Genomic DNA, 111,965 nt, shown 5'->3' with positions numbered 1-111,965 from the left:
GTGGGGGCAAAAGGGGCCTCTCTGGGAGGGACCCAGGGCCAAGGCCAGCCAGGTGACAATGCTGTCCCACATTTCTAGCCTCCCAGGGGGTAGGGTGGCAGAGGTGTCTTCCTGCTGGAGGGTGGAGTCAAAGCTGAGAAGCTGATTTCTCACTGCCACACCCCTGGCCTCCCCCTAGAAGTGCCAGGTGACACCTCTGTGCCCAGGAGGACTCCCTGTCCCACCCCAAACCCCTCCCCTAGGGCTTTGGTCAGGATGAGGGCTGGCAGGGCGGAGTCTGAGTCTGGAGCAAGGGCTGGGTCAAGGCTGGGAGCTTCACTGCTGCCTCCTCCCTCCCATAGGTGGGTCTGCCAAGGAGGCACCTCTGCCCTGGTAGAGTTTCCTGACAGCTCCCAGGTGCCAGGGTGGCCCTGCGCCACCCCACCCCTTTCAGGCTGCTGTGTTGTCAGCTCCAATGAGGCTCCACTCCTGTTTCTGGGAGGGGCTGCCCTCCAGGGCTGGCACTTGCGAGGGTGGGAGTGGGATGTGCTGGAGCGTGTCTGCGCAGACCTGGCGCCCGTCGTGAGTACCAGCTTTGGAATCTGGACAGCTGGGTGTGGGTCTGAAGTGCCTGTGCGCGTGTGTGTTGCATGGATGTGTGGATCCGGGTGTGAGCGTGCGCCCGGGTGCACAGGTCTGAGAATGTCTGCGGTAGCCTCCTGGGTGCCTGCGGAGGAGTGTCTGTGTGTGTGTCTGTGAGTGTGCATGTGTGATATGATTGTTTAAGGGGTTCATTCACTCATTCAGCACATACTTATTTATTTATTTATTTATTTTTTTGAGACAGAGTCTCACTCTGTTGCCCGGGCTAGAGTGAGTGCCGTGGCATCAGCCTAGCTCACAGCAACCTCAAACTCCTGGGCTCAAGGGATCCTCCTGCCTCAGCCTCCCGAGTAGCTGGGACTACAGGCATGTGCCACCATGCCCGGCTAATTTTTTCTATATATATTTTTAGTTGGCCAGATAATTTCTTTCTGTTGTTAGTAGAGACGGGGTCTTGCTCTTGCTCAGGCTGGTCTCGAACTCCTGAGCTCCAGCGATCCGTCCACCTCGGCCTCCCAGAGTGCTAGGATTACAGGCGTGAGCCACCGCGCCCGGCCTTCAGCACATATTTATTGAGCTCCTACTATGTGCCAGGCATGCTGTAGGTGCTGGGCATACGATAGTGAACAAAGCAGGCCAAACGCCCTGTGCTTGCAGAGCTTATATTGCAGCGGGGAGACAGGCAGTAAACAGTCAATGGTAGAAATAGAAATTCGGTAGGTATGTTGGATACCTGAGATGGGAAAATAGAGCCAGGTAAGAGGGCTCAGGGAGCTGGGGCTGCAGTCCCAGCGTGTTGGTAGGTCTGTCCATGTGTGCATCTGAGCGTGTGATGGTGAAGCAGTGTGTGTGTTGGGGGTACCCCTGGGAGCGGGAGCGTAAGGCCAGCCCCTCTAGGCACCCCCAATCCAGGCCTCTGGCCCAGACTACTGGGTAGTCTGGTGTACCTTACTCAGCTCCCCTGTCTCTGGGAGCCGCCGGCTCCTCCCACCCCTCCCTGCTGCCAGCGTCTCCCCATTGCCCAGCCAGCTCCCCAAACCGGTCCCAGCCTGGGGCCCTCCAGCCCAGTCTCCCAGCCCCACCCAGTGCAGACGCCTTTGCCTCCTCCAGGGCTCTGTCTCTCTGGGCCCACCCCTTCACCCTGCCCCCACACTCACCCAGCAGCCCCCCCCCCAGTCCTAGAATCTGCAGTGTAATGGGCAGGGGGTTAGGGACAAAAGGCTAAAAGGGCACTGGAGAGGCCGACCCCACACAACAGGGCCACAATCAGATGCCACAGAGGCCCCTGGGCCCAGAAAGACCCCATCCTAAGGAAATCCTAGCTACTACAATGTATGGAGTGCCTACTGTGTGCCAGGCACTTGACAAATTAAATATAACCCTCAAAACAGTCTTGCACACAGTTATCAGTCCCTGTGCTCAGGCCATGCTGTGGATGAGAAGCAGCTGGTCCCAGGTTCCTCAAAGTGGTTGGTGACGGAGCTGGATTTGGACCTTTTCTCGCTAAATCAGGGCTACTCACAGAAGGGAGGCAAGGGAAAATACCCTGGTCTCAGGTGTTGGCCTTGTCCCTTTAGCTGTCAGCTGGGGCCAGGGAGAGGAACATAAGGGCTGCAGGATGTGGAGATAAAGCCCCTGAGATGGGATGGGAGACAGCAGGCCAGCGCCCTCTCAGGCCTGGTTCTGGAGCACTACCCCCCCCACCCCCCCACCCCACCCCCTCCCCGTCCCCATTGTCAACTCCTGGGATTAGCCCTGATGTTAGGGGACTGGGGTCAGAGTTGCTGGGGTTGCTTGGACCAGTGACTTCCTGAATCCTGAAAGTAATGGTCAGGGGAGGGAGTACATTAGGCTGCCCCCAAATTCCAGTAAATTCCAATGGAAGATATTCCCCTCTTAGATCTAAAAGTAGTTCTTGGCCCGGCTTTGGGCATGGTGGCTCACGTCTGTAATCCTAGCACTCTGGGAGGCCGAGGTGGGAGGATCGCTGGAGCTCAGGAGTTCAAGACCAGCCTTAGCAACAACGCGACCCCATCTCTACTAAAATAGAAAGAAATTAGCTGGGCAACTAAAAAAAAAATTAGAAAAATTAGCTGGGCATGGTGGCACATGCCTGTAGTCCCAGCTACTTGGGAGGCTGAGGCAGGAGGATAGCTTGAGCCCAGGACTTTGAGGTTGCTGTGAGCTAGGCTGATGCCACGGCACTCTAGCCCCGGGCAACAGAGCAAGATTCTGTCTCAAAAAAAATAAATAAATAAAAATAAAAAGTAGTTCTTGAAGTTTCACCCTGGTTTTTCTCGCCTCTGGGAAGGTCTCCTCTGGGGACAAAGAGTGGCCCCTTCCCCATGTCAGGAGGCTGTGTCCACTTGGTGCTGGGGAGGTCCTGGCTGTCATGGGCTCAAGCCCCCCCATGGTTGGTTTCCCCACTCTGGGGCCTTGCTCCAGGTCTTCTCTTGTCCTATTCAAGGACAGCCCCGGCAGATGGCCTCAATTTCATGGATGGGGAAACTGAGGCCCAGAGAATCTGGGTTGGGCACCCAGGCTGGGGCTCACTGTAAGCCAGGCTGGCACAGCCCTGCCCAGCCCCCTTCATGATCAAGTTCCAAGATGACTTGGGGATTAGATGGGAGTGTGCTGGGGGCTAGGGACAGGCCACTGAGACTAGCCTCAGCCCAAACCTCAGGCCTGACCTGTGGACACATCACCCCATAATCACTGCCTGCCTGGGTCTCAGCTGGCGCCAGGGGTGCCTGGATAGCATCTCTTCTGTCCCCCAAATGGCCCTTGGGAGGGGAGTACCTCTCATGCCCATGACTCAGGTGGGGAAACTGAGGTAAGGGGGAGGATAGGCTTCCTTGTTTGTCCCTCCCTCTACATAGACATACAGTCCCCGACCTACAATGGTTCAACTTACGATCACTCGACTTTACCATGGTGTGAAAGTGATACCCATTCAGTAGAAACCCTACTTGGAGTATCACACAACCATTCTGTTTTTCACTTGCGGTACAGTATTCAATAAATTACATGAGATATTCAATACTTTACCATAAAACAGGCTTTGCGTTAGATGATTTTGCCCAACTGTTGGCTAATGTAAGTGTTCTGAGCCCATTTAAAGTAGGCTCGGCTAAGCTATGATGTTCTGTAGGTTAGATGTATTAAATGCATTTTCAGCTTACGGTGGGTTTATCAGGACACAATCCCATTGTAAATCGAGAAGCCTCTATACTTGATCCTTTGAGTCCCTGGAAGAACTCCCTAACTTAGGTCACTGGGTCACATGCAAAGAAAAGACCAAGAGAACTTGGCACTTTCCATTTTGGGTCACATTTTCCATCTTCCCTTTCAGAAGGAAAGTGCAATGTTATGTTCCTGGAGTGATGTAAGGAGTGGCCAGATTCCCTCCTTTTCCCTAGACCCCCTGGCTAAATCCTCCTGGCCTTCCTGGAGGAGGGGGCTGGGAAGGGGCAGGGTTCAGCCTATCTAAATGGGGAATCTGGCTTTTCTCCCCAGTCTTGGGTGGGTGTGGGAAGTAGGGGGTCATTTGAGGGCCTCACAGCCATAAAACAAACCCTCCCATTAAAATTTTTCATGTTATCTCCAAATGAGGTTTATACAGCCAGCCAGCCAGACAGGGGCAGGACTGGAGTCTGAAGCTGCTTGTCCTATGGCTTTAACCTTCAGCAAGATTATTTTGATAACCCTATTTTGTTTGTTTATTTATTTTTTAAGACACTGGTATCCTCAAAAATGGAAACGTCCCCGGCCTCGGAGCCCCTTCCCCAACCTCACACACACTTTGGACCCAGCTGGCTTCTCTCGAACACCCTTGTCCACAGCCGGGTCCAGGCCCCGCCCTTCCCCACCGCCTGCCCCTCCCCCTCGCTACTTCCAGGTTCTCTGTTGGGGCCGTAAATTATCCATGAGCTGTAAACTGGCTGCTGCTTCCACAGGAGGCTGAAGTGCTGATGAAATATTCAAGGATCTCAACTCTCAGATTCCTTGGGGGCCGTGGGACGTGGACTGGGGAAGAGGGGATTAAAGTACAAGGCCAGGGGCTGCCAAGTCCTGCCACAGTTCTCACCCAGGTGGAGTCCCAGGGCTGGAAGCCCTGGAGGCAGAGAGGGCGAGGAGGGTGGGGGTGGGGAGGGTCCCTTTGCATAATTGATTGCTGGGGTTCTGGGCGGTGTCCTCGGCGCCGCTTAGAGGAGTGGAGCCTGCGTTACTGACCACCCAGAGCTGCCCCACCCCTCCCCCAGCCCTGGGTCTCTAATCCAAGGTTTGCCCAGTCCCACCTGTGGCTGACAAAATCAAGCCTGCAAAATTGGTTCTCATCTCTTCCCGCACTGTGCCCTGCAAGAGACCTAAGTTGGTGAGGGAAGTGGGCTGGCAGGCAAGAGACAAAAGTTCAAGTCCCAGCCCCACCAGGAATTTGCTTGTGTGAACTTAAGGAAGCTCCTCTTCTGGCTCCAGCCTCAGTTTCCTCCTATCTACAAGGAGGAAAAGGGGGCCTGCTCAGACTACTTCTTCCTCTTCCCAAGGACTCTCCACAGGTGAGGGAGAAATTGCTGTGGGTGTGCCCTCATGCGGGAGGGGTGGCCTCTCCGTGGGAAGGGCACCTTGTCAGGGCAGGTATCACTCCCGGCTTGTGCAGCGAGGGAGGGGCAGGCAGGCTGGCAGGGTGGGTGGGGCCCCAGCTGTGTCAGCCTGTGGAGTCGCCCAGGCCAGGAGCAGGAAGCAGGGTGACTCAGGTGGCAGGGGCTCACTCCCTCTCTCCCCCCGCAAAACCACTCAGGGGGAAGAGGGCGCTGCTTAGAGGCCAGTGAGACCCGGCTCCAGGACACGGTCCTACATAGTCCTACAAATGGTAGGAGCCTGTCCTGTTGGGCTCCAGAGGCCCTGGAATTGTACCTTTGGGGAGCTTGGGGCGAGTAAAGGGGGGGAGTGACAGGAGAGGTCCTGACCCTCCTCCAGCCTCTCCCTCCACCACCGCTGGCCGCTGGTATCTCGCCCTCGCCTGTACTATTTCTGGCCTGTCCTATCTCTGAGGTTTTCTTGTCTCCTGTTTTCCTTTTGACATTCCATCCCCGCCCACACGCCTTGCAGTGAAGTGTCGCTGCAGCTACCTCTGTAATTAAGAGCCCTCCCTGGCTGGGCACACGCCCACAGGACCCAGCAGTGGGCAGCCTCTGGTCTCAAGGCTCCTCCCCTGGACAAAGGGCAGCAGAAGGGGCAGGAGTCCGCCATGCCACCCCCCCATGCCCTGTCCCTCCAGGGCCTTGCACCATCCTGCTGTGTACCCAGCTCTCCGCGATGCTGGGGCCCACTGCAGCCAGCAGACTGGGGGAGACTGAGGCTCTGCTGTGCTGTGTCCTCTCCCCAGCCCTGAGGGGTCATCCTGAGCAAGTCCTGCCCCCGATGGCTAGTTGGCAGGGGCAGGAGTACCAGCGGAGGCCACGTATCACAGAGGTAAACAAGTTACAGAGCCAGCCAGCAAACTGCACATCAGCTATAGCGACACGCACACCTCCACGGTGACCTGACAGGGCAGCATGGGATTTAGCATCCTCAGACCTTGTCAGGACATGGCAGCCCTGGGAGAACTGCTCCCTGGTCCCCAGTCCCTGGGCCATCTCCCCTTCCTTAGCACCTCTGGCTCTGCCCGCACCCGCAAGGGCCTCCAGCACACACATGGAGATACCCTAACCTACACGTCCTTGCTGTGTCCCCCACCCCCAGCCCCATCATGACTGCCCCTGGTCATTCCTTTGGCCTGACTATGCACATGCCACCTGTGGTGCTACCATGCTTTTGGGGAGGAAGGACCAGAGTCAGAGACCTGCAGGCCTAGAAGGCAGGGGCCGTGCTGGGCAAGAATCCCGGAGTTTCTGGCACTAGTGCCTGGACGTGGTACAGAAGCAGTATGGATTCTGTGCGGGCTCATCCCCTTGGCCCTGTGTGGAGGTGGGCAACGTGGGGAGGGCAGGACCCAGGACAGACAACTCTTCCCAAGGTCTAAGGATGGTTCTGCCCCTGGGCTGAGAGGTGGCTCAAGCCCAAGACGCCTCTAGCTTTCTACATTGCTTTTGTTTCAAGCCTGCTATCCCGGAAGAACTTCTTATTGTCTGTTTTCGTGTGTGTGTGTGTGTGTGTGTGTGTGTGTGTGTGTTCGGCAGTGAAAGCTGATGCATCTGGTGTTTGTGTGTCTGAATCTGCACCCATGAGTGTATATCCCTGAGGTGTGAGTGTAGAAGTGTGTGTGTGTGTGTGTGTACGCGTGCATATATATATAGCTCATGTGGACCTAAATCTCTGCCCGTCTCTGGGGAAGGGGCCCCGCAGAATAAGTGCTATGTCCAAATAGAGAACAGAAACTCTCCTCCTCCTTATATGGCCCAGAGGCCTCGAGGAGGATGAGGGAGGGGTGAGCTGAGTGTGGAGGGGGGCCGTCCAGTCCTGGACACTGGCTCACGTGGGCACCTTCCCCTACCAGGTCCCCTCCCTCCCAGCAGCCCCTGGCTGGACCCTCTTCACCGGTTACTCTGTCTGTGGGGCAGCTTGGGCTGGGCCACTTGCTGCCCCTTCATTCTTCACTCTGAGGCCCCAGAAGGCTGCAAGGTCGAGTTAACCGTATGTGTTCTTGCCAGCCCCGGGCTCTGCTTCCACTGAGCTCCAGGGCAGAGAAAGGACTTATTTAAGCTGCAGGAATGCGCATCAGGCAGGACATCAGAAAGCGCTTACCACTGACGGAATATGGGGACAAGGGCATCCATTGTAAGGAGGGAGAGTCTCCTCTCCTGGATATTAGTCAAACGGAGAATTCCTGCCTTTAAAGGTTTGGAGGCAGGGGACTGGATAAGATGGCTTTGTGGCTTTTCCTTCAAGATTGGGCTACAGGGGAGGCTGTGGTCACAGCCACTCTCATCCTGATCTGTAGGTATCTCCTTCCATGGGACCTTATTTCCCATACAGACAGCTGATTCCAGGAAGCACCATTTTCTGTTTCTTTTCCGTATGCTCAGATACAGGTGAATTCTCAGTGCCTGGCAGGCACATAGTAGGTGCTTAACAAATGTGCAGAAAATCCCTTCATCTGGAAGCAGAGACTCAGCTCTGATCCCGTGGTGCCTCCACCAGTCCCGGCCTGTGTGCTTAGCTTTGGGGCTAGCGTGTTGCAACGAGTTCTGGGCTAAGACACGCAGGGGGCATTCTGGGGACACACATAAACACACACACACACACACACACACACACACACACCGCTTTATTCCAAAGCCTTATTTCTGCCCCTCCACCCACACTCAGGCTCCTCCACCCCTTTCTGCAGTCCACCAGCCCTACCCTGCCTGTTTGCTGAAGTCAGGAGAAAGGCGAGGGAGCTAAGCCAGGCGTGGGGCTGGGAAGTATGTGTGTGTATGTGTGGAGGTGGGCGGGAGGGGGAGGGAATGAAACCCCAGCAGGGAAACTGGCAGGGCAGGGGCAGGCCTAGGACTGCGAGCTCTTTCCCTCCCAAGCTGTGCACTGGCCCACTGGCCACTGCTCTATGTGGCACTGTGGGGGTGGGGGGCAGGGGTAGGTAGCAGTAAAGATACAGAAGTAAGCTGGGGGACAGAAGTCAGGGAAGAAAGTGAAGGGCAGTGGCCCTGGCATGTGGGATGGCAACTGGCTCAGGAATGTCAATTATCTCCCGGCCCCCTCCAGGAAGACTTCTTGGATGGCACAACTTCAGAAGGGAGAATGTTCAACCGCCATTCCTTTCTCTGGTGGGAAAAGTAGTCAAGGATGTTGTGGGGGTGGCTTTACCCAGCCCACCCGTGTGCTAGCTTTGGGGCTAGTCAGCTTTTTCGAGGGGGGACCCTTTTCTTTCTTTTCCTTTTCTTTTCTTCAGAGACAGGGTCTCACTCTGTCACCCAGGCTGGAGTGCATTGGCACAATCATAGCTCACTGCAGACTCCTGGGCTCAAGTAACCCTCCCACCTCAGCCCCCCAAGTAGCTGGGAGTACAGGTGCGTGCCCCCATGCCCAGCTGAGGGGGGACCCTTTTCTACACCAGGACTCGCACGGGTTGGGATCATTATTATTTTCTGTGTCATCAGGTTCTAACCCAGTGCCTAGCATACAGCTGGCGCTCAATGCCCATGTTGAATGAATGACTTTCTGTAGGACCCTTGGCACACTGTACAGCCATCAGCGGCATTCGTGTCATGAACCACAGAAAGGAAATACCCTTGTCTCCTTAAGCTGCCTTTGGGAAGTTCTCTCTGGTCTCTAACCCAGGCTCTTCCCCCGAGGAGGGGCGAGTTGCCCCATTTCTTTTATGCCAGTGCTTGATTTGCTATGGATCTAGTGCCTGCTGTTTTCCAAACCCACCAGTCTCCTTATGCCAATACTTTATCTTTGTATCAAATAATTGCTCTTGAGTCTCTCCTTGGAGTATTTGTTTGTGCCTTTTCCCTGCCCCTTCCCCGCTGCTTTGACATTTTATGTCTACATGAGGAGAACGTGTGGTTTGGTGGATCTTGAAATTAGAAGAAAGGGTTTAATTTTGGAGTGTGTCACTTTCTAGTTTTGTGACTTCTCTAAACTTCAGTTTCCTCATCTTTAAAATGAGGATAGTTTTCTTGTCCTGGTAATTTTTCAGAACTGTCATGAGAATTTTAAAATCCCGTGTCATTAATTTAACTTCTAACTTTTTGCAGTTGTCCAGGTGCTTTTACAAACCTTATTTCATTTAATCCCCACACATTCCAGTGAGATAGATATGGCTAATTACCCAATTTACAGATGAGGAGAAACAGAGTGAAGGGTCAAGTGACTTGCCTGAGATCATAAAGCTACTAAGTGGCAGAACCCAAACCCAAGCCTTTTAATTATAAAAGGAGTATCTTTGGGGGAAAAAATCCCAACCACAGCACAAAGCCTGTGAAGTGCTACACAAATATGTTATTACTACTTTGGGGCAAGGCTGAGTAAGTCCAAGGAAGCATCATGCCTGACGACGCTGAGTCGGCTGGCCGGTGAAGGCGTCTGTCCTTTCCCATGGTGGCCCCTGACTCACCTGTTGGACAGGTAGGGGGAAGGGGAGAGTAATGAGTCTTACCTGCTCAGAGCTAGGGTGGGGCAAGACACACCCCATCCCTTCCATTGGTTCTTTCCTTAGTCTTACTGACAGCCCCTTGTCCAATCAGGAGGAAGTAACTTTCTATTTGCCAATAGGTGCAGCGTTAGGATGGGACCTCAAGTTGGAGTCCATCCCCAGTGCCGAATGGCAGTCCCTGGGGCCAATGGCGAGCGGATAAACATAGGCGGCCGTGAAAGGGGACTGGGCGCGAGGCTCCGCCCCTCGATGGGACAGTCAGGCGAGGCAGCCTGTGAGCTCGCATCAGCGGGTGGGCGGCTCCTTCGGGGGCGGAGCTTCAGAGGGGCGAGGGGCGTGGCTTGGCTGTCAGGTCCCTTCGCCTTTTGTTCGTTTACTGAGTTGCTGCCTAGGCCAGAGTCCGGAGCAGCCGCCGCCCGAGCGCGCCGAGCTCAGTTCGCTGCCCGCGCCGGCTCCCACCCGGCCCGACCCCGATCCGGCCCGGCCAGGCTCCACACGTAGGTGCGGACTACCAGGGGCAGGTATCGCGGGGGAGAGGGAGCGGGCGGCGAGCGTCCGCGAGGCCGGTCCCAGCGGTCTCCCGGCAGGTGAGGGCGGGTGCCAGGAAGCACCACCCTGCACCGGCGGCAGGGGGCGCGCTGGGGTCCTGGGCGCGGCGACTAAGGGGGCGCGGGGTTCGGGAGAGCCCGCCTTGGGGCTCGGGAGCGGGAGATCTGAGAAGGGCTGAGAGCGATCAGGGCAGGTACCTCTGGGGTCGCGCCTCCCCCGGACCCGCGGAGCCCGCCAGACGCCGCGTCCCAGATTCTCGCCCTGAGCTGGCGTGGGAGACTTTGACCTGCTCTGCCTGCGTCCCAGGGCTCACTCTGCAGTCGGGGATTTACCGTTTGGGAAACTTGCTGCCGCTGGTCTCTTTGGGGCCACCCTCGCCCCATCCCACGCGTCATCCTCGCTTTCCCTCCCTCCCTACTCCCCCAGGCCTGGGTGGGGCCCTATTGTCTGCACCCAGCTTGCCCAACTGTGGGGGCTGAGCACACATTTTCCCAGCGACTCTGGCCTCACCTGCTCGGCAGGTGAGCGCACGGAATCCTGTGGCCGGCTCCCGGAGGCTCGTTGATATTACCTGCGGCGCCTCCCTCGCCTCCCGTGGGTGCCGGGCCATGGCTCCTTCAGCGGATGTGGGATGGGGTGACAGTGGGGTTGGTGCAGGGCCCGGCTCAGTGCCCAGCTGGTGTCTGGCATCCGTGGCACGGACTGGGGTCTGGGAGGAGGTGTCTGTGCATGGGTGGAGAATTCAGGGTCACCTGGCCCAGTTTCCAGTAGCTGTGGCTTCCAGAGTGTTGGTGTGGGAACAGGACTACCCTTCTTCCCTAACCTTATTGTTGGAAAAATCACCCAAAACAAACTTTGCAGAAGGAAGTACTCAGGACAGTTTTCTCTTGGGGTTTTCCTGTCTCCTAGCCCAGAGCTTCCTCTAGGCTTAGGGGGTCCCTCTTCGTTCAAAGCCCCCTCCCCCAGCCGGCCCCAGGCTGAACCTGGGCCAGTGTCTGCGCTCTGACCCTGTCTCCCTGCCCCCACCTGCATCCCGTTTGCTGGGCCCCTGGGACCTGAGGTGGGGGCCGGGGTTGGGGGGGAGGGCCGAGAGGGGAAGCTGCTTCTTCCGTCTCTTCCTGCCTCCAGGGACCACCACACCCCCTCGGAGGAGGCCTGCCTGCTAGTGGCTCTCACTCCCAAGCTCTGCCCCCTCCCCAGGAATGGGGGTGGGGCGGGGCTGGACCCAACTGTGGAAGGTGGAGGGAGTGGTTGTTCTCTCTCTACCCCACCCCCTCCTTGCTTAGCCAGCTGGTAATTGAGGCTGTGGGGCTTGCTTGCCATCTGATTTCTGAATTAGGAAGGTGTGTGCTTTCTGGAGCCTTCCCACATCTTTTGCAATCCCCTTTCTTGAGAGAATTTGACAGCGAAAGTGGGACAGGAGGACGGCTTTCTGGGGGAAGATTTTGTCAACAATAGACTCCCTTGGGCAGAAGTGCATCAGGCCCCCCACCTGCTCTGCTTCCAATTTCCTAAGAGCCCTACCCGACCCCCTGCCTGAATTGGGGCTCTTAACCAGGCTTTCTATACTAGCTTGTACAAATCAGAGTGTGGTCTTTTCGCAGGACTTGGAGCCCAGCCCCCTTGGGGGACTGTGAAAGCTGGGTTCTCTCTCAAGTCCTGGGTGTGGAAGGAACACGGGAGGGGGATCTGCGCTGCTTGGGAGGGGCAGGGGGGGCAGGGAGGCTGCCCCCTCCTTTGGTTGTAGATGGGAGAGTGGGGGAGCGCCAGACCCACCCCCTTGGAGTGTCCTGAGTAGGGGTCAAGTTCAGCCCTGGGCTAGGGGGAGGCTGAGGTGGGAACCCAGGCCCTGGGGGGCAGGGGGAGGGGCCTGCACCTCTGGGGAACTACAGGGGCATGGAGTTTGGGCAAAAATAACCTGTTTTCGCTCCTCTTGGAGCCAGTGTGGAGGAGGGGAAGGCATTGTAATTACGCTGGCTACATGATTAGTTTAGCTAATCTGGTTTGTGGCTGTGATGAAAAGATAATACTGAGGAAGTATTGCTAGGAGGTGCCTGGTGAAACCGGCCACTGACTGGATGGGAGGGGGAGGGGAAGAAGGTAGGATCCCATTAGTCATTTCTTGCTAAGATCAAGCCCCAGCTTGGGTGGCATGAGCCCTCTTCTCCCCACTCCACCCCTCCCTCGCACCCCAGCTCCACCCCATTCCCTCTGGAGTCTCCATTCAGGCCGTCCAGCCGGGCTCTGAGAATGCAGTGTGTGGGAACGAAGGGCAGGCCAGGGCTGGCAGCTTTTCCCTTCCTGGAGGCCCATGGGGTGGGTACCGAAGAGCCAGGTCTCTCCCTACCAGGAGCCACCTTAGAGTGAGATAGGAAATTGACTCGTCTACAGAGGGCTGTTTATCTGGAGAGATGGTATAGGGGGCTGAGCTGGGTTGGAGTCCCAGGTCTGTCTCTCATTGCCTGTGTAGCCTTAACTTAAGATCAAGGAAAGACTTTAGACACCAAACACTTTCATGAACTGTTCTCACTTATTCCTCATGGCTGTCCGTGAAGCGAGTATCATTATCTCCATTGTACAGATGAGGAAAGTGAAACTCAGGGAAGCTGAGTCACTTGCCCAGGGTTGCACAGCTAGATGCTGAGCAGAGCCAGGACTGGCATTTGGGTCCTCTGGGACTGCAAGCCCAGAGCCCATCCTGCTGCATTTGCCCCACTGAAGTTCTGGGAAGGACTTTTCTGCCACCCATTTTGGAGAGCCTCTGCTTGATGGGGGAGAAGAGAATTCAGAAGTGCCCATAAAAGTAGGTGTGGGTGGTGAAGGTGGGGGTGACTCATGTCCTCGTCGCCACCCTCTGAGGCCTCCCCAGTGGCTTGGTTTTTAGTTCCTGGTGGAGGGGGCTCTCTCCTGAGGCTAGGGGCTCTGGCTGTTGTTTGGGGGAGGTTGGGAAGGAAAGAAGAGGGGAAGGGTCAAAGCCCTGCTGCCTCCTGGCGTGAGCAGGGTAGAACCATGGCTGTTCTGGGCTTGTCCCTATATAGGAAGTGGGAGTTGCCTGCTTTGCTGGGGGCTGGAGCTGTGCCAGAATAAAGGGGGGCTGCTCCCTGGGGAGTGCAGAGAAATGAGAGTCACATTTAGGCCTAGGCTAATGTCCTGCTGGGTCCCACCAGTCAGTGCTGCCAGGCTGCTCTTGGCAGGAAACTGGCTGTCCCATGCTTTGGAGCCCAGGAGACCAGGGGTAGGTTGCTTGCTGGGAAGGCCTTTCTAGTGACAGGGTGGGGGTCATGGGTGCTGTCTGTCAGCCTGAGCCTTTGCCCTTGAGGGAAGAGCTGGTGTCAGATTGTCCTCTCAGACCTGCCTGGCTCTGGCACCTCTGCCAACTGGGCAGCTGACACCAGAATGGGCCTGGAAAGGGGGTCTGGGAAATGGCTTCTCCATGTATGATGGTGCAGCCTGAGCCCTGAGCCTGTCACCAAGCTTCCACATCCCTTGAGGGCAGGAGGAGACCCCAGGCCTGGGGATTATTGATCCTGGAGAAAGCTAAGCGGACTTGAGGTCGAGACAGTAGGAAAGAGAATGAGCTCAGTCCCAGCTGACTGCTACAAAGAGGGGGGTGGGCTTGCAGTTTTCTGTCACCCCCGAGGACGCAGGATCAATTGGGACTGATGCTCTTATAGAAAGAATGGAGGCTAGACGGGGGGAAGGACTTCCTGTCTACTAGAGATGAGATCTTGAGTTGAAGAAGAGTAAGAGGGAGGGGTGGGGGTCCAGGATGGAGAGCAGGCAGGACTCACTACTTTTTGGAGTGAGTCTGAGACCTGCTGGGGTCCCTAGGGAGACTTCATCTTGGGTCTTTTGAGAGAAGAGTGACATAGCAGTGAGAGGGAGAGACATCGTGAGCAGGCTGGCCCAGTGACCCCTGTGAAGAGGAAAAGTGGTGGGGTTGGGCAGGTATCCGAGCTTGAGTTACTGTGAGTGACACAGTGAGGACTCTCTCAGAACGTGGTTGGATCTGGTGGCGGTCTAGGGACATGGACTGTCCCATTTTCCAGCCAATTCCTTGGCCAGGCCTGAAGAAAAAGCTCTCTGACCACTCCCCTTTGCTCAGCCTCCAGGCATCTTGGCATTTGTGGGCCCTCAGGGCAGGAAGCTCAGCTTTCTGTGTCTCCCCACTATGAGGACGGTGGCAGGGATGGGGGACAGAGTTGGGACAGTGGCTGGGCAATCAATAAACTGCTTATCTGTGGGTGACTCTCCCCTCTCCCTTGATTGAAAAAGTAATATCTGATCACTGTAAAAGAAATTGGGAAGTTTAGGCCAGGTACAGGGCTCACGCCTGTAATCCTAACACTCTGGGAGGCCGAGGTGGGAGGATCGCTTGAGCTCAGGAGTTTTAGACCAGCCTGAGCAAGAGCAAAACTCCGTCTCTACTAAAAATAGAAAAATTAGAAAAATTAGCCAGGCATGGTGGTGCACACCTGTAGTCCCAGCTACTGGGGAGGCTGAGGCAGGAGGATCGCTTGAACCCAGGAGTTTGAGATTGCTGTGAGCTACGATGACGTCACTGCACTCTACCCAGGGTGACAGAGCAAGAGTCTGTTTCAAAATAAATAAATAAAATAAAAATAGGCCAGGCATGGTGGCTCACACCTCTAATCCTAGCACTCTGGGAGGCTGAGGCAGGTGGATCATTGAGCTCAGGAGTTTGAGACCAGCCTGAGCAAGAGTGAGACCCTCTCTCTACTAAAAACAAAATAGAAATTAGCTGGACAACTAAAAATATATAGAAAAAATTAGCCGGGCATGGTGGCACATGCCTGTGGTCCCAGCTACTCAGGAGGCTGAGGCAGGAGGATTACTTGAGCCCAGGAGTTTGAGGTTGCTGTGAGCTAGGCTGATGCCATGGCACTCTAGCCTGGGCAACGGAGCTCTGTCTCAAAAAACAAATAAAATAAAAATAATTTAAACATTTTTTTTTTTTTTTTGAGACAGAGTCTTGCTTTATTGCCCGGGCTAGAGTGAGTGCCGTGGCGTCAGCCTCGCTCACAGCAACCTCAAACTACTGGGCTTAAGCGATCTTACCGCCTCAGCCTCCCGAGTAGCTGGGACTACAGGCATGTGCCACCATGCCAGGCTAATTTTTTCTATATATATTTTAGTTGGCCAGATCATTTCTTTCTATTTTTAGTAGAGACGGGGTCTCGCTCTTGCTCAGACTGGTCTTGAACTCCTGATCTTGAGCGATCCACCCGCCTCGGCCTCCCAGAGTGCTAGGATTACAGGCGTGAGCCACCGCTCCTGACCAATTTAAACATTTTTAAAAATTAAAAAATAAAAAGTTGGGAAGTTTAGAAAAGTTTGAGAGAAGAAAAAAATTGCTCATCATCCCAACTCTATTAGGCAATTTCCTCTAAGGTTTCTTTCCCTTCTCTTTTATTAGCATCCTTTTGTTTTTTAGCCACGGTCTTGATGAGCTCATGCTCTGTATACAGTAGCAAATTTTAAGCAAATCTTCATTTCAATCATGATGTTCTCCAGCGTGTGCTGTACAGGGATCTAGTGAAAATAAACAGGCGGGTTTTTCCTGCTCTTCCAAGAGAGGGTCGGGCAAGGATTCGGACACAGCCAGCCCTCTGCTGTTGCTTCCTGATGCGGGGTGAAGTGTTTTTCCATTCCCAAGAGTCCTAGTTGGGGCTCATCTGCTGGTTTGGGATCTGGCCTGCCCAGGGTCACCGGCAGGGAATGGCATTCTAGCTGGAGCCCTCTCCTGGGAGCACAGGGGTTCCCGGGGTGGAGCTACTTGTCCAGGGCATTTCCCTGTCCTACAAACCCCCTTCGTTTTCCCACCCGGGTTTGTTTGCTTTGGGAAGGAGCCCAGAAGGAGGAAAGCAAATAGTCTCTGGGGCCGCAGGCCTGAGCCTCCCCCAGGCCCAGCCGGTCCTCAGGCCACAGCTCAGCCTGTGCCCCAGACTGGAAGTGAGGGTTTCCTCCGGAAGCTTAAGACCAGCTCCTCTGTCCTATCTCCTGCTTCGATCTCTGCCCTCTTGGAGTGGCCAGTCTGCCGATGGAGACCACGGTGCCTGCCAGAGAACCTCCACTCCAGTCTGCGAGAGGGTCCCTCTGGGGCTGCCAGCCAGAGGAGAGAGACCTGCTGGGAAGCCCCAGCCTGAGGGGTGGACAGGCTCTCAAGGGAAGCGGTCATGTCTGTCTCTGCACTTTTCTAGAGCCTGCTTGTGTCTGTGCCTGGGACTGCTGGCCAGATTGCAGCGGAGCAAGGCAGAGCGGGGACCCCGCTGAGCCCAGCCTCCCCGGGGCTGCTGTGTGGGGAGTGCCCCTGACCAGACTGGCTGCAGGAGGCAGCACTGACCGCAAGGGGGACAGCTCAGTGTCTCTGCTCCCACCCTGGACCCAAACTTCATTCCTCCCCCCCAGCCCTGCCCCCCACCCTCCCCAGGGGCTCTGGCCTGGGGTTGGGAGGCAGCTCCTCACCTAGCCCTCATCTGAGGGGTCAGAGAAAGAAGCCCGGGTCTTGCCCTGCGTCCCCCAAAGCGGGCTGCCAGCCACCTGTCTGTGCCAGCCTTCTCCTCTGCCATCTCTTTGTTCTAAGATACGAGGGTGCTTGCCTGAGCCTTGCCTGTGGCCAGAGTTCCAGTGATAAAAGTAGCTTGATCGCCTCCATTTTACGGATGAAGAAAATGAGGCTTAAGGAAATCCAGTAACTTGCCCAAGTGGTGGGGCTGGGTGGAATCCCTCTCCCCACTCAGAATCCCACGCACTTCCGCCTGTCCTCTGTCGCTGTCTGAGCCTCGGGGTCTGTGTCTGCACAGGATGCCGGTCTCTGGCCTGGGAACCTCTGGGGGGTCCAGCCCTCCCTGCCCTTCCGTCCTGAGACAGCACGGCTTGTGGGCAGCCTGTCCTCCCTGTGTCTCCAGGTGTCTTATTGACACTTGGCGCCCTGTGGTCCAGCCCAGCTGTGCCCGTTACTGACTGTCCCCGTCAGGTGCTGGCTGGGGCAGGAGCCAGATGTAGCTCTGCTGGGGTTATTTTTAATGTCAGGGCTGGGCTGCACTCTGCTAGGACAGTCTTGGATTTAGGGTGCCCGGTGCGGAGGAGCAGGCAGGAAGGAGGGGCAGGGTTCACCCCGAGCAGCCTCCCTGCCTGCTTGCAGACTCAGCTGGTGTCGCCTGCGGGGGAAGGGTCCTCTGCACCCCTCTCCAGGGCCCTTCTCTGTCTTCCTGTCCTTGAGCTGTCCCTCACTCCACCCTGTGATCTCAGAGCTGGCTTCTTCCTCCTGTGCTGCCAACAATAGAGCGCACTGCTAAACAAAGGCCCCCCATTCAACTCCGAAACCCGCCCTGTCTCTGTCCCTGTCTGTCCCTGGCTGGGGCGTGTGGGCAGGGCCTGTGTCTGTTTCTCCCGCTTCCGGATTCTGTCCAGGGGCACTGCGGAAGATCTGACTCCAGGTCCGGGGTGGAGAGGGATGAGACCAAACTGGGTGCGGCTCCCTCCACCCTGGAAACTGTAAAATCAGCACTTTTGTTTCTTGTGGGAGAATTTCCCTGTTCTCCTGGGGAGTAGGTAAGGAGAAAGGTGGGGCTGGTTGACAGTCCTGCCTGAGGTCTGACTTCCAGCCTTCCTGTTGCAGGAATAGCTCTCCCCTTGGTCCTTTCCTCAACAAGAGTCCTGGTATCTGTCCTTTCTCCGAGCCACTTTCCAGCTCTGACCTGGCCCGCCCTCAGCCTTCTCCTGTCTGCCATGGGAATCCTGGTTCTTTATTCGTAGAATCTTAGACATCAACGTTCCTTTGAGATCACCTGGGCCACCCTTTCTGTAAATGAAGAGGGAAAGTCATTGTCCAAGGACACCCAGCAAGTTTGTGGCAGAGCTGGGACTAGAACCTGGGACTCTTGATTTGCAACTGAGTGCTTTCCCCCAATCTGTGAGCACCCGTGGCTGAGTCAGCCCCCTCCTCCCCTTGGCAAGAGGGCTCAGCTCCACCCAGTCTTGTCTAGTGGACTAGGTGCTGGTCCCACTGGGAGGATGACCTGGATTGGAACAGGTGCTACCGTTTTCTCAGTGCGGAGCCAGCTTCCTTACCTTAAAATTGGGACTAGAAAAATGCCTGCCAGGGTTGCTTTGAGGGAAGAGTGAGATTTGATAATAAAGGCCACTGTCCCCTACCTCCAATGGTATCCTTTGACCTCTGCATGGCCTCTCTCTGTCCCTGGGCATCTGTCTAGCACTCAGCGTCTCTTGGCTGCAGGCCTGGGCTGGTGGGGGTAGTGAGGGGCCTGCTGAGGAAGCTCCTTGCCTGGAGGCCAGCCTTGACTTGGTGGTCCCTTTCAACATGGGGCTGGCAAGAAGGTGGTCCCTGTGGTTTGGGGTTAGGCCCACAGCCCTCTGGCTCAGCTAAGAAGGCCTGGGGTTAGTTGCTGTCTCTATGCAGAATCCCCAAGGTTAGGCGCCGTCTCTGTGTCTCGTCTCCGGTTAGGATGGGGTGTGTTTATGGACCAGGGCTGGAGACATCCAGTTAGTCCTGAGCAGAGCTGACTGAAGCTGGGCATCCAGATGTCAGCTCAGCTTTGTGCCTAGCAGAGTGACATTCAGAGGGTTGATGCCACTGTGTTTCCTGATGTGCGGTGGCGCCGTCCTTCTCAAGTGCTTGCATGTCCAGTTTTCTCCCTTCTCCCTGGGGGTGGCGTCTGTGTCGCCTCCATTTTCTCTGGGGACCCGCCCTTGGGGCTGGAGGACGGATAAGCCCCTCTTTCCTGCCTGTGGCCCGTCCCCTGTGCTGCGGGGGAGGGGCACGTGGGAGAGGGTGGGGCTCCTCCTGAAATAGCCACCCTGGCCCAGGCCTGGGAAGCAGCTGGGAGCATCTGGCGGCACAGAGCCTGCTGTCTGGCATTCGGGGCCTGCTTCTATTTATCAGCATGAAACTCTGAGTCACTCGGGATGGCGGGAAGAGAAGGAGGCAGCTGGGAGCGGGTCTGGCCCCTGCCTCTGCCTGTTCCAGGTGTGCTCACGGGCCACCCTGCGTCGCCATAAAAGGCAAGACCTGAAGGGTCATTCGTCATCCTCCTTGAGGGCAGCACTGGGGCTGTCACAGGGAAGACATATCCCTGATGCTCTCTGTTCCTGGGGTGGGGCCAAGTTGCACCAGCCACCCCACCCTCGCCCTCCCCCAGTCCCCCATCACAGCGGGACAACCGGTTTGAGATGCTGGGTGCTGCCCTGCGTCGTGGGTGGAGCAGCCTGGGGTCTGCCTGTTCTCTGAGGCCACACTGGGATGTGCAGTGGCCACGTTCTTCATTGTCACTTACTCACACCTGTGCCCGGTCCTGGCTCTGCAACTTCTAGCCTCAGTTTCCACATCTGTGAATGGGGGAACAGAGCGTGTGCTGTGAAACCCGCCTGTGAACACGGTGGCATTTGTGCGGGGTCTGGCCCATAGCACCCCTCACAGGATCTCAGTGTCCCTCGCCTGTCCCATGGGTCGCTGACCTTGGGAGGTCGGTTCCCAAGACTGTGGAGCCAAACGCAGACCAAGTGGGAAGTTCACCTCCCTGGTACAAAGTAGGGCCCAGCTATTCATTAACCTTCAAGTGCCCCTAAGTCTGCAGAGAGAGAGGAGTTCCTGAGAGGCGGTGACCACCAGAGGCCCCCACCGCAGATCCCTAGCCTGGGTTTGGGGAGACCAGAGGAGAGAAGGCAGGACTGAGAGGGACGGCAATGGCCCCCAACACTGGGCACCTGCCATGTGCCAGGCACTGTGCTGGGCCTTTGCAATATGGTCCTCACAACCACCTGTGAGGGAGGTGGTGTAACCCATTTGACAGAAGTGGACACTGAGGCTCAGCAGAGAGGGGAACGGCCCTGGTAGTAAGGAGCTGAGATTTGAACTGGTCTGTGGTTCTCCAAATGCTGCGAGGGGCTTCTGGGGTGCTGGGAGAGACCGGCCTTAGGGCCTGGGCCTCTGGGGCCACTTGTGATCCTGCCCAACCTGCAGGACAGTGAGATCCTGGAGTCTCCCAGGGAGCCTGGGGCACTCCAGAGAAACCTGTCTGACTGCTTCCCTGCCCCACCCAGTCTCCTGTCCAATGGCTGGGTGTGGCCTCGTCCCTGCAGCCTTTCCCAGGGAGCCCCTGTGGGGCAAGGCTGGGTCCACAGACCCCAGAGGCTGCTGGAGGCTCCTGTGAGTGTTGGGTCCGGACAGCAAGTGAGCCTATGGGCTAGGAACCCCCAGGGGTTCATCAGCCCCCCACCCCCCCACCCCCGCTGGAGGGCAGAGATGCGAGGCCAGGACTCACACAGCTGGCACCCCTGGGGCACCTCTGCTCCCAGGGCATCTTATCATGGGCAACCCCTCCCTGGGCCTCGGGCCCTTCTGCACTCCCCTCGCCCCCATCCTGTAGCCCATTGGGCCCCTTAGGGCCATGGTGGGGTGAGGGGAGACCCCTGGCCAGGCCTGGGGAAGGGCTGAAGCTGGGGGCTGGGCCAGGTGTTGGGGGGCCCCTCCGGGGGCCAGCTGACTTCCTGCTTCCTGACTTCCTTCTTTGTGCCGCCAGCAGCCACGATGGAGGTGATGAACCTGATCGAGCAGCCCATCAAGGTGACCGAGTGGCAGCAGACGTACACCTACGACTCAGGCATCCACTCGGGCGCCAACACCTGCGTGCCCTCAGTCAGTGGCAAGGGCGTCGTGGAGGACGACGAGAGCTGCGGGCGCCAGTACACGATCAAGAAGACCACCACCTACACACAGGGCGTGCCCCCGAGCCAAGGTCAGGACCCCCGGGGACTGTTCCATGGGGCAGAAAACCTGGCTGGGCCCTGCAGACAGGTCCCAGTAGAAGGAGGCAGGTTGTCGGGGCCCGTTCTGAGCGGAGAGGCCGAGTTCCCACTCTTAGGGAGCAGAGCAGTGGAAGGGGGGAGGTACGGCTCGTGCTCACAGGGGCCCACCCAGTCTGCGGGAGGAGGCACGGGGGTTCAGGGTACCCCGTGTGGGAGGGACCAGACTTCTCTTCCACGAACCCTCAGCATGGAGGGAAGGTGTAGCCTCCGCCCTTAGGGTGCCCCAGTCTGAAGGAAGAGGCTCAGTCATTGATGGGGAGGTGTCACCGTTGCCCTCAGGGAGCCCCTGGACTTTGGGACACATCCCTTTGGCTCCAGAAGCCTCAAGGTCAATGGGAGAGTGAGGGCTCCAGCCCTCAGGGAGCCCCCAGGCATCCCCTGTGCTCCTCTTGGCGGGGGTGGAAGGAGGGGGCCCACGTGTGCTGGGGGAGAGGAGTAGCCCCAGGACTGTTGTCCACAGGTGCCTCCAGGGCCCTGAACGTTCCAGCAGGTGAGCTGTGGCCACTGGGAAGAGGTGCAGGGGGACTGTGGCTGTGGGGGCTCCACCAAGCTCGGCCCCTGCACGCTGGTTTCCCCCGTGACAGCAGGCAGGGGCCTCCCGGGGTGGCAGGGCAAGGAGTTTGTCGGTAGCTAAGAGGACAGCATCCAGGTGGGAAAGCCATGTAGCTGTCTTCTCCTTCCTGACTCATCAGAAGGCAGAACTTCTGCCTCCCTCTCCCCTTGGGCATCCAGATGGTTGCCAGGGCAGGGTTACCTGGGCACCTGTTTGTGGGACTCCCAGGCCCCTCCCCCGCAGGGCCCCAGGGAATGGAAGCTGGAGGGGAACCGACAGTCCCAGCTGAGGACCCAGCTCCTGCTCTCTGAAAGCCAGGCCTGACGTTGCCGTTGATCTGCTGCATGGTGCCGGGCGGCTCTCGGGGCCTCCACTTGCCTGCCTGTGTCGTGGGAGAGTTGCTGCCATTGGTGATGATGAGGGCATAGTTAGAAGTCTGAGATTTCAGAGTTGAAAAGATGGTTGGGGGAGGAGAACAGAGTAGGGGCATGGGCCCCTGAGCCAGGCTGCTGTGCCCAGTTCTCCCATCTGTAAAGTGGAGGTAACAATTATACTTACTTTGTAGGGTTGTTGTCAGAGTAAATAAGAAAATAAAAGAAGGCCGGGGCACGGTGGCTCACGCCTGTAATCCTAGCACTCTGGGAGGCCCAGGTGGGAGGATCGTTTGAGCTCAGGAGTTCGAAACCAGCCTGAGCAAGAGCAAGACCCCATCTCTACAAAAAATAGAAACATTAGCCGGGCGTGGTGGCATGTGCCTGTAGTCCCAGCTACTCAGGAGGCTGAGGCAGGAGGATCGCTTGAGCCCAGGAGGTTGAGGCTGCTGTGAGCTATGATGATGCCACTGCACTCTAGCCCAGGTGACAGAGCAAGACCCTGTCTCCAAAAAAAAAAAAAAGAAAAGCACTTAACTCACTACCAGGCACTGTATAAGTACTGAAAAAATGTTAGCTATTCTTGTTAAAAATAAGTATGGCTAGCATTTTTGTAGTGATAGGTGCCAGGCAGATGAATATTTTCAGAGCAATTTATGACTATTTTCTCATTTAATTGTCATAAGAATTCCCTGTGGTGACTAGAACCATTTTACAGATGAGGTGACTGAGGCAATGGTGACCTCCCCCGAGTCCCCGGTGAGAGGCAGAACAGTGAGTGGCGAGCTGGGGCCTCGTCAGGGTGCAGACAGCCCAGGGAGCCAGGCGGGGCTGTCTGTGCATCCTGCCCTGCTCCCTGGGCCTGGCCCCTGCCTGCCTCCTGCACTCAGCCCTGCCTCGCTGGCCCCCCAGGTGACCTGGAGTACCAGATGTCCACGACGGCCAGAGCCAAGCGGGTGCGGGAGGCCATGTGTCCTGGCGTGTCGGGCGAGGACAGCTCTCTGCTGCTGGCCACCCAGGTGGAGGGGCAGACCACCAACCTGCAGCGCCTGGCCGAGCCATCCCAGCTGCTGAAGTCGGCCATCGTACACCTCATCAACTACCAGGACGATGCCGAGCTGGCCACCCGGGCCCTGCCCGAGCTCACCAAGCTGCTCAACGATGAGGACCCGGTCTGTGAGAGGCCTGGCTGGGGTGCGGGCTACGCGGGGAGGGCAGAGGTCAGGCGTCGCAGGGGAAGGACATCATAGAGGTGGAGAGAGATCGTGACCCAGACCCCCCGTGGGTGTCAGGAGTCTGACTTGGGTCCACCTGAGCTCTGGGGAAGAGTCTCCTGGCCCCTGCTCACTGCTCACATCCACCTCCAGGTGGTGGTGACCAAGGCGGCCATGATTGTGAACCAGCTGTCGAAGAAGGAGGCCTCGCGCCGGGCGCTGATGGGCTCGCCCCAGCTGGTGGCGGCCGTCGTGCGCACCATGCAGAACACCAGCGACCTGGACACGGCCCGCTGCACCACCAGCATCCTGCACAACCTCTCCCACCACCGCGAGGGGCTGCTCGCCATCTTCAAATCGGGCGGCATCCCTGCTCTGGTTCGCATGCTCAGGTACCGTCCCTGCTCACTGTGGGAGCTCAGGACCCCAGGACACCCCCTCACTTGGGCTTCCCCCTCCCTCCCCTGGGCTTCCATAAGCATCTTTTGCACCTACTGTGTGCCAGGTGCAGAGCTACACCCCGTCCTGGCACTCAGTGGCTCACAGCCTAACGGGGGAGGCAGGCACATAAACAGTAGGTTAATTATTGGGATACCATATAGGCTGTGGCGGAAGAGTGTCAAGATTGCTCAGAGGTAGAATTGCTCTAAGGGCTAAGAGCAGGGGGTTGATGGGTGAGTGGAGTTTGGCCAATGTAGAAAGGAAGAGTGTTCAGGCAGAGGGAACAGCATGTGCAAAGTCTCTTGCAAACTTTCTCTTTCCTGGCCAATGTTGTTTGGCTTCATTCCTTGTACCCATACTAGGCTAGGTGCTCTCTAAGGGTGGAGATAGTGATGTCACTCCCCTCTGAATGCCACTCAGGGCCTGTCTAGCACGTGGCCTTCCACATGGTCACTCAGTAGGGATAGGTGTCAAGGGGACCTGCTATGTGCTCAGCACCAGGCTGGGGGCTCAGAAGCAGGAGTCACAGTCCCAGTGGGGAGAGGAGAGTGCTGTGTGCTCTGTGCACAAGAGTTGGGCTGGGCTCAAGGGACGGTGAGATTTTAGCAAAGGGGTGTTTCCGTGGAGTGTCAGTGTGGGGAAGGCTTCCTGGGGGAGGTGGACACCCATGCCAGGCCCACATTTATGCCAGGCCCCTGGGACCTGACTGGTGCTAACCCCCTGCCCACCCTCCCAGCTCCCCTGTGGAGTCGGTCCTGTTCTACGCCATCACCACGCTGCACAACCTGCTGCTCTACCAGGAGGGCGCTAAGATGGCAGTGCGCCTGGCGGACGGGCTGCAGAAGATGGTGCCCTTGCTCAACAAGAACAACCCCAAGTTCTTGGCCATCACCACGGACTGCCTGCAGCTCCTGGCCTACGGCAACCAGGAGAGCAAGGTAGGCCCCTCCCTGCCCTCCCATGGCCTGAAGCCCATCCTTCCATCTTGCCCCAGGCCTGGTCCTCTGCCCCCTCACTCTATATGTTTGTTTATTTAGAGACAGGTGTTGCTCTGTTGCCCAGGCTGGAGCGCAGTGGTGTCATCATAGCATCATAGCTCACTGCAGCTTCAAACTCTTGGGCTCAAGCCATCCTCCTGTCTCAGCCCCCTGAGTGGCTGGGACTATAGGTGTATGCCACCACACCTGGCTAATTTTTAAATTTTTTGTAGAGATGAGGTCTCACTATGTTGCCCAGCTGGTATCGCACTCGTGGCCTCAAGCAATCCTCCCACCTCAGCCTCCCAAAGTGCTGGGATTACAGGCTGGAGCCACTGTGCCCGGCCCCCTTACTCCGTTTAGATGATATATATGTACATGCGGCTACACATGCTTCATCCTATTCCCGAGGTACTCAAAATTATTATTAATATTTTGAGGATAAGGAAAAGGAAAAAAATCACTCATCGTTCTCATACAGACACAGTTGTCATTTTGATGTGCTTCCTTCAGAGTTGTTCTGTGGGGTGAGCATGTTTACAAATATGTACACATAGTTGTAGTCATAGCAACCTACAACTTTACAGCTATTTTTTACATGATGTTTTTAAAATCTTTTTTTTTTTCGCTATATTGTCCTCAAAATCACCCTGTGTGATGGCAGAGAGCATTTCATTAAGTGGAAGGCCCAGACTTTATTCTGAGGGAGGGCAGTTAGATTGCTCCCAGTTTTCTACCCTTATAAACAATGCTTTAATGAACATCTTTGAGCACATAGCTTTTCCCAAAGAGTAGAAAGAATTTTTATCAGTGGGGTTAAAGATTTTTAACACTTCTAGGCTTTTACCCAGATGGCCAGACTGCTTTCCAAAAGGACTGGACTAATTTCCAGTGCCATTGGTGGTAATGGGTATGAGTAGAATTTCACCACATCCTTGCCAACATTGGGTGTTATCTTTTTTCAGACATTTGATTTATATAACAGCCACAAACGCTATTTGGGTTTTAGCTGAAACTCAGTAATGACAGTTCTGTCACTTGCCCCCCTTCTTTCCTTGTTCCTTGTCATATCCCCCATCCTTCTCACTGCCCCCTGCCCCCACAGCTGATTATCCTGGCCAATGGAGGACCCCAGGCGCTTGTGCAGATCATGCGTAACTACAGTTACGAGAAGCTTCTCTGGACCACCAGCCGTGTGCTCAAGGTGCTGTCTGTGTGTCCCAGCAATAAGCCTGCCATTGTGGAGGCCGGTGAGTGCTATGGCCTTGAGGGTGGCCGGGTGGGGGCTCTGCCTATGCTCCCCTGTGGCTGATGGGACCCCTGTCCCTGACCCCAGGTGGGATGCAGGCCCTGGGCAAGCACCTGACAAGCAACAGCCCTCGCCTCGTGCAGAACTGCCTGTGGACCCTGCGCAACCTCTCGGACGTGGCCACCAAGCAGGTGAGGGAGGTGCCCAGGCCTGGGGTCGACCTCTGCAGCTGCCTCCTCCAGCCTCCCGTCTGGGTGTCAGACCTTGGGTGCTGTGGGAGGACTGTGGCCTCTCAATCCCCCGCCCTCGTGGCTGGAGACTCTCATCCCATCAGCCAAAGGCTCTAATCCCTATTGCGGGTTTGGGAAGGGAAGAGAAGCGGGTGGAGGCTGATGTTTTAAGCTGGGGTTCAGGTGGGGGCAAAGGAATAGTTTTGACCTGGACTCTGGGGCAGGGAGCAATAGTGCACCAAGATACAGCTTTGAGTCCCGGGTAGCTAAAAATACAATTAAAGGAAAAGTGTGTCTCCAGGACAAGCCCCTGGTCCCTCCCTCCAGCGAACCTGCCTTGCGCTGGGCTCTGCTTGGGCTTGTGGATGTCAGCTCATTTAACCCTTTCGGCATCCTGGAGGTAGAATGTGGGACCCTGTTGGTTAGATGATGAAACCAAGGCTCAGGGAGTTAAGTAGTGGCCCGTGGTCACAGCTAGTAAATGATAGAGCTGGGATTTGAACCCAGGACTGTCTGTCCCCAAAGCTGGGGTCTTTCTGCCCCCCTACAAGGCCCACATGGCTCTCCCTGGGAGAAGTGAGACTTCTGAGTTACACATTTATCCTGAAAGTGCATTTGGCTTAGGGCCCCTTCAGGGGCAGCAGGGAAGGCCCAGAAAGGTGAGAAGTACATAAATGGGGCTCGCCGGGGCCCCTGAAGCATGTGGCCCCACTTCAGTTGCCTCCTGGCCTAGAGGCCTCCCTTGGCCACCGTACCCTTGGCCTGAGTAGGGCTCTGCCTGGATCTGAGGGCCCCGGGGAGAGGCAGGTGGGGTGGAGGGAAGAGCATGGGCTTAGGGGCTGGCCTGGGCTCAGATCCAGCCGCTCGCTGTGTGTCTGTGGGCCAGCTCCCCGGCCTCTCTGAGCCTCACTGCCTCCCTTGCTGCGAGGGACAGTGACACTGTCCCAGAGCATCAACGTGTTGTGGGAGTGAAGGTTCCTAGGCACGAACAGGCCGGGCTGCCCCCTCACTCCCCACTGCCTTCTTCACCCCAGGAGGGCCTGGAGAGCGTGCTGAAGATTCTGGTTAATCAGCTGAGTGTGGACGACGTCAACGTCCTCACCTGCGCCACGGGCACTCTCTCCAACCTGACGTGCAACAACAGTAAGAACAAGACGCTGGTGACTCAGAACAGTGGCGTGGAGGCCCTCATTCACGCCATCCAGCGTGCTGGCGACAAGGATGACATCACAGAGCCCGCCGTCTGTGCCCTGCGCCACCTCACCAGCCGCCACCCCGAGGCCGAGATGGCCCAGAACTCTGTGCGTCTCAACTACGGCATCCCAGCCATCGTGAAGCTGCTCAACCAGCCCAACCAGTGGCCACTGGTCAAGGTACTGGGGTTGGGCCGGCAGGAGCTCCCTGCTGCAGGGTCAGGCGCCGTGTCAGTATGGGCGAAGCTGCTGCAACAAAGATGCCCTAAATACAGTGGCTCAAATAAGATCGAAGTTTCTTTTTCTCCCACATAAGAGTTCAGACCTTGACATTGGCTCTGCTCCAGAGACCCAGATTCTTTCCATCTTGTGGCTCGGCCATCCCCTACAGCAGAGCTTCTGAAAGCTTAGTATGCACATGGGCACCCTGGGTAGCCTCATTAAAATGCAGGTCCCGATTCAGTAGGCCCAAGGGCGGGGTCTGAGATTCCGTATTTCTGGTTTTTTTTTTTTTTTGAGACAGAGTCTCGCTCTGTTACCTGGGCTAGAGTGAGTGCTGTGGCATCAGCCTAGCTCACAGCAACCTCAAACTCCTGGGCTTAAGTGATCCTCCTGCCTCAGCCTCCTGAGTAGCTGGGACTACAGGCATGCCCGGCTAATTTTTTCTATATATATTTTTAGCTGCCCATATAATTTCTTTCTATTTTTAGTAGAGACGGGGTCTCGCTCTTGCTCAGGCTGGTCTCGAACTGCTGAGCTCAAACAATCCACCCGCCTCGGCCTCCCAGAGTGCTAGGATTACAGGCGTGAGCCACCGCGCCCGGCTGAGATTCCGCATTTCTCACAAGCGCTCAGGGGATACCACTGGCGCCTGGAGCATGTTTCTCACACCAGAGGGCCTAGATGAGTGCTGTGCTGACATGGTGGTTGGACTGAGCACGTTCCCTAGATGGGTTCTGGCCCGTGAGAAGTGGGGAGGGCCCGTGGCCACCAGAAAGTGGGACCCATAGCTTCGGCTCACACCCTAGAACTCGGTCATTTGGCCACATCCAGATGCCAAGAGGTTAGGAAGTGTGATCACCATCCAGAAGGCCGTGTGTCCCACTAAACCCCAGCAAGGCTACTAAAGAGAGGATTCTGGGGGACACTTAGTTTCTGCCATGGGGAGTCAGGGGTGTGAAGGGGGGCCTTCTCCTCGGGAGGCTACTTGGGTAGGGGGGAGATGTGCGTCACTTCCTTGTCGGGCAGAGGGTGTGAGGGTGGGCCAGGTGGTGGTAGGCCCAAGGGACAGACGTATCTGAGAGGGTCTGTGTGTCTCTATATGTAGAAACAAGGGAAAGAGCCAAAGGCAGGGTGACGTCTGCTCCTGGAGCGTGGGAAGCTGCCATTGACTAGGGTTTTGTCAACTGGCACAGGCGCCAGCTGGCAGGGGCCTCCACTAGCTAAATTTTAGACAATGTAACAGAAAAGAATGACTCTAAGTTATTATATACATTGAATTTTTTTAAAAATTCATAGTAAGAAAAAAAAAAGTGTGTGACCCCTCTTCGGTGCTTGGTCTTGGCTGTAAGCCCAAGCTGGGGGGAGCATGTGCACCCTGAGCCAGCAGCTAGGTGACAAGTGACAAGTAACCCTGGCAAGTCATCCAGCCTGTGCTCACGTCCTCACCTCACATGATTTCATCTGTGCCGGCCCTGGCTTCTTGTTTTGAGGATCAAATGAGATGAGAAATTGCTTTGCAAGACCCCAGGGGCCTCTGGGAGGCCAGAGTGGCTCCTGTGAGTCGAGGACCCCAGGGAGACCTCTTCCCGAAGCCCTGCTGGGGAGTGATTACAATGTGAGCATCACCCGAGCAGGAGGCTTTGAGGTCAACCACAGGAAAGACTTCCTGATAACCAGGGTTGGGAGCTGTCAGAGAAGCAAGCAGGGCCACGGTGTCTGTGGGTGGTTTAAGAGAGAGGGGACAGGGTGAAGGTCAGGACATGGTGGAATGTTCTGGAATGGGGTGTTATTTTAGCAGGTGCTAGTAGAGGTAGCCACGAAGACCCACAGATCCTACGGAATAAGGGACAGGGGCAAGGGGTCTTCTCATTCTCTACAGGTCTTCCAGCATGTCTGTATCTGGCCAAGCTGGGAAATTGGGATCCTCCAGCTGCCCAAGAAATGTCCCTGATCACTGTCCCTTTTCTTGCCAGGCAACCATTGGCCTGATCAGGAACCTGGCGCTGTGCCCAGCCAACCATGCCCCACTGCAGGAGGCCGCGGTCATTCCCCGCCTCGTGCAGCTGCTGGTCAAGGCGCACCAGGACGCCCAGCGCCACGTGGCTGCAGGCACACAGCAGCCCTACACGGTAAGTGAGCTGGTGGTGCCTGTGACAGCCCTCCCAGGGGGCCAGGGTGTCCTCTGTGCACACACGTGAGCGTGTGCGTATGTGTGTGCAAATGGGGAGGTGAGTTGCAACTGATGCCAACTCCAAGGGCCACTGGCGTTTGTCAGGGTGTCATGGTGGGGGAGGGTTGTGGCCATGTCTGAGGGCCACCTGTCCCCATCCCCCTGCCTCCTCTTGTGCAGGATGGCGTGAGGATGGAGGAGATTGTGGAGGGCTGCACTGGAGCCCTGCACATCCTCGCCCGGGACCCCATGAACCGCATGGAGATCTTCCGGCTCAACACCATCCCCCTGTTCGTACAGGTGAGTCTGGGGCACGTGGGCAGGTGAGGTTCTCCCCACCCCCCCACTGCTTAAAAGGGAAGGTTGGGAGTGACAGGTTTGAGAGGTCTAGGCCAGACATGGAGAGGTCTTTGGAGCAAAGTGGTCACACGAGGAGTGACTCCTTAGCAGACCCCTGATGGGAATGGCTTTCCAAGCTCAAAAGCAAGGGACGAGATCACAGATGGGAAAAAAAACCATCTTGAGATTCAACCACATAAACATTAAAACCATCTGTGTATCAGAAACAGCCTAAAAAAGCATTAAAAATGTAATCAGCAGACTGGGAAAATACGTGCAGGCGCCATGACAGACGAGAGTCTAATATCCTTCGTGTAGAAGAGCTCATTAATACTCTATCCCAGCAGTTAGATACGGGCGGAGGCGACAAGTAATCCCCAGGTGGGTCGTATGCAAGTGACACTCAGTCCAGGAGTTTAAAGAAATGACAGCCCCAGTGGGAGCCGTTTTCCACCATTGAGCTGGCAAAGGGGAGAGATAGGCGGGGCTGTGGGTGCGCTGCCCGGCCTGCCTCACCCCCACCCACGTTCCCTCTCCCCAGCTCTTGTACTCGTCAGTGGAGAACATTCAGCGTGTGGCCGCCGGGGTGCTGTGCGAGCTGGCCCAGGACAAGGAGGCGGCTGATGCCATTGATGCTGAGGGGGCCTCTGCGCCCCTCATGGAGCTGCTGCACTCCCGCAACGAGGGCACAGGTGAGGGGCTGGGCGGTGGGCGAGCAGGGAGAGGGGGGTAGAGGCAGGCGTCTGACTTAACCTTTCCTTTCCTCTCTGCTCAGCCACCTATGCCGCTGCTGTCCTGTTCCGCATCTCCGAGGACAAGAACCCAGATTACCGGAAGCGTGTGTCCGTGGAGCTCACCAACTCCCTCTTCAAGCATGACCCGGCTGCCTGGGAGGCTGTGAGTGTCCTGGGTTGGACTGCCATGTATGGTTGTACAAGTTGCACACTGCACAAGGGCAACAAACGCTTTTACAGTTGTGCGAATTGCACCCTGTAAAAGGGCAACATGCTGTCAACCTCATAGATTTTTACTTTTATTTTTATTTATTTATTTCTGAGACAGAGTCTCACTCTGTTGCCCAGGCTAGAGTGCCGTGGCATCAGCCTAGCTCACAGCAACCTCAAACTCCTGGGCTCAAGTGATCTTCCTGCCTCCCCAGTAGCTGCGACTACAGGCACGCGCCACCACACCTGGCTAATTTTTCTATTTTTTGTAGAGATGGGGTCTCACACCTGCTCAGGGTGGTCTTGAACTCCTGAGCTCAAGCAATCCTCCCACCTTGGCCTCCCAGAGTGCTAGGATTATAGGCGTGAGCTACCGCGCCTGGCCCATAGATTTTTATTTTATCATTGGATCATTGACGACAATTGCTAGCAGATGGAAATAGTAGGTTGAACCGTATGTCCATTTTTGACCTACAAAAATGGCAATTTTATTTTGTCCTAATGAATATAAAGTGTTTACGGAAGGGGTGCCCTTTCCTAACTTGCAGGAAGGTGCCGTGTAGCAGCGGCCTGGGCCTGGCTGGGGCAGGGCCCTGCACCATTCTTGAGTCCTCTTCCCTCCACTCCCCTCCCCAGAGCTGCTCTGGTTCTGTGGGAACCCAGCGCGATTGGTGAGACCCTCCACCCTGGGGAGGTACCGAGGACACGAGCTCATCGGGGCACTCGGGAACCCCATTTCATCATCCTCAGTTCCTCCAAGGGGTCTTTGCTTACCCCTGGCCCCCTTTTCTAGAAGCATCTCTCCTCGCCCCCAGCTGAGATCCAGCTCAGAGGCTGCATTTTCAGAACCCCCCCCAGCAATGTTTCTCTCTCCCTGCGCAGGCCCAGAGCATGATCCCCATCAATGAGCCTTACGCAGATGGTGAGTTTGCAGAGCGCTTCGGGACCTGGGGAGCCCGGGGAGCCGTGTAGGTGTGTGAGAGGGGACATACTGTGTCTCCAGGACTAGAGGACCGGTGGCAGCCACTGTGTGGCATCCACCACTCCAGTCTAGATCCCTGATGCAGGAGTCTGCAGAAGGGGTCAGGCCCACTGGGGGTGGGCAGGGTTAGAGGAGCGGGCTGAGGGCTGCCCAGAGTGCCCTGCAGGGTGGCCTGCAGACCCCCGAACCCAGCCCCCTTCTCGTCCCCAGACATGGATGCTACCTACCGCCCCATGTACTCGAGCGACGTGCCCCTCGACCCCCTGGAGATGCACATGGACATGGACGGGGACTACCCCATCGACACCTACAGCGACGGCCTCAGGCCCCCCTACCCCACTGCCGACCACATGCTGGCCTAGACGCCTCGACCCCTGGTACAGCACCCTCGCTGTGGGCTGCTGGGGCACCGGCTTTTGCGTCTCTCCAGAACCTCCTTCTGCTGGAGGCCGTCCCGTTTCTCCATTGAAACCCGGGCTCCTTTTCGGGGGTGGGCGTGCGGCGCTGCTGGGCTTCCCCAGGGAAGGCGCGCCCTGTCCGGCCTTACTCCCGTCTTTGCTTGGGGCAAGGGGTCCTGCTCCTACCAGCCCTTTCCTTCCAGGGGTGGTGGGCAGATGACACAGGAGTGGCATGAGCTTCTGGGGACACAGGTCTGCGGAGCCCCTGACCTCTCTGTGTCTCTGCTCACCCCCACCAGGTGCGGTTCCTCATCCGAGAGGCTCTCCGTGCAGGCGATGGGGCGAGACAGAAAAGTGCCTGAGCTGGGGGCCGGGGCCGCGACCTCCTGCTGAACCCCACGCCCCCAGAGGTCCTCCGTAGGGTCTTTCTTGGGATGGTGTTCTCCTTCTTTTCTGTCCTGGGCCTGACACCCCCTCCCCACCCCAGAACCCCACCCCTGGCCTGTCTCCAGCTGCCTGGGCCCTGCAGGGTTTTGGTTCCTTCTCTGGGTCTGATTTTCTCACCAAACTCCACTGACCAACTGCCCTGAATTCCTGGGGTCTCCAGGACTCAGGTTCAAGGCCTGAACCCCCCAACTCCAAAGCTTCTCTTGAAAAATTCAGGAACCGTCCAGGGGAGACGGGGCGGAGGTGTGGAGAGTGAGTCCCCGCTCCAGGGGACAGCCCGCTTCTCTCTCCAGGATGCTCAATTGGCTTTGCTCAGCGCCAGGGAGCTTTGGGGACAGCTCCCATACACCCTGTCCCACCCACACAACTGCCCTGGCTGGCCCCCAAGAAGTGCTCTTGGCTGACTCCTCTGGTGTGCGGTGAGGGGCTTTCTCTTCCCCTTCCTGTTTCAGACTCCCCCCACCACCTCCTGCACACGGCGTGGGGGAATGGGGGGGGTCCCAGCAGAGAGTTTTATTATTATCGCTTTATGTTTTTGGTTATTGGTTTTTTTGTATAGACCAAAGCAAAGAAAATAAAAGTTAACACAGAGACCAAGTGGAGGCTGTTCAGGGGTGTGGGATGGGAGAGGCGGGGGGGGGGCTCCCCTAGCAGCCTGGCGCCCTCCTCTGCTGGGTCCTCCTCTGTGTGTCCTGGGGTGGCCGTGTCACCGGAGAGACAGGGAGAGGGAGCTGGGGAGAAAGGAGCAGCTGGAGTCGATTTAATCCAGTACTCATGTGTAGGCTGTAGAGGTGTAGGCTGTAGAGGTGACGGGTGAGTCTCCCCCTTCAGGACACCAGGATGCTCAGGGACACTGGGCCCTTATTCCTTCCTCAGATAAGCAACATCCTTGCTGGTCCCTCAATTTCCAGCCCTGCTCTGCTCCCGACCGGCCTTAGTGTAATTTGGCAGGTGTCTCCTCTGCGTAACAGCTGTGGTTTATGGCTTGGAGTCCAGGCCCCGTGTTGCTCTGCAGTGGGCCCACCCCTGCCCCTGTCCACCTCCCCTCTGCTGCCCCCCCACCCCCGTAGTCTGCCCTCAGCAATGCCAGTGACAGCCAGCAACCTCCTCGCTGCCACCTGCCTCCTGATCTTTGTTCATGCTGCCCCCCTGCCTGGAATGACTTCGCTGTTTATCCACTGGGATCTGTCGTTTCACCCATCACATTGGTCTGTCCTTCAGCTTATGTGACAGTTCTCCGCCTTCAACCCCAAACGCTTTCTGGACTGGGCTGGTTACAATGCACCTGGCAAACCTGTCCACATGTGGCACCTGTGCACCTGCTCTTGCGGGGTCCGATGCCTGCTCTCCGCGCCTGCCTGGAGCCCAGGGCAGTGGGGGAGGCTGCGGCCTCGGTCATAGAGGGTCGGTGGGATGTGGGGCTGGGACTGCGGCCAGAGGCAGGTAGCCCAGGAAGGAAGTGGCTGTAAGGCCCGGGCAAGAGGTGACGCTATGCTGAGCGGAGCGGAGCGGAGCTCTGCAGACCCGAGCTCAAGGAGGGCTTTTATCCATGCACTTTACCTGCGCCTCCTGTTCAGGGCTCTGGCAGGAAACACTCAAGTTGGGTAAGTTGAGGAGAATTTCATAGGGGACAATTTACAAAGGTGTGGGCAAGTATAAGAAACAGCAAGGGAGAGGCCAGTGCCCTGGGCTAATTACAGTGACATCCTGGCCGCTAGCCTGAGGCAGGAAGGGAGGGGATCCTTGGGGAGGTGGGGATGAGGGAGGCCAGCGGCCATGGCTCACACCTGTAATCCTAGGACTTTGGGAGGTGGAGGTGAGAGGCTTGCCTGAGGTCATGAGTTTGAGACCAGCCTGAGCAACATACGGAGACCCCATCTCTACAAAAAATACAAAAATTAGCTGAGCATGGTGGTGCACACCTGTAGTTCCAGCTACTCGGGAGGCTGAGGCAGGAGGATCGCTTGAGCCCAGGAATTGGAGGTTGCAGTGAACTATGATGATGCCACTGCACTCTAGCCACAGTGACAGAAACCCTGTCTCCAAATAAATACATAAATACATACATAGGAAATAATTAAATGGAATCCTAAATCCTAATCTTTGATCTAAAAACAGAAAATATGGGGAAATTCTGCTATACCCAGGATATGTGGGAAAGATTTGAGAAATTCAATTGATTCCCAAGTTCCTAATAAATTACTAGTACAACAGAGCTGTGGAGAACAACTCAAAAATACAGTCCCAGTGTATTAGGGTTTATAGAGAAATGGAACCAATAGGATGTATGTGTATACAAAAGGGGATTTACAATGAGGAAGGGGTTCATTTATAACGAATAGCTGATTGTGGGCTGGTGAGCTGGCTCATGCGTGTAATCCTAGCACTCTGGGAGGCCGAGGTGGGAGGATCCGCTCGAGGTCAGGCTGGAGGTGTAACTCAGCCCAGGTCCCAAGGCCTGAGACCCACGGGAGCCAATGGTATAAATCCCAGTTTAGGGGCAGGAGGAGATGAGATGAAATGTCCCAGCTCAAGCTGGGAGGCAGGAAAAAAGGGGTAAATTTCTTCTTTCTCTGCCTTATGTTCCTCTCAGGCCCTCAGCTTCACGGGAGGGGGATGCCCGCCCACCTTGGGCAGAGCTACCTGCTTCTCTGAGTCCACGGATGCAAAGCTAATCTCACCCCCAAACACCCTCCCAGGCGCACACAGAAATTGTGTGTAATCTGGGTGCCCCGTGGTCAGTCAATCTGGCGCATAAAGTTAACCCTCACACCTACTCTGTAGTGACAGAAGTATGATGTCCCCCCGCCCCCAACCCCCAGGAAAGCGACAGCCACTCTACATTGGCCGGATTCCTCGGTCATGCGTTCACTCGTTCACCAAATGTTTCCTACGGCGGCTGCTCTCTGCCAGACTGTTGGAGGCTCTGGGAGGAGAGATGCCCAACGTTCTTGTCCTCCAGGGGGAGACGCACAATCCGCCAGCCCCAGCAGGGGAGGGTGGGAGCGTCGTCCCCACCCAGGGAGGGGGCGGTGACCTTCCAGGAGCAGCAGGAGGAGGAGGAGGAGTTGTTTGCTGGGCCCCGGGGAGGCACTGGCATTCCTGGCTGCTGAGGCAGCAAAGACGCGGAGTTCTGACCGGTGGGGAGAGTGTGAGAAACGACAAGGAGTTGATGTGACCGGCCCAGCAGAGGAGTGGGCGAGACGGCCAGAAACAGGGCTGGAAAATGAGGCGAGAGGCGATAGGGGAGGACACACTGTGCGTGTGGCCGCAGCCTGTGGATTTGATCCTGGAGGGGATGGGGTGGGGGGGGAAACCCCCCAAAGTTCTAACAGAAAGGCAGCAGCGCCCCCTCCTGGAGGGTGAGGGTCTGTCCTGGGTCGCTCTTGGAGAACCAGGACTAGGAAATTACTGACCGTGATCTTCGCGCCTAACCCTGTGCTACGCGCTTTCCCTATAACAACTCCGAGGTTGGAGATATTTCGCCTCTCATTTTACTGTGGACGCCGTAAAAGTTCCAGTGACCTGCCTAGTGACTCTATTGTTTTTAATAATAATATTAAATAATATTAACAATGGCTATTGTCATTTGTTGAACCCTCATGGGGTGCTATGTGATTTATTGTATAATCTTAGTTAATCACAGCCTTGCCAGGTGTACAATAAGGGAACATTATACAAGATGGGGTCCCTGAGACTCAGAGATGTTAGGAAATGTGCCAAAGACAGCACAAGACTTTTGTAGAATGCGGGCTGTCTAGAAGTTCCAGGACCACATGACTAAGCTCCCTGTCACCAGAGGTTTTCAGGGAAGGGCTGGAGGGCTGCCTGGCGGGAAGGTCATGGGAGAGATTCTGCAGCCACTGGCGAAAGGGCCCTTGGAAGGGCCTGGATAAAATCACCCTGATCTCCCAGAAGTCATCAGGTCTTCAGACCTCCGGGGACAAGGTGTGGCAATGAGGCACCTGCAATAAGGGGACCTCAGGGGCTGCTCCTCAGCCTGGAATGGCTGCAATGCCTGGAATTCTCACTCAGTGGTCCATGGTGCTAACACCCCTCAGGGGCCAGCTCAGCCTTCTCTCCTCCCCACCCCCAGCCTGTAGGTAGCACTTTGTGGACCCCCTTGCTGGGAGGGCTGTCTGTGCCTGTCTGCTCCACCAATACCAGCCACCGCTGTTGATGGAGCACTTGAAATGCAACTTGGCATGTGTGAGCTCATTAATCTCAGATGAACTTCACGGTACAGTTGCTTTTATCCCCATTTCACACTTGGAGAGACCATATCAGCACGGAGTTGCCTGCTGGAGTTAGTGCTAGTGAGCACGCAGCAGGCTGGGGGTCCAGCCCAGTCCCCGATCCTCCCGTAATGTCCAACTCCAGCTGGCCATAGGGAGCTGAGGGTTGAGGACAGGCAGGGGAGAGCACTTGCTCCCCAGCACACCTCCTCGGGGTCCCCCTGCCTTGTTGTTCCTGGCTCTGCCCTGGCACCCCGATGGCCAGGGTTGGAAGGGACCTCTAAGCTCTGCCTGCTCAGCCTGCCCTGCCTCTGGCCACTTCACCCTTGTTACTGCTGTCTGCTCTCCACCCCTGGAGGGAAGGGAGTGAGAATTCATTTCTCCTCTGACTACCCCGGGGCATCTGGTTCTGTGCCTTTGAGCAGTGGCCCTTGTAGCTGCTTGCTGAGCACCTGCCATGTAGCAGCTAAGTGCTTTACTTTCCTTATCCCACTGAATGTCCAGAAAATCTCTACTAAGCAGGACCTACGATTCGTTATCCCCATTTTACAGATGAGGGAAACTGAGGTTCAGAGAGATCTTACAAAGATCTCTGCAAAGTCTCTCTATGATATCTTTCAGTGGGAGCTGAGCACTTAGGGCAGGAGTGGACAACACCTCTTACTTTGGAGACCATCTGCAGCCTTGCACAGGCCCAGCCAGGCCCTGAGGGCACCCCAGGTGCCACCTTGCCCCCACGTGCACCATGACAGCCCATCATCAGGACTCAGGAGCCCCTGTTAGGTGCATGGTGCCCCAGTGGGGTGGCCACAAGTGTGTGCGCATAGAGCTGCCTGTGTCCTTGGTGTGGCAGCTTTTGGTCAAGCTGAGACCTCTACATGCAAGAAAAGTTAAATAGCCACCCAAGAGGGGGCCCAAGGTCCTCCTGTAGCCCAGTGACTGTGATGTGCTTGGAGAAGGCAAAGGATGTTGTGGGCTTCCTGGAGGAGGGTTTGGAGAGAGCTGGGCCTTGAGGAAGAGCCTGGGGTCAGAGTGCTCTGGGGCCTGTCCACTGGCCTGCTTTCCCCATTTACTAAGTTATTCATCAAGCAATTATTGAGTGCTCAAGCACGCTAGCCTACGCCAGGCTCTGGAATACAGAGACGAAGACGACCTAGCCTTGCCTTGCATGGGGCCCACAGGCGGGGAAATCAGTGTTTACAGCCCCAGTCAGAGGAAACTCAAGACAGAAGCACAGAGGAAAGGAAAGGAAAGTTTGCTTGTGAGGAGTACAGCGGGTGTGTTTTCAGAAGGACCAGCTGGGCAGATAGAGAACATAGCAAGTGTTTAAACCCTGGACACCAGGCATTCTGTGGGAGGAAGGGTAACTATTCCACGTGCCTTTTTCACGAAGGCCATGACTTAGTTCAGGAATAGACTTGGAGATATTGGGAGCCAGACACAGAGGCCTGTCTTGCTTTTGCACCAGCACGTTGAGGGCAGGGCCCTGGATCCAGCCAGGCTGAATCGGGGAAGGCTACCCAGAGGAGGTGGCACCTGAGCTGAGGCTTAAAGAAGGAAGAGTGGGCATAGCGTCTGCAAAGGCACAAGGCATTTCTCCTTCACCTCCGGCCAGAGGCAGTGGGGGAGTGCCTGCTGGTGGGGTGGGCCTGTCCCCAGGGACCGATGGGGATGTTGGGCTTGGGGCCTTCCAAGCTGTCAGGGTATGGGGTGTGTGGTGCTAGGGTGGGCTGAGGCTCTGTCTGGCTTCACACGGTCAGTGTGGACACTCAGAGTGGACACTCCGTCCCATGCAGAACCGGTGGCTCCCCTGCGCCTCCTTCCCCAGGCCTGAGCTGCAGGACTCAGGAGGGGTGGGCGTCATCGGGGCTGTTTGGGGTTCTGGCTTTCAGAGGGTGGGTGCTTCTGTTGCTAAAAGAGAGAAGAGGACGTGGACAAATGAACCCACAGGCAAGAACAGTCCTAGAGCTACCTGGAGGGCAGGTGTCTCTGGGACCACGCCCCCTTCTGTGGGGTCTGTAAGTGAGGGCAGAGCAGCCAGGCGTTGTTTACTTATTTACTTATTTATAACCTTACTGTGGGCCCTGAAGCTAGAGATCCTCATTTGTCAACAGGGACACATTGACACACATATGATGAACAAAACAAAAGATGACAAAGTACGCTGATATTTGCACCACAAAGTCAATAGTGGTTGCTCTAAGTAACCACAGAATTACAGGTGATTTAAAAATCTTTTACTTGCCCGGGCGTGGTGGCTCACGCCTGTAATCCTAGCACTCTGGGAGGCTGAGGCGGGAGGATTGCTTGAGCTCAGGAATTCAAGACCGGCCTGAGCAAGAGTGAGACCCCATCTCTACTAAAAATAGTAAAATTAGCTGGGTGCTGTGGGTTATGCCTGTAGTCCCAGCTACTCAGGAGGCTGAGGCAGGAGGATCGCTTGTGCCCAGGAGTTTGAGGTTGCTGTGAGCTAGGCTGACGCCACGGCACTCTAGCCCGGGCAACAGAGCGAGACTCTGTCTCAAAAAAAAAAAAAAAAAAAAAAAATCTTTTGCTTATCTGTATTTAAGACAGATTATCTTTTCATATATAACTGTTTAAAAATATTTAAAGGAACTTTTTATTAGGAAACATTGCAAACACAGATAAAAGTAGAGAGAACAGAACAACGGATTCCACGTGCCCAGCCCTCACCATCACAGTTATTAACATTCTACCATCTCGTTTCTTCTACCATGCTCAGTTTTTGGTCTCTTCAAGCAAACATCAGGCTTTGTATCATTTTACCCATAAACGCTTCCTTATGTTTCTCTAGCCCAGGGGTCTTTAACCATTTTTGTGCCACAGGCTCCTTTGGCAGTCTGGTGAAGACCATAGACCCTTTCTTCAAATGTTTTTAAAGGCCTAAGACAAAATACTTAAGATTGTAAAGGATCCCTATCTAGTGAAATATAGTTATCAAAGCATTTTAAAATTTGTGACATAGTGATATTTGAGTGTCTTTGTTAATATCATCAATTATAAGATCTAGCAACTGGACTTGTAACCACCATTTTGTGGAAGGCAGTCCTATGAGCATAGCCGGCCCCAGAGCAGGAGGGTACAGGGTCCCTAGCCCCCTCCCCAGTTCCCTCCCTGACCTGGGAAGCAGCAGACAGCACATGGGCTCTTGGTGAAGACAAACTTTTGTGATCCTACCTCCCTACTTCCTGGCTGTGTGGCCTTGGATAAGTTGCTTGACCTCTCTGGGCCTCAGTTTCTCATCTGTAAAATAATAACATTTTTTCCTTCCAGTGATGATAAAATGAAACACATCCAAATCATGGCACCCATGAATTGTCCCGGGAAGTGTTCAGAGCCTGGACTGGACACAAGGATCAGAGGGAGTCGTTGACTCTGAGAACAGAAGTCAGGGAGTAAAGGACTCCTTGGTGTTCTCCCTAAGCCTGGAGGCAGCTCAGAGAGGATGAAGGGCTGGAGAATGTCCTGCCAGGCTTGCCACCCACCCTGGCATTGCCCACCCAGCAGGCCAGACACGGCTGACTGCCTCGCCCTTCCTCACAGCGGGTGCTGTGGTCACCCCACACCCAGCTGCTTCCCACGGAGCCTCCCAGCTCAGGGACCAGCTCACCTGCTGGACACAACTCCTCAGCAGGCGAAGCCCAGGCCTCCAGCTCTGGTTCCTGGGGGCTGGGCTGAGGGGCTCTAGGGAAGAAGTGGGGGATGTGACTGAGCTCAGGGTCACCCCTGGGGATCTGTGGCTCTCATCCTTGCCAGGCTTCACTCTCTCCCAACAGGCGCCGCTGGCGGTTTCCTGGTGGGGCTCACCTGTGTCAGGTCACCTATGCTGCGGGATGGGGAGCACTGGTCTGGGAGTCCAGAGTCCTAGGCTCTCACCCTGACTGGGCAAGTCAGTCCCCTCTGGAGCCAACCCCAGGGTGACTGCCAGCCCTAACACCACACCCAGAGAATCCGTCAATGTGTTCATTCAACAAATATTTATTGGATGCCTAATTAAAGTCCTAAGAATACAAAAATGAGCCATACAGACTCTGCTCTCATTGTTATTAAATAGATCATCTCGTAAAGGACATAATCTCACACTGTGACTAGCGAGAGGCGGGAGAGGGTGCCAGGAGAGGGTAGAACACAGAGAGGCCCCGTCTCGGGAGCAGGGAGGCTTCTCAGAGGAGGAGTCAGACCTGAAAACCTAAAGCAGGAGCAAGCGAACCTGCAGGCTGTGCGGGAGGTGGGGGGAGCAGGGCCCACGCCCCCTCCTGCCCTTGCTCTCTGTCCTCTCCTTGCTTCTGTCCCTCTGTCCTGGCCAGAAGGGGCCCTGGAAGCTTGAGGACAGCAGGGGAGGGGCCCGGGGCCCCAGTGCAGCAGCCCCACCTCCTCACCCCAGGCCAGAAGGCCAGTGACCCAGGAGTCTGGCCGGGTTGGGTGGGCAGTAAAGGAAAGGGGGACCCCAACGTGGGTGGGGCCTGGGCCCTCAGTCCCCCATTCTCTGCCAGTGATGTGAGGAGGGGTTGCGCCTGGGTGCTGGGGTGGGGGCGGGGACTCTGGTGGCCGCTGCCTGGTTCTGGTGGGGGAGAGGGGCCAGGGGAGGGGGGAGGGCCCCCAAGGCCTGCAAGGGACAGCAGGAATGGGTGGTGGTGAGGAAGCCTGCCCCCTCCATCCTGCTTCTCTGCCTGATGCAGAAGGCAACCCTGGTGCCTGGCCCTGCCCACATCCCTGCACCTGCCCTCAGGGCTCCTCCCATGGAGGAGGCAGGGGGAGGGGCCTGGTGTGGGCTGCCGCCGGAGGCTGGGCCTCTGAGCGATGTGCCCCAGGTTCATGGGGGGTGCCCTAATTAGGTGGGGGTGTGCCTGGATTTGCAGCCTGGTAAGTCTGCCCCCTCCTGTCTTCTCTCTGGTCCAGCAGGGTCAGAGGGTGTGCACTGGGAGGGAGGGCAGGATGCCTAGGGTCTCTGCTCTGCTTGGCTTCCCTGCACAGCAGCAGGGAAGGGGGGCAGCAGGCAGGATACCCCCGAGAGGCCTGGATGAGAGATCCCCCAGGGTCTCCTGGGCAGCCCTGGGCTGTGGAGAGGAGTGACAGGGGTCTGAGCCCTGGTTTCTTCATCTGCAAAATGGAGTCACCCTCCTACTCTGCTCCCTGCTGGGTGCGCCTGCAGGTGAGGAAGCTGGGTGGGGTGGTACGTGGGCTGGCACTGCCCTCTGGTGGCTGCATCCAGAATTGCCGGGTGCTGGTGCACTGACCGAGAGGGTGCGGCCCTGCAACTTCATCGCCCATACCACTGCTGCGGTCTTCCCTCCAAACTTCCCAGGGGCCTCAGGGCTGCTTCCTCATGGGCCAGAAACAATTCAATTCAGCGACCATCTATTCAGCAGGAATTTAATGGGCTCCTACTGGGTGCCCCGTTCTGTGCTTGGTGTTGGGGCTGCAGAGATGTCTAAGACACAGAGACTCCGACTACCCAGGAAGCCGGAGGCTGCTGGGGGAGCCACTGGGCAGAGACCACGGAGCTGCAGCCTATGGCCCTACAGCCACCTCCCATGTTCTTTGACCTCGCTGTCATAGCAAATCTTGGGGTTGCGTCTCCTCCAAGAAACCATAGAAAACAGGCACACTCTGAACACCAAGGAGAATGGATTTGGTTAGGAGGGTTCCTCCATTCCCAGAATTGTTTCTGGGAGATGAGTTCTCTTCTCTGCCTCAGTTTTCTCCTCCCTGCGGGAACATCTCCATCAGTACATACACGTGGTCCTATCTCCCATCTTTAAAATGCTTTCTCAGCTGGGTGCCGCGGCTCACGCCTGTAATCCTAGCATTTTGGGGAGACCAAGGCTAGAGGATTGCTTGAGGCCAGGAGTTCGAGACCAGCTTGGGCAACAGCAGAAGAGAGAAGAGGAGACAGAAGGTTTGATAAATATTTAAGAGGTAAATTCAGCAGGGCTTGGTGACTGGGCATTGAGGAGAAGGGAATGAAGGCACCAAGAATGGTCCCCAGGCTTGAAGAGAATCAGTGCGACAGCCATGTGTTTGTGGCCTGCAGTTTTCCCCAGTCCAAAGGCACAAACAGCCACTGGGCTTCTGTGCGGCCCCACAGTCCACTGAGGACCTGCAGCGACCGTCGGAGATATCGATTCTGTGCTGCGCTTCGAGGGACACGATCCCTAAGCGGAAGGGGCGCGGGGCTGGTCTTGAGACGGACACCTGGTCACTGCAGGCCAGGGGGTACACGGTGCTCTGGGGCCGCGGCGGAGTGAAGTCGGAGGAGTTGCCACAGGTAGACATTTAAGCGGGGTCTTCGCAGAACAGGGGTTTGCAAGAAGCTGGCGAGAGGTGGGCAGAGCGAATTAGGGTTGGAAATAAAGAACCAGGAAACGCAGCGTAATGGGAGACGTCGAGTGGCCGAGCACCGGGCCTGAGGCGAGGATCAGGGGATGACACGCCAGGCTGGGCAGCACGCTGGACGTCGTACTGTAGTTTGGATTTATCTCCCAAGCACCCAGGAAAGACACAATACTGCCCTAACTCACGGGTCACCCCGGACCGTACTGACAACGTTGGGTGCGCTGGTGCGACACCAGAGAAGGCAGCCGGAAACACCCGCGGCGGGAGCGGGGGAGGGGGTGCTCCTAGCTGGGGACCCGCTAGTCCCTGTACCGAGTCCCCCGGAGCGCAGGCTTTGGGCAGAACCATTTTCCGGAGATGGAGAGGGGAGGAGAAATCCTTCCCTCCGACCCCAAAGCCGAACCATAGAACCTGCGCTCGGCTCTTCTTGCTCTTCTTTTCTTTTTGTGCCCTGTCGCATCACCGCTAGCTCCCCTCCCTCGCGGCCCTGAGTCCCGGGCCACTCGTTGCCCCTCGGCCACCCCCGTGTCCACGTGTGGTGCGGCCCGGCGGGCGCCCGCTCGGCGCAGGTTATAAATACAGGTCCGGCTGCAGCAGCGGACTGCGGAGTCGAGATGCGCCCGAAGGAGCTTGGGCAGAGCTGCGCTGGGGACCCGCCGGGGCCCGGACGCGGACCCGGGGACCCCGCAGCGGTCACCCCTGCTCCCCCGCCCGCAGCCAGTCCGGCTCCAGAGCCCTCGGCCGAGTCCGAACCCGCTCCCGTGCAGGCACCGCGGGTTGGACAGGGAGCAGGATCCGGAGCAGCCTCCGGATCCCAATCGGCCTCGGAAGCCCCCACCGGGGCTCGCCCGGCCTCCGAGGCTGGAGCCAAGCGGAATGCCCAGTCCGTGCCCGACAACTCGGACGCGCCATGGACTCGCTTCGTATTCCAAGGGCCCTTTGGCCCCAGAGCCACTGGCCTGGGGACTGGAAAGGCAGCGGGCATTTGGAAGACGCCAGCCGCCTACATTGGCCGGCGGCCCGGGGTGTCCGGTCCTGAGCGCGCCGCCTTTATTCGGGAGCTGGAGGAAGGTAAACCGAGTCCCAGGGATCCGGGAGCGCGTGGGAGGAAGAAGCTCCAGGGACGAGGGGGCCCCCGTCGGGTCCGGGCGCCCCTCCCGCTCTGGCCCCCAGTGCCACCCCTCCACCACCTCTGCGATGTCACTGTGGTGCCTGTCTGATGGCCCCTTCCCTATCTCCTCCTCCCTCTGCAGTTCCCTGATTTCTGTAGGTGCGTCAGGTCCAGGGCCCGCGCGCTCCCCGCCCCCTCTGCGCGCCTGTTGCTGCGACAGATCTGCGCACTCTCGGCGCCCCCCTCCCCGGCCTACCGCAGTGCCAGGAGAGGGGCGGGGGGCTGCGGGAGGGCGCTGCCCGCCGCGCTCTGGGCCTGCGCTGGGCCGGCTCGCCAGCGACCGAGCGGTGGGGGTGGGCGGACGGGGAGGTTCTCCTCCCCTTTGGCTGCGGGAGATAAGGTCCCGCTCCCTCCGCCTCTTCTTCTCTCCCATCCTCTTCTGGGTGGGGGGAGATCTCTGGGTTGGGTCTAGAGGGTCCAGTGCCCCCTAATCCGGTGCTGGAGAAGTCTTCCTGCTGTCCTCTCCACACGCAACAGGTGCAGGGTGGGTGACTGCGTCTGTTTTTATGACCCACGAGGCTCCACTGAGCTGGCTAAGCTGCCTGCTGGGTGAGGGGTGATGAGTCAGTCCGCGGCTGTCCTTACTCCTAGCTGCCTCTGCTCTCCTAGGTGCCAGGGACCCAGGCGTCCTGAGAGCCCAGTTCCTGAGTCCGGAGGATTGTGATCCCCTTACTTCACCCAGGCCCCTTCAGGAAAAAAAAAAAAAAAAAAAAAAAATTAAAAAGCCCAGTCCCGTTGGCCCTGGGAGCAGGGCAGGGAGTGTCGAGTGCCGGGGGTACAGAGGATGTTGGGGGTGGGGAGGGAGCCCTGGCTTCTCTCCTGATGACCCTTGTTAAGGGAGAACTGGGGACAGGGCAGGAAACAGTGGGCTGCCAGGTAGAATATGCTCCCTTTTTCCTGACCTGACTGGGCCTTTTCTCCCCACCTGCTTCCTCCTGCAGCGCTGTGCCCTAACCTACCTCCGCCAGTCAAGAAGATCACCCCAGAAGATATCAAAGTGATGTTACATTTGCTGGAGGAGGTGGGTACTGCCTTCTCAACCTCGGCCAGGCCCCCGTTTTAATTCTGTCCTGTATGGGTAGGTGTCTTGTCTGTTTCCTGCCTGGCTACCTCTCTGGGGGCCCAGCTGGGGTTCCCTCTTATGGAAGGCGGGTAGATGTGGGATGTTCGGGCTGGAAGACCTCTCAGAGCCAATCTGGTCTGATCTGCCCTTTTTCCATAAAGGGAAACTGAGTTAGTTTCCACAGTGGGTTCGTGACAGACTCTGGTCTAGTACCCTGGACAACTAGGGGTTGCGGAGGGTTTCTCCCAGGGGCCTAGTCTCCCTCTGACCCCTGCGTCCCCTCTAGCTTCTCCCACCTGTCTGGGAGGTCCCGGGAACCGGGAAAGTATTACCCATGGGTGGTGGTCCCTCTGCAGAGAGAGCGGGACCTGAACACAGCAGCTCGCATCGGCCAGTCCCTGGTGAAACAGAACAGCGTTTTGATGGAGGAGAACAGCAAGCTGGAAGCCATGCTGAGATCGGCCCGGGAGGAGGTAACTGCGAGGAGGGGAGGGGAGGGGCCGTACTGCATCATCCCCCTGGCCACTGCCTGCCATGCTCCTCTCTCTTCCTGCCAGATTTTACGCCTCAGACACCAGGTGAACCTGCGAGATGATCTCCTTCAGCTCTACTCAGACTCTGATGAGGAGGATGAGGATGAGGAGGAAGAAGAAGAGGAGGAGGAGGAAGAAGAAAAGAAGGAACAAGAGCAGGAAAAAGAGCAGGAGGCGGAACAGCAGCGTGATCACGCCTATGATGCCCCTAAGCCGTGAGTGTCCTGCCTTTGCACCTGGCTGGCCCCTTTTCTGAAATGATCCTCAGTGTCCCCCTTTGTAAAGAGAGACACAGGCGGCGAGGCTGCTGGAGGGTTGCTGGGACTAATTGACACCACCACCCTTAGCCCTGCGGGGAAGCCCACTCCCCACACCCTGACTCCATTATTGCCTCCCCCAGGACTCCCAGGGAGGCACGGCGGCGGCGGCACCGCTGCCCGCAGGTGGACGCCCTAAAGCAGAGGCTGAGGCTGCTGGAGCGGGAGAACCAACAGCTGAGAGAGGAGGTGAGGAAGGGGGATGAGGGGCACCTGGGAGCAGGGGGTGTTGACTCTCCTGCCCCTTCGTCTCTCCCTCCTTCCAGGCCTCTGAACTCGACACCATGGAGGATGAGGAGCAGACGCTCATTCTGGAATGTGTGGAGCAGTTTTGTACGTAATATTGTAACTTGGGGTAGAGGGCTGTCCCGAGGAGTGCAGGGAAGAACTCAGGATTTGGAGTCTGGAGGTCTGAGTTCAAGGCCCAGCTCTGGTACTTCCTAGCTGTGTAAGCTTGGAAGAGTTCCTTGACCTCTCTGATCCTTCATCTTTAGGATAGAGATGAATGAGCTCAGCCCCACTGATCTCTCCTGGGTTTATTTGGATCAAAGGAGGCAATAGCTGGGGAAATGTTTTGTGCAAACTGTAAAGAGCTATACAGAAGCCACAGGTCTTCTCTAAGCCTGTCTCTTGTTATTTGGGGCAGACAGGAGGGAGCCATAAGCTGCCAGAGACCAGGCAGCCAGGGCTGGGGCAGTTTAGAGTCATGTATTGGGCAGTGGCTGTGCCTGGTGCCATCCTAGGCACTGTGGGTGGGGAGAGTGATGAGCGAGGCATAGTGATGGTCTCCAAGGAGTTCAAGTCTAGCTAGTGAGTTGCAGACTCAAAGTGGCAACACCTGAACTCATGCTGTTCCCCTCTCCCCACCCCTGACCTTCTCTCTGGGTTCTACAGCTCCCTGAATGGCCCCACTGGTCCCCAGGCCACTGGATTAGGAACCAGTCCCCAAGTTCTGTTGCTCCTACCTCCTGGGAATGGCTCAAATCTCTTTCCTCCTGACTCTGGCTGTCTCTAGCCCGGATACTTCTTAACTGGCCTCCCTGCTTCTACTCGTGCCCTTCTAGGCCCTTCTGCACACAGCCCAAATGAGTTTCTAAAACCAAATCTGGCTGGGTGTGGCAGTATGCACCTGTAGTCTCAGCTACTTGGGAGGCTGAGTTGGGAGGATCACGAGCTCAGGAGTTCTGGGCTGGAGTGCGCTGTGTGAATCAGGCATCCACACTAAGTTTGGCATCAGTATGGTAGCCTCCCAGGAGCAAGAGACCACCAGGTTGCCTAAGGAGGGGTGAACTGGCCCAGGTTGGAAATGGAGCAGGTCAAAACTCCCGTGCTGATCAGTAGTGGGATCGTGCCTGTGAAGAGCCACTGCACTACAGCCTGGGCAACATAGCGAGACCCCATCTCCAAAAAAATAGTATAAAATAAAATCTGACTATGTTCCTCCTCTGCCTAAAACCTCTAAATAACTTCCCATTGGCCAAAGGATAAACCCCAAGCCTGTACCCGGCCTGTGTGATCTGGGCCTGCCCACTGCCCCAGCACTTTCTACACTCAGCTGGGGCCTGTGTCTTCCCTTCTTTGCCTGGTTTCCCTCACTTGCCCTGTGGTCTTAGTGGGTGGCTCCTTCTTCCAGAATTCCTTCCTAGACCATGCAAGGCTGGGTTGGGTGCCACAGCTGTGGCCCCTTGTCCCCATATGCCCTTGACACTTGCTCCCTTATAGCCCATGTTATTCAGTCTTGTACTCTGTCTCCCCATTAGACTGGAGCACAGCGTGGGCGGGACCAGGTCTTGTTGACCACTCGCCCCAGTGCCCTGCTCAGTGTAGTCAATAAACATTTCTTGAAAAGAATCCCCGAGTGGGGAATACTAAGTCCTGTGGGGACTGCTGGCATTCACAGCAGCCGAGGATGGGGCAGGCGGAGGCCTCTGGGGATGGCCAGATGGGTCCCCAGAGGCCAGGGGAGCCAGGGCTGACCTCTCCCTCCCGCCCCCAGCGGAGGCCAGCCAGCAGATGGCCGAGCTGTCGGAGGTGCTGGTGCTCAGGCTGGAAAACTATGAACAGCAGCAGAAGGAGGTCTCTCAGCTGCAGGCCCAGGTCACCAAGCTGCAGCAGCGCTGCCAGTTGGTGAGACAGCGTGGGTGGGACCCTCCCGCCCCCTGGGACCTAAGCCTCCTTCTCCTGCCCCCACCTCACAGCTCTGCCAGGCCCAAGGCCCTTCTCTGTGTCACAGTCAGAGTTGGGGGAGATCTCAGGGAGTCCCCTATCCTGCCCCCTTGTTGTCCCAAGGAGAGGACCTAGGCCTAGAAAGGGTCCCAGACTCTTCTAGAACCCAGGCCTTTTGACTCCATGCCCTATTTGCCTCATTCCATGTGACTTCTTACTTCAAGGGCTGCCAGAGCCTCACTGATGTGCCTGGGGAGACTCACGGGAGGCAGGGGGTGCCTGGGATTGTGGGGGCCTCTGATGGGGGCTCATTGGTTTTGGGTCCTTCCAGTATGGGATCGAGACTGAGAAGTTGCAGCAGCAGCTGGCTTCAGAGAAAGAAATCCAGATGCAACTCCAAGAAGAGGTGAGGCTGCCCCTGGGCTCCTGCCCCACCCTTGTGAGCCCCTGGCTCAGAGCGGGGACCTCAGTGGCAGCAGCCTGACTCTCTAGGGAGGACAAGTAGCTTGCAGGCAGGGACTGGGTCTGTCCCTTTCTGCCCCCTCCAAGTTTGGCACCGCCCAGCAGGTGGCAGTTCAGTTGAAGTAAGTGGAGTGGAGTCCAGGGACCTGCCCACATGCCCTTGCATGACACTCTTTGGGTCTAGCGTTGGGGCCTCCTGCCCCTTGGCCTGGAGAGAGGGTAGGCAGGAGAGTGGGGCTGGGTGCACCTGGGTCCCAACAGAGCCTGCGGGTGGGTTCCCAGCTGCAGGACCTGCGGGAGAAGTACACGGATGGTGGGGGCATGCTGCTTGAGACCCAGGAGGAGGCGAAGACCCTCCGCCAGCAACCCCCGGTGTCCACTGCGTCTGTCACCCACTACGCATACGCCGTGCCTCTGGTGAGGACCCTCCCCTGGCCGCCCACCTCTCAACCTGTGTGCTCGTGTCTCAGCCCTGCTGGCTGATGGGTATCCTCAGTCTCCTTCTGTGCCTGGGACTATGGGTGGGGGTTCTGTGGGGTCCTCTGGTAATGTCCCCCGTCTCCACTGTAGCAGGCACTTCCTAGTTTCCAGGAGACCCTGGCCGAGGAGCTCCGGATGTCGCTGCGCAGGATTATCTCACACCCTGTGTATTTCGTGGAGAGGTGCGCCGCTGGGGCCCTGCCTGCGCCTGCGCAGTAGGCAGCAGCCTTGCTATGGGGGAGGGGCATTGCCTCACGCTTTGACCCCCGTGCTTCCATGGTGCCCCCTCCTCTGCTTCCCTACACCCACCTTGGTGGCTGCCCTGGCCCCTTCCATCTGTCATTCTTCTCTGTTTACACAATCTCGGGCCCATCACCTCTCCTTGAGATTCTTCTTCGTGACTGGGCGCCGGGGACTCTGCAGTTCCGGCTTCCATCGTCTCAGGACACTGAAGGTCCTTTTCTCTGTTGAAGGAATTATGGGAGGCCCAGAGGGGAGACGTCAAACCGGAGGTAAGCTGGCCAGGGGCTCCCTCATCACTTGCCCTTACCTTTCAGCAGCCATACAGCCACCTGCCGCTGGTTCTGCCACCCCACCCGCAACCCCGGAGAAGGCCCACTGTCTCAGCTGGCTGGGCGGAGAGTTGTTCTGGGAAGGAGTGGTCCCTTTTTCCTTCAGATCTTGCCTGCTAGGTGGCTGTCTGATTTAAGGCTGCTCCTGGGGACCAAAGCTTTTCCTTCACCTTAGCAGGGGCTGAGAGGCAAATGGGCACTGGCCCAGGAGCTGGGAACATCTGGGACCAAGTCCTAGCTTGGTCCCTTAATTGGCTGTGTGTCTTTGGGCAAGTCACTTGACCTGTCTGAGCCTTACTAAAAATGGATTTGTTCCTATGGCAACTAGATGTGGGGTGGGCTGTAGAAGTTAACCAATGAAGAAGGGAGGCAGACGGGCCATTGTCCCTGCTGGACTCTTCTGTGCAGCAGGGTTTGGCGACAGAGGGGTAGGCAGGGCCTATGCGATGTTGGTGACCATTCTTCCTCCCTCCCACCAGGGGCATGGGCTGGTACCCAGCTCACCCTCTCCCCTGGCTGGGACAGAACTGGGAGGAACTGTTAGGGTCTGGGTGCAGACTTGGGGCAGGGTGGGCCTGGTGGTTGGACTTTCTTCCTTAGCCCCATGGGCGGGAGCCGTCCTAGGGGCAGAAGCAGAGGGTGGCTGGGTGCTCAGGCTGCTGTCAGCTCACAGAGGGATGGAAAGGCTCTTCTGTTTCCCTGCCCAGATACGATCTTCGCTACAGTGAGGAGCGAGAGCAGGAACAGGGGTTCAAGGCCAAGGAGGGGTTGATGCCGGCAGAGGATATCGAGCCGGTGGAAGATTTTGTGCCTGCAGAGGAGCTGGTGCCCGAGGAGGAGCTGGGGGCCACAGAGGAGGTGCTGGCTGAGGAAGCGGTAATGGACGAGGGAGAGCTGGTGTCAGAGGAGACAGAGGCCTGGGAAGAGGTGGAGCCGGAGGTGGATGAGGCCACACGGATGAACGTGGTGACCTCAGCCCTGGAGGCCAGCGGCTTGGGCCCTTCGCACCTGGACATGAAGTATGTGCTCCAGCAACTGGCCAACTGGCAGGATGCCCATTACAGGCAGCAGCTGAAGCAGAAGATGCTCCAGAAAGGTGAGTGCTCCCGCGGGGGCCTCCCTCCAGCCAGCCGGACAAGCTGCAGATCATCAAGCCAATGAAAGGTGAGGGTGGGTGAGCCCCCCCCACGTGCTCACTTGCCCCAGCCTGGCCCCACCCAGCATGCTGATTTGCATGGACTTTGCATATCATTTGCATAGATGCCTCAAGTCCTGTGCAGTGGGAACTGTGGCCCCAATTGCTCAGTTTTGTGGAATTTGCTTAGGATTCCAGATCTCCACCCACTTTTCTCCTGGGGGCTGGGCTGGGGGTCAGGGCCGGGACTATTCCACCTCCACCATACCCCTGCACTTCAGCTTCCTGTCTCTGCTGCCCCCCTCCCCTGCCCTCCACCCCCACCTCCCCTGTCCCCAAGGCTCCCTGGGGGGACGGGATCGTGGGGCAGCGGCCCAGGGTGCCAACCAGGACTTTCAGAGGCTGGAGGAGGACAGGGCTGGCCACCCTCCCAGGGCCTGGGAGGAAGAAGGGCCTTCTGGGGCCACCCAGGCCACTGGGACAAAGGCCTCCGCCAGCAAGGGTCACAGTTGGACCAGTCTCCTGGGTGAGTCTGAAAATGGGCTGGGGTCTCCTGCAGGGTGGGGGTGGATCAGGGCTCCTCTCCCCAGCTAGAAACCCCAATGTTTGTGCACGTCACCTGCTGAGTGCAGGCCTTGTGAGCCCTGCCATTGAGGAGTTCACAGTGACATCAAAGATGATCTAGCGATGCTCGTGCACATCCGGCCCTTTGCACTGGCATTAGCTCCTTTAACCCTCATGCCCTATGGCGTGGTATTATCATCCCTATTTCTTAGTTGAAGAAATAGGTTCAGAGAGCTAAGTCACTTGTGCAAGGTCACACAGCGAGGGGGAGATCTGAGCCTGTCCTCTTCGCTACCGTGTCGTATCTCCTTCCCTGGCCCATCCGTCCTCTCTGATGCTGTCCTGGTGCCCCGCCTGGCCTGCTGGGTTAGCCTTGAAGTTTATAACTTGTTGGCACCCTCCATTATATCTGGCCTGTCCCCATTTTGATGGCCCTTTGGTCACCGCTGGGTGGAATAACTCTGGCCTCATCAGGGCTGCTGTGTAAGGTTGTGGAGGTTGTAAACTGAGCTTTATGGCAGTGGGCAACCTGCTTAACCGCCAATGGTGGCTTTCTGCCCCCTTCTGATGTGGCTGACCAGACCCTGCCCGCTGCCCAGGCTGGGCCTGTGGTCGTCAGGCTCCCTGTTCACGTCCACCCCCTTCTCTTCCAGGCTTTGCTGTTTCCCAGCAGCCTGCAGAGGCCCCACAGACAGTTTGAGGCCCCTCCTTCGCTGCCTGGCCAAGCCCCGCCCACCCCAGACCCTCCTTCCCTTCTTCTGAAACGGGACCCCATGTCTGTCGCCAGCCCAGCCTCTGTCCTGATGAACCTGGGCCGCAGCTTGAGGGCCCAAGCCTCGACCCTCTTCTGGGACAGGCTGAAGGAGCCCCCGCCCTTGTTCTGCAGCTGGTGCAAAAGCTGTGGTTGCTGGGCCTGGATCACATGGTGGCCCAGGGGGCGGAAGCAGCCTGTGCGGGGAGGCCCACTGGCTACCAGACCCGGCTCTGAGGTGGGGCAGCCTGAGCGGGGTGGGGGCTCCGGTCCCAGCTGTGGGAAGCTGTGAGCACCCTTCTTGCGACACACTCCTCACCCCTTGACCCTACATTAAAGGTGGCTCCTGAGTCCTTGTTGACTTTAGGGACCTGGCCCTCTGCCCCGTTCTTCGTCCTTTCTTCTCAGTCCCTGATCACTGTTGTAGCCACAGTGTCTCTGCGTGTGGGTGGGTGAGGGGTCCCTCTGCCCCGTGGTGTGTCTCACCTCCTTCCCCACTACTGGTGGCCTGAGAGTGTCCGGGCTCCCCGCCTGAGGCCCAGCCCCTCCCTCCTGCTGTCCTCCCTCATGCCCCTTGTTTCCTTGTTCTAGACTGTTCTGGCCTTTCCCACCGCTTTGCTCATGAATAGCTGAGGTCTGGTGCTCAGGCCTCCCGTTGGTGTGTGGCGCACTCCCCGCAGCGCTTCCCAGTCTCCTCTTGCTTGTCAACCCGTGTCCGTGCCAGCGCGGGAAATAAAGCATCTGTGCGCTAACGGGCCTGCCTGCAGCGTCTTTCTCAGGGAGTGTGTGCGTGCGTGTGCACGTGGGTGCACGCTCTGCTGGGCAACGCGGTGGAGAAAGGACGGACCCTGACACTGAGCGACACGCCAAGGACTTGCACTCAATATACCGTTTCGGCGTGTCCGCAACCCCTATGGGACGGTGAGTGACATGATCAGCATTTGTCAGACGGTGAAACTGAGGCCCGGGCAGGCTAAGCGACCCTGCTACGTACGGGTCTGCCAGCTGGCGTGGAGCTGGGATTTGAACGCAAGTCCTCGGGGCCCGTGCAGACTCTCTTTCCTGACCCTGTCTGTCCCTGGGACGCTGACCGTGGCTGTGAAGGGTAAAGCAGGAGTGAGCGTCACCCACTGTCCCAGGTTGAGGTCCCACAGAAGCAGACCTGGAACAGGGTTTGAGAACAAGTACAGCTGGCCTCTGTATCCGAGGGTTCTGCCTCCGTGGATTCAACCAACCACAAATCAAAAATATTTGGGAAAAAGAAACAATTAAAAAATAACAACACAACATAATACAGATAAAAACAATCCAGCATAACAGCTATTTATGTAGCACGTACATTGTATCAGGTGTTGTAAGTAATCCAGGGATGATTTAAAGTGTACAGGAGGATGTGCGTAGGTTATATGCAGTCACTGCACCATTTTATACCAGGGGCTTGAGCGTCCATGGGTTTCATTATCTAAGGGGCATTTTGGAACTCATCTCCTGCAGATACTGAGAGATGACTAGTTTATTTGGAAGGTGATCCCAGGAAGCACTCTTAGGGGGCGTGGAGAAGTGAGAATGGAAGGTAGCTAATGAAAGGGTGTTTTAGGCAACTGAGGCTCAGACCCGTTGGGGAGCTCTGGGAGAAAGTGTAGGTCTTTACACCTGTAAGTATGGGCTGTGGACCAACTCTGTTACCTCTCCTGGGAGTTTATCAGAAATGCAGACTCTCAGGTCCCAACCCAGACCTATGGAATCAGACTCTGCATGTTAACATTGTGCCCAGGTAACTCACCTGCCTGTTAGAGTTTGAGACACACGTCTCAGTTATCCCACCTGAGGGCTGGGGAAGCTGGGGCTCGCATCCTCCAACTCTCACTCGTCAGTGGCTGAGGGCTGCTGGGGGCACTGGCTCATGGGTACTTCTGGCCATTCAGGGACAGAGGAGAAGCCCTCGGGCAGAGAGTAACTGGCGCTCGTAGCAGGACATGGTCAGCATGTACAGCAGTGGTGAGTGCTGAGGACGTGAGCAGGCGCTGGCACTGTATGCCACAGTCCTCCCCTTATGCCATATGAGTGGGACAAGACTCAGATGAACTCAGGTTCCATATAGAGTTCACCCTGGCCTGGCATTGCTTCTTTAGGATGGTGGCTGGGCTCAGTATCTTAAAAAAAGACAGCTGAAGGGTGAATGTTATAGGTTGTTATAGAACAGGAGTTCCAGACCAGCCTGAGCAAGAGCAAGACCCCATCTCTACAAGAAATAGAGAAATTAGCCAGGCGTGGTGGTGAACATCTGGAGTTTCAGCTACTAAGGAGGCTGAGGAAGGAGGATCCCTGGAGCCCAGGAGGTTGCAGTGAGCTATGATGATGCCACTGTACTCCAGCCCAGGCAACAAAGCAAGACTCTATCTCAAAAAAAATAAATAAATAAATAAAAAAATTCCCCATGCTTTGTGCTCCTTAAAGATCCACCTCTTCCCCAGAAGTCTTTGCCTCTGATTTTCTAACCTTGCTCCTACCAGTGCCCTGAGCACTTGGGCAAGCTGTGTGCCACTGCCCAGGAGCCTGTGTACGTCCTTCCCCCAGGCCACTTTTCCCTCCACACCATGCTGATAACCAGGTGTACTATTCAACTTCGAAACTTCGCCCACTGGAAGGATGGCCCCTTGCCACATTCAGGGTCACCTGGGAGTGAGGCCAGGGTTCAGCAGCAGTCAGCTTTCAGGTTTTACTGACATGTCAAGCCTGCCTGTGTATAGACCAGGACTGGGTCTTTCCTCCTCTGTGAGCTGGTCATAGGGACCTCCAGTGAGGCCACAGGGGAGCTGAGGGAGAGGCACAGGTGCACTAGACACAGGTGATCTGGGGGTGTGGGTAACTGTGCCGTTTGGACCTTCTCAGGCCCAATCTTAAATGTACCATTTCCACCCTGCAACGGATTGCTGATTGGTTCACCCAACCTTATGACGTGGCGGGTCTGGAATGCCCAGCTCGTGATGAGCGACTCTGGTTGCATAGTAACTTGTCTGGTGGTCAAGTGCTCATTCCCTCCTAGGGCCAGTAGCATGCCAGAAATGACTTTTTAAACAGTAAATGATTCTCCACATGGCATGACCTTGCTCTAGAACAATCCAGCCCATCACCTGTTTTAATACGGCATACAAGCTAGAATTGTTTTTATATTTTTAGATGGTCACATGAGTGCCCACACATTCTTGATTTTGTTTCTTTGCCTGCAAAGCCTATAATATTTTCTATCTGGCCCTTTAAGGAAAAGTCTGCCAGCCCTAGGGGTTTGCACTGCAATTCTTTTATTGGGACTTGCCAGAGACTCCACGTAATATCCTTGTCTACCCATGGTACTTCTGGCACTGTAAGGGTCCGCCAGGTCATAGGGTCCCATCAGCAGAGCTGCTTGTCCTACAGCCTGAACCTGCCAGAGAGTTCTCTCTTGATCTGGGCCCAACTGGCAGCCTCCTGACTCACCTGATAAGTGGGTCAGGGCAGTATTTCCAAGTATGGTATTGTTGATTCCAAAACTGAAGGAATCTTACCAAACCCTGGGCCTCATAGCAGTAGAAGGTACAGTTTTGCCCTAGACCACTGCGTCCCTAAAATCTTCACCAAGATTCCTGAATATTTGCAGAGTCTATGTTCTAACTTTTTGGTGCATAGGTATCCTACCAGGGCAGCCAGAGTACTTGCCACTTCCTGCTTCCTAGGTCTGATTAACATGATGACATCATCAATGAACTGGTGTGATGCAGAATATCTAGATGATCAAGGTCCCTTTGGACTATATTGTGACAGAGAGCAGGAGGGCTAACAGACTTGGGGATGGCCATGAATGTGTACGGCTTCTGATCCTCCTTCCTGATAGGAATTGAAAATCAAGGGTTCATCAGGTCCACAGCAGCATACCAAGTATCAGGGGTTGTGTTTATCTGTTCTAATCAAGATGTCACATCTGGCACAGCTGCTGCAAGCAGGGCCCTCAGCTGGCTGCATTTACAGCAGTTCCCATGGTGGCAATGGTCCAGCCCCCTTTTCCGGCGGTCATGCCTGTGAATTCATTGGACATGTGATGGAGTCCATCACCCCACATTCTTTAAGTCTTTAAGGACGGTGCTCACCTCTGCCACTTCACCGGGGATGGGGTATTGCCAGGGCGAGGGCAGCTCCAGGAACTTCCACTTGGCCCTTCCCACCGTGACATCTCTTAGTCCAAATGACAGGGAATTAATGTGAGGGTTCTGCCAATGTCAAATATACCCATCCAACTGATGCACTCACAGCACAGGGAAATGACCACAAGGCGTTTCCAAGGACCCACTGGACCTGCTGTGAGACAGACATAGGACTCCACCTGTCACCTGGCCTTTGAACACTCCCTCTCTAACAGGGGTGGAGAAGGGTGGCATTTTGGGTTCTCTGGTGCGTCAGCTCAGGCCCTGCATAGAAGAGCTTTTGAAGTATATGGATGTATTTCTTCCCCCAGTGTACAATGACACTGATGAGTGGCTGGCTCTGGAACCGATGCAGATCTGGAAACCAGGCAAGGGATCATGATTTTCCATTCTGGCAGCTGACATCAGCCTTTGGCTCATCTGCTCCCGATCTGTTTCAGTTGTGAGGTCGAACAATCCCCTCGCCGGCCTCCCTCATGTCTCACTCCTAGGAACGTGGTGCCATAAGTCGCCACTGCAAATCCTGGGGCTTGAGGCCTCCTGGTTGCCGTTTTGATCTTGCCCACTTTGCCACAGATGGTTAAGTGCTGCCACTTGTCTTCCCGTTCTGCGCGCCTGTCATCCCTACTGTCACTAGGTAGCCCAGGTCCACAGTAGCATCCCCTACATCAGCGCTGGCCTGGATGTTTGTGGGTTGAATTGTGGCCTCCCCCTCCATTTGTATGTTGAAGTTCTAACCCCCAGTACCTCAGAATGTGACCTTCTTTGGGACTAGGGTCATTGCAGATGTAATTAAGATGAGGCCATTAGGGTGGGCCCTAATCCAACGTGACCAGTGTCCTTATACAAAGGGGACACTTGGATGCAGACACTCACATGGGGAGAATGCCGTGTGAAGATGAGGGCAGAGATCTACAAGCCAGAGAAAACCAAAGACTGCCAGCAAGCCACCAGGAGCTGGGGGAGAGACATGAGGAGAAACCAACACTGCCACACCTTGATCTCAGACTTCTGAACTCCAGAACTGTGGAGACAATACATTTCTGGTTTTTAAGCCACCCAGTTTATGGTACTTTGTTATAACAGCCTTAGCAAATTAATATGGAAGACGGTTTCTCAACAAGGCTTTATGTTTCCTGACTAGTACATTCCTTATACTCTCTGGGAAAGGAGTGGGTTTTGGATCCTTCCAGGGAACATAAATCCTCTGGCGGATTCTCTTGCTTTACATAATGGTCCCATTCTTCTTGCTCACCTCCCAGCCTTTTGACCCTTTCCTCAGTACTCCGCTGAGGCAATTTGAGCATCTTCGGTGCAATTGCTGCAGACTGTTGTTTTGTCCAAACTTCAAGGAGCCATCCCAGCAAGACATTAAGATTGGCTCCAGGATGTTAAATCCTGAGTCATGGGAGAATGCTCCCCGTATCAATAAACTCTTCCCTGTCCAGCCGTTCGACAGTTCTCCAGTCCACCCTCCTTGGTCTGCCAGCCTCAAAATCCACTGCCACATACGCTCTCCTGGCTCCTGCTTGTCCCTGTTCCCCAGGTCGCTCAGGTCCTGCAGCGTTTCCAGGTGAGTAATCCCCTCCCCCCATATGCGGGATGGCGCTTCTCCACCTGCTAAGGCGACGCTAGTTTTCGGTGTAGAACCCCCAAAGGGAGGCAGGGTCACATCCTGAGAAGCATCATCTTGTGGAGCATCTGCCTCAAGGAGGTCTTTGCAGAGTCTCCAGATACGGGGAAACTGCTCTCTTCTGGCAAGGCAGAGGCTCCTCTTCCAGCCCGGAGGATTCAGAGAAACCTGGGAGTTGAAGATTCCTAAGGGTATCTCCTCAAATGTCCCACCCAAGGTTTCGTGGTCCCACTCGTTTTGTTCTAAGACTGTAACAGAGGAGACTTGCTGCAGTTCTGATTTCAGCGTCTTTTGTTACTCTGCACTCTTACAACAAGATCTTGGGCTTGATTTTCAGCACAGTCGTCCCTTGCTGCAGTGGACGCTGTTTGACGTGCAAGCTGTGTCTTGAGTTGATAGTTAACTGGCCTGAGCATATTTTTCCTTCAGGGATTCTCTGATGATGAACAATAGCCAACCAACTCCACAGGCCTTGTAATGATCATTGCTCTTCTCTCTCAAATGCTGAAGCGATTGCATAAGCCTGTGCCTCCTCTTACACCTGCTTCCCATCCTAATTCCCCACGGAACGGAGTCCTAGTAATTGTGCTGCTACTGCACTCCAGGGCTTATCAGCACCCCACTTAACACCCGCCATGGGGTCTGGCCAGCGAAAGATCGAATTGCAGAATCCCATCATGTGGGTCCGCTTCCTACAACCCCTTCTGGTACCAACCATCTTGAGTTCCCCCAGGGACAGACCTGGAGACAGAATTTTTTTGAGTGCAGGCAGTTTATTTGGGTGGTGACCCCAAGGAAAAACAGTGGGAGAGTGAGAATGAGACAGGGAGGGAAAGGGAACCAATAAAGATTGTCATTAGCTGGGCGTGGCGGTGCACGCCTGTAGTCCCATCCACTGGGGAGGCTGAGACAGGAGGATCACTTGAGCCCAGGAGCTCGAGACCGGCCAGGGCTACAAAGCGAGACCTTGTCTCTGAAAAAGAGAAGAAGGAATGTCATTGAGGAGGTTACTGCTGTGGCTGGCTGGGGCTCAGTCCTGCTGGGGAACGCTGGGCGACAGCAGAGTGTATCTTTATATTTGCTTTTCCACAGTGAGCCGCCCTTGGAAGTTTGAAGCTGCTTTTCTTTGTCCTGTCCCTTCTCTGCACATTTATTGTTCTTTGCCAAAGATGCTATTATGTATGAGCCTGAATTCTAAGCCGCCTGGCTCATCTCTGGGTGCGCCATGTGCTAAATATGCGATATACACATGAATAAACGTGTTTGCTTTTCTCTTGGGATCTGTCTTTTATTACAGAGCCCCACCACGAACCTGAGGTGGGGAGAGAAAAAAGTCTTCGTCTCCTACAGCCCCCAGGTGGAGAGTGGCCCGTGGCCGTGCTGTGGGCAGACACAAGAACAACGAGGGAACGTGGGCCAGCCGCTCACCCGTCCATTTCACAAGTAATTTATTGGGTGCCTCCTGTTCTTGTCACTGGGGACATGGCAGGGCAGAGGGACATGCGGTCCCCACTCTCTCAGAGTTTCCTGTTTAGCCTGAGAGGCAGACAATAAACTCCGAACAAAACAACTACAGATCGTGAAATGTGCTCTGAAGAAAATAGTATGCTCTCGTGAGACAAAGTAACAAACGTGTTTGCTCATTTCTGCCTGCCAACGCAATCTCACAAAGCCCCCACTCTGTGACAACGTGCAGCTCTCTGGAAAGACGCTTTGAAGGCAAAACAGGATAGAGCACATGGGCCCCGAGACTCTTGCCTGAGTCACTGTATTTCTTTTCTTTTTTTTTTTTTTTTTTTGAGACAGAGTCTCACTCTGTTGCCCAGGCTAGAGTGAGTGCCGTGGTGTCAGCCTAGCTCACAGCAACCTCAAACTCCTGAGCTCAAGCGATCCTCCTGTCTCAGCCTCCCGAGTAGCTGGGACTACAGGCATGCACCACCCTGCCCGGCTAATTTTTTCTATATATTTTTAGCTGTCCATATAATTTCTTTCTATTTTTAGTAGAGATGGGGTCTCGCTCTTGCTCAGGCTGGTCTCGAACTCCTGAGCTCAAATGATCCGCCCACCTCGGCCTCCCAGAGTGCTAGGATTACAGGCGTGAGCCACCGCGCCCGGCCTTTTTTTTTTTTTTTTAATTTTTTATTTATTTATTTATTTTTTACTGTATTTCTTAAAAGATAAATGATCCTAGTCCCTGCCTTTTTCTACACATCAGATAACGTCTGCCAGGGCTGGTGATTATGTCCTGTGATTTATAACCAGATGTGCTCTTACACCCACACCTGCTGTGACTTTGCTTTGATGTAACTTCTGAGCAGGTTTGATGTGATTTTCCATGTCCTGAACCTCCACCACCTGTACGCAAGCAGCGGCTGAGATGCTGTCTGACACCTGCCCCCAGCCTGTAGGTCTCGGTCTATGGTTCTCAGTAAGATTTCTGCAGAAAACCAACGCTCATTCTTTAAAAAGCTTGATTTTTTTTTTTTTCTTTAGTTAACACTGTGACAGAGAATAGTGGGGGCTGGGCCCGGTGGCTCACGCCTATAATCCCAGCACTCTGGGAAGCCGAGGCGGGAGGATCACTCGAGGTCAGGAGTTCAAGACCAGCCTGAGCAAGAGCGAGACCCCCATCTCTATTAAAAAATAGAAAAAAAAAATTAGCTGGGCAACTAAAAATAGAAAAAATTAGCTGGTCATGATGGTGTGCGCCTATAGTCCCAGCTACTCGGGAGGCTGAGGCAGGAGGATTGCTTGAGCCCAGGAGTTGGAGGTTGCTGTGAGCTAGGCTGACACCATGGCACTGTAGCCCGGGCAACAGAGCAAGACCCTGTCTCAAAAAAAAAAAAAAAAAAAAGGAATAGTGGGGTTCTGTGTGAGGTGCAGAAAGGGTGGGTGTCTTAGGAAGAGGCATTTCAACCAAGACCCTGAGGAGAAAAAGGGGAGCCCGCCACATTCGTGCCTGGGGAAGAGCATTCCAGGCACAGGGAACAGCAGGGACAAAGGTTCTGAGCAGGAAAGAACATGGTAAAAGGGAAAGGAAGAGGAGGAGGACACAGAGCTGGCCCTTGGAGCTTTGGCAGGAAGTCCAGGTTGTGTTCTAAGTTCAGTGGGGAGCACTGGAAGGTTAAAACCAAGAGTGACACGATTTGTCTTTTAGAAAGCTTGCTCTGTCTGTGGACCCCACCACCTACTCTCCCACCCACACGTGTGGGTTCTTGTTCAGTGTGGGGCTCTGGGGACCCCGAGGAGAATTAGCCATGGTCCCTGTCTCAACCCCACTCCAATCCAGTCACCCTCCCCTCCCCTGTCCCATGGCACATGACACAATCCATAGATCCATTGGAAACTAGTTTCTTTTTATTTGATTTTCACTGGAAAGGGCTGGGGTGGGTGACAGGTGTCTGGCTCTGAAGTCCAGTTCTAGGGATGTTGGTCCCCTTCCTCGGCACTGCGGCGGCCGAAGTCCATCCACCCGTAAGCTTCCTCTTCTTCCTCCAGCCATGGCCCCTGCTTCTTGGACAGGTCTGAGGAGGTGAGAGAGGTGAGAATAGGAACTGAGGTCAGCGCCGGTCTGGGGGGACCTTGGCCAGACCTGGCTGGGCGAGTCCAGCAGGGAGGGCAGTGAGCAGCTCCTACCTGCCACGAGGTGTGGGGGACCCTGGGGCCCCAGCTGCCTTCGGTGGTGAGAGGCTGCACTCAGCTGGTCCAGCCAGTGCTGCTCCAGGTCCCTGTTGGCCCCTGGACCCGAGGGCGCACCTGGCAGCTGGGAGCGGGGTTTCCAAGAAGCTTCAGAGAAGGCGGCCAGGGCCAGCACAAAGATCAGCACGTACACACACAGTCGCTGCATCTTGTCTGCAAAGGGGACAGGGGTCCAGCTTAAAAGTGGGGTTGTCCCCACGCAGGCCCAGAGGCAGGGGGCTGGACCAGACCTGCTGACAGGTCTGCAATTCTGCATGGGGTTGTGACTATTTCTTCAGTTTGGGTCATTGGTTCCTGCCGGCTCCACCATGGCCCCCAAGCTATGCCTCCTTCCTCCTTACTTACACCAATTACATCCACTTCTCCTCCTGGAGAAATTCAGAGCCTAGGGGAGTAATTTCCAAACTGTTCTGCAGAATTTGAGGCCATGTCGGCAGCTCTGTAGTTGTTTAAGCCTTGTAATTTTTTTTTTTTTTGAGACAGGGTCTTGCTATGTTGCCCAGGCTGGTCTCGAACTCCTGGCCTCAAAGCGATCCTCCCTCCTCAGTCTCCCATGTAGCTGGGACTACAGGCCACTGTGCCCAGCAAGTATTGTAATTTACAGTGAACTTTAGTGATACCAAAGGAACATACACACTCAGCTGCTTACAGGCCACATGCTGTCATTTTGGGGACCACTAGCACATTCAGCGTGTGGCCGGGTCACACTATGTTGGTGAAGCTCTCAGAGGAAACGTTCTCCTGCCAGTTTTCCTTGACTGAGGAATAGCCTGTGATTGTAATTAAGCAGTTAAGAAAAAATTAAACTGCCACTATTTGCAGTTGTGAATGAGGGTGAATCAAGTTCGGGGAAACCATACTACAGAAGCGAACTGGATGCTCAAACAAACAAAATTCAAAAGCTCATCCGTTCTCTGGATTCATGATTTTTGTGTTCTTTTAGCCTCATCATTCTGATTGGCTTTATTATAAGTAAATGATAAAAATTTTGCCTTGTAAGACTATGTTAATAAAATGCTGCTTTTAACCATTTTGCATAATGAGGTTCTCTTTTAGGTTTCCTTTGGGAGGAAAATAATTCTGCTGCTAAGGAAACAGTTGAAAGATCCATGACCCAGGACTGTGCCGTCTGACACTAACCACAGGTGTTGTCCAGTGCAGTAGCCACCAGGCACAGGTGGCTCTTCACATTTAAATTAATTAAAATACAAATTGACTCCCTCACACTAACCACATTTCAAGTGCACATGTGGCCAGTGGCTACCGTACTGGATGCAGAGATAGAGACTTTCCTTCACCATGGAAAGTTCTTTTGGACAGCACTGGTCTGGGAAGCAGCTTGAGATGGGATTCAGGAGTCCCTCATGGGTTCCAGTTCCAGGCTTGCCCAATAATTTGTGTGGCTTTGGGCAAGTCACATCGCCCCTCTGGGCCTCAGTCTTCTCACCTGGGGAAGGGGAGAGAAACCCTGGTCCTCCCCATCCCCCAGGGCTGGGATGAGGGTCAGGGCAGGGCCCTGGCTGGGCAGAAGGGCAGGGGCTGGGAATGCCTAGAGCCCAGCCTGGTTCCACCCCGGACTGAGGGAAGGGTCTCAGCCCTGGAGACAGCAAGACGTGAGCCCCTGACTCTGGCCCATGGCCTGGTGCCTGTCCACCCTCCCCTCCTGGGTTTCTCACCTGCAGAGCTGGGAGGTAGGGGATGTGGCGTCCTGGTGCTTCTCGGGTCTCTGCTCTGCTCAGTGTGCCAGGCCTGCCTTATAAAGCCCTCGAAGTCCCTCCCAAACCCTCCCCCACCATGAGGCCAGGCCCCCCCCCAGGGACAGGGGGTGGGGTGCAGGTACAGCCCATCACTCCTACCACACCCTCTGACCCAGGACACGGGGCAGGGGAGGGAGTTGGCCTCCACGGTGAGGGGCTAGAGCAGGGGTAGGGACATCTCTTCTGCTGGGCATGAGGGGCCAGGAGGAGACAAGCCCCCTGGGTGAGGAACTGCGTGCCCCCTCCCCATCCCTGGGGTCTGACGCCTGGTGCTCAGCCCTGAGACCCTGTCCCATGGGCGGGGCGGTGGGGTGGGGGGCAGGTGAGGGGAATGAACCCAACGACTTTAGATTCAGAGGAAGCGTATTTCATCATATGCTGATGTTTGATGAGCAGGGAGTGTGTGTGGGGGGGTGATGTATTGATCCCTGGTCCCCTCCGCCAGGCTCTGCAAACATGACGTGTTACAGTTATCAGGGGCAATGGGCCGTGGGCTGATGGCCGTGCTCTCTCTGCCTAGTGGCTCACATCCTGGTCACCTCCAAACCCCCTCACCCTCCCCTTACCTGGACAACCCTTGGTATCTCTGTGCTGGCTTGTGGCTCCCTCGCCATCTCCCTAGGTGGCCGCCCGTCCCCAACCACCCGCAACCCCCTCCCCAGAGCCAATTCCTTGAGGGTCCTGAGTTTCAGGGCTCCCTCATTTTGCTTTCAAGGGGAGCTGATAATCTGCATAAAGCATTCACAGCTTTTCTCCATCAAAATGCGTCTTAAAATGGTTAGCAAACAGACGAAAGCATTTGCCAAAGATGTACCGGAAAACAAAATGGTACGCCTGTTGACTTATTTTTTAAATTGCTGCCTCGACATAGTCTGGATGGATGTAATGAGCTCTAGGCGGTTTTTGATTTTTCCGCAGTTGAGACTAGAGATTCTGCTGCTGTTCATGCGTCATCAGGGCCCCCTCCTTGTCTGGGGGAGCTGTGATGCCCCTTGGGTCTTGGACGAGGGCAGTGGTACCCACGCTCTCAGGCAGCCTTGCTGAGAATTAACAGGTGATGAAGGAAGTAGGCTGTGCGGTGTCCATGGCAACCAGTGGCCAAATGTTCTGGTGAATAACTACTCTCATCCAGAGAGGACACGGTGACTCAGCAGACGGAATAAATTGAAAACAACAGAAACAGTGCAGGCGTTGGCAGTAATAAATTGAATCACAGAATCTCAGAGATGGAAGGACTTTGAGGGGGCTTGGGAGAAAGGATGGGGTGGGAGCAGCTCTGCTCACACCCCAGGGGAATGGAGGTGTTAGTGTTGCTATGGTAATGGGAAAAGATAAGCTTTCAGCAGAGCCCTGGCTGTACCAGAGCCCAAGACTTGGTTTGTGCCCATGGAAGGGGTTCAGGCCCCTTGACTCTTCTTCCCCGGGCTGGTTGCAAGAGGGATGGCAAATTCACCAAAGAAAAGCGTGTCACCCACTCTACAGGCGATGGTGGGGGTCACTGTTTGCGGGCACTGCCAGGCAGGCAGGAGAGCGGTCTATGCAGAGATGGGAGAGACAGCCTTGGCCCTAAGGAGCTTGCAATCACGGAAACTGTAGTTCTCCTCACAAGAGGACGTTGTCTGCTGGAAAGGGAAAGTTCTCCTGGTCCTTTCCTGGCTGTTGAGCTTTGGGCAAATCTCTCCCTGTCTCTGAGCTATTTTCTCTCCAGGAGATAAGGAAAATAACTTGGTGGTTGGGGGGAGTTTGGTCTTGTGAAGGTATGTACATGAAGCATTCCGCAGAGGGCCCAGAACATCACTGGTATTTAATTCGTTTTGCACCTTCTCCCCCTTGTCCTCTCTGGGCCTCAGTTAGCCTCATCTGTGAAATGGGAGTCCTTCATTCCTACCTCATAGGGCTGCAGCAAAGGGAAATATGACAAGCTCTGTGCACACACTTTGTATACTTGGGGAGCTTTTCTCCCGCCACGGCTTAAAAAAGGGTAATTCTCTAAAAATCATTGCTCTGTGAATCCAAGGTTTTTCCTCTCTCCAGCCATGACTCAGACGGACACTTGCCCACTTGCCACTGAAAGAGGCGGTAGCAATGGAGTCGATGGAGGCTGGACCTCTCGGTGTGGGTGGGGTTTGGAACTGGCGAGACCAGGGTTTGAATCTTGGCTCTAACACTGACTAGTCAGGTGACCAGAAAATCTAATTTCTGGGCCTACCAAGTTGGAGACCAGATCCTAGACCCTGGGACCCAACCCTAAACCCCTTCAGGGGGCAGGTGTGTGGACTTTGCCCTGTCATCACAATGATGATAATGCCGTGTGCCAGGCACCGAGAAGCCCTTTGCATGAATGAAGGCAGTTACTCTCCATGATCTGAGGACGGAAGTGCTGTTATGAACCCATTCTTCAGATGAAGAAACTGAGCTTTAGACAGGTGAAGCAATTTCTATCCTGGGTCCACACACCAAAAAGTAGAGCTGGGTCTGAAACTTAGGTCTCTGTCCTCCCAGGAGGGGTATGGTAGGCAGAATGATGGTGCCCCTAAAGATGTCCCTGACCCGATCCCTGGAACCTGTAAATATATGATGTTATATGGCAAAAGGGGCTCTGGGGATGTGATTAAGTTTATAGACTTTCAAACAGGGAGCTTATGCTGGACTATCTGGTCCCAATTTCATCATACAGCCCTCAACAACAGAACACTTTCTTCGGCTAGATGTGGCTGAAGGACAGATTAGAGATCTGGAGTTATGAGAGGGACTCCAGGAGCAGTTGCTGGCCTGAAGTCCGTGGGGGGAGGGCCACAGGATGAGGAGTACAGGTGGCCTTAAGGAGCTGAGAGGGGCCCTCTGCGGACAGCCAGGGAACAGGGACATCAGCCCAACAACCACAAAGAACTGAATTTAACCAGCGGCCTGGATGAACTTGGACGTGGATTTATCCCCAGAGCCTCCAGAAAGGAGCACAGCCCTGCTGATACCTGGATTTCGGCCTTGTGACACCCTCTGTACCTGGATTTCTGACCTGCAGAAGCATGAGGGGATAAACTTGTATTGTTTTAAGCTTCTAACTTGTGGTAATTTATTATGGCAACAACAGAAAACTAATACAAGGGATTACAGCCGCGTGAAGGTTTCTGTTTAGTAAAGACTGGCCCTGCATGAATTTGCATGTAATTTGTCAAATACAATTAAGGGAAATGTTCTTTAGGGTAGCTGACCTTTCAAATATTCCGAATTCATTCCAGTTACTGAGCCAGGGTCTGACGGGGGCCACTCAGGGATAACAGGTGAATATGATAGGTCCTTTCATTGCTTTGATGGAGTTTAGATTCTAGGCGGACAAAAAATTAAGCACGTCAACAGGGGTACCCTGTGGAGGGGAGAACGGTCCCCGGGGAGGGAGGGGCTCCAGCGGGAACTCCGCATGCCTGGGCGCACTCCTCCCTGCTGGGCGGCTTTGGGAGACAGGTCACTATTGATGAGCTGCAAACGCTGTCAGGGAGGCCGTGCCTCAGCTTTCTAATTGGTTATTGGTAGAAAGGGAGAGGTTGATGATGACGCAGCCACCCTGGCCCAGGCAACCAGGACCTTGGAGGGTGTGCAGGTACTGGGGACAAACAGTGACACCTGGGAGGTGTTCATGTCAACGTGGGCGTCCGTGGTCCCTCCTGGGGCAGGGGGCTGGGTAGGGGTAATTGCGTTCACAGGTTCTGCCTCACCTGTGGTTGGGGAGTGATAAGGTAGCATGACCAAGAGGGCAGCTTGCACACTGCTCTGGGCAGAGCTGGAGAGGCCGCCCACCACCGTCAGGGGTCCAGGCGCAGGCCTCCCACTGCCTACGAGAGAGAGCAAGGGTGCCCCCATTCCGGCTTCTTCTCTCCTGACCCTCCCCCTCCCCTTCCCATCTGAGGCCCACCTGTGCCTTTGAAGGGGTAGCTCCTCAACTGGGCTTTGCATTCGGATCACCAGGGGGCTCTAACCACCCCCAGCCCCGGGCTGCACCCAGTCCTCTCAAATCAGAATCTGGGCGTGAGACCCAGGCGTCAGCTGGCGTTTGTGTGCAGGACAGGCTTCTGTGCCTATGAAAGGGCAGGGCAAGGCGGCTTCAGAATCCTGGGTTCGAATCCTGACTGTGCAATCGAAAGCAAGTCACTTAGACGTTCTGGGTCTGGGTTTCTTTATCTGTAAAATGAGGATGATATTTGTACTTTCTTCGGGGGTTAAATGAGGTGCCTGCAGCATTCACTTGGTCTCTGAAACATGGTACGATCTAAGGAAGGGTCTGCTATGATTATCGGTATTTTCATAGCCCTCCTTGCACCTTATCTACGCTGCTGCATCCTGCTGGCTTCCAGAATATTCTCCCGCTTTCCTTGATTATTTTCCTCACTGCTCTTCCACCTTCCCCTGTGGGTGAATGCCTCCTCCTCCTTGCAGGCCTGTATTACCTCCTTGGGCCTGTCCACCTTCTGTCACATCCTGGTCACCACCCTTGGGACTGTTTTGTCCTCCTACCGTAACAATGAGACCTTTCACTGTTGAATGAGTCCTCATGGAGTTAATTACCTCACTTAACACTCAACACCAAGCCCAGAACGCTGGCTGCAGACTGTTAAACCCATTGAATGCATATTTAGGATTTACGCATCCTGTTAAATATACTTTTTTTTTTTGAGACAGAGTCTTGCTCTGTTGCCTGGGCTAGGGTGCAGTGGCGTCATCATTGCTCACAGCAACCTCAAACTCCTGGGCTCAAGCAATTCTTCTGCCTCAGCCTCTCAACTGGCTGGCACTACAGGTGCACGCCAGCATCCCCGGCTAATTTTAGTTGTCACGCTAATTTTTTTTCCTATTTTTAATAGAGACGGGATCTCCCTCTTACTTATGTTGGTCTCAAACTCTTGACCTCAAGCGATCCTCCCGCCTCAGCCTCCCAGAGTGCTAGGATTACAGACATGAGCCATCACTCCTGGCCCTATATATACATTTTATCCCAGAACAGAACTGTAAACAATTGCTAAGCTCTAGTTAATGAAGTGTTTAGGGCAAAGTGTTCTGTACCTGCAATTTATTTATTTATTTATTTTAACTTTTTTTTTTTTTTTTTTTTTTTGCGACAGAGTCTCACTTTGTTGCCTGGGCTAGAGTGAGTGTCGTGGCTTCAGCCTAGCTCACAGCAACCTCAAACTCCTGGGCTCAAGCGATCCTACTGCCTCAGCCTCCTAAGTTGCTGGGACTACAGGCACCCGCCACCATGCCCGGCTAATTTTTTCTTTTTTTTTTTTTTTTGAGACAGAGTCTCACTCTGTTGCCCAGGCTAGAGTGAGTGCCGTGGCGTCAGCCTAGCTCACAGCAACCTCAAACTCCTGAACTCAAGCGATCCTCCTGTCTCAGCCTCCCGAGTAGCTGGGACTACAGGCATGCACCACCATGCCCGGCTAATTTTTTCTATATATATTTTTAGCTGTCCATATAATTTCTTTCTATTTTTAGTAGAGATGGGGTCTCGCTCTTGCTCAGGCTGGTCTCGAACTCCTGAGCTCAAACGATCCGCCCACCTCGGCCTCCCAGAGTGCTAGGATTATAGGCGTGAGCCACTGCGCCCGGCCAATTTTTTCTATATATATTTTAGTTGTCCATATAATTTCTTTCTATTTTTAGTAGAGACGGGGTCTCGCTCTTGCTCAGGCTGATCTCGAACTCCTGACCTTGAGCGATCCACCTGCCTTGGCCTCCCAGAGTGCTAGGATTACAGGCGTGAGCCACCGCGCCCGGCCTATTTATTTATTTTTTTAAGGCTAGTCAAGTGAAGCAGTGGGAGTGGAGGAGGAACAAAGAAAGCCACAAAGGGGTTGTGATCAATTAGTTGTAAACACCACTGCCCTGGGACCAGCTTGCAGCTCATTTTGAAATGCATAAAAGAGTAAGATGGACGAATGGATAAAGATCAAGACTCATAAAATGTAAATTACAGAATCTAGGTGGTGGGTATATGAGTGTTCACATTAAAATTTTTTTCAGCTTTTTTGTGTGTTTTAATATATTTGAAAAGATTTTGTTTAGTAATTTAAAATAGTGGTTTTAATCGGGAAAAAGCACCTCTGTGGGAGGAAAAGTGGCCTTCCCCTGCCCAGGGTCGGAGGTGAGGGGGCTGGGCTGGGACTGGTGGGGCTTGGACAGCCCGCACTGCGCCCCAGCCTCCTGTCCCACCCTCTCTGCAGAAGCGCAGCTCCTGCTGAATCTCTTTGCTGTGACCCCAGCTCCTCTCTCTGCTGGCTGCTCACAGCCCGCCCGCCCCTCCTGGTCTCACTTCTCCCCTCCCCTGCCCGGGCCCCAAGAGTTGTCATTTCAGTTGTGTGTGATGCTCCTAGATTGCTGCCCCTGTCCTGCCTCAGAGCCTGCCAGGTGGTCCCCAGTTCCGGGCAGACACCACCCCAACCCTACCTCAGCTCCTGCCTCCCACTCCCTGCAAAAACCAATAGGAAAGTTCCCGAAAAGTGGCCAGTTGACTCAATTGCAAATTAATATTCTGCAGCTGGATTGTTGCCTGGCAACCCTGGTGAATCATCTCTCCTTCACTCCCAAGGTCGTCTGACGTCAGACACCTTTTCCTCACCATGAACACAGTTGCCTGAGTCCACCTTCTGTCCTTTTCTCCTTTCCTCCATCACTGGAAGGTCTGTCCAAGGTCAGCCCTCCACCAGGGCCCTTCATCCCAGACCCTCCTGCCTGCTTAGAGACCACGTGCCTTCCCCTTTGCATTCATTCATCTATTTATTCAGCACAAATTCTCTAAGTGTCCGCTTTGTGCTAGGCACTGTGCTGACCCTGGGGACACAATGTTGATCAAGAGCGTCTTTGTTTCTCTTCTCCTGGAGGGGAGACAGTATGATATGAGCTTAGGGTGCTGTGGATGGTGGCAGGGAAGTAAGCAGGGAGGCCTTCTCCTTCCACTTGGACCTTGAACCTCTCTCTCCTTCAAGCAAGCCTTCCCATGACTATCATAGATCTTCACCTCTCCCTCTGCACAATAATGGTGATGAAAATTTAGGGATCACTGTCACGGTCAGGTCCCCATACCAAGCACTCTACACGCATTATGTTCTCGAATGCTCACCGCAATCCCCTGAGGAGGTTAATAGTATGGACCCAGGTTGACAGCTGAGGAAACTGAGGCACAGAGGGGTTGGTGAGTGTTGGGAGAAGCCATGAAGCAATCCGCCATGGGCCCTGAGCATCCCTGAACATTCTTGCTAAGTCTGCCAAGAATGCAAGGTCATGACTGCCCTTTACCTGAATCATTTCTCAGGGTGGTATTTGAAGTGAGCCACCTTGAGGGATGAGGTAATTAGGGGGCTAAGGGACAAAGGGCAGGCTTGCTTACCGCTTCCTGGGAAAGCTGTGGATTCCCCACGCTCCGTATTCCTCGGCTTTGACGCATCTACTGCCTGCATGGTGCCCATCTGCATCCATACTGGGGGGCAAGGGGACTTGAGCCAGTCATGCTGCTGGCTGTGTTGTGAGTAATAACGTTACTTGTCTCTGACCCAGGAGTCTTGTGTCTTCTGTCAGCATTGGTGGAAAAGCAACAGGCTGACTTATCAGTTTGCAAGTAGGGTACAGTCAAATCCCCAGTTCAACCCAGTGATTTGCCCAGAACACAGAGCACATCAGACGCACAGTTGGGACTTGAACCCAGACAGTTTGATTCCAGAGGCAGCTTCATAGGTTTTTTTTGTTTGTTTGTTTTTGTTTCTTTCTTTTTTTCTTTTTTTTGGGCTTGGCTGCTCCCCACCAGCACTGCTCTCCTGGCAACCATGGCAACCACCCATGGGTTTTTAAAAAAGTCTTTCCTTGTTGCTTTCCTGCTTCTTCTACCATGATCTTTCTCTTTGCTTCACTTTGTTATCTTTTTTTTTTTTTTTTTTTTTTTGAGACACTGTTGCCCGGGCTAGAGTGTCGTGGCATCAGCCTAGCTCACAGCAACCTCAAACTCCTGGGCTCAAGTGATTCTTCTGCCTCAGCCTTCCGAGTAGCTGGGACTACAGGCATACACCACCAGGCCCGGCTAATTTTTCTACGTATATATTTTTAGCTGTCCATATAATTTCTTTCTGTTTTTTTAGTAGAGGCGGAGTCTCGCTCTTGCTCAGGCTGGTCTCGAACTCCTGACCCTTGAGCGATCCACCCGCCTCGGCCTCCCAGAGTGCTAGGATTACAGGCGTGAGCCACCTCGCCTGGCACACTTTGTTATCTTTTGAGCCATGGTGGGAGTGACATTTCTGTTCACCAGCCAAAGTGATGCTGCCATGTAAGGGCAAAAACCCTGCTCGTAAGTTGCCCACCCAGCCAGCTTTGAAATGATACAATTATTTTTTTTAAAAAAATTATAACCTATTTATTGAGATATCATTCACACACCATACAATTCACTCTTTTAAGGTAAACAATTCAGTGGCTTTTAGTATCTTCACAAATTTGTGCACGCAACACAATGATCTAGTTCAGAACACTTTCATTACCCTAAAAGGAAGCCCCACACCCATTTGCAGTCACTCCTCACTTCCCCTTTCCCCTGGTAACCACTAATCTACTTTCTCTCTCTCTGGATTTTTCTAGACTGGGCCTTTCATATAAATGGAATCATACAACATATGGCCTATTGTGTATGGCTTCTTTTACCTACTTGGTAGACTGAGGCAGGAGGATCGCTTGAGCCCAGGAGTTTGAGGTTGCTGTGAGCTCTGATGACACCACTGCACTCCAGCCTGGGTGACAGAGCAAGACCCTGTCTCAAAAAAAAAAAAAAAAAGTGATATTGTATCATGTTTAGTTGAGAACAAATATATATTAAAATGCAGACAAAGTGTAGATTTAAATTTCATTATGTGTGTTTTTTAAAACGAAATTTCATTGGGATGCCCTTATATTTGTTATATTAAAATTTCAGTGCACCGTCTAGGGGATGGACACGCTTGAAGCTCTGATCTGGCAGGGGGTGGGGCGGCGGGGGCGCTCAAGGGCAATATATGTAACCTAAACTTTTGTACCCCCATAATATGCTGAAATAAAAAAAAAATAAAGCAGTAAGCTTTTCAAAAAAATTTTTTTTAATTTACAACCAAAATGATATGAGAGTTTCTGGATACTTACAGGCAAGCAGTTTGCAAATAGTATGTGAAAGATGTAGGCTGTCTTTGCTCCCAATAAATGAAAAGCCAAATTAAAAACAGCTGTCACTAGATTTGCTCTGTCCTCATTGTTTTTGACTTCTTAATTGGTTGTTTTTGAACCCTTAATTGGTCAACGTTCAGGTCTGGTGAGGCTGGAAGGGGTGGGGATGGGTAGATCACCACCACTCCTGGGGTGCCCCCCGCAGTTCTGGCCCGAGGCTCTCAGGCCTGAGCCCAGGCTTGGTACCACTGACTCCTCTCCTGAATGTGGCCAGGTATCCACATTTCTCACCTAGTGCAACAGTGCTCAATCCATGCTTAGTCCTCAACTGTTGCTTTCCATGTTTCAGCTGTCTATTTTTGTGTGTTTCAACGCAGATCTAAAACTGCAATGGAGCATACATTTATAAAAGCTAAACAATGTCATGATCTCTTTTTAGTTAATAACCAGTTCCCAGATTACACTATGACATCTGCTGATTTTATGGTCTAAACTGGTGCATCTCAAAGTTTGTTAAACGAAGGTTGTTAAAATGAACATCGATTCAGTAGATCTGGGCTGGGGCTTGAAATTTTGCACGTCTATCTGTCAAGCTCCCAGGTGATGCTGAACAGCAAAAGTCTCTAGTTCCATCTCCGAGATGGACCACGGAACCTACGTAAGTCATAATCTCTCTGCACCGGATTTTCTCTTGTGATTGTTTTCTCCTATTTCACAGAAATGGAGTGAGAATCAATAACTTGACACAAACAGGGTGACTCTCATGTTTATGCTCCACGTTACCTTATTGTTCAACCTCCGTTGAAAAGCTCCCTGTGCTTCCTGTTTTAACCAATTGTCCATTATCGGTATAAATTAACCATAAAGGACTATGATTAAAGACAATTTGAACTGTGCAATCATCCGGGCTGCTGCAGCGGCTGACGGCTGGTGACAGTGGCCGTGGAGGAGGAAGTCAGTGCACAGGCCCCTGAGTGTGGGGTCCCAGCTGCTGCACGTGTGCCTCCTGCCCAGCACACACTCTGTTTTAAAGGAGAGATTTTAAAACATTTTAAATACTCATTAATTTTAACAATGGATATTGAAATAGGCACTGTTACTACTTGTGATGATGTACCTGGAAAACCTTACTTAATCCTGAGGGTTTGATAAACCACTGGATAGGAAAGATGGACCAGTGATGGACTATTTTGAGTTGTGGGCTTTTTTTTTTTTTTGAGACAGAATCTCGCTCTGTTGCCTGGGCTAGAGTGCCGTGGTGTCAGCCCAGCTCACAGCAACCTCAAACTCCTGGGCTCAAGTGATCCTCCTGCCTCAGCCTCTGGAGTAGCTGGGACTACAGGGATGCGCCACCATGCCCGGCTAATTTTTTCTATATATATTTTTAGTTGTCCATGTAATTTCTTTTTATTTTTTTTAGTAGAGACGGGGGGTCTCGCTCTTGCTCAAGGCTGGTCTGGAACTCCTGAGCTCAAACAATCCACCCGCCTCGGCCTCCCAGAGTGTTAGGATTACAGGTGTGAGCCATCGCGCTCGGCCGGTTGTGGGGTCTTTTAAGAATCTGATGAAAGCTATGGATAGTCTCCCAAGAAAATGCACACATGTACATTACACACAAGCTCTCAGGGGTTGGTTTCTCAGATGCTGGTAACCAAGTTCTGACCCTGGCCACTTCCTATTCAGACTACCTTAAATAGAATCCTCCTGATTACTTTTCCTGAAGTTGAGCTCGGATGCTGCTTCCTTCCTGTCCAGGTGTTCTCAATAGCTCCCCATTGGCCAAAGCAATGTTTCCCCAAGTGTGGGTTATGGCCCCCCAGGAATTGGCCGATGCTGGTTAAAAATGCAGATTCCTGGACTCCACATCAGAGCTTCTGAATCAGAAACTATGGCTGTAAGGGGAGCCATTTCCTAGATCTTTTTAGTTCAGGCATTCTAACCTCAGAAACCTCATCAATCACACCTGATGCCAAGTGAATAAAACAAACCCACAGGGCCAGGTCCAGTGGCTCACACCTGTAATCCTGGCACTCTGGGAGGCCAAGGCGGGAGGATCGCTTGAGGTCAGGAGTTTGAGACTGGTCTGAGCATTAGCTGGGTGTGGTGGTGCGTGTCTGTATTCCCAGAAATTTGGGAGGCTGAGGCAGGAGGATCCCTTGAGCCCACCAACCAGTTCGAGGTTGCAGTGAGCTATGATGACATCATTGCAGTGCACTCTAGCCTGGACAACAGAGTGAGACCTTGTCTCCAAAAACACAGAACCCATAGGCCAAATAAGCATTGGTTTTCTGTAACTTTTTTCAAAGGATGTTTATAAATTCTACACGTCTGAGTTTTGTTAAAAAAAATAATTTTCTCTAGAACTTTTACTATGTTTGCATATAGCTAGATAAGAATTATATTGCAGTTATTGCCAGTGTTACAGTTTGTAGTGTTAAACATTTATTCATTGATTTTGGAGTTTGCAGTTTTTGGTCAAATTTTGGAAATGAAAGTTCAAGTTCTGAAACATTTTCATAGACCCTCAAAAAGTATGTGGGACCTGGGCATTGTTCAGCTAATATCCAAAAGTCAAACTGTCGTGAGTGGGGCCTAAACTCTGAATTTTTAACAAGAGCCTCAAAAACAGTGCAATACAAATATTTGAACTTGGAGGAATTAAGAGCATACAAGAAAAGAAATTACTAAAGCTTCACATTATGTGCTAACTTTGAAATTATGTATATCTCCTAAAAATTTAAAAATTAGTCAAGGAGCTCTTAATTGCAAAGCCTTGTGAATAGTAACCTGTGTTTCGGCCAGGCGTAGTGGCTCACACCTGTAATCCTAGTACTCTGGGAGGCCAAGGGGGGAGAATCACTCAAGGTCAGGAGTTCAAGACCAGCCTGAGCAAAAGTGAGACCCCTCCCCCATCTCTACTAAAAATAGAAAGAAATTAGCTGGACAGCTAAAAATATATAGAAAAAGTTAGCTGGGCATGGTGGCACATGCCTGTAGTCTCAGTTACTGGGGAGGCTGAGGCAGTAGGATTGCTTAAGGCCAGGAGTTTGAGGTTGCTGTGAGCTAGGCTGATGCCACGGCACTCTAGCCCAGGCAACAGAGCAAGACTCTGTTTCAAAAAAAAACCAAAAAGCAAAAAACCACCCCCCCAACCTGTGTTTCTATGCTAGTGCCACAAGGGGGCACCAGCGAGTTTGGTAAACAAGGAAGGGGATCAACGTTCCTTAAGCTGCTTGATTGCTCAGTTCTCCAAATACACGGCGTGTTTTCTTTGGCCTATTAGTAGAGTGTACAGCAATTTGAACAGATTTTCAAGTTGTTTTCGTAGATTCTTGTGCAGTTGTAGCCGATCAGTTTTCATAACACCACTTTAAGAAGCAGTTTGTTCCTACGTTTTGCTGTTGCATGGGGTGTGGGTGGGGGCAGGAGGGTGGGCGTCCGGGGGTGGGACTAAGGGGCAGAGTTGGGAGATGTCCACCACAATCAAGCCTTCCCTGTGATTTTTTTTGCATATTAACATCTAAATGTCTTAGTCTGTGGCTCAGTCCTCTCCCACCTCACACTGACTTTCCAGCCCTCACTGTCCTCTCCTCCCTTCTCTCCTCCTATTTTCTGGCAAAGTCACATCACCACGTGGTATCTGTTCTCCCAAGGGACTAATGCATCCCTAAACAAATGAGTTGATGTATACTTAAGCGCTTAGCATAGGCCCGGTATACAGTAGTGAGACCGTATTGTATTATTTCTGCTCTATAACGGGGCCTTTGTTCCAGCCAAATAGACCTGCTTTGGGTTCCTATACCCACTAGGTGTCTTTTCACCTCTGGGTCTGACTCCTTTTCCCTGCCTGAAATGCCCTGTTTCAGGTGGCACCTCCTTTAAGGGGCCTTCCTGGCCCAGCTGAGGATGGCCGGGGGGAGATTTCCCGATTCTTGGAGATCCTGCAGCTCTTTGGCCAAGGCAGTGGCAGCATGGGCCCCTGTCCTGTGTCAAGGCTGTGTGCTGGTCTGACACCTAAAAGGCCATCGGTATCCTGAGCACAGGGTGTCTGCCTGGCTCTCCTGGGCGTGCCCCTTGGTTCCCAGCACGGCGCACTACATAGCCAAGCACCCAACAATCTCTGTAAAATGAATTCTTCAAATTGTGAATGTACAGGTCATCCGGTGGAAAGAGCAGTACACCAGGAGTCCTGGGTTCTAGATGAGGCTCTACCTCTTATTAACCTTGGACACTTCCACATCTGTTTGTTTCAATCATCAAATGGATATGATTTTTTTTTTTTTTTAGTCTCCTTCTATCACATGGGCTACAGTGCAGTGCAGTGGTGTCACCATAGCGCACAGCAACCTCACTCCTGCCTCAGCCTCCTTAGTAGTTGGGACTACAGACATGCGCCACCACACCCTGCTAATTTTTGTATTTTTTGTAGAGATGGGGTCTTGCTCTTACTCAGGCTGGTCTCGAACTCCTTTCCTCAAGCAATCCTCCCTCCTTGGCCTTCTAGGATTACAGGCATGAGCCACTGAGCCTGGCCATCATTATACCTTCTTAATTCAGTCCTGAGATACACCCAAGTCACATCATTTGGATTAGGGTGTTCACAAACTTTCTCGGTCATACTTTCAGATATTTGTTTTGGTTGGCTCCACAGACAGCTGATTTAATGCAGATGTTGACAGTTTAACTTAGAATAATCCCATCCTAGAGAATGCAGAGCCTTAACAAGCATGAGAAGTAACAGCCTAGCACAGGACCTAGCCACATAGTTTTTTTCCTCTTGCTGTTTCATCCCATCTCTGTGGCCTTCCTTGGGCTTGGCCTCCAGGCTTGCTCTAATAGTTCCCCTAAGAAAAGCCTTTTTGCTTTACAGTCAAATCTTAATGATTTAACCTGGGCGTGGTGGCTCACGCCTGTAATCCTAGCACTCTGAGGCCGAGGCAGGAGGATTGCTTGAGCTCAGGAGTTCAAGACCGGCCTGAGCAAGAGTGAGACCCTATCTCTACTAAAAATAGAAAAATTAGCTGGGTGCTGTTGGTTACACCTGTAGTCCCAGCTACTTGGGAGGCTGAGGCAGGATTGCTTGAGCCCAGGAGTTTGAGGTTGCTGTGAGCTAGGCTGATGCCACGGCATTCTAGCCCGGGGAAACAGACTCTGTCTCCAAAAAAAAAAATAAATAAATAAATAAAATAAAATAAAATAAAAAATACATACATTATGTATGAAAGTATCACCCAGGTGGGGCACTGTGGCTTCATGCCCACGAATGGGTTCCTGATAGAAGTTTGGCCCCATTTGCTCTCTACCCTCCCACCATGTAATGACACAGCAAAAGGCTGTGAGATGCAGGAGCCAGCCTTTGGACTTTCGGGTCTCCAGAACCACAAACCCATTCTCTTTTCTTGATAAATTACCGTCTGTGGTGCTCTGACGGTAGAAAATGGATTAGCACAATCTCCCCGTTCCAGGGCAGTTGCCACTGGCTCGGCTTTCCACCAGCCCTCCACACCCCTCACCTGGCCTCCATCCCTACTCACCTGCCTGACTGGTAGTAAATTTAGTAATTTTGTGTTGCTTCACGATTGGGGCATATTCTGAGAAATGCGGTCACTAGGCAATGTTGTGCAATATTGAGAATACTCAGACAAACCTAGATGGTATAACCTACTCACACACCTAAGCTATATGGTACAGCCTGTTGCTCCGCTGAATACCACAGGCAACTATAACACAGTAACCATTCTTGTCTCTGAAACATTGTTATTCATTGTCCTCTGTCACGGATGGCTTCCCAACATTTAATTCCAGTTCCTCAAATACTTTATAGTCACTACAACTTTCAATACTACAACCCCATTGCCTAGGAAACTACCCTTTTGTGTACCAGCCCTAGGAATTTGGATCTTAGATTAAGCCCTATACCACGACTGTGCTTTTCCGACAGGTCTTTTCTCCACTGTCCTTAATCCAAACCATCACTGAGGGTGCTCAGAGGATAATCAACCAACCTGCTGTCAGCTCGAGGCAAGTTCCTCCTCCACAACTACCAAGAGTGAAAACCCAGTGACCACTGCATTCCTTGGGATTGGGATGCTGGCCAAGCATCTCAGCCATGCAGCACTTCTTCCAGGACTCTGATTAATGGGACAGCATGACTCTGGCTAAATGCTTGCAAAACAGTTGACTTGGGAGGGTCAAGGTCATAAAGGTTTTCTTGGCCCAAAAGTTCAGGCCCCTGTTGAGCAGCTGTGGATGTAGACATACCCTCCACTGCCCATTTCTGGAATTCCTTCATATGCACAGGATTGACTATATATATAAAGTAGAATCTGCAAGTCAGGTGTTTCTGAAAACAAGTTTTATTTAAATAAGGGTTTAAATACATTACACATAACATTAAAACTGAAAGGAAAAAAAACCAGAAACCAGTTTGTTACTTCACATGGCATTGGGCAGCTGTCGCTAGTTAAGTTGCAAGCTCTACAGCTAGCTACATAACTGATACATCCGTTTGAGATTTGTTCCCTTGTCAAAAGTTTAACTCTGATAGAAGGTTGACCTCACATTCTGATGTTTGGACATCCCTTAGCTCGGATATGTCTGGTCAAAAAGACCTTGGTGGAAAGCCAGATGTCCTACCACCCCACCAGAGGGGAGGTAGCTTCTCTAAGCTCTGCCCACCTGGAGATACCAGGGGATCTTTCTGTTACTACTAAAGGCTCCCTCTAGTGGCACAGCTGCTGTTGCTGCCTTACCCCATCCCCTCACATTCACGGAGGGTTGTCCAGGTGGTGACATTCTCTTAGGGCAGGAACGCTGCAGAGGGAGAGGCGAGGAGCTTCTGGCCAGACATAGCTGTCTGTGATCTTAGGGCTGTGGGCTTGGCTGAAACACCATGTTATTGCTTTGTTTCAGGCTTGACACTGCCAGGCGCCTCCTGCTTGACCTCTGTGTAAATGAGGGACTTCAAGACTAGACAGCATGGCTCTTTTCAGTTTATTGCATGAAGGAGTTACACTAGTCCAAGTTAAAAGCAGACCCCAAATAGTTACATTATACAAGCTGTGAGGTTTTTAAACTTGTGACAAGGGACAGAGGGGAAATTCTACCCATTGCAAGGAAATCCTCACTTAAGCTTCAGTGAGCCACAAGCACTTAAAACCCATGAACCTTCAGCTGATCGTCCTTAGCCAGTCCAATCTGCAAAGAGAAAAGGACAAAGATGAAACAGGATACAGAAGAGTCAAAGTCCCCATTCTGAGAGCAACAAATCCTGTCTTCCTGCTAACTACACTTGTCAAGAGAAAATGTGTACACCTTAGAGAACACACTGGCTCAATCCTTTTGAAACATACTGTGCCTTCCAAGATTCTGAATTAGTGTGTGTGAGGATGGAGATCAGGTAGCAGAAATCTTTTTAATTATAACAAGAACCAATGATGTAACAGAATTCTAGTTCTTAGGGAATTCAATCAAAAAAATAAATAAATAAAATCATCTATGTCCTTACAAATACAGGAACCACCCAGCATCTGCCTTATTTTAGCATGTCTGCGCGCTATGTAAATTTGCATCTGTAAAGCAGATCCACATAAACGTTAAACTTAAGGCAGGCAGGTCCCTTCTGTTTGTAGAAAAGTACTTCAAAACTCAACCGTTGTTTTCCTTAGTCTTACAAATCAAACTTCTATGTCCCCAGCAGAAATTGAATACACTAGGCAGGATCTGATATTCGCCAGCAAAGAGGCACAAACGGGAATTAAGTGACTGAACTCACCTCTACAAGGAACTGGCATATGTTCTTGCGCTGGTCACCCTGTAGCTGAATTACTTCTCCATATTCTGGATGCTCAATTACAGTACCATTGCAGGCAAATTTCTGCAAGCAGGAGGCAAGCAAAAACAAATGAGGCCGAGCAACAGCACCAAGGCACCTAATCATCCTTTTTGGTAAGCAATATAACGTAGTTAGCACCCCCTTGTGGACAAACTAAATGCAACTTCCCTACAATCTCATCTAAGACTTACCTTCTTAAACGCCTTCACTAATTTCTTTTTATCGTAATCATCAGCGATCCCTTGGACAGTAGTAAGGGTCTTCCTGCCGTTTCTCTGTTGAATTCTTATATGGATATAATCCTCAGTGCCAGCAGGAAGCAGGTCATCACCCTTACTTGCATCAGCAAAGGGGTCTGGGAAAAAAGGTTAAGCTCGTTAAGAGCTGTCACGAATCGGATGACAGCACCATCCTTCCCCTGCTCCCCCCACTGGATCTTTTGCGCGTACAGAAACCAGTGCTGAACGTCAGGGCTTGGGTCAGATCGGATGCGCCCTTTGTTGGTTCTCCCCTAACAGGTCAGTCCGGGACGGCCGGCTTCCCCAGGCACGGAGAAACCTGGGCCTCCCGCCCTGCCTCGGAAGCTGATCACGTGTCGATGGAGGCCGGGCTGGCAGGCGGCGCCCCACCCGGCTGATGCAACCCGCCGGAACCCGAGCTCCCGAGGCGGGGCCAAGCCTCCCACCCCCATTGGTGCGCGCGTTTGCCACTTAGGGCTGGCACCGCCTTTCCCTCCAGCTCCGTGACATCGGCCAGTGACGTAACGGACGTACGCAGGGCTTGCGGGAGGGGGCGGGTGTGGCCCAAGGAGGCCCGGGAGCCATTAGTAAATGCGCCACCCGAGACACCGGGCCCGCCCTAAGGCTGACCTCCCGCCCGCTCCTTCCGGTCGCGCTCAGGGTCCGACCCCAGGGCCTAGGCCTCCGGCCCGCGGCCCCGCCAACCCGGACACCCCTCCTCCGCCTGAACTTACGAAGGCCCGGAGCGTTCGGCAGCTCTCTGGGCCCTGTCTCCCGGCCCGGAGCGCCCCGCTGCCCTACCCGGGCCCGCGACCTTTCCCGTGGCTTACCGAAAGAGTGGAGGTTCTGGATAGCGGACATACGATACGATTCCTTTTCCTCGGTGGAAACGGCCTGCGGAAGGCGGCGGCGGGAGAAGGCGGGCGGGGGGGACGGAGCGTCGGGAAGCGAGGGGGCTCAAGGGGGAGGCTGCTGAGTCCTCGGCGGCGGCTCAGTGACTGGGGCGGAGGGGCGGTGCCTGTATTCACTTATATAGCCGCCCCTGTGACGCCAGCGCGCTGCCCTCACGTCCCGGCCCCACCCACGGCGTCGTGCCCCAAGCGCCCAAGGCACCGCCTCTTTCAATAGGTTCGGGGGCGGGGACACAGGACTGCGCTTGCGCAAGAACTCTTGCGGCGAGACTGCGTCCTCTTGACTCGAGGAGAGATGGGAGGGGGAGGGAAAGCTTGGTCCTTCTCGGCGCCTGCGCAATGCGGGTGGGAGGTGTCTGGGCTGCCGAGAAAACTGGCACCGGTTTCGAACGCGCCTGCGCACTATGCCCTTTGGCACATTCTCCTTTTCTTGACCCTGTTGCAACCCTACCTGCTCGGAAAGGGGTTTTTCGTGGGGTAGGTTGGATTTAGAGGCTTAGCTTCCCAAACACGACAAATCCCTGCTATGTCATACTCACCTACCTATCCACCTGTCTACCCACTCAGTCACAGGATTTAGGGCAGCACTTTGATTAATCAACATACAATAATATAATCAAAACCATAACCCCATCACCCAGATTATAATTTAATTTATTATGGAAATGGATTAATCTAATCTAAAATTCTCATTTGGAGTAAATCCATCTAAGGAAGGAATGTCCCCATCTCATTAGCATGAGTTCAAGGGACAGTAACTGGTTCTGGAGGCCTGAGAAGAATTCAGGCACCAGAGGGTGTCGCTTGTGTCGCACAAGCTGTGTGGAGTAGAGCCTTCCCAGAGCTTAGATGAATTATTTCCTTCACGACAGTTAATTTTTCTCGATCTCAGTGTGCTTACTGCAACACTCTCAGTTGCAGAAGTAAATAGAGTTGTGACAAGAGACCAAGGGCTTAAGGTTCAAAAGCCTCCAAGAGGGCCGGGCGCGGTGGCTCACGCCTGTAATCCTAGCACTCTGGGAGGCCGAGGTGGGCGGATCGTTTGAGCTCAGGAGTTCGAGACCAGCCTGAGCAAGAGCGAGACCCCACCTCTACTAAAAATAGAAAGAAATTATATGGACAGCTAAAAATATATATAGAAAAAATTAGCCGGGCATGGTGGCGCATGCCTGTAGTCCCAGCTACTCGGGAGGCTGAGACAGGAGGATCGCTTGAGCTCAGGAGTTTGAGGTTCCTGTGAGCTAGGCTGACGCCACGGCACTCACTCTAGCCTAGGCAACAGAGTGAGACTCTGTCTCAAAAAAAAAAAAAAAAAAAAAAAAGCCTCCAAGGCCAGGCAGGTGAGATCAACGAGCGCAGACAGCCAATTGTGCTGGAATAGGGTGAGGTGGGGGCTTGGTAAGAACTAGAGGTTGCCTTGGTTACTCACATCCAGTGCATTGTGTTAGATCTTCTTTTTCAAGGGAGCCTGGAAATCCATATGTTTATATAGAATCTTTTGATTTTTAAATATTGTCAATAAATTGAATTTTTGGAAAAACACTGTGCAAGCCAAACAAACAACAAAAAAATGTGTGCCCCATGGATTGCTGGTTTATGCCTCCAATAGTCAGGGTCACTGCCCTCCTGGAGTTGAAGGCTAGTGGGAGAGAGAGCAAATACAGGAATAATCAGATAATGGCAGATTGTGATAAGTCTGGAGAATGAGATAAACAGGGTGATGTGGCAATGACAGGGCCAGGCTCCTTCTTCAGATGGGGTGGTCAAGGAAGGCCTCTGAGGAGATAACATCCTAGATGACACTTAGGGGGCAGGAAGGAGTCCACTGTGGGGCAGGGCAGAGCCCACCAGAAGGAAAAGCCCTAAGAGAGGAAAAGCTAGGGGTACCTGATTATTTTGATACTATATTTACTAAATAATCTGTTGATGAATAATTTGTCTTCCTTGACATCAGGAAAGAGGAACCATGCCTTGAAGTCATGGTCATCCCTATCTCATGGTCTTCCTAGTTTGGGAAGCTGAGGACCCATCCTGCCAACCTGGGAACCTTTACGTTCACAGACATGGTTCTGCTGGACAGGGTTTGGGGAGATCGTGTGTATGAGTCAGAGCTGTCTTTCCCAGTGCACACCCAATATTTTGTTAGATGAAATTTTAAAATCTCAAGGTGGACAACTTAACCTTTCCTTTTATATATTTATTTTTTTGAGACAGAGTCTTGCTCTGTTGGCCGGTCTAGAGTGCCGTGGCGTCGGTCTAGCTCACAGCAACCTCACACTCCTGTACTCAAGCAATCCAACTGCCTCAGCCTCCCAAGTAGTTGGGACTACAGGCATGCGCCACCATGCCTGGCTAATTTTTTTTTTCTATATATTATTTTTAGCTGTCCATATTATTTCTTTCTATTTTTAGTAGAGACAGAGTCTCACTCTTGCTTAGGCTGGTCTCAAATTCCTGAGCTCAAACAGTCCACCCACTCAGCCTCCCAGAGTGCTAGGATTACAGGCGTGAGCCACCGTGTCTGGCCTTAACCTTTCCTTTTAGGAAACAATCTTTTCTGTGTTGTTAAAGAAATCCTGGTCAGGCAAGGTGGCTCATGCCTTTAATCCTAGCACTCTGGGGGGCAGAGGTGGGAGGATCACTTGAGGTCAGGAGTTCGAGACCAGCCTGAGCAAGAGTGAGACCCCATTCCTATTAAAAATAGAAAAAATTAGCAGGGCGTGGTGGCATGTGCCTGTAGTCCCAGCTACTTGGGAGGCTGAGGCAGGAGGACTGCTTGAGCCTAGGAGTTTGAGGTTGCAGTGAGCGAGGCTGATGGCACGGCACTCTAGCCCAGGCAACGGAGTGAGACTCTGTCTCAAAAAAAAAAAATGCTTTTCTGCCCTGAGTTTATCAAGATATTCTGTATTTTCTTTCCTTCTTTTTTTCTTTTTTGAGATAGAGTCTTGCTCCGTTGCTTGGGCTAGAGTGCAGTGGCATCATCCTAGTTCAGTGCAACCTCAGACTCCTGGGCTGAAGCAATCCTCCTGCCTCTGCCTCCCAAGTAGCTGGGACTACAGGCACAGCCACCACGCCCCACTAATTTTTTCTATTTTTAATAGAGACAAGGTGTTGCTCTTGCTCAGGCTGCTCTCGAACTCCTGACCTCAAGTGATCCTCCCGCCTCAGCCTCCCAGAGTGCCAGGATTACAGATGTGAGCAACTGTGCCCAACCTAAGATATTCTGTATTTTCCTTCAACAGTTTTAAAGCTTTGCTTTTCATATTTAGGTCTTTAAGCTGCCTGTAATTTATTTTTGTGTGTTGTGTAAGACAGGGGTCTGATTTTTTCCCCTATATGGATAGCCAGTTGTCCCTGCACCACTTATTGAATAATACATCTTTTCTGTACATAGTTGTCATGCCTCCTCTACCATAATGGTGTTTTTATATATGTGTGGGTTTATTTCTGGAGTCTCTGTTCTGTTCCACTGGTGTGTTTATCCCTGAGTCGCACTCTCTTATTTTAAGAGCTCTATAAAAAGTCATGATGTCCAGTAGGATGAGTCCCTCCACTTTGTTCTTCAGAATTATCTTGGCTGTTGCTTGTCTTAGTTCCCTTTTCAGCCTTGTGGCATCTTACCCTCCTGACAGTCTGTGCCATAGCAGGTCTTTGAAGCACCCCAGACTTTCTCATCTCAGGGCGTTTGTACATGCTCCTCCCTTTGTTTTGAACACATTCTTCTCTCCTCTTCGTTTGGCATCTCCCACTCATCCTTCAGTGCTCAGCTGGGCTTGTCCATTCGTCTGGGAAGACTGTGCTGGGGACCTTTCTCTGGGTCCCCATTTCCCATTTTGGCACTTATCATACACTGCCTTTTGCTTACCTGTTCTTTGGACAGGCTACATAATTTGTGAGGTTCTTTGTTCAAAATGGCTAAGAAGTTCAAGACAGTGACAGCAGAGCATTAAACCAAGCACCTTCTAAGTGCAGTGTGACTTGCACAGGTTGCATGCCCTTGACTCTAACCCTGCCTCTTATTTGTCTCCCCTGCTAGGCTGTAAGCTCAAAGAGCAGGGTGCACGCCTGCCTCCTCTGCTCTGTAGGTGAGGTAGGTGAATGAACGCGTGGACATCCATTGTAGGTGCTCAGTTACTAGGAATGGCCGACCTCTGGCTCCAGGCTGTAACCTCTGCCACCCTCTTAGACAGTCTTGGGGTAGAGGGTTGAGAAAAATCTCAGAGGTCTGCCTCTGGGCTCCAAAGGGAACTGTGGCCTCCTGGTGCAGGGCAGGGAGGGGGGCTGTAGGTAAGCCACACTGCCCAGCTCCTCCTGCAGAGCCCTGGCCAGCTGGAGCCACTGTGCCCGATGCCAGACCTGACCTCAGTGTATTGTAAACAGTTATTGCCACACACACACACACACACACACACACACACTTTGCCCCGTGTGGGATGTAGGTGAGAGGGCAGGTCTGTGGTGGGTGGCTAGGGAAGCAGGACACCCAGTTCTCAAGTTGTCACCAGATTCCTAGGTGGCCTGGTTCACCTCTCAGGGCTTCAGTTTTATCCCCCATGAAAGGAGAACTGGGTGATTTCTTCCCAGGTATAACGCCTAAAGCTCTGTGCTCCCTGGTCGGGAGCATTTCCAGGCAGTGTTTATTGGAGTCTGCCTTCCAGTGTGGAAGGTTGTCCCAGCCCCGGGAGCTTGTGGAGCAATCATGGCACCAGGATTAATCTGTCTGAAAGTGACATGTATGCCTGCTGGTAACACCGGCTTCTTCCTCACTGTGCTCCTGGTTCTGAGGTGCCGTCACCCGGGCAGCCAAGGGCAGGGTACAAAGCACAGGCTTTGGAGTGTCCGAATCTGAGTGTCACCTCTACCTCTTCCTGCCTAGGTGACTCAGCCCCACCCAGCCTTCATTTTCTCCTCTGTACAGCAGTGACAATAAAATACTCTTCTCTTAGGCTGTTGAGGGGATTTAAAGAGAACATGTGCAGCAGGATAAAAATGTAAGGTTATGAAATCACTAAATAGATTATGCCGGTTTCTGAGAGGGGAAGGGGGCGAGAGAGCCTCTGAGAGCAGCAGGGGACAGGAGTGATCCCCTCAGAATGGGGATGGGACAGAGGTGGACACCTCTCCATGGCGATCTCCTTGGGATGTGCCAGGGGCACAGCCAAGTGGGACACCCTGGGACCCTCGGCCTCGATAACATTCCCCCAGGGCCCAAAACGTGGAGAGGAAGCAGCAGAATCTCCCGCCAGGACGGGGTTGCATCCTCTGGGAAAATAGGCATCTCCATGGTAACCAGGGCAGATGGATGCTCTGGCCCGAGGGGCCTCCCCATAGCTCCGTGCTCCAGAAAACCTCGTGACTGGGAGGATCCTGGGGAGGGTTGGAGCTCCTGTCGCATCCAAGATTGGATTTCTGAGCAGCCTGGTGGGATGTCAGCTGGCAAGGATTCCACTTGATTTAAAGAAAGTACAATTAATGCTGTATTTCTTGCATTCCTTATTTGAGATCTACCACCCACATATGTAAATGACTGGAATAGTCCGCCCCCCGCCCCGCGCATAGATGTTCTCAGTGAGCAAAGGCTGCCCTTCTTGCTCTTCTTACCACTTGGAAAAGGAGGGAGACCTGGGCCTGCTGCAGCTTGACCCAGATCTGCACCATCTGCGTGGGGTCGCTGTGGGATGTGCCAGCCCGGCATCAGCTGGGGTTCTGCCGACAATACGTCCCCTCTTCAAACCTGCCCAGGGGAGACACTAGGAAGGGACACAACAGAAACTTCTGGGCTGCTGGAAATGATCTCTCACTTGATCCAGGTGGTGAAAGTTCATGGAGCTGTACCCCTGTGGCCAGTGCCTGTCATGTCTGTATGTCAGTGATAGTTTCCCCCACCTCCATGCAGTAGGCTCGTTCTCACTCCCCGCCCCTTGCCAGGGGCTCACTTCTGCCCACCCATAGAGGGAACTCAGCTCCATTCCTCTTTGCCTCTTTGCTAGGGTGCTATTTCCCCACCCTTCCCCTCCTCTCCTCCCTCGTCTTTCAGGGAGTCCTGCAGGAGCCCCTAAAGATGGGATGTGGCGGGTGGTGGCAGCCTCACCTGGGAAGGGAGATAAAGGCCAGAGCCCTTGGTTCCTCTTTCCTGGGCAGGGCCACCGGGAGAGGAGGCGGAGAAGGGCCAGGCCCTGCCTCTGGCCTCAGGAGCTCGCAGCCCAGCAAGGGCTCAGACACAGCTCCAGTGACCCAGGAGCCCAGGTGGAAAGGAGGTGCCAGGCACAGGTCCACAGAGGCGTCCTGCATTCTGACCAGGCGTTGGAGGAGGAGTCCCCTAGCTGGGGGCAGTGGACCCTTCAGATGGAGGGAAGAGTATGGGACACGTTTTGTCAGTGCAGACCTGGCTCCTCTCCTGGGAGAGGCTCACAGGTGTGTCTGGGTAGAGCGATCTACCTTGGACTGAGACCACAGCTCCTCCAGTCCTCCTTTTATTTTATTTTATTATTATTTTTAAAGTTAATGCAGCTCACTTAAGGGCTATCTCTAGGGAGAGCTCTGTGTTCGACCAGCGGCACCTTTGCAGCGAGACTCATCACGTCCGTCCTCCCCTTTGTTGTGAAGAACCCTCTCCGGCTGACTGTGGGAGCAGGGAGCAAACGCAGGGAGGGTTGACACTACGTGGTGACAGCCCGTACCAGTCGGGACACCACTGCTGGTCCCCTTTCAGCCACACCTCTGCACTTCACCCCCTAGCACTCAACTGTCCCCACTGTGCAGTTCTGGCCCCAAGCCTGTGTCACCTGGAGGTGACTGGGCCTCTCTGGGCAGCCTCTACTCTCCCCTGCACCCACCCATCTTCCCCAGATGAAATCCAAGTCCCTAAGGGCCGAGGCAGCCGCTGGCCACTGAGCCCTGGAAGTGGGGCTAGTTTGAATGGGGTTGCGCTGCAACTGTGTGTACGCAGCGTTCTGGAGACCGAGCGTGACAGAAAAATTGTAAAATGTTGCAGTACTTTTTATGTAGAGTACTCATTGAAGCAATAATATTTTGGATATATTGGGTCAAATAAAATAGATTATTAAAATTAACTTCACCTGTTTCTTTCTTTCTTTCCTTGTGTCTTTCTTTCTTTTGTTCTTTCTTTCCCTCCCTCCTCCCTCCATTTCTTCTTTCCTTCCTTCCAGTTCATTCTTTCCTTCCTTTCCCTTTCTTTTTTTTTTTTTTTTTTTTTGAGACAGAGTCTCACTTTGTTGCCCGGGCTAGAGTGAGTGCCGTGGCGTCAGCCTTAGCTCACAGCAACCTCAAACTCCTGGGCTCAAGCGATCCTCCTGCCTCAGCCTCCCGAGTAGCTGGGACTACAGGCACGCGCCACCATGCCCGGCTAATTTTTTCTATATATATTTTAGTTGTCCATATAATTTCTTTCTATTTTTAGTAGAGACGGGGTCTCGCTCTTGCCCAGGCTGGTCTCGAACTCCTGACCTTGAGCGATCCACCCGCCTCGGCCTCCCAGAGTGCTAGGATTACAGGCGTGAGCCACCACGCCCGGCCTCTTTTTTTCTTTCTTTTGTTCATTTCTTCTTTTCTCTTTTTAGAAGAGACAGGGTCTCACTGTGTTGACCAGGCCGGCCTGGGCTCAAGCCAACCTGCTGCGTCAGCCTCCTGGGACTACAGGCATCAGTCACCGCATCTGGCTGTCACTTGTGGGGATTTTTTTTGAGACAGAGTCTTACTGTGTCGCTTGGGCTAGAGTGCGGTGGCATCATCATTGCTCACAGCAACCTCAAACTCCTGGGCTCAGGCAATCCTCCTGCCTCAGCCTCCCGAGTAGCTGGGACTACAGGCACAAACCACCACGCCTGGCTAATTTTTCTATTTTTAGTAGAGACAGGGGTCTCACTCTTGCTCAGGCTGCTCTTGAACTCCTGGGCTCAAGCCATCCTCCCGTCTCAGCCTCCCAGAGTGCTAGGATTACAGGCGAGAGCCACTGTGCCCCACCTGTTTTTCTTTTAACTTTAAAAAATGTGGCTACTAGGAAATTTAAAGTCGCATATGTGGCGTGCATTATATTTCTCTTGGACGGCGCTGCTCAGTGGATGCTAGACTGAAGAGAGAGTCCCACGGCACAGCGAGAGGCAGACCCATAGCCAGAGGTGTGGCTGTGCTCCCCCAGCCCGGCCTTCTCCTCTGGCTCTCCACACCCCCAGCCTCATTTCCTCCGCTCCTGCTCCCTCCTCCAGCCTCCCGAGTTCAGGAGATTTAACTCTGCTGTGAGCTCGCATAGTCCTCATTGCTTCCTGCTGCCAGTTTAGAAGACAGCTCCGTGATGGTCATATGTTACTGAAGCCAGGCCAGGGGTGTGGAGGGACATTTACCCTCCCCACCTCTCAGTAGCTTATTAAGTATTCAGCCACTAAAACTGGGTCCTGTCGCGAACTTCTCCCCCTTTTTCACTTGCCCAGCCCACGCTGACCCTCCCACCTGCTGGGGGACGAATGCTGCCGCCCAGGCATGCACCCGTCTCGTGCTTTGCCCGACAGCTCGGCAACCGTCCCCTCTGCCTTTAGATAGGACGCCTCCTGAGAGGAATTATGGACAATACGTGAGAGGGGGCGGCATGGTGATGGCTGTCAGTTCATAACAAAAGCGGCAGCAGGATGTCAAAGTCCAAGAGCTGGTTTCCCTGCCTTTCCTTGGAGATGGGATTATCACAGGAGATATGACTCTACCCTGAGATACGGTTGAGGCCTGAGCTGAGTTACTCAGTAACTCTGTAAAAGCAGATTCTCAAAAAAAAAAAAAAATTTCGAAAGAGAGATTTACGTCTCTTTTCTGCCCATTCAGCTCTTTTCAGAAGTTGTGCAAAACAGAGGTCCTGCAGGGTGCCTGTTAGTGAGAGAACTCATAGGATGATCTTTAGCTGTTACTGGGGAAATTGTAGCATTGGGTGTTTTCTTTTTATTTTTGCAAGGCCGCGCCTTTCAGTATGTTTTTTATTTTGCCAAATTAACACTTGCTGAGCACCTGCTGTATGTTAGGCGCCGTGCTGAGAGTTTCACGCTCAGTCCCACGGGATCCTGACACACTGTCCTCAGCACCCTGTGCGGGTGAGGAGATCCGGCTGGTGGCAGTGGTGGCCTTCGTCCTGCTGGGCTGCCGGCCACCGTGGGGGGTGATTCTGCACTCTTAAGTAGGTTAACTATTTTCTTGATGGAGCCCAGAATTCCAAGTGCACCCCAGTTCTCTGCCAGAGCTGGGGTGTGTGTCACACACGTTTGGAGAATGAGCTGGGGGGCTGGTGCTGTTGTGCACAGGGCAGCTATTGCAACACACAGCGGAGGATTGAAAAAAATTTATCCTTAATTCCTTTGTTTAAACAAACAGTGGCTGACGTCCCACTGCCTGGTGCTGTGATGGGTGCACCCTGCCCCTGAGGTGCTCGGGGCCTGAAGGGAGAGGGACAGAGATCAGTTGTGACAGAGTGGCCAGTGCAGGGACAGACCAGGCCCTGGAGTGTGTGTGAGCAAGAGTGTGCACAGCTGTGTGCTCCCCCCTTCCTTCCCGGATGCTTGCGGGCTCAGAGAGCCTCCTGCTTATCAGCCCAGGCCCAGGGGGATGACGTCAGTCCCCACAGGAGCCTACTGGGGCCCTGCATGGGGGTTGGAGACAAGGGACCTGCTGAGATGCTGTCCTGCTAGTTGTCCTCGGGCGACTTGAACAATCTCTCTGAGTCTCAGTTTCCTTTCTTGTGTGTATCAGGAAAAAACCCACTGGCCTCATTCATAGCCCTTTCAAGGAAAGTGGCTCCAGGTGCCGGGAGGGGCCTTAGCGGGCAGATGCGGGAGGCTGGATGGAGCTCAGATGCCCAGCAGATGATGGAGATGGGGGGGAGGCAGGAGGGGGGGTGAGGCCGGAGCCCTGAACGTGAACCCCAGTCGGTGGGGACAGACAGACAGGGACTGGGAGGAACGGGAGATCTCCAGGGCTTTGGGGAAGGAAACCTCTTGTGTGGTGTTATATCTGCCCCATCTGCGCTGCTTCTGTGGAATCTTTGGCAAAACATCAATCTCTCACTGGTGCTTTCGGGGGACAGGTGAGGTTTGAGTTCTACTTCAAGGGTAGCCTGGATTAGAAGCACAGGCTGCTCTCAGGGGCCCTGAGTCACGTTGATTAGTTTATAGGCATCCATGGCTCTTCGTAGATACTGTCCGCTTACCAACGCCAGGCACCGTGTGGCACACTCATATTTATTGTCTCCTGACTGTTCCTCCCCACGACGTGGGAATTATTATACTCTTTTACAGAGAAGGATACTGAATTACAGACAGGTGGAATTATTTTTTGCAAGATCACAGCTAGTAAGTTGCAGGACTGGAATTCAAGCCCAGAGCCTGTGCTCTTAACTTGGAAGGTTGCCCATGCCTGGCCCATGGCTGCTGAGTGGGGAAGACACTGAATTCCTTGCCCAGAGCAGCGTGGTGTCACAGAAGAAATTATTCATGGCACTTGTTAAAGGTGGGAAGGTAGACTTTGTTCAACTGGGAGCTGCTATAGTGGGGTTTTGTAACAGGGGAGAGAGATTAGAGATCGGGCTCTACTCTGAGTATGGTAAGGAAAAGTGGGGACTTACGGCCAAGGAGCAGGGTGGGGGGTGGACGGAAAATGACTAAGAGGGAGGGTAATTCTTTGTTAAACGGACCTGACACGATTCTTGCTGAAGGCAGGCCAGGGTGATGAGACAGGGGAATGTTCGCTCAGCTGACTCAGCAGAATTCTTGCTAAAACTGGAGTAAGTGGGCCCAGGCGGAGCCCCAGGGTGGGGCTTAGTCAGAAAGAGGCCACGGAGGAGCCCGACCAGAATTAGGTCAAGGAGAGAGTCTTTGTCAGTGGCTGTGGAGAGAGAACTCGATTCTTTTGTTTCTTTTGGCATTTTTTTTTTTTTTTGACAGAGTCTCGCTCTGTTGCCTGACCTAGAGTGCCGTGGCATTAGCCTAGCTCACAGCAACCTCAAACTCCTGGGCTCAAGCAATCCTACTGCCTCAGCCTCCCGAGTAGCTGGGACTACAGGCATGTGCCACCATGCCCGGCTAATTTTTTTTCTATATATATTTTTAGCTGTCCAAATCATTTCTTTCTATTTTTAGTAGAGACGGGATCTCGCTCTTGCTCAGGCTGGTCTCGAACTCCTGACCTCTAGCGATCCTCCCGCCTCGGCCTCCCAGAGTGCTAGGATTACAGGCGTGAGCCACTGCGCCAGGCCCATTATGTTTTATTTTATTTTAAAATGATGGTTATATTTCCCCCATTTAAAAAATAACATGGTCTTAAAAAAAAAAACAAACAAACTGTTTTTCCTTATTCTCTACTGTCTTAATACCTCACTTATGATGTGGAATGTGTGGGTCCTTTTCCACACCCAAAATCAATTCTCCAACTCTCTGGATACCCACCGGGTGCCCTATCATTCAATTTAATTCTGACTCTGTGTACCTGGAGTTTGTGCCGGACTCCACAGGTTCAGGGCTCAGTCCCACGGGACGGCTCCCACGGCACGTGCCTGTCACCAGTCTGGGCCTGGCATGCTTCTGACCAACTCGCTATGAACTGGGGGTTCCCACAACCCTCTAGCTGGGTTTGATAGTTTGCTAGAATGGCTCACGGAGCTCAGGAAGACAGCTTACTTACTGGGTTGCTGTCTTATTATACAAGGATAGAACTCAAGAAGAGCCAGATGGGCCGGGCGCGGTGGCTCACGCCTGTAATCCTAGCACTCTGGGAGGCCGAGGCGGGTGGATCGCTCAAGGTCAGGAGTTCGAGACCAGCTTGAGCAAGAGCAAGACCCCGTCTCCACTAAAAATAGAAAGAAATTATCTGGCCAACTAAAATATATATAGAAAAAAAATTAGCCGGGCATGGTGGCGCATGCCTGTAGTCCCAGCTACTCAGGAGGCTGAGACAGGAGGATCGCTTAAGCCCAGGAGTTTGAGGTTGCTGTGAGCTAGGCTGACGCCACGGCACTCACTCTAGCCTGGGCAACAAAGCAAGACTCTGTCTCAAAAAAAAAAAAAAAAAAGAAGAGCCAGATGGAAGAGGTACGTAGGGCAAAGTGTGGAGGGCTGTAGGGAGTTCCATGTCCATTCTGGGTGTACCTTCCCAGAACCGCAACGTGTCCTTTAGGGTTTTTATGGTGGTTCCGTTACATAAGCACGATTGAGTAAATCATTGGCCATTGGTGATTAAACTCAATTTCCAACCCCCTTCTCCTGCCCAGAGGTTAGGAGGTGGGGCCGAAAGTTCCACCCCTCTAATCACCTACAACACAAAATGTATTTTGGTTTGAGTTCAAACTTTACAAACTGTTTTTTGACTTGCTTTTTGTCATGTGATAATGAGCTATGCCACTGTCTATGTAAGAAGAGAGATAGATGTGTGTGTGTATTTTTTGGTCTAAAAAGTTACCTGTAAGGGTAGGGAAAGAATAGAGTAGAAACAGCAGGAATAGAAGCTGGAATTCTTTGAGTTGATTTTGTTTTGGAGATTTGATTTTGGAGCCATGTCAATATTTTACATAATCATAAAGATAATAAATGCCATAGATTGAAACATATCAAATATGCTTATATCAAATATAATATGCAAGTTCACAAGTTTATAATGATTAAAAAAATCCCTATTGGTCATCTTTGGGGGAAGCTGGGGAATCAGCTCATCACTTTGAAAACTAATAAATAAAAGGACATGCTGGCCGGGAGTGGTGGCTCACGCCTGTAATCCTAGCACTCTGGGAGGCCGAGGCGGGAGGATCGCTAGAGATCAGGAGTTCGAGACCAGCCTGAGCAAGAGCGAGACCCCGTCTCTACTAAAAATAGAAAGAAATTATATGGACAACTAAAAATCTATATAGAAAAAATTAGCCGGGCATAGTGGCGCCTGCCTGTAGTTCCAGCTACTCGGGAGGCTGAGGCAGTAGGATCGCTTAAGCCGAGGAGTCTGAGGTTGCTGTGAGCTAAGCTGAGATCATGGCGCTCACTCTAGCCTGGGCAACAAAGTGAGACTCTGTCTCAACAACAACAACAACAACAACAAAAAATACAAGAGTAACAAGCATGCATCTTGAGCCTCTTTCTGTGCTGATAAACATATTAATAATTCTACAAGTTTTTTTTCTGGCTACATAATTTTCCCATGTCTGGATGTAGCATAAATAATGTAACCAGCCCACTTTTTTTTGGCATCTAAATTGTTTCCAATCCTCCGTTCTCATCAGCAGCCCTGGGACCAACGTCCTTGTGGATAATTCAGCATGCAAGTCCTTCAGCATTTCTCAGGATAAATTTCTCTAAGTAGGGTTTCCAGGAGAACAGATAAACATGTTTAAGGTGTTGGCCACACTGACCTGAGACAAATTGGGTCACTTTCCCTCCAGCAGCCCATGAGAGATCTTTACCCCTCTCTCTCTGTGTCTTCTCAAACTCTTCTCTCCCTTGGCTTCTGTGACCCTCAGATCTCTGCTAAGGATTTCACAAATACTAGTTCATCATGTTTAGTCATCACATCAACTCGAGGCAGGTACTTTTATTATCACCATATTATAGCTAGGGAGACCAAGGTTCAGAAAGGTTAAGTAACCAGCCCAAGGACACACAGCTCCTAGCAAGCTGTGATGGGCACACAGAGCTGCCGAAGCTGTGGCTTGGCCGTGGCTATATCAGTGGGCCGCTCTCTCTTTGCCTTCTTTGCTGGTGCCTGTTTTTGCTATGGACCTCTACATGGTCCCAAACCTGCTTCCCTTCCTGCTCCCTTGGGTCTGTCATTCCTTTCTTCTGCAGCAAACTCGCTCCCCGCCAGCTCTATGAATATGAATTTGCAGCTCAGTTCAATTCAGTTCTCGTGAGTTTCCGTTTCCAGGTCTCTCTCCAGAGTGGGTGTCAGGGTCACAGCAGCTCAGTGAAACAGAAGAATCTCTGGGGCAAGGCTTTGCCTGCAGGAGCTTTGCTACGTGGGTAAGTCCCTTCGCCTGCCTGATCCTCAGTCCCTCCTGTGCAACAGTGGGGATTAAAAACACACGGGGTTGGAAAATAGTATAGTGTTTCTCAAAAACTTAAACACAGCCCAGGTGCGGTGGCTCACACTTGTAATCCTAACACTTTGGGAGGCCAAGGCAGGAGCATCACTTGAGTTCAGGAGTTCAAGACCAGCCTGAGCAACACAGCAAAACCCTGTCTCTACCAAAAATAAGAAAAATTAGCTGGGCACGGTGTCGTGCACCTCTAGCCCCAGCTACTCAGGAGGCTGAGGCAGGAGGATCCCGGAGCCTAGGAGTTTGAGGCTGCGGTGAGCAATGATCATACCACTACACTCTAGTCTGGGTGACATAGCAAGACACTGTCTCAAAAAAAAAAAAAAAAAAAGTTAAGCACAGAATTATCATATGATCCAGCAATTCCACTTCTGGGTGTATACCCCAAAGAAAGCAGAGACTTGAACAGATGCTTGTATAGGACACCAATGTTCACAGCAGCATTATTCACAATAGCCTAAAGGTGGAAACAACCCAAATGTCCATCAACAGACAGATGGAAATGGAATGTAGTATATACATACGATGGAATATTATTCAGCCTTAAAGATGAAGGAAATTCTGACATATGCTACAATGTGGCTAAACCTCAAAAACATTATGCAACATGAAATAAGTCAGATACAAAAGGAAAAATATTGTTATGATTCCACTGTAGGAGGTACATTGAATAGTCAAATTTATAGAGACAGAAAGTAAAATAGTGGGTGGATACGGGGGCTGCAGGAGGCAGGAATGCGGGGTGACATCCCATACTATTTAGTGGGGATGGAGGTCATTTTGGGATGATGAAAAACGCCTGGAGATGGACGGTGGTGATGGTAGCACACACGAATATACTTAATGCCACTGAGTTGTACACTTAAAAATGGTTAAAATGGCCAAAGAGCCCACATGAGGGTAGCGGGTGGAAGGGATCCCCCCTTCCCTGCACCCCAAACCGTTTAGCACAGGGCCTGGCATGTAGTAAGGGCTCTATAAATATGCATCAAATGCATGGATGAATTAAAGTGCTTTATTTACTATAAAGTCTGTACACATGTGAGCAATTACTATTACTTCCACTTTAATTAATGTGTTTATTATTTCTAGTTGCCTGAAGGACGTCTTCACTGGAATGTCCCGCCAGGAACTCAAACCCCAGTTTGCTTGGCGCTGACTTCCCTCGCCCTGCCGGTGGCACCCCCACCGTTCTCTCCCCCTCAAACCTTCTCCTTGCCCTGAAACTTGTCCCATGTGCCCTGTTCACTCCCCCACCCCCAGCTACCATGTCCTTTTCCTGGAGAGACCTCTGGGCAGGCTACTCCTTTGCTCAAAGACCTTTGCTGGCCCCGTGTCCTAAGGGTTTAGTAAAACTTCCACACTGGCACGCAAGGACTTGCCCGTGCTGCTCCCAAATGAGTTTTCCCTCTACTTGTTCTAGAATCCATGCTTTCCTGCCCCTGTATTTTGCTCAGGCTGGTCCCTCCACCTGCAGTGCCTGTCTTCATCTCTGCTCGTCCCAGACCCACCTGCCCTGGAAGGCCCAGCCTGACATCCCCTGCCCCCTGCCGCTGTCCTCACGCATCTCCAGGGCAAGCTGTCTCCGTCTTTTGGAACTTTTTGCATGCCTTTCTACTCTGGGGGTATCTGGAGCTGAATAGAGTTTTGGATCATGTCATTTGAAGGCCACCCTGCAGGACGATAAGCTCCTTCAGGGTCTTGGCTTGTCCCTTTCTAAAATATCCCTTGTAGCCCCAGCTTAGGGACGGGTTCGCTCAACCGCGAATTCCTTAGAATTTCAGGCCCAAGGCAGAGCGGCAGGGCAGGCGCACTTCCCGCAATGGCCACAGGATGGCAGCGCAGACCGGGTTTCCGCACCCTCCGCGCCGCTCAGCGTTTCTCAGCCCTGGAGCAAACCCGGTCCCCTGGAGGTGTGTGCCTGAGGGTCCTCTCTCTAGGGCTGGTGGCTTTGGGGCTGGGGTGGGGGCACCCGGGGCAGAACCTCTGGACTCCGCCTGGTGTACTGTAGTGTGTGTGTGTCTCCTCCCTGCCTCTCCCCCTCCCCGTAGTCCCTTTTCCAATGAAGACCCTGGTGGGGAGCAAGGAGCACTGCACAGGGAGTCAGGGTCCTGGTTCTGCGCTGCGGCCTTGGGGAAGTGTCGTCTGTGTACCAGGAAGGGGCCCATCACCGAGCTGTGGCCAACGCGCTCGTGAATATAACATTCGTCTCCCCGTCCTCCCCTCGCCCTGCAGTTTTCCCAAAGGCGAAATGATGGTCTGGGCTGATGTCCGGCCACGCTCTCCGCTTCTCCGGATTCTATGTGGCCGGGGGAGGGGGTGGGGGTGGGGTTCCTGGAGCCCCAGGGGGTCTGTGTCCATCTCAAGACCCATTTATCCTGAGGCAGGACTAGCCCCATCTAGGCACATGGAAAACACCTGGTTTTGAAAAGATTCTGGATGCGAGACCCGTGACTTTGGGAAAGTTCCCCCAGGCCTCCAGCTGCGGCTGCCCACCTGTAGAGGAGGGGCCGCGCTTCCTGGGTGGCGGGAGGTCGCTGAGGGGACAGGGCCTGCGAGTTCCAAGTGCCACTCAGCTGCAGCTGCCACCATCGTCATCGCAGTTATTACGAGGTCCCTTCCTGCTCCAACATTTGACCATCTTAGTTCACCCAGCGACCTACTGAGGGAGCCGGGGAGGGAGGGCGGTCGTTCCGTGATGCCTAAAATATGTCTGCCAGGGGATCAGGCCAGAGGGAGAACGATGTCCGTGAAGGCTCAGGGACTGGGCCTGGGGCTTCCCAGGGCGGGGGGCGGGGCGGGCGAGGCCGGCTGCGCGTGCGCAGGAGGAGGCCGCGGGCCCGGCCAGCAGGGGGCGCCGCGAGCACGCGGGGCCTGGGCCTGGGTTTCCCGAGCGTGTCGCCGAGGGCCTTGCTTGGGAGGGCGGGGGCCTCTGCACGTTCGCCTGGCTGCGAGGGGGGCGAAGGTTCAGTTGGGGAGATGTGGGTGTTGTCACCGTCTGCAGTTGTTGGACAGTGTCCTGTGTGGCAACTGTGGGTTTGCCTGTCTGTGATCGCCACAATAAACATTCATTCATTCATTCATTCATTCCCCTGACATTACCGGGCATCCACCAAGTGTCGGGCACTGCGCTGGAGGTAAAGAGGCGAACGAGGCGCGCGCCCTGCGGACCAGCGCGCACGGTCCCCGCGAGGGAGGTCAGCCCAGGGCTCTGGGGGAGCCGCAGGAGAGGACAGGTGAGCAGGAGGGCATGGGGAGCCTGCAGCAGCTTGGCAGTGTGGGGGTTGAAGGAATGAGGACTGTCTGGGGCCATTCTCCTCAAACAGCGGCCCACGATGTGGAAGCCTCGCTGTATCCAGGGCTAACCCATGGCAGACACAGTGTGTCCATAAGGAGGTTAGGAATGTGTGAGTGTGTGGTGGGGGTAGGCAGATGCCAGAGCTGGAACAAGCAGAGCTCTAGGATCTCAGCCGTGGTGGGCCGGGGGTGTCTCCACCCCCCCTTGTGAAGGTAGATGGACTGCGTGGGGCAGGATGGGCTGGGCATGTGAGTGTGGTTGGACAGAGGGGTAGGGTGGGAGCCAGGGCAGCTGGGAGGCTTCTACCAGGCCCCAGGTGAGAGCCATGGGCTTGGGGATGGAGCAGAGGGGCCGGTGGGAGAGAGAGGGGTGGGGCAGGATAGTGGAGAGTGGGTGGCAGAGGCTGATTGGAGCCTCTGAGCCTCAGTTAACTCAGGGGATGTTGGCACAAGCCACACAGAGGGCAGTGAGGACAGGGGCAGTGAGGAAGAAGAATAAAGTGGAGACCATCATGGTTCCATTATGAGGAGGAGGGTGCCTTGATCAGGGAGGTGATGATGGTCTTCTGTGTCCTGGGCAGGTCAGAGTGCAGGACCTGAGGGCATTGGACCTGGTTGGGACCTTTCAGGCCATCTTATCTGATTCTCTCCTCTTACATATGGGGAAACTGAGGCACAGAGAAGGGAAGGGAGGGCTCCTCCCCCATGACAGTTCAGTTCTTGGTGGCATATTTTAACATACAGAACACTGATTGAGAGGAGCTTGTCTGGAAAGGGTCGGTTGGGGATAAGCTACACCATTGTCACCATCACCATTGTCATCCCTGAGTACCTGCTGGGTGCTGAGCACTTCCCAACACCGTCCCTGTCACATGCACAACCCCAAAGTCATCAGGGTTACTGTGGCTCTTTTAAAGAGGCCACAATGGAGGTTCAGAGAGGTTAAATGACAGACCCAAGGCCACACAGCTGGTAAGGGAGTAAACTGGGATTCACATCCAGAGCCTGGTTCTAGAGTGCCCTCAGGCCTGCCCTGTGTGGTTGCTTTTGCTAAGCAACAGCTGGTGAGGCTGTCACAGGGTGAGGGGCTGTCCTGGGGGCAGGGAGGCGACTCCACCTGTGCATATTCCACAGAAGCCTGTGGCCAGGGGAGGTGCTGATTCATGGCAGGATGAACTTTCCAGCCATCAGAGCTGCCCAGCACAGAATGGGCTCTACTAAGGAGTAGAACGTGCTCTGCCTCTTCCTAGAACATGCAGTGGCCCCCTGTTGTCCCTAGAGTGACAGCGGATGCTTTGACCTTGCAGATTCACCCAGCGTCGGAAGCTCTACCTGGGTTAGTCTCCTTCTCGCTGAAGGCCTGCATAGCCCCCTCTCCCTGTCATGCTCTGTGTTCCTGCCGCTCAGTCCTTGCAGCAACTTTCTGGGCACACTGCTCACCTCGGGGCCTTTGCACGTGTGTTTCTTCTTTCCTGTCTGGCCAGCTCACCCATTCTTCAGGCCACTAGAAGCCTTCCATGGCACCCAACAAGGTGGAGTCACCATATGTACTGCCCAGATAGGCTTCTCTGCTCCCCCTAAATATGCCTCATTGGCCCTTCATGAAATTATTAAATTACAGTCTCTCACACTAGACTGTAAGCTCCACAGGGGCAGGGACCACACTGTCTTGTTCTTAGGTGTTTCTCCAGCATCTGGCACAGTGCCTGGCATGGTGTTCTAGAAGTTTGTTGAAAGAATGAATAATGAATGAAGATCAGAAAGAATGAGGAAAGGACACAAAGCCAAATGCATGGAGGGAGGGACCTAGGTTGGTTGACCTTCAAGTACCCTTCAATCACTCTCTGGCTGCAGTTCATGTTCTCTGCTCAATTCCCCAGGAATAAGAGATCCAGGGCCACAGTTGGCAAGCATTATAAGCTCCCCATTGGCAGTCAGATGTTTTCTCACTGATCAAATAATAAGCTGGGGCCAGGTGTGGTGGCTCATGCCTGTAATCCTAGCACTCTGGGAGGCCAAGGCAGGAGGGTTGCTTGAGCTCAGGAATTCAAGACCAGCCTAAACAAGAAAGAGACCCCCATCTCTACTAAAAATTGAAAAATTAGCTGGGTGTGGTGGCCAGTGCCTGTAGTCCCAGCTACTTGGGAGGCTGAGGCAAAAGAGTCGCTTGAGCTCAGGAGTTTGTAGTTGCAGTGAGCAATGATGACGCCACTGCACTCTACCCAGGGAGACAAAGCAAGACCCTGTCTCAAAAAAAAAAAAAAAAACAAAAACCAAACAACCCCAAAGCAAAAAAAAACCCCAACAAGCTTGGATGAAGTAAAACTGTTTTAGTGGACACTAGTTCGGAGCCTTCAAGCTCTGCCTAGAATACTTTGCGCATTGGTCATTGGCAACAGCTGGCTGTACCAGCCTGCCCTCTCTCAGAACCCAGGTGAGCTTTTGCTTACTCTATATGGGCTCCTAGCTGCGTTTCCCAAAATGCCACCAGGTGGCAGCAGATACTAAGAGTCGGGGCTCATCGCTAACCTGCCAGCCCCAGGTCGCCAGCAGGGGGCGCTGCTGCCCCGCCGCCAGGTGAACGGGTGAGGTCTGCAGGTAGAGGTCGGCCAGGTGTACCTGCTGGTCTAAGGGAAACTGGATCTGACCCACCAGGAGTGTGTGTGTGTGGGGGTGGGGTGGGGGGGAGAGGCGCTAACAGCAGCAGGGAAGGAAGGCTGTGTGGCCCCCTTACTCTTCCTCATTTGTACATGAGGACTTAATGTCTACTTTATGGATTTATAGGCAAATTGTGCAAGGCCATAGGCCTCTGCCACAGCCGCTCAACTTTCCCCTTGTAGTGTGAAACAACCCATGGATAAGTGGGTCTGGCTGTGTTCCAATAAATCTTTATTTATGGACACTGACATTTGAATTCCACACAATCTTGGAGTGTCACAAAATGTAATTGTTCCTCAATATCCATGGGGCATTGGTTCCAGGACCTCCCTCGGATACCAAAATCCACAGATACTCAGGTCCTTGATGTAAAATGGAGTAGTATTTGCATATAACCTACACACATCCTTCTATGTACTCATTTCTAGATTACTTGTAATACCTAATGCAATGTAAATGCTATGTACATAGTTATACTGTATTGTTTAGGGAATAAGAAAAAAAAGTGTGGCTGGGCGCGGTGGCTCACGCCTGTAATCCTAGCACTCAGGCAGGCCTAGTGGGGAGGATTGCCTGAGGTCAGGAGTTCAAGACCAGCCTCAGCAAGAGTGAGAACCTGTCTCTACTAAAAATAGAAAGAAATTAGCTGGGCAACTAAAATAGACAAAAAAAATTTTAGCTGGGCATGGTAGCACATGCCGGTAGTCCCAGCTACTCTGGAGGCTGAGGCAGGAGGATCGCTTGAGCCCAGGAGTTTGAGGTTGCTGTGAGCTAGGCTGACACCACAGCACTCTAGCCCGGGCGACAGAGCGAGACTCTGTCTCAAAAAAAAAAAAAAAAAGTCTGTACATGCTCAGTACAGACGCAGTTTTTTTGGGGGAATATTTTCCATCCATGGTTGGTTGAATGCACCCCATCTGGGCTCCTAGCTGCGCTTCCCAAAATGCCACCAGGTGGCGGCAGATGCTAAGAGTCGGGGCTCGCTGCTCACCGGCCTGCGCCAGGCCGCCGGCAGGGGGCGCTGCTGCTCCGCCAGGTGAGCCGGTGAAGGGTGTCGGGGGCCAACTGTATTGTTCTTTTGATTTTTAAGAGGACTACCTAAAAATGTAAAACTCATTCTTAGCTCTTGGGCCATAAGAAAGCAGGCAGGGTGACCCTGACTCGGTAAAGTCAACAGATGCCTGGCACATAGTGGGTGCTAACTCAATGGTAGGTGCTGCTAGCCACCTGGGAGCGCTCAGTGGGGGCGAGTCTCTGCAGTTCTCCTGCAGCCCCTGCGGTGGGGTGGGGCCCCACCCTTCCGATTTTGGCCCCCGGCTCTCTCCCACTTCGCAGAAAGCGCTAGGTGAAGACTAGCTGTCTGCTGCCCTTCCATCCTGCCGGCCTCTGCTCTCGCAGTTCCTTCGTCCCAGTGAATCCCCTGTCCTTGTCATCTCTCAAGGTCCAACCTTGTTGGTCTCGTTTTAAAAATTCAACTTTATTGAGGTATGAGTTACATAAAGTAAAATTCACGTACTTTAAGTGTAGAGTTCGAGTTCTGACAAATGTGTGCATCCAGGGAACCACCACCACAGTCAAGAGAGAGAACATTCCCTTCACCCCAAAAGCTTCCCTGTGCCCCTTCCCAGTCAACCTTGACTTAAAAAAATCTCCCAATCACCAAGGGCTCCAGAGAGGCCCTTGAGGAGTTTGGGGAACGTGGAGAGGTGGGGACAATTGTCACAGGTGGGGGCCTCGGGGCTGAGGACTCCGAGGCTGTGGGGTGGGAGGCAGAGCTGGGATGTGAATCCGGGCACCTGCCTTGACCCCTGTCCCTCCCTGCCCTTCCTCAGTGCCCTTCTCGCGCTCAGGGCCGGTTTACACAAGCCTCGGCCAGTCCCGGCTACTCCAAGTGTGGCTTGGGACCAGCAACCTCGGCATCCCTTGGGAGCTGCTCAGAAATGCAGACCTCAGGCCACTCCCACAACTGCGGAGTCAGCCCCGTAATTTCAAGGCTGAGAAGTTCTGCCTGGAGGCCAGGCCGGGCTGTCTCTTCCTGGGCAGCGGTGGCTGCATCTGTGTCCCCTTCATGGCTCGACTGTGAGCTCCTGGGGGGCAGGGGCTGAGCGCTCTGGTGCTCACTTCAGGGCCTCGCCCTCCAGCCCCCATGAATCAAAGTTGAATTCATAGTTGAAGGGAAGGGCAGGAGGTCAGAGATTTGGGGGTGAGGGTTCGGGGTGTGGGGCTGTGTATCTCAGGGGCTGGTGGGGACAGTGAGGCCAGCAGATGGGGTGGTCCATCGGCTTGGAGTTTGGAGGTCTGGTTCTCCACTCACTGTGGCCCAAGATGATGCAGGGGGCCTGGGTTCATTTGCATACCATTTGCATGTGCTTAGCATATCTCTGGTGCACTGGGTGGGGCAGGCTAGATTTATGGGGAGGGTGGACAGGAGAGAGGGCTGGGGGTGTTGGGGGCTCTAGGGCTGCAGATGCCTATCCTGGAGCAGGTCTGAAGTGTCAGTGCCCACCCTCCTTGGGTGAGAAGAGGGCCTGCTAGATCCTCCAGGTCTGGGCAGTTGCTGTGGCTGGCCTGTCCCCTGCCTGGCATGCCCTTCCCCCTGTGTCCCCATCACAATCCTGTGATCTGGGTGCTGCTTACATGGGTGGGTTCACTCTGAAAATTCATTGCGTTGTACAGTGGTTATATGTGCATCTTCTGCATAAAAATAAAAAGTTGCAAAAAGACCCAACCTGACTTTCAGGAAGAGTCCTGTGTGTGTTCCCCTGGCTGGGAGACCTTCTGGTGCCTCCTTCCCTCTTGCCCGCTCTTTTCTGTGAAGGTCACGGTTGCCTCCAATGTGTGATCATTCTGCTCCCCTCCCCCCCGCCCCCGAGCTGGTGCACTGGCCTCTCACCACTCCACTCTCTAGCCCTGTGGCACCTCCTCTTGTGCGTTCACCCCCAACCTTGAGACCGCCTGGGTCCCTGCTGACTCCCTCTTCAGACTTGGGGACAGGGGAGGCAGAGGCCTGGCTTCTCTGGACTCGGCCCTGTGTGCTGGGGCCACTCTGGACCTGCCCGGCATGGCGCCTGACTCACTCCTACCCCTCCCTGCTCTGCATATCGGGGCCTCCCTGCTGCCTGAGTTGCAGGGGCCTGAAAGCAGGCACACAGCCCCCTCCCCACCATCTGGAGCTTATCATAGGAGGACTTTGGGCAATGGGCTGGCCTCTCTGGCCTCAGTTTCCCTTTTCTGTAAAGTGAGGAGAAACAATTCTGGCAGCTGTGAGGATGGAGGGTGCGGGGACCCTGGGACCTGGAAGTGTGCAGAGCAAAGGCCTGTGGAGGGCGGGGGATGGTTACTGAGGGGCCACACACCGGCCTCCCCTGCAGTTGGGCTGGGGTTTGCACGGTGGGGCCAGGTGAGGGGGTGGGAACGATGCCGGGGAGAGCACGGGAGGGTCAGGGCCTGGGTTTTGGCCCAACTGGATCCTGACTGGCTGCAGGTCCGTTCCCCCCTTGCCTCACTTTACCCTTTGTCAAGGGGACCATTGGGTTAGATGGTCCCTCAGGCCCCATGAGCTCTGAGGCTGTCTCCATGTCATGCTTTGCTTGGCCTGTGCAGGGTATTATTTTAGAACTCGTTTCTAAATTGTAAACCTCGGAGGCTTCCCACACAAATCCAGAGTTCCAGCTTCCGGAGAGGAAAACGAGAGGCCCTGGCCTTTCTGGGATTCCACGTTTGCAGGCAGCGAATGGCACAGCGGCTGGGGAAGGGGCTTCCCAGGTCCCTCCCCACCGCCCACACCGAGCAGGCCCAGCCTTGCAGGTGTTGGAGTGTGTCCCTGCCCGGGACCCTCTGCTCCCGGCCGCCTGAGCCCCAGCCCCGCCGCTCCTGGCTGGCGCGTGCCCCGGCAGGCTTCTTCTCTTTCGCTCTGCCAGCTGGAGGCCTCGGAGGGCAGGTCTGGATCAGACTGGACGGGCATTAGCTCACGTGCTTACCCTAGCAGAGAACCAGGACTGGGCATTTCTGGGGGGTGTCTGGAGCCTGGGTCAGGGTCCGGAGGCAGTGTCTGCAGGTGGGAGGATGGGTCCCCCTGGGATGAGCCCTGTTCCCAGTGTCGCAGCCTGGCCATAAAGTCCTTGGAGCCGGGAGCCCACCGTCTCTTGGCCTCCCCACCAGACCCCCACAGAATGCCCACACTCCTTGTGTTCTTTGTGGCACTGCCTGGCCACAACCCAAGTCCCCTCCCTTTCTTCCCTGTCCCCCTCATTCAAGCCTCAGCTTCTCCAGACCCTGCAAGGCTTCCCTGCCTGATCAGCCCCCTGCACCAGGCCGTGTGTCCCCGACCGCCTGACGGGATTCTGTCCTGCCTCCCCCACCCCCAGCACAGTCCAGGCCATGGGGCTACCAAGTGCCCTATTGCAGGAAGGCTGGCTTTTGTCCAAGAGGCAGGGGGCTGAGGCTGGGACAGGGACTCGCAGCTCCCAGGGCCGATTGGGACTTGCTCCCGCCCTACCTTTCTGCTGGCTCTGGGAAACTCAGCCGGGCCAGGGGAGCACGCCGGGGGCAGGGCAGGCTCCCTGCTGCTCAAAGGGGGGCCCGGGGGTCTGGGGCCCCAGCAAGGCAGGCGCTGCGGTGAATGTCCTGACTAATTTCACACCACAGCCTTGCTCAGGCCACCCAGGAGAGGGTCCCAGGACCTCAGGCCTGGGCCCATGACTTTGAGCAAGTCACTGCCCCTCTCTGGGCCTCAGAGAGGCCCACAGCAGAGCATGAGCGGACCCTGGGCCTGGGGCTCAGGCTGCCAGGAGAAGGAGTCACCAGGGGATTCCTTGGGCTACCACCCACCACTGCTGGGATAGGGGGGCCGCTGCCCTCAGGGCTGGTGGGGTGGGAGTCCCCTCCCTCTAACCCATTGTCTACCAGCCATTCCTGACCACAGCCCTGGGCTCCTGCACTCATCCCTTGGTGGCACCCACTGGGTGCCAGCCCCAGGCAGGGCAGCGGGGCTGCCGAGATGGGTGCCAGGCCTTCCAGCTGGGGCTCCAAGGCCAGGTCCTGCTTCCCTGACCAGAGCCCAACTCCTCCACTTCTCAGCACGAGCCTGTCCAGCTCAGGACAGGGACTGTGCAGGCCAGCTCCTGACACTTTACAGATGGGGAAACTGAGGCCTGGAGAGGCCAGGACAGTGCCTGCCTTGCCGGGGGCCCCAGACTCCGGGCCCCTGGTTTGAGCAGCAGGGAGCCTGCCCTGCCCCCGGCGTGCTCCCCTGGCCCGGCTGAGTTTCCCAGAGCCAGCAGAAAGGTAGGGCGGGAGCAAGTCCCAATCGGCCCTGGGAGCTGCGAGTCCCTGCCGGCCCTCCTGCCCTGGGGCCCTGGGAGAGGAAAGAGAAGCTCCACACCCCAAATCCTCCCACCTCCCCTCCCCACCCACGCCTGCAGCCCGGGGCCCAAACATGGCAGCGAGCCAGGCCCCAAACCCTCCCTCCTTGGTAACCGAGGCACAACACCCAACACTGGAGACTGTGTGTCCTGCCAGTGCCGCACCCCAGCCTGGGCCTGCATGTCCCGGCTGGTGGGAGAAGCCTGGCTGGGGGTGGGGGAGGCGAGCAGGGGCCGCAGGGCCCCATGGGCCTGGAGACCCTTCCCCTCCACGCCAGCTCCCCAGGGGCTTCCGAGCACAAGCCAGCCAGGGCTGTCCTCTCGGCGCCCCAACCCAAGCCCTTAAGACCTTGTAGGGCCTGGGAGGAGGAGAAGGGCCAGGCTGAGAGGGGCTGTGCGTGAACCACAGCAGAGCAGCGCAGGGCAGAGGGAGAAAGTCCTCCCTGGCCAGCCCGGCTTCCAGAAGGGCTCAGGGGAGGGAGGCCTGTGGTCCCTTTCCTGGCAGGCAGGGGAGGGATGGGGATTCAGCCAGCCCCAGCCCCGGCCCCGGCCCCGCAGGGCTCTGCTTCCTGATCGTCAGGGTCCGTCCCAGTGGGTACCATGAGGCCCGCCAGCACCATGTCTGGGGGCTGGCCAGACATGGGTGGGCAAGGAGGGGATGTCAGAGCTGGAGGGGCGCGGGGGGTGGCACCGGGCAGGGCAGGGCAGGGCAGTTTTTCTGGCCTTTGCTGGCCTGTGGTCTCTGTGGTCCAGGGTGTGAGACTGTGGGGAGACGGAGCCAGGCAGACGGGGTCTCCGTCCCTGGGGAGCCTCCTGTCTGAGGGAAACAGGGCCCAGCCTTCAGGGAGCACCTGGTCTGAGGGGGAGACACAGTCCCTGTCCTGGGGAGTTTTTAATGTTCCTTCTGGGTGACAGAAACAGAGGATGAAGGAATCACTCGCTCTGCCTGGAGCACGGGCTCCCTAGGCCTCACGGGGCTTGGCCAACGCTTCTGCTTCTTGGGGACAGCAGGGATCGGAGGGTCTTTCTGCTTCTCTGCCCTGAGGGGGAGGCACCTTCCCAGAGCTGGCAGACCCTGCCCAAGTTACCAGGCCTGGTCAGAGTTGTCAGTGTTCCCCAGCCAAGCAGTAGCTTCCCACACGCCCCCTCCACCACCTCAGCCTGCGCTGTGGGCGGGAACCGGCACTGTCCCCCTTTTGCAGATGAGGACAGTGAGGCTCAGAGCAGTGTCAGTAAAGTGACAAGTTTCGTGCTAGGTGGCTCAGGGCTTAAGGGGAGGAGCACTGTGCTTGGAGCACCCAGCTCTCCTGGCACCCGGGGGATCGTGCGGCGGGCAGGAGAGGGGTGAGTCCGACAGTCCCTGCCGGCCCCCCAAGCGCTGAGGCCCGGTGGGTGCTGTCCCCACTCTCAGCCCGGTTCTCAGGCTCTCCAGGTTCAATCCCGGGCAGGCCTGTGGGGAGGGTGGGGTGGGAGAGGCTCGTTCTGCTGAGGCTGCAGCCTCCCGGCCCACCCGGGCTGAGTCAGGGCCGGGCGCGGCAGCTTTCCCAGGGCCAGTCCAGGCGGCGTCCACATTCCTCGTGAGCAGGGTGCGTCCGGGCTTGGCCAAGCCAGGTGTGCTGTGCCCCGCCCAGGCCCCCACCTGCCCACCCGGCCCCCGAGCCAGCTCAGCGCTCACCTTGTAAGGAAGCTTCTGGCAGTCGCCTGGAATGGGGTGTGGGAACTGCTTGCCTTGCACGTCCTTGCTGGGTGGGGTGCAGGCCGGTGTGGGGGGGTGCAGCCTGTTGGAGCCCCAGATCACACAACAGCCGGGGCAAGTGGGTGCCCACTGCTCACCCCCTACTCACAGCCCCCTTTGCCCCCGTAGCTGGAGAGCTGGAGGCTGGGCCTGGCCAGTCTGCGGTCTGGGGCCTTGGTCTCGGTCACGGCTCAGTGAAAGCTGGTGGCAGGATGAAGGGTGTCTGAGAGCTGGGGTGGAGGTGAGGGCCCCCACGGTGGCTGGGAAGCAGCGGGGAGCACGTTTTGTTTGTTGTCCTGAGTCTCTCAGGGAAACCTTTGTCCTAATCAGCTTGGAGCTCTGGGTGCCAGGTGGGGTCCTGGGGCAGAGGCTCTGCGGGGGCCCTGTGCCATGGGGGATCCAGCTCTGGGGGTGCTGCCAGCACCTTGCCACCCTGGCCCTACCCCCCCCAGCTGGGCATCTGGGGCCAGGAGGTGTCTGTGTGAGGGTTGGTCAAGGTCAGTCCTCACCACTTACTTGCAGTGAAATTCTTCCCACAATCCACCTCCTCTCTCTGGGCCTCAGTTTCCTCACCTATAAATTGGAGACGGGAACCCCCTTACCCTGCCAATGTCCCTGGGCTCTTGGTGGATGGAATGTGATCTTCTAACTGAGGATATGCTTTGGGGCCCGAGATGGGCTTTGCTGGGACCCCACCCCTTTTCCACCACGGGACTCCCCCAAGTTAGCTCTGCAGCTTCCCATCAGGCCAGGCTCCCAGCTTGGGGAGGGGCAGGAAACCTCAAGTCTGGGATTTGGGGACCCTGCCCACTGTTCAACCTCTCCTCGAGGGCTGCTGGTAGAGCCAGCGTTTCGATCATACCAACGACTGGCTGTGGGGGCCCCCTTATCTCCCCGTCACCCAGTTCTGAGGCCTCAGCAGTTATGAGCACAGCCTGTGGGGCCTGGGCTCGTCCCCTCTGTCAAGCATTTGAAACAGGCAGGGCCGGACTCTTCCCTGGGAACCTCGCTGCAGGCCTAGGGCTGGCCCAGGGTGGCTTGGACTGCAGAAATCACTCCGCAGGCCTTGGTGAACCACCAGGTCCTGGCCCTGGGTCCAAGGTGGGCGTGGGAATTCTGTCCTGCAGGGAGGTCAAGAAGGGGAACAGCAGGGCTGTGGGGGCAGAGGCTGAGGCATGGGCCGGGACTCTGGGTTGGGGAACAGGGAGCAGACAGGCACAGCCCCCGGCCAAACCTAGCCCATCGCTGAGCAGTGGTGGGCAGGCCTGGCTGGGGATGTCCCAGGCTGGGGCAGAGGCCCCCTCTGGGGCCAGCACCCCTCTTCCCAGCCCTCCTTTGGCTGAGGCCTGGAGCTGGTGTCTGCGGTGACCCTATCTCCAGGGAATCTCTAGGGACTTTGGCTGCTTTCCCTCCTCCCCTGTCCGGGGCCTGGTAGCAAGAGGGCAGGACTTTGTCCGGGGGGGTGGTGCTGCTTGCAGTGGATGGAAGTGCCTCAGCCCCCTGAAAGTCCTGCTCTGTGTCCTGGTGTCCTGAGGTTGAGGACGGTTCAGTGTGTGAGTGTGTGTGTATGTGTGTGTATGCATGTATGTGTTGGCCGGGGAGGCAGCTGTCCCGGTGGAGGTGGGCTTCTGGACATTCAGATCTGGGTCCCCGTGGTTGGATTCTGAACCCTGAAGGATTCTGGGAACTGGCACTGAGAGCCGGGCCCAGGGCAGCCTGGGAAATTGTGGGAACAGGTGAGAACAGGCTGGAACCGGCTGGCTGGAAGGGTGCGCCAGCAGCCGGAATGTGTGGGCTCAAGTGGCCCCACCCTCCCTCACCCAGGAATGAGCCCTCACTGTGGAGCCAGGACCAGCCCCTTTCCTGAGCTGTCCCCAGCTCTGCCCTGCCGGCCTCTTCAGCCCCTGCACACCCCTCACTCTTTGCTGGGCTAGAGCCAGTGGGGTGCAGCTGGGGTGGGCTGTTTGAGAGAAGCTGGCAACTTTCCCTGAAGACCCCCAGGTTCTTGGTGCTGTGTGTTTCTGGCTCTGTGCGCAGACAGACCCTTTGTCACTTACAGGGGCCTGGTTCTGCTGAGTTAGGGGAGAGCATGAGTACACCTGTGAGGGGCTTCCCTGCACCAGGGTTGCGTTTCTAGGCCAGCTCTGCTCCTGGGATGGGGGCCGAGGACAGCCTGCCAGTCCTGGAGGTTCTGGGCACAAACTATGGGCCTCTGTAGAGTGGCTTTGTCCTCTCCTGTCCTGTGCAGTTGATCAGGACCCCCCTGGCCTTCAGCAGCAAGGCCACACTCCCCAGCGCGGCACGAAGGGCCTCTCACAGGCAGGCCCGTCCACCTCTCCAGGCCCAGCTCCCACCTCCGCCTCCCCAGCCAACGCCCCTCACGCGGGACATCTCTCTCTTCCCTGAGGGTGCCCGGCCCCTGTGTGCCATGCCCCCTGGCCTTTGCGTGTGCCGGTCACCCTGCCTGGAAGACCAGTGTCTCCCTGTGACTCCTGCTGAACTGGACCCTGCTCCACTCCTTCCCCTCCATCCTGCCTCCTGGGCCGTGCCAGGGACCCCTCTTGGGTGCCCCCAAAGTCTGGCCTGCTCAGCCTTCCCCAAGATCAGAGCCTACCATGTATCCCCTGTCATGTCCCCAGGGCAGGCCCTTTCTCACGCAGGGCAGGGGTGCAGGAAGTTTGGGGAATTCCTCTGAGGACCGCCACTTTGCAAAGCGCTGTTGCACAACCCCGGCCACCATTCTGCTTCCTCCAGTGTGAGGAGAAACATCCCTCTGCCTTGGGATTAGGGTCTTCCGGGGAAGATTCCAGAAG

The 111,965-nt window shown here is 54.4% G+C and overlaps 4 protein-coding genes across 7 annotated transcripts; 2 read left to right on the top strand and 2 right to left on the bottom strand.

The window, feature by feature from the left end:
* The first annotated feature begins 5,976 nt into the window (after window positions 1-5,976).
* On the top strand, window positions 5,977-33,406 carry JUP (junction plakoglobin). 4 transcript variants are annotated; one of them, XM_069482539.1, is made up of 15 exons: window positions 5,977-6,054; window positions 20,794-21,009; window positions 22,916-23,175; window positions 23,371-23,609; window positions 24,395-24,596; window positions 25,741-25,885; window positions 25,972-26,075; window positions 27,149-27,487; window positions 29,503-29,658; window positions 29,880-29,999; window positions 30,580-30,730; window positions 30,814-30,935; window positions 31,865-31,904; window positions 32,175-32,341; window positions 32,662-33,406. In XM_069482539.1, the coding sequence occupies exons 2-14, from the start codon at window positions 20,802-20,804 to the stop codon at window positions 32,324-32,326; spliced, it is 2,238 nt and encodes a 745-aa protein (XP_069338640.1). In that variant the 5' UTR covers window positions 5,977-6,054; window positions 20,794-20,801; the 3' UTR covers window positions 32,327-32,341; window positions 32,662-33,406. The 4 variants fall into 4 exon arrangements, with proteins under 4 accessions (XP_069338640.1, XP_069338641.1, XP_069338642.1 ...); XM_069482540.1 differs by lacking the exon at window positions 5,977-6,054 and adding an exon at window positions 10,068-10,203; XM_069482541.1 differs by lacking the exon at window positions 5,977-6,054 and adding an exon at window positions 10,083-10,183.
* Window positions 33,407-44,015: 10,609 nt separating this feature from the next.
* Window positions 44,016-51,606, top strand: HAP1 (huntingtin associated protein 1). The gene is given in 12 exon segments (XM_069482543.1): window positions 44,016-44,472; window positions 45,514-45,593; window positions 45,922-45,984; window positions 45,986-46,108; window positions 46,193-46,383; window positions 46,569-46,674; window positions 46,752-46,818; window positions 48,482-48,612; window positions 49,396-49,530; window positions 49,684-49,775; window positions 50,067-50,105; window positions 50,873-51,606. Coding segments are annotated over 12 exon segments (1,938 nt in total). The 3' UTR covers window positions 51,327-51,606.
* A 10,155-nt stretch (window positions 51,607-61,761) lies between these two features.
* Window positions 61,762-62,278, bottom strand: GAST (gastrin). The gene is made up of 2 exons (XM_069481423.1): window positions 62,063-62,278; window positions 61,762-61,950 (listed from the first exon to the last, which is right to left on the bottom strand). The coding sequence occupies exons 1-2, from the start codon at window positions 62,271-62,273 to the stop codon at window positions 61,847-61,849; spliced, it is 315 nt and encodes a 104-aa protein (XP_069337524.1). The 5' UTR covers window positions 62,274-62,278; the 3' UTR covers window positions 61,762-61,846.
* Window positions 62,279-79,400: 17,122 nt separating this feature from the next.
* EIF1 (eukaryotic translation initiation factor 1) lies at window positions 79,401-82,122 on the bottom strand. Its single transcript, XM_069481422.1, has 4 exons — window positions 81,954-82,122; window positions 81,076-81,239; window positions 80,825-80,926; window positions 79,401-80,247 (listed from the first exon to the last, which is right to left on the bottom strand). The coding sequence occupies exons 1-4, from the start codon at window positions 81,982-81,984 to the stop codon at window positions 80,203-80,205; spliced, it is 342 nt and encodes a 113-aa protein (XP_069337523.1). The 5' UTR covers window positions 81,985-82,122; the 3' UTR covers window positions 79,401-80,202.
* Between the last annotated feature and the right edge of the window lie 29,843 nt (window positions 82,123-111,965).

The sequence above is a fragment of the Eulemur rufifrons genome, chromosome 9, assembly GCF_041146395.1.
Source record: "Eulemur rufifrons isolate Redbay chromosome 9, OSU_ERuf_1, whole genome shotgun sequence".
Lineage (NCBI taxonomy): Eukaryota > Metazoa > Chordata > Mammalia > Primates > Lemuridae > Eulemur > Eulemur rufifrons.
This window is presented reverse-complemented; position numbering and strand designations above follow the sequence as displayed.

Coding starts and splice junctions, on each gene's coding strand:
- GAST (XM_069481423.1), bottom strand. CDS start 62,273: ATGCAGCGACTGTGTGTGTACGTGCTGATCTTTGTGCTGGCCCTGGCC. Junction 61,951..62,062: donor TCCCCCACACCTCGTGGCAG/GTAGGAGCTGCT, acceptor TCACCTCCTCAG/ACCTGTCCAAGAAGCAGGGG.
- EIF1 (XM_069481422.1), bottom strand. CDS start 81,984: ATGTCCGCTATCCAGAACCTCCACTCTTTCG. Junction 81,240..81,953: donor CCAGAACCTCCACTCTTTCG/GTAAGCCACGGG, acceptor CTTTTTTCCCAG/ACCCCTTTGCTGATGCAAGT. Junction 80,927..81,075: donor TAGTGAAGGCGTTTAAGAAG/GTAAGTCTTAGA, acceptor TCCTGCTTGCAG/AAATTTGCCTGCAATGGTAC.
- JUP (XM_069482539.1), top strand. CDS start 20,802: ATGGAGGTGATGAACCTGATCGAGCAGCCCATCAAGGTGACCGAGTGG. Junction 25,886..25,971: donor GCCTGCCATTGTGGAGGCCG/GTGAGTGCTATG, acceptor CCCTGACCCCAG/GTGGGATGCAGGCCCTGGGC. Junction 31,905..32,174: donor CAATGAGCCTTACGCAGATG/GTGAGTTTGCAG, acceptor TCTCGTCCCCAG/ACATGGATGCTACCTACCGC.